Source organism: Amblyomma maculatum, chromosome 3 (genome assembly GCF_055883805.1).
Source record: "Amblyomma maculatum isolate TAMU_Amacu chromosome 3, ASM5588380v1, whole genome shotgun sequence".
NCBI classification, from domain to species: domain Eukaryota; kingdom Metazoa; phylum Arthropoda; class Arachnida; order Ixodida; family Ixodidae; genus Amblyomma; species Amblyomma maculatum.
The window spans coordinates 159,890,358-160,034,536 of record NC_139346.1 but is presented as its reverse complement, the minus strand read 5'-3'; the positions used below and the strand labels follow the sequence as shown (position 1 = coordinate 160,034,536).

The 144,179-nt window shown below is 46.2% G+C and overlaps 2 protein-coding genes across 2 annotated transcripts; one reads left to right on the top strand and one right to left on the bottom strand.

The window, feature by feature from the left end:
- Positions 1–25,868: 25,868 nt before the first annotated feature.
- On the top strand, positions 25,869–113,247 carry LOC146196644 (uncharacterized). The gene is made up of 24 exons (XM_084597049.1): positions 25,869–25,878; positions 28,429–28,482; positions 31,717–31,800; positions 32,541–32,594; positions 33,312–33,368; positions 33,970–34,074; positions 34,264–34,314; positions 34,848–34,952; positions 36,755–36,802; positions 39,055–39,114; positions 40,700–40,750; positions 42,123–42,189; positions 48,192–48,195; positions 48,573–48,612; positions 51,109–51,165; positions 70,735–70,926; positions 73,628–74,653; positions 78,712–78,897; positions 82,546–82,683; positions 97,180–97,362; positions 98,173–100,707; positions 102,301–102,486; positions 106,265–106,675; positions 111,135–113,247. The coding sequence occupies exons 1-24, from the start codon at positions 25,869–25,871 to the stop codon at positions 111,248–111,250; spliced, it is 5,820 nt and encodes a 1,939-aa protein (XP_084453175.1). The 3' UTR covers positions 111,251–113,247.
- Positions 113,248–113,382: 135 nt separating this feature from the next.
- LOC146196643 (DNA oxidative demethylase ALKBH2-like) lies at positions 113,383–121,025 on the bottom strand. Its single transcript, XM_084598408.1, has 3 exons — positions 120,523–121,025; positions 120,247–120,389; positions 113,383–117,074 (listed from the first exon to the last, which is right to left on the bottom strand). Exons 1-3 carry the CDS (start codon positions 120,865–120,867, stop codon positions 116,774–116,776), a joined length of 789 nt encoding a protein of 262 aa, XP_084454534.1. The 5' UTR covers positions 120,868–121,025; the 3' UTR covers positions 113,383–116,773.
- Between the last annotated feature and the right edge of the window lie 23,154 nt (positions 121,026–144,179).

Here is a 144,179-nt window from a genome sequence, read left to right as displayed (position 1 = left end):
CCGGTGCAAAAGAAGGCATTATTCTCGAAGAGCTGCAGCAGGCGCCGACATGTCAACACCATCGGCACTCATTACTCATTTACTCGACTCTAAGGCCTACGCCTCAAAATTAATGGGGTCGTCGCGTTAACGGGCAAGGAATTCGCCAGCAGCGACAGTCGTACGTCACCTTCCTTTCCTCCCCGTTAACGAGATAACTTGAGGGTTCTAGAGGGGTCACTCAGTGGCAGTTGTTCTGTATAAACTCTCACTTCTCACCCGACGTCTGCTCTTGACACGTGTAGAGAAAATGGGGCATTTTTTTTTCTCACCGGTTATGTATAGATGGCTTTATTGCAGGAACGGCGGGACTTTACATTTATCGATCCGCCTGTCTTTATGAATGAAAGATGGCTTCCGACCCTTTGGGAAATACTCGCATCACAACCGCCCTTGCTGATGTTTTTCTTTTTTTTTTTTAACGTACGCACTAGCAAGCTATCTTCTCTCTGGGATCTGCATAAAAAATACATCCGACGATCCGAAAAAAAAACATAGAGAAAAGAACAAGATGAAAGCATTGCAGGAGAGCAGATGATGAGAAGAAATGTCAACCTGTGTTGACGCCTGCATAACCAAAGAAGCACAAACTTGCATTCGAGTCCGCGGAGAAAAAGACTCCATTTGTCTTCCTTTTAGTGCAAAGATTACAAGAAGACGAAAACGTCTTGGAACCAGAATAAAGCAGGTAGCTGTGGCTTGAGGCAAAAACATAGCCAAGAAAGGAATATAGCAGAGACAGGGTACTTTTGAACGAGCCTTTGTTATACCAGAACTGTACTGCGGTGAAAAACGGGACAAAAATAGAATGACTCAAGTTGTCGGTCGCTTTCTTCATTGTCCTGCGGCGCACATATTTCCCAGTGGATTCGGCTCTTATTTTCCGCTCAGCGCGGCGTGCAACGTTTTTAAGATCCCTTGGGACTGCTGCAGGAGAAGTATGCTAAATTTTGATATGTAACGAAAAGACGTTCGCGTCCTGGTTACAGAACTTAACCAGACGACGTACCTGAGAAAACGAAACATTATATATATATATATATATATATATATATATATATATATATATATATATATATATATATATATATATATATATATATATATATATATAAAGCCGACACTCGCTCTAAATCTGAAAGCTCAGCATATATGAAGGCGTAAAGACGGCGAGGGATGCAATCTAGACAAGGGACAAGTGTGAGAGGCAAGAAAGAAAGGTTCATAAGGAAAACAAAGAATACGTCGCGGATACGACGAGACAGTTTCACAGAGTGAACAGTTACTTAAAGGTTGGCACTCAAAAAAAAAAAAAAAAGAAAACAAAAAAGATAAAGGTATTCTGCAACACGTGCGAGATCCTACCCTTTCTTTCTCACTACCCCCCCCCCCCCCCCCCCTCCTCACGTGCGCGTTGCTGCATATGACAGAAGTTTAACAATGTAGGAAACACACGACCCGTCTCTTTTTTTCTTTTGTTATTATTAACCTCTTGGCATGCTATGTTCTCCTAAGGCATTTCAAGGCGCCAGAATTCGTACCGTGGTAGTGACATGTAAGGCATTTCTGATGCTCCGATCGCTTCCCTCTTCTGCTGCTACGCTTTAGGCACGTTTTTCATTTAAGTCAGCGCAGTAAGTCTGCGTGCCTCCTCGACTCCCAAATGCGGCGGCCGTGGCTCGTCTGCTGCTAACGGAACCGAAACCGAACGCTCTACGTTTTTCATTTAAGTCAGCGCAGTAAGTCTGCGTGCCTCCTCGACTCCCAAATGCGGCGGCCGTGGCTCGTCTGCTACTAACGGAACCGAAACCGAACGCTCTGTCGCAGATCCCAGAAAGAAGAATAAGAGGAGGCCTTCGTTCCACAATCACTGCCGGTGACGACGCGAGACGCACAATAGGAAGTCTATTCGGCAGTGCGCGAGCGTCGAACGCGACGGAGCCAAGCCAAGCCACAAACAAGAAAACTGGTACCAAATGTACGAAATGCAATGACACGCCGAGAGCAGACTTGAAGGAAAAGAAATGCATAAACCGACGACCTACTCGTAGGAGATGGGACGGAGGTTGGGAAGCACGAATGGAAGAAATTCGTGTAAGAAGAGAGTGGAAGCGCCGTTTCGTATTTGAATGCCACCCGTGGGATGTAGTGGTGCTATAGGGCCCACCGCGGCGATGCGAAAGTCGTCTGCTTCTTCTCGAGCAGACGGCTCTCACCACCTTATGTCCCCCTCGTCGCCCCCCCCCCCCCCCCCCCCCCTCTACTCCTACCAACTTCTCGATTCCAGCGCCCCTCTCCGGCCTTGCTCGCAACTTGTTTCACTTCTTTTGTGATTGCACGTTTTGGGCACATCCGCGTACGCATTGGAATGCGGAGTGTCGGCAACCCTCTTCTTCTGCTCTCACTCCCTGTACTTCTCCCGATCGTAGAGTGAAAACGGAGAAGAAGCGGATAGGATACGAGACAGAAGAGGTGGATGCGAGACGCGCGACACAGAAAGAAAAAGCTGCGCCAGCAAATGGATGCAGGACCGTTGGAGACACGTACATACGTACCTCCATGCACCGTCCGCATACCCCCCCCCCCCTCCCCTACCCTCTCTGCCGTAGTATATAAGTTGCTTCGTTTAATTTTTTTCTTCTGGCATTTCCTCTCTTCGTTCCCTCAGCACAAATCCTGGCGTCCGCCGAGACGGAGAGCGATCGGTGCCGACGGGAGGGAATTGTAAAAAGATTCTGCCTTCGACTCGCAGAGCGTAAGTGTTGAGCGAACTAGGAACAAGAACGTGCGCGGGGAACGTGTATAGTACGATATATTACCACCGCTGGTGTTAATGCGCAGTTTGACACATCTGACTGATGTAAGGTCGCCGTGGTAATGGGTAGCTTTAGCCGTCAATCTTGTAAGCCAATTCTGGAACGGTCAGTGTGGAACTTCTCTTAGTATAAGAAAGATAGACCTTGCCTTTAGCAAAAGACAAAAGGCAGCGGCGGCTTTGACTTCAGCACACTGGCTCGTCGTTCCTCAAAGAGCACTAAGCATTTTTCAGTACGATGGAGTAAGAAGAAAGAAAGAGAGAGGATTGAAACGGAACACGCTGCGGCGAACGGCGGTGGCAGGAGCGCGCGCAGGAACCGGAGAATACGCGCGGTCGCCGCCACGGAGGAAGAGGACGGCTGAGCTGGAGGGCTGAGAGGAGGGCGGAGCTGGTTACGAGGCCGACGCCGACGACGACGTGAAACGCAGGAACAGGCGTCTTCGACACACTAGTGCTCAAGCATTTTGCTCTTTCTTCCGCGCTCAGTTCAGTTCAGTCGTTCAGTCGTGTCCGACTCTTCGTGACCCTATGGACCATGTCACGCCACGCTTTCCGGTCTCTCACTATCTTCCTAACATCACATAACTTCATCTGCAGTGCCTCGAGGATGCCATCTAACCATCGCGTTCGCTGCCTACCCCTTCTCCGGCGACCCTCAACCTTTCCCAAATCTTTCTCCAGCGACTCCTCTCTTCTCATCAGATGACCAAAGTAGCTGAGCTTTAACTTTAGAATTTGACCCCCCCCCAATGAGCAGTCAGGGTTTATGGTCGACAATATCGACTGATTTGATCTTCTGGCAGTCCAAGGAACTCTCAAGAGTCTTCGCCAGCACCACAATTCAAACGCGTCAATTCTTCGGCGGTCAGCCTTTTTCACAGTCCAACTCTCGCATCCATACATCACAACTGGAAAGACCATAAGCACGAGTTATACGGATCTTGGTTGGCAGACTAATGTCGCTGCTCTTTACTAGGCGGTCAAGGCTAACCATTGCTCTCTTTCCCAGAAGCAGGCGTCTCCTAATTTCATGGCTGCAGTCTCCTTCCGAGGTAATCTTGGAGCTCAAGAAGAGAAAATCTGTCACAGCTTCCACTTCTTGTCCCTTGATGCTCCAGGACTTGATAGGGCAAGGCGCCATGATTTTTGTCTTTTTAATGTTCAGTTTAAGCCCAAACTTCTCACTCTCTTCTTGTACGCGCATTCTTGTACGCGCTAGTGAAGAGTTATCTTCATCAATATGCGAAAAACGCCTTTAAAGAATTACTAGCTACGAGATAATTCATACAACTCCGTAACACGCGTCTCTCGCGGCGGCAAGAATTAACGCTCGTATAAATATAGTCTACATTTTCAGCGGGGACAAAGGGAAACTCGCTTTGGACGCGGATGAATCATGTATCAGGGGTACACAGATACGAGTACACGCGGCGTCCTTTGCCATCATCTTGAGCGGACCCGTTTCATGAGCACCTCATCGCGGCGGCATCTGACAGCCAAGGCAGAAGAGGATGTCGGACGAGGCACGGCGATTGTTTCGAGCGGCTGCCTACTCTCCCCATCAACCTGCAGCGCGCCTTTGTCGTGCAGCCGCGTTGTGTACAGTACACGCGTCGGGGCCACTAATTGAGTCCCGGTGTCTCATCCCACCGTCCGGAGTCCACAAAGCGCACGTGGAGCGGTATGCAGTGTGAGCGCTGAAGGGGAGGGGGGGACTGGCCGGAGACTCTTTGCCCTACGCGCCAGTGATGCGCGCACCGTTCGTTAGGCGGCGTGCTATGTAACGCGGCTCTTTTCCCCGCACCAGCGAAACAGTGCGCGCGCCTGGCTATCAGTATGCACACACACCCTGCTTCAGTGATTCTGCGCAATGCCACTTTAGGTGAGGCTCGTTCATTAACGGCGCACGCAAACACACGTTCCCCCTCGTGATTAAAGACATACCTTTAGGGAAGAAAAGCCGAACGGACACAGAGGACACACATAAACATGCCGGGAATGTGTATTGTCTGTTTGTTTTGCCTATAGGTTCGCGCAGTTTGTTGCGTTGTAAAAGAAAAAAAAAGTTATCTCGTCATGAAGTGCTTGCTACTAACAGGCTCGTAGCTTCGCAGCGCTATTTCAGTACTTTTCTACCCCCTACCTTACATTTTTGTCTGAACGGAAGTGGATGTGAATATAACAAGGCCTTAAGTATCAAGCAAAAAGCTTAGCAGCAATTCTTACGCTGGCGCGTTTTTGTTACACCGCGAGGAGTCTCCCCGAACACTCAGCTTTCTGCATGCTGCACACAATTTGAGAGACGGGCTGCGCGGGTGTTTTCGGGTGAGTGACAAATGTATAGAGGAGAGGGTAAAAAAATGTGACGGAAAGCGCTCTGACAACGGTCCTTACTCAAGAAGGACTTTTTGTTGGGCTAGTTGGTGCAGCATTTTTCCGTGTCCTCTCTCTTGTGAATGTGTCGTTAGCGCTTTGTCCTTTTGTTAAAAAACGGTCCTTATCCTAGGAGGTGAAATTACCGCAACCTGAAGAAAGATGGGCAAGGCCGGTATGTAGGGAATACGAGGATTTGGGTTTCCTGTTCCGCTGTCGGTCTACACACACATAAGGTAGCTGGAAAGTCCAGCATGGCAGCGCTAGCTACCACCTCGAAACTAGCCAGCGACGACCTAAGCGTGCGAGTTTGTTCTGTTAAAGAAGAAAAGAAGAAACAAAAAATAAACGAGTAATTCCAATTATCTAGGCTTTTGTGGGATGCTGTATTTTGATAAACGCTGTGTACACGTTTGAGTGATAATGCGAAGCCGTATGGAAGCATGTACAGCTTGTTTCAGCCACGTACTGGAAAGTCGACTCTAAGAAGTTATCTGCGATTATTATCCGGCCTCCTCGACGTTTCAAGGATGCTTGCTGTGAATTTCTGGCGTACAGACGGGTTCATATGCGCGAAATTGTGTTTCGTCAATTGATCTCTTATGAGCTGACATCTATGCTCTAACTATCTGCGCATGGTTTAAGAAAGACGGAGCACTGCGCAGGTAAGTTTACGCACCACAATAAAAGAATATAGCATTTCAGCAGACTGAATTGTTAACTGCGCGTGACTGCAGTGTAGTCACTATAACAGCGCGGTCGAGTAACATGATAGTAGGTGCACTTTAGCAATAGATTCATTCGATTGCTGTGATGACGATTTACGTCTAAGCAGAATTAATAAGCGATAAACTATTAACCCCGTGTTTCCGCCTCCTATTGGCGCTACGATAAAAAATGTCTTCTGCCTTGACTTCTGATTTGACTGCTGACTTGTAGGGGTGGTGAGGCCCGTCAAGCGGTGTATAATTCACTGCTTTTTTCTCACCATCCCCAGTTTGCATGTATGAAATAAAGATTGATTGATTGATTGATTGATTGATTGATTGATCGATTGATTGATTGATTGATTGATTGATTGATTGATTGAAATTTCTTGACTTGGTCGCAAGGCGTCAGGGTTGGGACCTGCTCAGCTTAATAGCTGCTTGTGCTTCTCTGAGATAGAAACTTTCATAAAGGGCGATTGAAATTGCCTTATTTGCTGTTGGCAAATAACGACGTCCGTCGCGTGTGAGCCTGCGTATTCTATTGGGAATTACGTAAGCACCCGTAGCAAGTGCTCGGGTGTGTCGTCTTTATTTCTTCGTTGGAGTTTTTTTTTTTTTTTTTCGCAATACAGTTGAGTGCAATAAATGCATCAAGAGAAATACAGCAGGGAGAGGGAGGGGGGGGGTAGAAAATTTGCTTTGCTTTCGTGAATTAATTATAAAGCGTTACAAAAGAAGCGGCTTTGTTCCAGGATGGCGTTAGTCGATGAAAATAATGGCGCTTTTTGTATATGCTAAGAGCATTTATTTTCGCCGTCCTATAAGAGGATTATCGCTGTCGCGTTTTCTCAAGTCTAGTATACGCACCTTTCTGAAATAAAACAAAGCAAATTCTTGGCGTCAGGTTAAAACAAACATACCCGTAGTTCTGGAATGTCAATGTGTCGTACGGACGGGGAAAACAATGGGGTGAGAAAAAAAAAAATCGTGCTGTGCGCATATATACCCGCGAAACGGGCACAATGCTCTTAAAAGGCGATAACAAATAAAAAAGGAGTAATGGCGAGGTCTTCATCAAAAGTTGAATTGAAGAAAGTATAAACAGAACACAGGAGATTGAATGAGGGGAAGGGGGATATAGAACTCTATATTAAGGCTGTTTCGCGTGCACAGGCATTCCGAAAACCAAATTATCTTTTTCTCACCGAACTTCAAAGCGCATTAAGAGAATCATGCCTCCATAGGAAAGCTATAGACGCAAAAAAGCAGTTGAGGTGTACGCGAACCCAAAAGCTTTCCTGCGCTCTTCTTCCGTGCAATGAAGCGGCTATGTGCACTGATCTAGCTGCCAGCTATGTCAGGCTATTGAGGCCTCCGCGCACCAAATGCAAAGTTAAGCAAATCGCTTAGCAGTTACTGGCTATTTCGGCAGCGCCGCGCCGCTATTGCTCTTGTTTAATGGTTCTGGTTGGTGACTTGGTTAGTCTCTTTCACGGTCCGCGCAAGCTTTGATGATTTTATCCAGTACAATACATCACAGCCGCCAGGTCGCTTAAACAAACTGTCCCGTCAGTTCAAAGGCTAGACAAAAACTAAAAGATGGCTCCTGGCTAAAGACCGTTATGTTCAAGCCTGAAAGCCTAGTCACTTAGTAAAGCAGACAGGTTGAGCCATTAGTAAGACAGTGAAAAATTTGACATCGCCCACCTTGTTAAAGTTTAAAAGATCGGGATGTAAAAGTGGTGCGCGTGCATGTTAGCAGCTTCCTTTATGGCCATTTTTTCCCCTTGGTTTGGGCATCTGTCTATGCTGCTTAAACACGTACATCAGCTGGTTTCAACGTGCACGCGGAGTAAAGCAAGAGAGGGTTCTCCTTTTAGCCGATGTAACACACGCCATTCCGCACGTTCCCATGAAGCAGCAGCAACAACAACAAAAAATCAATCAGGTAACTAAACATTCAAATTCAAGAGTAACTATATAGTTAGAAAATTAACATAATGCGTCGCCTTGTAGCTGTCGTGGCCTAGTGGATGCTGTTTTTTGCTTTAGTTCCGTTCTGTTTAACGTCGACCGCTTGTACGCTAACGTTTTTGTTGGGCGCCTTTCACTTATCTAATCTTGCCAAGTGCGCTTGAAACATTCCAGAGCCCTCTGTAGCCAGTTTCATGTAGTCAGGGCATGCAAAGCTACTCTAGCATTGTATTTCTTTTTAATATCACCTATCATGGCAATGACAGGTGACATGGCAATGATCAAGAGAGAGAAAGAGATCAAGTGGCCTTATGCCCTCTTCCCATTGTCGTTCTCAAGTTCATTTTTGTTCCGCTCTAACCGGTGGTCTTTTTTTTTTTTTTTTTTTCAACTGGTGCGTCAGGAAGTCTGTGTCCTACTAGTCAATGGTTTGCTTTATATCTCCCTTATATCTTTCTCTTCAGCTTCTTCCTTTCCCCTCGCTCTCTCTCGGCTCCCCCGAGAGAGGTACTCAACCTCTCGGCTAGCTAGCAGCGTGTGTGAGCCGAACGACGCAGCCAAGCGTTACCTGTACATGCCCGGCGGCGATCAAGAGAGCGGGGCAAAAATAACGAAATTACAGAGCGAATAAGAGTACGCGGCAGGAAGTGAAACAGAAGAGGGAGACTTTATCAGAGTTTCGTCGTCGAAGTTTTGTTTGCTTTTATTTGTTATTCAAGAAGTCCAGCGCTGACTCCGATGTCCCGCACGGGTGGCGCAGCAGAAGTTGGCGGTTGGGAAAGGGAAGTTTGGACAGTCAGATCCCACGAAGGTTCAGTTGATGGGAGGAGGGTGATGGTCGACTGGCCGAAAGAAGTCCTTCCCCGACCCGCCGCGCACGCCTATCGTACCGCTGCCTGGTTTGTTTCTTGCGCAGTTGGATGAGCAGATTCGCCAGAAAGACAGTGTTACTGTATACCTTTTGTTCCGCTGTCTTGAAACAGCAGCACAGATGTAAGTGTCATTACATTGCAGTAAGCAAAATGCCTGCTTTCTGGAGTACAGATTTCTCCACTGAGGGCATGGCGGAGTATTCAAAATTTCACGCCTTGCTGTCGTAATAAACCAAAGAAGAAGAAAAAAGGGGGAGGGGGGGGGGGGGTCAGAATACATTAGTGATCATAAAAGAGTCGTTGGAAACAAACTGAAGCAGCCAAAAGCAAGAAAAAAACAACAAAATAACTGTTCAGCTTGGCTAAGCACGGATATTAACGTCGAAGTTATGTCTTGCTCAGTTTAGCTTTCCTTTGCGAAGTATTTCCATGCCTAGATGCTTTCACCGTAATAGATGCTTTAGGCATCTATTACGGTGAAAGAAGCGTCAATAAGATTTGGTTGGGTTTGGTTTACGGGCTGACTCATGCTATATTTTTATGGGAGGACTCAGGAAATTTTGACCAAGTAGGTTCTTTAACGTGCACTGACATCGCACAGCAAACAGGTGCCTTGCTTTTCGCCTCCACCGAAAATCGGCCGCCGTGTCCAGAATTAGGATTTGATCCGCGTTCTTGAGTAAAGCAATCGAGCTCCATAAACACTAAGCCACTGCAGTGGGGGCACATAATTCAGGTCTTTAGTGTAACTTTGCCAGAGGAGATGAAAACGATGGCATCCGGAGCGCAGCATGAAATAATGAAATAAATGTACAGGCGACGAGTTCATTTTGTTTAGTGCTTGCTCGAAGGAGGCTTGACAGCTACCCCGGCGAAATAAGCATTGCGGGTAGTAATGGTTCTGTACTGAATATCAGGTAAATAACCAACCAAGCTAGCAAAGAAAGAAAGAAAGCGAAGTAGAACGACCGAGGAAGAAGCAAGCAAGCTGTGAGCACTTTAGAGAGGACCGGCCAGCTGCCAGTGGACAGCGGTGTCGCAGCGAGCCAGCCACCATAAGCGATCGCGACAAGGAAGAAGACAGCAGAGAAGATGTTTGCGCTGAGTCAGGCCTGGCGAGTAAGGAGGGGGTGCCTTCCCCCGTCTCGGCCGACCAGTGGCGCGTGTCTGAAATTGTCGCCGAGCGCGATAGTAACGACTTTCTCTCGCCGGCGCACTGGTCCCTATCGGGGGCCCCGTTCATTACGGCGAGCACCAAATTTCCCAAGTGCAGTATAGCGCCAAGCAGCCGGAGAAGAATGGCTCTTGCTTTCACTGGGCCCGGTACTGCACGCTCACGCATGCAAGGCGGCTGTATACACCTTGATCTGCGCCTCATAACGAAGCATAGCAGTGAGAGATCTTTTCTAACAAAAGAATGTGGCGCTGGCCTGCTGCGATATCTTCGTACGTGATGACCATACTTGAAACAACCAAATAAATTAGTTATCGCATCAGCCAAGAGAATGGGACGGCGGGAAGGGGAGGAGGTTTCAACGCATGCATGAGTGCACAATGGTCATCATGGGAGCAAGATGCAATGTTTCTTCAAGCACGAAAAGAATTACAAAGAGTTACTTGGGTTGCGGCAAAGTATTAGAACGTGTCTGCCCAAGCTTAGCCCCCCGTGAAAACGTTGCATTTACTATAATACGCATAAGGAGTTTTCACAACATTGCACGTGCCTTATGTGGCGGAGCAAACTACCGCTCCTTTCGCTAAGGGCAGAGGATGCGACGATTGCGCAAACCCTGTCCGATGCTACGGATGCGCTCTGGCGTAAGAAGCAAACACATTTCACGCTGATTCTCTCGCTGATCGATTCTTTATTCCCCTTTCTGTTCCCACCTTTGATAGCGAGCATGCGACCGAAATCGTTTGCCAGTTACAGCTATGACGTGGCAAATGATAGCTAACGATGCTAGACGGGTAAATGAATAAAATGAAAAGATGATCTCAAAAAATGAGTGAGAAAGAATAGATGCCCAATCAATCACTGTCATCGATGCACTCTAATACGCATTCTTGATACCTTAAGCCACGAAAGGCGGGTCTGGCTCCGTCAGTTCGGCTTCTTCATCATACTTCTGGCCAGTGAGGCGTAAGCAGCATTGACGGACAACAACGGTTGACTTCGCACTGCGACATCTCAGACGGGTGTCGTCGCTTTATAAGCGATTGAGACAAATGGGTATCTCCAGTCTGTCAACCTGACCGACGCTCTTTTACTATTCCCTCCCCCATCTCCCTCTCTTTTCTCTTTCAGCTGTCGAAGATGATGGCAAAGTCAATACATGGCATTAAAAGAACGATGACGACAGCACAGCTCCATACAGTTTTAGTTTTCATTACTTTGTGTCTCATTCTTGGTATGTTCGAATGCTAATCCGGACGCAATTGACGCCTTTACTGCGGAGAAAATTTTACTTCAAAGCATTCCCGCTGCTTGATTCAAACTTGTGATGTCTGAAATGTAATCTGAAATTTCCATCTGTGAAGTGAAAGTCGACGTAACCTATCGCCTTTGAGATCTAGATTTAGAAAAAAAAAAAAAAAAACTGCATCGGCGCGTCGCAATTTACTTGCCAAATTAGCTGGCAGTGATGACACCGGTATTTAATTTTTTCTCTGGCATTTTTTTTTTTCTCATAGGACAGCTCTCTCCTCAGTTAAAGTGGCCTTATTGTCGTTAAAACGAGGTGATGTATCGATACAAATTGGCTTCACTTTTTTCCCCCTAATCCTTCGCAGTAAATAATTCCCCACTACGAATAGTTTGATTTCGTCTAGTTATTTCAGAATAATGCGTAACTTGAAAACTTGAAGCGCCACTAAGGAGAAGGGCAGACAATAAAACGGATGAGCCACCCCCTTGCCTTATGTGTTTCTGCCGTTTGTCCTCATCTCGCGCGTTATTTTTATTCATTTAGTTTGCCTCCTTGTTCTCGCGTTCCAATGCTAAAACGACCCGAACTTTGATCAAAGACTGAATGTTTAAAAACAACCTTGTAATCCCGCCATTCTTTAGCCCATGAACAAAAGACTGCAAGATCGTACTGCACGCCGGCGATCACCACAAGGGCTATCCGGGAGAATAGAACAATAAATGTCCGTCCAGACTCCCACGCTGCTCGTGACGTAGAATGTGGTTACGTCAATGAACCCCTCCTGTAAATTGGAGCATGATACTACAAATACTTAATCGCGAAGCAAATTCTAGCGATTGCTTTCAAACTAATGAAGCCGTTGTTGTCAAAGCTTTATGACCGGTAACCAGTGGCACGATTAGCCTCGTATTCCTAGCTTCACAAAAACGTACAGCTAAGCTTTAAAATCTGACATGCGTTTTAATCCATTCCGCTAAAAATTAACTCTGCTAAATGAAGTTAGGTGAATCGGAAACGTGGTTTTGCTTGATTTTGCTCCGGTTAAACTTAGCGTTAGGCATGGACAGACATGATTTTGCAGCGTTAAATTGGCGAAACTATGGAGTCAAGGACGCCATCACGTGAGTCTGTATATGCCGTCAAAGATCTAGTGGCATCATAGGTGATGCCATGGTTAAACTAGACATATAAAAAAATAGCTCATGAAACTTGCGTACGGTTTTCACTTGAATACACTTCAGTAGTTTGGGACCCACACACGAAAAAAGATATAATGCTTCTTGAAAAAGTCAGCAGGAAAGCTGTTAGGTTTATATTCGAAAAATATATAATGGAGGACTCCCCTGCACAGTTAATGAATTTAAATAACATTCATACACTGGAAACCTGGAGAAAGATTGCCCGATTGACGTTCCTCTTTAATAATTTAACAGAAAAAAATAAACTCAAGCTTCCAGAGTGCATTAAGCGTCCATTAGTAAGAAGGACTCGCAGTGTTAATAAGCATTCACTTACTCCCATTTTTGTCAAACCTAACAGTTTTAAATTCAGTTTTTTCCCTAGAACAGTGGAAGATTGGAATTTGTTACCAGCATCTGTTTTAACCTCACATAATTTTTCTGATGCATTAAAACGTCTATTTACCTGTTAATATTGTTTTATGTATATTTTGTATTTGTGTGCTGCTAATATTGTATAATTTTACTCTTTTCATTATGGTAACAAAGTGAATTCACTCCTGCTTGGGCTAAGCAATGGCCTGCAGTATTTTCAAATAAATAAATAAATAAATAAATAAATAAATAAATAAATAAATAAATAAATAAATAAATAAATAAATAAATAAATAAATAAATAAATAAATAAATAAATAAATAAATAAATAAATAAATAAATAAATAAATAAATAAATAAATAAATAAATAAATAAATAGCCACACTGTGACCTATGGTTCTTTGAATGGCAAGCGGTCGCACAGGCTGACCTTGGGCGGTACATGGAGCTTTCGCTTCAAAAATGCACCACGGGCTGACCTCACTTCGTAAAAATTCGCTTCTCGGGTGAAGAATAAGTGAAACACAAAATAGACCACCTGCGTTGCCAAAATTATGCTGGCCACAAATACGAGTGAGACAAATGTTTGAGAAAACACTAACACAAACAAAATTTATTATAACCGGACGTTTCGGAACCAGCTTGGCCCTTCGCCGTGGCAGAAAGGGGCCTTTGCTTCCCCTTTCCCAAAACGTGGCGAAGTCAATCGGTGTACCCGGAGGCTAGCGTTCCCGGCTTCCTATTCACTGTTTACGTTGTGAGCCGGATGAAGCAAGACTCGACGCGCCGCCTTTTGAAAGGATTAGTTTCAATGGTCAGGACGCGCACTAATCAGAGCCGACTTTGTAGTTGGCGCGTATGCAGTGCTCGGAGAGGGGGATTGCTTTCTGAGTTCATTAACCGGACGTCATTTTTGTGTTGCCTGATTGACACTTTTGTTTTAAGAACCCAGCCGGGCAGATTTCTGCCAAGGGCGTTCTGGTTCAAACTAGTGAGCCAGCCAGCCTGCCGGTTGCAAGTTCAAGAAATGAAACAGCACTGTGCCACCCCCCCCCCTCCCCCCCCCCCCCCCACTTACGTCCTTGTTTGCACGAGCTGTGTATGTATATGTATACAAAAAAATGGCGTGGGTTGTGTTTCCGTGCAGGCAGTTTGTACCTGCCCGCGCGCCAGTTGCCCTACAGTCGCTATACATACATAAGGAGAGAACTCAGAAAGCAAAAGTTTCCGACAGTACAACATTACTAACCTTGACGTGTCGTGATGCCGACGTGCCGTAGGGGAGAGCCGCGTGTCTAACGGAAACACTTTTCTTGGCTCATGAGACGCTCTGTTGTCACCTCGAGCTGTGGAGAGGATTGCTGTCAATCATTAAGAAAAAAAATTGTGTCCGCGCCAGGATTCGAATCGCCATAGTTCCGTGCCCCAACCGAGCGCGCCAGCCAGTAGAATACGCCCACTTCCTGCAAACGCGTCCATATTTCACCTATTCTAGCCTAAGGACGCTGGAGGACTCTGAGGAAAAAAATAAACTGATAATAAAAGTAAATACGCAAATCAAAATAAAAAGACCACTAAAATGAAAATAAAAAGAAACAAAATAATAAACTTGCACACGTTGAAAAAGCGACGAAACTCAGAACGAGCTCATAAAGAAACTGCGCCCGTAACTCGTCATGATTTCGCATTTCCGTACGTAAGGATAACTAAATGCATCCCTGTATTATTTTTCATCATCTTAAACATGGTGGCTACAGAAACACACCTTGGAGAGCATGCCTCAAGAGTGGAGAGAAGGCGTGGGTGGCTTGCGAATGCTTGACATATACGCTCTCCTTGCTTCGTTCCCCTTCATACCTGCGATGTCCTGCTCTCAGTACTCTCCCCGTTCTAGGAAGACAAGCGGATCACAAAGGCGTCCCTGACACTCCGAAATTTATCAAGTCCCGATAAACAGCAGCTGCTTCAATTTTATTGCTTTTTATTTTGTTTTTTAAATCCCATGGTCCACTTTCAAAGTACTGAACCGAATGGCGACAGGCAGCGAGCACCAACGAATCGGGAGCCGAGTTCATCTCTGTGTGAGTTGAAGCAGCAAAAGAAAATACTCAAGAAAAGGAGATCCTTTCGGTTTCCGCGAGTATACTAAGACAAAAGAGACAAGAACAGCTAGATAAAGGTCGTACCCCACGACAAAGCGTCCCGTTCTTTGAAAGACGCGCGCCCTCTCGCTCGTCTCAACAGTATGCGTGCTCCGGACCAGCGTAATAGCATGTGCTTCCCCTCTCCCCCCTCCTCCCCTCCACCCACCTAGAGGAGGATCGCATTCAGAGTCCGCGCCAGTCGCGGGGCTGGGCAGCCCTCATTAGGTTTGCCGCTCTTTAAGGAACGGGAGGAGGAGGAGGATGCCGAGGAAGGCAGCCGTCCTTTTGTCTGAGAATCGCGACCAGTTCGGCGTTTGACAAAGAGGGGAGAAGGAGAAAACACGCCGTCTTCCAGCGGCGAACACACAGAGAAGTACCACGGTGCAAAGAGAGGAAATGAGCAGCAACCGAAGTTGTGAGCGTGTAAGCAAAATAGAACCGAGGAGGAGCCGGAGCGACGAGGGGAGCAGGAGTGGAGGAGCTCCTCTTTTTGTGATCCTGAGCCGCGGCCTCGCTTTGGCCGAGTCCGCGCCCCGAATTCCAAGAGGCCGTCCCAATCAGCTCCCCGATCAAAAGGCTCGGTTGTCCGAAGTTCGCGTGACAAGTTATTGTTGCCTCGGTGACCCCATTTGTCTGCTCCGAGTTCGTTTGGCCGACAAGATGAAGGGCGAGCGAATAGCAAAAACGAGAAAGCGAAGTTGATGAAGGAGGAGACAAAGAAGCAACATTAGGGCAAAGCAAAACCGCAGATGAGGTTTTGAGTATGTCAGCGCGTATCCGGATAAATGGTTTTGTTTGGTTTATGGGGTTTAACATGCCAAAGAGACTCGGGCTATGAGAGACGCCTTAGTGAAGGACTCCGGAAATTTCGGCCACGTGGGGTTCTTTTAACTTGCATTGACATCGCACAGCACACGGACGCCTTGCTTTTCGTCCGTACAGAAAAGCGGCCGCCGAGGCCGGGATTCGATCCCGCATCCTTGGGCACAGGAGTCGAGCGCCCTAATCACTGCGCCACCCTGGCGGGGTTCGAAATAAGTGTTTTATACTGTTACTGCCCGTACTTCCTTGCAGCCTTCGTTACTTGTGAGTTAGCCTCGTATAACTTTTTTAACGCTTACAGTTGGGAGAATAAGCGTGTACAGCGTCGCGATTATTAATGCTGAAGCGTGATATGGTTATGTCCTGAAGCAAGGCTATGAATGGCGGGCCTGCTGGTAAATCATATTCAAAGGGTTTTTTTTTAGCTGGTTTTACCCTTTGAATAGGATTATGTCCTGTCCGCAGAAAGTATCCGCAAAACGTGTCGGCAAAAGTTTTCGGCACGAAAACATCGCCCCGCATGAATGAATGTGAAAAAGTTTAATGGTGTTGGATAGTACATTAATGAGCGTGTAATACGTAGCAATGAGGATGGACAATTGTGATTAAATCGATTTAATAAATCGAATGTATTGCTGAAAAATAGTGTGCAATAAATTATTTGGTGCGTAAAATACACCGTGGCGAGATTGCAAACACAATTTGTTCGTCCAACTCTAAGCGTGACAGAAATTATATGAGGCTGACCTCGCAAGTATCAAAAGCTGCAAAGAAGTGCAGGCAGCAGCGGCTGAAAGCATTTATTTGGGGGAAAACATCTTAGGGGGTAAGGGCGGGCTTATTTGGGAGCTCATTCCGGAACTCCGTTGCCTGAAGCCGCTGCACGGGCTTTCTCGAACAAGGACCTTTGCGGCGCGAGGCTGAGGGTTTCGAGCTGTATACAGTGGGGCATTTTCGACGGCACCGATCATCATAAATCTGCGGGTGGTAGGAAAATGGCCGCTTTCACCTCTGAGGATTGGTAGCCTCGCGCTCATACGTTAAAGTGGACCAGTATATACCGCTGGAGAACAGATGCTCTGGCCTGGAAGCCTTTGACACATTATACGTACACCTCCGTCAGCTCATGAGCACGCGCTCATTGTTTTTCCAGCATCATAAGTGATCGCGAAAGCGGGATGGTAGGAGAGGAGCTACGTTACATAATGTACAGGCGTCGACATGAGTAAGCAGAGCACGCTGTTCTAATTGCTAACGCGCCATTCTTATCAGAAATGCACATTATTTTTACATCAGAAGGCGAGCTCGTTGTATACTACCAGGCTGCACATACGACAACTCCTAGTTTCATCTATAGGCAACGCTTGAACGATGTTAGAGGGCAACAGCGGGCTCAGTGCATTGTTATCCGTGCCTTTACCTATATGTATATCTAGGCTAAGTAGTGACCTCGCATCCGGGCCACAATATAGCATTAACAGTAGAACTAGAAATTATTCGAATGTCTAATTTGTCAATTACTCACGGGCTATGAGTAGGAGCTTACCGAAAGAGAGTACGCAGTAATACGCCACGCCAGCACTGACCTACGGGGACCACACTAAGGCCGAGTCAATAAAACCTTCGAATTTGAAAACAGGGCAGGACAGCCAGCTGTGGACGGCTTAACGATATTTAACAAGCTGAGAAAGAGCAGCGGCCATAAGAGAGAGAAGAAAAATAAAACTCGAGTTAATCACTTCCTGGCGTGAAATCAGGAGGAAGAATTGCGCGCCCAACGCAAAAAGGAGGAAGCCGATGACCCATTAGTGTCATGGACTGAATTCCATGAGAATCAAAACTTAGGGCAGAAAGTCAGGGGAGGAATTGCGATTAGATGATGTTACTGGTGTATATGGGGACAGCGGCTGAAGAGCAAATTGGAGATCGCAGGAAAAAAGCACTTAGCAGCAGTGGACGTAATCCAACGCAGCGTGACGATGATCTCGTTTTTATTGCGCCTTGACGTCAGTGCTGCGGCGGAAGCCAAGACACGAGCAGTGCATGTGGTGTCGGGTGCACCGAGGAGACAGTTAACCGCTATACGTACTAAGTACATGGCACGGCGTGTTGATGTTTTAGACGAAGCGGCCGGCTGCGGCGCGGTCTTACACGTGAAGCCCCACGGGCGCCGGTACAGTGTCAAACCGCGTCGCCTCTTGTACGTGTTGCTGCGCTTTGGCCGGAAAAAGCATCCTCCAGTGTTTAGACACCTTCCGTAGCTTCTATTTGCTGCTGGCCTCTTTTGAACGCCGCTTGCAGGCGGCATAACATCACGTTGAATCATATAGCTTGCAGTGTTAATGCACCTTACCGCACTGTATACCTAAAACTTTACAGTCCTAACACTCGCAGTGTAATGTAAATGGCTCTCCTGGACCCTGTAAAACAATCAGGAGCATCCAGTAGCACACTCGCACTCTGGAAAAATAAACTGAATTGAATTTATTTCCCAAACAGCAAGCTTCCGGTTGAATCGGCAATGTCATACGTATGTTGCCAAACTGCCATGGCAGTCAAGTTTTTCTCTTATTCGCATTTCGATAAAGTCGGAAGCCATGAACTCTCTGTGCGTCCAAACGACCGAGCGAATGCTCTTCTCCAAACGGGTGCTTACGAGTCCTGCCATAAACGTCGCACGCGTGGTCACACTCTGCGTATGCCACGAATTATTGTCCTTTGTTTGTTTGTTTGTTTCTTTCTTTCTTTCTCTTTGCGCTGATGTACTCTGAAGCGTCCTCGCAAACAGCGCGAGCCTCTTCCACGCCAAACGGTGACAGGCGCCAGCAACGACTACTGCCGTATCATCAGTGCTAAAGCAAAGTTCTCGCATTTATTCACTTTGCCATTAAGCACTTTCTAAAAAAAAAAAGGAAAGGAAACTTTACGTTACTGCTAGCCAAAGCTTGTGATAGGATATCCGATTGCGCGTGTTTACCAACGGCGTTATGTGCGCCAGCCTTGCGACTCTTTTGTGGAAACTATTAAAGTCGAGACGAATGCCGCGTCAACAAAAGCTCGTAAGGAACAGTTCTTCGTTAAAAGTGAAGAACTGTTATACTGGCGACGACTGCAAGGTTTGTTATCGTAAATGTATGCCTTAGCCAGCCCGTTTATAAGTGTATATACGTACTTAACAGCCAAAATGCATGTTCAGTTAACTACAGCGAAATCTAGTTAATTATACCTCAGTTAATTCGGAAGCTCGAACAATTAGAACTGGTGTCGCGGTCCTGGTCGACTCTCATGTTAGTCTATGGTGTCGTACGTACGTTAATTCGTACAAGGGGTCACGCTTGCACAACCCAAGAAGCCAGCGATCGTCCAAACAGCGCACTTTGTCATACTCGACTACGGTCGGGAATCCCCCACTGCCGAAATAAGTCCTGCAGTTACAGCTTCAACAGTTTTAACAGCTTTTGTTGAACTGACGCCATCCCGCCGCTGCCATCGGACGCACACCATTTCGGGCGCCTCTTTGCGCTTCACTGGTATTTTAGGGTTTCCTTGGGATGGTGTAATGCCGTGCTAACGCATACACATATTCATCTCTCTTGCATCCACGCGCTTCCTCTCCACTTCCAGTACTCCGGCTCGTTGCTTTTTGAAGATGCTTCACAGCACGCGCACCAACTTTGCGGCGAAGCATTCTCAAAACGCGACGGCGCCGTTTGCTAAGAGGTACCAATAGCACTGCGTCGGAGAGCGAAAAAAACCGCTGATGCACTTAGGATTCTAGATCAAATCTTCCAACAATCCCGGCATATCTTTGTCCCTTAGTTTTCATTTCAAATGTACAGATAATTATAGAGGCGTACATGGTTTCGAGCACTTTTTTCTTAGAGCCGTTCAGTAATTATAACATTCTTATTTGGTCGCTTGCGGGCCGAATTAACGCGATTTGACTGTACTTAAAATACTTCCAATCACGCTAATAATAATGATGCACTTTCAGATACTTATAAATAGTGGTATATTTCAGTAATGAAAAGAAAATGAAGAAGGGCACAGTGCAAAAAAAAAAAAAAGTCAATAAAGAGAACGAAAGAGCAGAAGTAATGTTATAATGGCAGAGTTTTAACGTGGTGTCCTTTCGGCCGAAGAGGAGGCTGCATGCTGCCTCATGCAATTAGTAAAGCTCTCATTAATTCTCGCAAGCCAGTGAGGTGTTATTTTGGTTTGTTTGCAGGGTATAACGCTCCAAAGCGACTTGGGCTATGAGAGACGCTGCAGTCGCGGACTCGGAAAATTTAGACCACCTTGGGTTCTTTAACGTGCACTGACATTGCACAGCACACGAGCCCATTGCTTTTTGCCACACGGAAAAGCGGCCGCCGAGGCCGGGATTCGATCACGCTTGTTTTGGTTCAATATTCAAGCGCCCTAGACCGTGAACCACTGCGACGGGGCGAGGTCGTTAGAGTGCTGATGTCTTGTCTATTTCTGTTTTGTGAGGAAACTAAAGAAAACGTTAAACAAATGTGTGCTATTCTACGCCTAATTTCAATAATATAAGCGTCACTTTTTTTTTCTTTTTCTTTTTTTTTTTTTTACGTATAGTCAAACCCACTTCTAAAAGTATCAATTAGAAAAATATATGAATATAGGCTGCCGAGGCACTGTCGATGTTTTCATGTGTCCTATGGCAAAGTAAACCGATTATAAAGTAGCGTCACACCACATCATCAGCTATAGCAGTAAATTCCGATCAGTGAGAACCAACCTTGACAGAGATAAAAACAGGGAAACACTACCACATCAGCTAAACCAGTCTCCCATGACGAAAGTGTGATGTGAAAGTGAAAACCTTAAGTGACTGCGCACGCAAAAGTTGCTCGCGCTGGGACCTTTCTGAGGTCTCCTTTGGTGGAATACTCCCGAGTGCGATCCTCTCGTAGAAAAAGTGCCAGGCCGGTGATATCGATACATCGCTGTATGGGCCGCGTGCACCACATGCACGTAACTCAGCCTCAGTCGGTCCCTGAGGTGCTTCCGCCTTGCGAGCACGGCTCTGTTTTTCCTTTTCTCGCCACATTTGTTCCCTCTCTCCAGCAAGCACATATGATTTCCCGTTAAGAATTGCTTGTGGAAAGCAGGCTTCATTCGCAATGCCAGTGACGCAAAAGTTCGGGAAGCTCCGACCGATGTTATGATGACGGCGGCGTATCGACATAGAATAATTGCATGTTGACGATGTAGCCGAAAAAAAAAAAAAAAGGAAATTTCACTGACGAAGCGATCTTCGCAGCTTCTTCTCAAAGAGACATACAAGCGACAGAATTCCTTCGGATCTTCATATTTGATAAATGTCCTCCATTCGGATATACGTGCTGTAGTTAGGCACCCTGCAGGGAGATGGGAATGAAATATGCAGCGAATTCAAGCTGACTGATACAATTTTTTCTGCAAGGAAGTCAGCACTGTAAGCAACTTCACTGTAAGCAACTTTCTTCTGATTGAATGCTCTCAAGTTTCTCATTTTTCCCACAACACGGTTATAACAATTATTAGTTATAACAATAATGCTTTCTTGGCATTTCAGTATTGTTATAATTGGGTTTGACTATTTTTAAAGCGCACTCATATGGGTACAAGCGTCCCCCGGCCTGGTGCTCGGCTTTTACAGGGGTGTGCGTTTGGGAGAAGCTCCGTAAACCCCGCTGCGCGCCCCCCCTCCGCAGTGGGCCCAAACCCAGTTTCGAACCTCGCAGCCTGCAAAGGTGGTTCTGTTTGTCTTGCAAAGGTACTTCCTTTGACCCTCACCTGAAGTGCTCCCTTAGAGCCTCAGCTGCAGCAGTCCTAAAAAAAAAAAAAAAAAAACGAAAAAAAAAAAAGGGCCACATACTGGGCTTTTGCCGCGCGAGGCGGGCTTATTGTTGTCCGATGGCGGAACTGATCACTGCCACATCGGCGCAACTATTTAGGCCGTGACACCTTTTCCCAAGCATTTCACCCCAGAAGAGCCGAGCACCAGGCTCTTCTTCTTTTTTTTTTTTTGTACCCATATTTGTTAATAGGTCGTGTACAATCGCTTTAGCTATCGTTTGTATATTTGCTCGAACCGTCTGGGACCAAAATATTCAATATTCAATATTCAACCCTTTTATTGTACCGCAAAGCTGATCGAGTAGCTGCTTCTTGTTCCATAACTATTTTAATCGACTGTAGTGACGCTTTTTCCTGCGTTTCGTGAATTTTTGTTTACTCGTGCAGTATTCCTCTGTGGAAACATGTGTAATTATACACACACAAAGAAACAATAAAGTTAACAAGCCTACAAAGCAAATAAGTTGTTTTATTTGACATGGAAAATAAGATGTGATTCGGAAGTAATAAAGTGTTGGAAAGAAAACAAAACGAAGAAGGTTCTCTTTATCCTCTGTAAATATCCATAAATATTCAATAGTACATCTTCAAACATAAGGTCTGTGAATGCCTGTAAGCTCCATAAACGTCAGTAGACAGATTAGCGTCAGACTCAGAGAGGCGTGGTACACACTTTAGACGTGCGCTCCAGGCGCACGCTGTAACTAACTGTCGCACGCTACTTAGTACTACTGAGTCATACGCCACTTCCTGTAAAACCCATAACTCCTATATACGCGCGCCCAACTTCCGCGACAGAGAAGGAAACCCGAAAAAAGGCTGTGAAACGAGGCAAATCCGCATCGTGCGCTAACCGAAGGCTGTTCGATTTGCGTTTTTCCTCGCTTATTATACATAGTACACACTCGGTCGCTTGGAGGTCACCGCGTGTCCGTGACAAACGTTCGAGGACTGTCCACGGCCACCGCGGCGGAGGCCCTTTCGAGAGGCCCACAGTGCCCATCAGCGGCCCTCGGCACAACGGCACGAATCTCACGCTCACACCCATCTTCGCCTCCCGCGAGGCCTGCTGCTCAGCAAGCGTGGAGAGGAAGAAGCCCACTGTCCGCGGTGCAAATCGAACGTTCCCAAATACCGCGTTTTCTGCCGTGTAACCAGCCTGGGCGTTCGCGTTCGGAGTCAGATGCGTACATCTGGAACCCGGCGTCGTCGGTCGGACAAGAAAAGCCAAGTTAGGATGAAAGGGTCGCGACGTCGCACGGACTTGAAAGTGAATAAAACGTCAAATATTTGTGATTGCAAGGTCGCAACATGACTCAAAAATCAGTATGACATGCCAGGATGCAGAGTACTAGCGTTGACAAGAAAATTGTGGCGATTAGATGGGAATCAAATATGTGACCCTTCGGATGCTAGTCAGCCACTTTAAAGTCGGATATATATAATCCGTCTGCGGTACCCGTCACGCAATTTCTCCGTTACAGAAAGGTGTTCGCTGTTAAAGCTTTCCTGGTTACCTACATAAGACCTAACCATTGCACAGTCACCAAATTATAAGCTCAATGGGTTCAATGCCCCTGGCTTCTTGTTATGGCAAAATTTCAAAACCAGATTTAGTTCAGGCGTCTTTTTTTTTCCCTTCTGGAAGGAAAATAATGTTTCAAATTTATTTTCTGCCATTGGTGTCATTCGAAGACATTTACTTCTTCATAAGCAGATTACTGCAATTATTGTCCACAAATATGTCTCCCTGCATTTATTTCGCCATCCAAGTCTAAGCGTTGAAGTCTGGCCCGAAGAGTTGCAGTAAAACCGGGCAGCTGAAGCTCAAGCTGACCGTCGTAAAGTTCAGAATTTTTCTGCAGATTTCTATGTGCGCAACTTCTAGAGTGAGTCTTGAAGCTGCCCATACATTGCACCAACATATATTTGTACTTCCCCAGAACAACTTTGGGTGCAACAGGAAAACAGTAACAAGACATTTTCGGTCAACTGATTCCCGCAAAAACAGACGAACAAACAAACAAACAAACAAACAAACAAACAAACAAGAACACTGATTTCTCAGTTAAAGAGTAAGTGCTCACTAAATTTAAAACTCGCTTTTTTGTTGTGCGCAACATTTAAAGCGATACTTTCGGAGGACGCGGCAGAGGTGATGTCTCAAATGAGAAAAGAAAACAAAACAAGGACATATAAATTGATATATTCGTCGTACGAAACAGAGACATGATGCAATGCCAAAAGAGAGGCAGCGACGGACACATGTCAGTAACCGTCACCGCGTTCACTGGAAGCTGTCGTGCTGAGCCGAACTCCTTTCCTTGTTTCATTTCATTCACCCCTTGATTTCAAGTACTCTCAAGTGGCGGATCTAGGGGACACAGTGATTGCCAGGCCTAAATGAGCGCTTTTCAACTCGCTTCCACTTTCGCATGCTGGATGAACAACGGCAGTGGGCGACACGGTGAGCGACACCTCTTCTACGGCCGAGCATAGGCAATCACAACCCGGCCGAGAAACCTATAGCGTATTTGCTTCTGTGCATTCCTGGCGTTTCTGAGTGCCTTATTATGCCTTTTGTTTTTTTGGAACTAGAAAAAGAAATTACAGGACTGAGCTTAAGCCTTTTCAGAGCGAAATAGCGACAGCAATTAACAAAAAGTTTCTTTAACTGAGCTGTCATTGTCGTCGCTACTATCATCCTTTACGACAGACAAGGAATCGGTTTCTCATGAGTCCGCGTAGTGGTTTGCGCGTTCGGCTGGGAATCGGAGGGATAGTACTTAATTCTAGGTGAGGATTATGTTTAAATCTTGGACTTGTTGCTTACCTCTGACCTCTAAGCTTCTGTGTATTCTTTTCATTTCTGCTCTCATGAGGTTTTCGAGTGTTCTGATTTTCCATGGTTGCATATAAGCTAGGACTGTCACTATTACGTTCTGTATTTCTACTGCCTGTGTATCTGCGTACTTATTTCGCGATTAGACTCGGTATTAGCGTTTGGCTAAGAAAGAAAGAAAGAAAGAAAGAAAGAAAGAAAGAAAGAAAGATAGAAAGAAAGAAAGAAAGAAAGAAAGAAAGAAAGAAAGAAAGAAAGAAGAAAGAAAGAAAGAAAGAAAGAAAGAAAAGAAAGAAAGAAAGAAAGAAAGAAAGAAAGAAAGAAAGAAAGAAAGAAAGAAAGAAAGACTTCCGCCTCGTACAGGCTTCCCGTTTAATTTCAGTCACGCCTTGACCGAGCTGCGGAGGTCTATCTGCGAGGAGCGGCCGAAGAGAAGCATAAAGGGAAAGATATGTACTACGCCAGGCGATGACTGAAACCGTAAGAAAGAAAGAAAGAAAGAAAGAAAGAAAGAAAGAGAAAGAAAGAAAGAAAGAAAGAAAGAAAGAAAGAAAGAAAGAAGAAGAAAGAAAGAAAAGAAAGAAAGAAAGAAAGAAAGAAAGAAAGAAAGAAATATTTCTTTATTTAAACATAGACACGAAAAGTAATGGAAGAAGCACGAAGCCAGCACTTCGACAAAAATGATATAAAAAAATGTGATGTACCAAGTTCTAAGTTTACAGAACTTCGTGATCGTGAGAACATAGTGAACGTGATGCATTCCTCCTCAGCGGTTAAATCCTTGCAAGCAAACCATGGCTGACTCAAGCAAAATATCACCGGTTCTGCCCGTTGCTTTAACTCAAGCCGTCGGAGGGCGCAAGACACCATTTTCAGCCAACAGGTCCTGCTATGACACATGGGAATTTCGTTAAATAATGACATTTTCATCTCGAGCTGTGCTGGTAGAGGTCCGAGTGCAGATTGTGCTGACATCTCGATTAGGGTGCGCACAGATTGTGACCGCGGAAAATGCGGTACATGAACAGTGTGCAGCGAAGCCCGCGGACGCCTCCGCTCGGCTAGCTGCCGGGCGGACCTAACGAGGCATCGAGTCAGCTCGGCAAAGCGTGCGTCGCGCGTCAGAGCGCCGTGAAGGGAACGAAGAAGATGGAATGAGGGAAAGGATGCAGTTTTGAGGAGGAGGATGAGGGGGAGGAAGTAGGGGAGAAGCAAGCGGTCTTCGTCACACTCGATGTACATTTCTACTCTTCCCGTCAAAATATGCACGCGACTGATGCATGGACTTGGGTATGAGTTGCTCAGTCCTGAGGTAGAGCTAGTGCGGGCTGCTGCGTGTCTGCTAACCGCTGGAAATGAATAAAGCATAAAAAAAAAGAAAATGAAGCAACAAAGGGTAGCAAGTCGGAAAAAAAAAAAAAAGAAGCAATGAAGGGAGGTACGGAAAAAGAAAAACAAAGAAAAATATTCGAGCAGCTGTGACCTTGCCCAGTCAGTGCGAGGGGAGCATCTCCGCTCGCGTGTAGATGACGTACCAGAAAAAAAAAAGAAAAAAAGATGCGTTTTCGTAAGGTACTGTGCGAAAGCGTCTTCGCCTTCGGCGATCTCATTTTTCTCTTAAGCGTACCAGCAGTAGCTGAAGAGTTGTCCATGGTGTGGCAACCGAGGGGCGTGCGTGACTCTCACTAACCGGGCATTTTTCAAAGACCGACCGAGAAAGCGTAGAAAAAGTTTGTCGCCTCCCTAGGCCCACAGAACTGGAACCCAGTGAGATGCCGCTGTGAGGTGAAAAACCGAGGGATGAAAAGAAAGGGAGGGGACTCAGTGAAAAGAGTTTTTTTCGAGAGACAGCCCCATATAGGCACACTGCACATCGTTGCGTCACGGCACGCGGTGTGCGAAGAACGGGAGCGACAGCTGTTCCGGACAGCCTCTTCAACGCGGCGCGTTAAAACCGCTGACTTCGCGCGCCGCTGACGCCAAGCTGGCGGGCATCTTTCCGGGACCCAGGCAGGCGAGAGTAACGCGTCGGCAGGCGGTCATTTATTGCTGTTGTTCTTCCTGTTGCTGCCCAATTTCTTCTTGTGCCTTCCAGAGGGCTGGAAGTGCGCAGACATTTGCGGTCGCAAGAGCCGTTTAACAACGCTGTCGCACCATCCCAGCTAAAGAAAGAGGGGAAGAAGACAGAGGGCTGGTTTTCTGCGTCCGTTTCTAAGGGCGCAGTTATAGCCTAGACTAGTTGAGCGTGTCAGCTGGAAGAGAACATACAACGTTCGCAAAAAATGTGCCACAAATGGCCTCCCATCAGTGGCATTTCTCGTGAACAAACAAGATCAGCAGTGCGCTGTCATAACAGGCTGCAGAACTGGGTATCTCGGCTCACCTGCGCCAGTGATCGCCGGGTGCACCTTTGCTGCAAGGGCGACGTTGGCTGCGGGTGTTATATGAAACTCTCTTTTCTTACTGGTTGGAGCTCATTTTGTGCATGGAAGACATGTTCCGGAGTTCATTCTGAACGTAAGTGCGCATTATCGGGAATAATGAACAGAACGGTTGGGGCGGGCACTTGGGTTGCTTCCTAAAGAAAATATGTGGTGCTTACTGATACCTGGAGATTGCTGACAGATAATGAGGCAGCACTGATAATGCGTAGCGAAGTACCGTCACGCGACACGGTGACATGAAGCAATGACATAACAAATTTAACTCAATCGATTGTTCCGATCTGCTATAACTTTATCATGAAATCACGCTGTTTTTTGAGAGCTGGGCCGATTCGCTGATGAACATGACTTTAGTTATAGCTCTTAAACGTGTTCTTTTAGACAGTATGTGGACTCTGTATGAACCATCTATGGACCGTCCGTTGAAATATTTGTAGGAAAGCGCCTATTTTGACGGCGGCATCCAATGCTCACTGGGCGTCGTTGGGCTGTTCCGCCTTCAACTATGGGCCCCTCTCTCTCTCGCTTTTGTGTCGCTGTATATTCGTAGTTAAGTGTGTAGCGCAAACTAAATGCGTGGAATTGTTGAACTTAAACCATAAAAAAGTTAAGTTACAACTCCTATTTGTTCTTGTTGTCTTCTAATTTCTTCTATTTTCATGTATTTTTCCTGATTTGCCTAGTGCTTTTTTGTAGTCTAATTATTTCTCCATTGATTGTTTATTCACTGTGTGGGCGTGACTATCTCTGCTGTGAAATTCCGTCATATGCAGGGGCAGCCGCCCCGTCAAGCTGCTCTTCGAAGCAGCTTTTTAGCAGCTGCTCCTTTCCTTTCCTTGTAGTAAAGAAAAAATAAATTATTATTATTATTATTATTATTATTATTATTATTATTATTATTATTATTATTATTATTATTATTATTATTATTATTATTATTATTATTATTATTATTATTATTATTATTATTATTATTATTATTATTATTATTATCAAAGACTGCTAAGTAGCGTCCCTGCTGCAAAATATAATTAGTATGAACATCTCGCGCGCGACAATTCACAGGAGTAATTTCCGAAGATATTCGACGCAATACAGTCGTTATTAGTGCGGCGCTCCGCGGCTTCATTAAATGAGTTTTAATCGATTTCGTCCTGGATGCATCGTGTTGGTTAATACACGTCCCGTCCCCTGGGAATGCGGACGCTTCGAAGTGCTACCACTTCGGAACTCGCCAAGCGTGAAAATCTCGGCATTGTCTCTCTCTCTCTTTATTTACTCATTTGTTGTATATCATTCGCGTCTTCTTGTTAAAGTTGAGTGTGCGTGTGTGTGTGTGGGGGGGGGGGGAGGGGGGTTGGCAGCATCCCCTCACTGTCACGTAAAGTTAAATCGTGGCGCCTCCCTCCAGATAGCTTATTAGACCCTCTAGATTGCTATCCCGAATGAAAAAAGAAAAAGTCGTTATTTGTTTCTCCTCGATTTCAGAATGTGCGAAGTTAAAAAGCGCCTGTGTTCATTACATTTTTTCTTCTTTCCTTCAGGTCCGCTGGGAGGCGCCACAGCAGCGTCCGGCCGTCTCGCGCCCCGGGCTAACGGTGAGCAAATACCGCAGAGCGGCGCGCTATTTGCGGGTTGTTTATTAGACACGGAAGAGAATTAGTTCTGGCCCAAGAAACAGTTCTTTAGTTCTGACCAGTTCCGAGTGCGCTAGGCACCGGGCGTAATACTGATAACCGCGATAGTAGTTTTGTTGATTTCCTGTTCTGCCATATTTGTACGCTGCTGTACAGGGCGGTGCAGAACGAGTATACGGCTTGGTCCATGTGGTCTTTGTTGCAGGCATTGTTTGGAGGACGCGATCATTAATACTAATATCGCAGTAAGTGCCGCATCACAGCCGCGCAGCGCCACCGGGGACGTCGCAATAAATGAGTCTTTTTCTAAAATGCGCATAAAAACCACTGTGAAAGAGGCTGAAAAAAATATTGCACAAAATGACACCAGAATTCGATGCGCACCCGCCATATTCATCTCGCTGGAGAAAAGAATGAACGGTAAATAAAATCAATTAGCAAAGAGAAAACTAAACTGTAGTATGCATGCTTATGTGAAAATATTAGAGTTTATCGCAGTTGATCTATTTTAGCTATAGTGCTGTGCAACACATGAAAAGCTTTCGTTGGTTCGTGCACTACGTTCGTTTAAGCAGCATTGAGATTGTGTGCAAGCTTTCCTAGTTTAATATTAGCTTCAGGTTACTATTGAGCGGTGCAGCAACTATGTGATAAAAAGACCGTAACTTGATGGGTACATTGTTTTTGGAAAATCCGAAAAGCAAAAATGGTTTCGAGAATTTGACACAAAACTTTTTCCACAATTCCACAAAGTGAATGAAAAGAAAGCATTCAGACCAGCAGCAGCCATGCCCTCACCGTTTTCAGACATCAACAGGAGCCAAAACCGATTTGGTTATTGGAGCACTTTTCATTTCTAAAACATTTTTGGCTCACATTTAGTTCAATGCAATTTCGCAAGCAGCTTATAGCGCTAACAGCAGCTCAATTACAAGTTTTATGTGTATCCGGGTGTCGTTACTCTTACGATTCGGGAAGTCTTCTTACAGAAACGCGTCACTTAGGCAAGAGCGTCATGGGTTACTGATTGGTCCACGAGGTGACGACATCACAGTCCTGCTTGACCAATCTGAGGTGTTCGGATCCACATTTTCTTCGACAACGCCGATGAACGGGTTTCGTCTCTAACGCGTTAAAATGACGAGAAATCGCGGCTAGAGAAAAGTGTCTCTTAATTAACGAAATGCCAACTTTTTGATGAAGATTCCCGAATACAAGACCTCTTGTTATATTATTCTCGAGGAATGATTGGGGCCTAATCTCAATTCTGCTGCACAAGAGACCAAGTTATTGAGGAGAGCCGGACCATAATTTTGGAAAGCAGGAATTTTGAGGCAATAAACAAGTATTTTGAGGTCTATTTATTTATTTATTTTTATTTATTGATACTGCAATCCCAGTGTTAGGATTTTAGCAGGATGGGAATACAAACTAAGTAGTTTAACAAAACAGGCAAAAATAAACAATAATTACAGTGCAAGTTGAAGCTCATCTGAACAATTAGGAATAAAACCAAACATATACAACACCGCAGTGAAATAACAAAAACAATAAAAAGAAACTAGGTGATATGTTGCGAGAACAACGTCAGTGATGGCTGCAGCACTTCATTGTTAGTGAGATTATTCCAATCGGAAATAGTTCGTGGAAGGAATGAGTATTTAAAGCAGTTATTTCGAACGCGAAAAGGAGTTAAAGAGTGCTGGTGTCGTTGTCGGGTTGCGTATCCGGACGAAAAAACAAGCAAATCGGTGAGTTCTGATCTGTAGTGTCTTTTAATTAATTGGTACAGAAATTTAAGTCGTGCACAACGATTTCGCTCAGTTATTGTCGGAAGGCCAGCTTGAATTAAAAGGTGTGTTACTGATGTACGCCGGTAATTGTTATATATGTATCGTGCCGCCCTCTTTTGAACTTTCTCTAATTTATTCCTATTAGTTTTCGTGAACGGGTTCCAAATGATTGAAGCATAATCTAAGGCAGGCAGAACAATAGATTCGTAAGCAAGCAGGCGTACAGAAGGGGTAGACAACCGCAATGCCCGTCTCAAGAAAAAGAGTTTACGGAAAGCGTTACACGTTATGAGATCAAGATGTTTATTCCAACTAAGATTGTTACTGACCCAGAGCCCTAGATATTTATATTCTGCCACTTCAGTTAGTGTCATGCCGTTAATACAATAATCGAAGGGTAAGACTTTCTTTTTGTGAGTGATTCTCGTCAGTACAGTTTTTTAAAAGTTAATGGACATTTGCCATGCTTCACACCATGCGAAAACTGTTTGTAACGCACTATTGAGTAGTTGTTGATCAGATACATTTCTCACTTCTGTATAAATAACACAGTCATCAGCGTAAAGTCTAATTTTTACAGGAATGTTAACGACAATATCATTAGGTTTGCTACTGCAACAACAAAAGCTACTACTATTACCGGTATATTAATACCACTGTTAGCGGACATCGAAAATCAGATGAATCATGCTAATTTCTACTCTAGCTGACTAAAATAGTAAAGAGAGTAGCAGATATTTTTTGCTCGTTACTATGTATAGTAACAGCCGTGTCAAAATTTTAATTTTGAAGACGCTATATTGCTTAGGGCTGCGTTTTGAATTATTAACTCATTTCTGACGTACTTCGAAAGTCGCGTGTCTGCGTAGTGCGCGTGTCGACGTCCATGGAAACGCGCATCACTTTGCGGCACGCTTGCCACGTGCTTTTCTCTGCAGCCTGTATGAGCTGCGAGCAGCAGCAATCACCAAAGCGAGGTCGTTGCAGGGAGTTTGACGTGGTACTCGCAGTGACGTGCATTTTGGTGGACGTCGCCACGCGCACTACGCATGCGCGAGGTTTTCGAGACATGACCGAAATCGGTTGCGCCACAGCGCGAAGGGTAATTGCGTTTTTGAAGTTCTAAGACTGATACTAATGACCAGCTACTAATCTTTATTACAGCTATGCTTCTGTCTGTAAATGCTAACTATTAATATTTATAGTTAAGTGGCATATACTAGTTAACACGTTTAACATGTTTTCTGATGACCGCCAACACTGGTAATTCGTACTACGCCGCAGAAACACCTTTGATCTCCCAAACACGCTCTATACAAATATCAGTAGCGGGTTTCGCTTATGTGAATGGTATTTGCCTATGTTCCTGTTCACCCTTTCTTGGTTCGACTCGCGCGAACAGGTCGACGTTTCACGGAAGCCGGTCGTTCTCAGCGGTTATCTTCGTTGGATGAAAAGCCTCACGTGGTGCACCCGGTGTCAAAAGGTGCGGCCCCAAAGTCTTATTTCCTGCTTTTAATGATCAACAAGCTCAGTATTACAAAAAAGGATTATATAAATGTTAGCTTGCCTTCTTGTGTAACTATGATCCAGTCAAAAAAGAAGCACGAAGGAGTGTGGGAAACTTATACGTAAATAGCGTTGCGGCCATTGGGCCAACGACAAACAAAAGTTGGCTGTTGATCCACATTGCATGGGAATACATATAATTTCAGCAGCTGCGCTTCATAACGATCCATTATTCATTTCCCTCTTCTGATCCGTTTTGTTCTGTAGCATTGGTCACTGTGGATCGGTGACGCAACCGCTGGCGACAGGACATCGATGAATGGAAGCAATTTATTTAAAAAAAACAAGCAAGCAAGCTAGATAACCTCCAGGGTGGTCCCCTACTAAATGACAGTCAATGACAAGCTGGCGCCTGGGGCGAGTGCAGAAAGGCTATTGCAGACGTGGGGACCTACTGCCTTGCAATATCTGTTATTGGTCGCTTGCGGCTTTCGCGGGATGCTGCCTTCTCGCTGACGACACGCAAACTGGAATGGAAAACGGATAATGGATCATTATAGGATGCATCCCGAGAATAAAAAATATTCGCGTTGTTATACGCTACCCGTGTCAAACCTTCATCTGAAAGTTGGCATGGCGGTTAGTGCAATGTCTCGATGTTTTCATGTAATGAAAAGGCACTTTGTCTTCTTCGTTTGCTTTTTTTTTTTTTTAAAGATCCGACAGCAAACATACCAGAGAAGGAACAAGTCATCAACAAGCCGAATGAAGGTAAAGAAAACAAAAATTCGTGCTCTCTTTGTTTTCTCCGCAGCAGCAGGTTCTCCACCTTCCGCAGAAAAAAGATGGCACAGAAAAGTAATTGCATTTACAGCAGAGCCCGTATCGATCACTGTCTTTATTCAACACAATAAGTGCGCAATACTATGCGTTTAAATTCTGAGCCCGCTGCTTCTAATTAATTAAAATGCCAGGAATAAAAACAACGTCTAATTAGTGAAGCCTGTGCGCTCTTGTCGCCGGTGTACGACACTAGCGACAGCACGTTGTTAATCTTTAAAGCTTGATAAACTATTCTTGGTGCCCCTAACTAACGTGCTCGAAACCAAGATTCCTCGCGCCGTCTGTCCACCGCAATGGAAATAGAGTAACAACATTTCACCGGCGTACCTCTTCGCTAAGTAGAGCTCTGCATTGCAAATGAGGCCAGCACCGTCTGCCATCTTGATGCGCACGTGTAGTAACTTTCAAAGCACGAGCGAGTTGCAACTGTGCAGACTCCCGACTTTCGCTACGTTGAATACGAAATAAGCGCGACGTCTCCTCTGCAAAGCAAGTCCCCTTTTTACAACAAATGCGCAGGGACATTCGGGCCTGCTTAGAGACATACACGATGCCAGACGACGGGCAAATTTATTGCGCTTCAGTCGTTCCAAAAATAAGAGACCTTCCTTATAAAAACGTTTTCCGACATTCTCTCCATTTCAGGTTCCTTGCATGAGCCTCCATCGAGATACCAACTTCCGCAGACGGTCAGCTCACCAAGTAAGACACGGAGATTTCCCCCGCTTCTTTTTTCTTCAAAGTGGGTGCTTAAAATAAAGAATTTCACCTCATCCACATTAAACCATCGTCACCAATAAAGGCTTACGCAGATACCCATTAGCCAATTGCAATGCTGTGCAATAGCTGCGAGTAAGCCTTGAAGCATTCCCTCCTCACCGCTTGGTTCAGCGCTACTAAAGAACCTCCGCAGAGAACTGCTACTAACGGTGAACTAACGCTTTGCAAGCACAGTACATCGCTTTTGAGCGCCGAACATACACCATGCTGTAACTTCGCTGCATTTCAAGCTACATTTATCGTGTCCAATACAACCTACGTCACAGTCGGATACTAGCGCGGCAAACATACGCCGCAGTAGATTGATTTTGTTTCGCCGATAATCTATAATACCCAAGGAGAGATGTAGAGATGAATGTCCAACGAGGGATTCGGGCACATATCACACTCCTGCGAAACACTCTAGTGACCTCGCGAAGATAAATGTGTCCTCCCATGAGAGGCACATGAAACTCTCGCTCCAAAGGACATTAACATGTTTGTCTCAATCGAATAGGAACGGTAGACGTGGCTGTGTTTTCAGAACCTCCGGAACAAAACGATCCCAAGCCCCAGGTGGTGAACATGAGCGATGAGCCTGGAGTCAACTTGGCCGAGAAACCTCAGGTCCTCTTTGGAACAGATAGAGGTAGGAACAAGACACGTTCCGTTGTGACGAGTACACGCATAGTCTATCCCTCTGTTACAATTTCTTGCAACACATCAGTCTTGAAACTATGTTTATGACTTTCCTTTTTTTCTTCCTCTTATACAACGAATTTTGAGAACTCGCCATCTTCAGAACAGTTCGCGGAAATTCGCCTACACCTTTTTTCAGATCCCATGCACAACACGGATGAAAAGGCCCAGATCGTCAATCCTGCTAACGGTCGATAAGTTTTCTGCTCCTTCTGTGTCATAAAACAGTGTCACACATACATCTTTACGCATCTAGGAAGTCAGTACAGTTGAAAACACGATGTACTTTTACAGAAATGGGAATTATCGACACAGCCGTAGAAAGTTCGTGTGCGACATCAAATCTGGGATTTGGAACATAATCTGAAATATTAGGGTCACCGGAAACTGATTAAATTTCGCATACATTAATTCTTGTTTTGAATGGGTCACTTTGAAACAGGTTTGTAGAAAAACTCCTGGGTGTGCAGCACAAATAAACACATAATAAATGCCGCCTCCGACGTTAGCCATACTTGAAAGGCTCGCAGCCGATTAAAATGATTATTTGTTCATAAATCCAGAATGATGGAGTCTACGGCACTTGAAACAAAACCTCTTTGATTGAGTCTACAGTTAAGTTGCTTACATACGGGACGACATATGATGCACCTGTACAGATAAAAAAGCTCTTGAGACCTGAAGTCGATGCAGCGCTCTCAGACGTTACCCCTATCTCAACAGAGCAAATCAAGAACCTCAACGAGAAACCGCAAGTGGTCAATCCCGATCTGGACCCCATAACCAACTACAAGGAAAAACCGAACACGCTCAAAGCCACCTATCCCGGTGAGCAGGCCTCAATGGCGACACTAAAATGATGCTCAATGCTGACACTTCTCTCAAAGAAAGCAAGAACTGTGTTCTCAAGAGAGCGACAACTTTATAAAATAATAAAATAGTTCTTTGCTCAATGAAACTGTGATGTAGGTAATATTGGACATAATCGAGAACGCCGCAAGTGTCAGGGGCCTGTCAAATACAGTCACTGCATTATGTCATACGGCTCATGCGCTTCATCATCATGTAGTATGCCATGAATAGGTTGAACCCAATCACGTGTGACGTTTCCAACACCAGAAAGTGATAAGAAGCGAAATATACGTGCTTTTTTCTTTTCTATAAATGTACGAAGTCACGTTATCCTTCGTTCGGATTACGTCACAAGACGATGTTTCCCCATCTTTACTAATCAGTTCAGGCAATTTAGATGCATTAGCAAGATTCCGATATCATACGTGTGATTGGCGAAAACAGTGAGACGGAGCATATACGTTTTTCTTTTTTTGTTTGTTTGCAAGGTAATTGCTTACTGACGTTCTCGGCGGTCACCAGCACACGTTCGTTGTCATAGGGTCCGTGGTTCGCTCCCTGTATAGTCTGACGCAGCTGCCACATGACCCAGGCGGCATTTACCAGACAAGCAAAGAAATAAAATCAGATCTTGCAGAAAACCATTTTCATTTTTTTTTCCTGGTTAGAGCACTTCTTTTTCAGCTAATAAGGCGCCGCCAGATAAAGATACTATAAATAACCCGGGACGCCACATAAATACTTAGACGTAGCCTATACTAAAAAAAAAAAAAAAAAAAAAAAAAAAAAAAAAGAAAAGAAAAAAAGAAAAAAAAAAGCTTCGACGCTTTTCTTTTTTTATATATATTCTGAACATATACGCGGCCGGTTAGCCTAAATTTGAAGTAAAAGACGCCAAAGGAGCTTGATGCCATGCGCTCCAGAAGTTTTCCTTGCCTCTCGCACTCTTTAATGAGGGGAGGGCACGATTTGTAATGGCTTTAAAATACCCCTAGGGTGACAAATGGTGGCACCTATCGCGTTCAACTTCGGCCAGAGGCGCGACCGGCGCTGCTCTCGGCACGGGCTCCATAAAAACGCGGCATGCAATTTCCCCAGCTTAAACCTTTATATGAAACACGGCGCAGGGTCGTAAATAGCGCGAAAAAAAAAAAAAGTTAAGAAAGGAGTGAGAAAAGAAACGTCCATCGTGAGTGGCAAACCTGTTCGATAAAAAAAGAAAGAAAAGAGACGCTACCACGCAGGTCATTAATCTTCATGGTCGAGAAAATCCTCTATGTGGTCGTTTTTTAGTTACTGCATAAGAAACAACAAATTGTGAGCGTGAGGTTTGACTGAGCTTCTCCTGGCCGTGATTGGCTGCTGAAAATTCCCTGCAGCAAGTAGGCGAACTATATATATATATATATATGCTTATAGAGAACCGAAAGAAAAAAGGAAAAACAACAGCTGCTCTTCTGCATAATGTCCGGCGTCCTATATTCGTGGTAAATGTAGCAAAATTTCGTTGTAATGAAAGTGGACAGCAGTGAGCGATTAATCCTTTGCAGCCATTACTCCTTCGTAGCCTTTCCTCCGCTACGGCCGCGAATATATGTAGCCACGAAGCTTTCAAAAGATATTGGAGCGTTGCTTTATGTCGAACATTTCCGCATATATTATTCTGCAACAGCGTTCTCTGGCCCCATTAAATGGAAACGTATAGAGTGGACGTGAGTGGCCTCGCAACGGCTGTGAATTAACGTTCCCCTTCCTCCCCGCATTCTTCCTTGAAACAGACGTGGCCAGAAGCATCGACGAGAGGAGAGTGGGGTCGCCGCCGAAAGGTGAGTGGGAGCGTTTGCTTCGTCGCTAAAACAACACAAACGCAATGCAAAAAAAAAAAAAAACCGCACTCACGGGCTTTAGTTTCTGGTCAGTTTTCTACAAACATACGGTCTGCATTACCCCCCCCCCCCCCCCCCCCCCTGAAAAACAAAACTATGAAAAAAAAAAGGGTGGGGGGGATGAAGAAAGCATATATGAATATTTTTGTATTACGTTGCAGTCATGAAGAAAAATTTACTCCATGCGGACGGGATAGGGTAAAAAATTTACAAGGGTTCAACGCTGCTGAACCAAATATTGAGCGAAATCATTAGCTGCGGGTGACCGAGCGTCCTTCTCTTTTTCTTCTTCCTCAGCCCCCATATAAAGACCCACTTTAACCAACCGATATGAACGTGCCTTAGTGGCCTATAGGGGTAACGTGAATGCCAGAGTCCTAGCAGGCTGATTCTGACATCCGTCAAACGTGTGAAACGAGAAACCCAAGTTGGCAGCTCCTGCCAGCCCGTGTGTCACGTGGGGTGTGACGTCACAGCGTCACGTGGGTAAGACGTAACTGCGGTCGGGTCACGCGAAGGCTTGAAAGTGCGAGTAGTATTGCTTTCGCAATAAAAAAAAAAAAATCGTGCGTAGTCGAGCACAGCAGGTCGATGAAAAAGCACTGACATACGAAGGGAGGCGTGCTCTCATACTCTGCACGTTTACCGGCTGTATGGCTGGCGAGGCAAGGTACAATCAGTTTTGCGCGCAGCGCATCTTTATCCCAGGAACACTTGCTATGATTGTGTGACTAGAAAACTGTCTAGAAGAGAGAGAGAAAAAAAAATCCTATTTGACCAAACTGCGGGGCGGAACGGTGAAATTATTTAGTCTAACGTAAAGAGTGCGCAGTTTTTTTGGTTGAGATAAATAGCCACGCACAAGTGGTTTTATTCGCAATTGCAGAATAATTATCCTTCCTGAATCCTAGAGTGGCCCAACGCGTGCTTAAAACGGACGCTGTGGGCAAACTTAAGTTAGCTGGTCCTTTGACTGGTCCCCTGTTTTTGGGCGCAATAAAAGAGTTCACCACCACCTGTGTCGATATAGGGTACCGCGTGTCAATAACAGAGACCGCTCTCACCGAACTATCCTAGTATAGAAAAGGCAAGAACAAAAAGAAATACAGGTGTTTCCATATCTGCCGATTTCTTAAGTAAAACTTATTGGCACCGATTCCCGCGTGCATTCCACAGGCTACTTCATTAAGGACGCCACTAGTTCGAATGGCCCGGTGGGAAGGCTTCTAATCTAATTTTCTTGGCGATGAATGCATTTTTTTTTGCAGCCGCACAAAGGTAGACGTAGGCAGAAAAATCCAGAGAATTAAATTTAATTGGTAGCAATGATTGATTGTGATAAACAGTCCGCAGTGTGCCCATATAAGGCGTATAGATGTGGCACACGGGGCCAACAGAATGCCAGCGCTGTGCTTAGATCTACAGTGTTCAAAGTGAGAGGCGTACCCTGAGACCAGAGCAAGTTGTTCTCTTTTTTCCATCTTTTTTTCGCACTGAAGTCTCGGAGAAATTTCTTGTTTCCATTGTGTAAGCAGTCTGCGCTTTTAAAAAGCAAGAACACTAATGAGAGCACGCACTGCAACATAAAATTCGGCCGCTTAGTTTCTAGAGGGCGTCATGACTGCCACCGTAATGACGTCGATAAATTACAGAAAAGGCGCTGATGCCGCAAAACGCTTGGCGCATGTGCAGTGCGAGAGTTCATTTCAAAGTCTTTCTCTGAGCCGTCTACAACGCTTGTCAATTTGAGCGCACGTTTTTTCTTTAACGAAAGTCCTAGCTGTACCAGTATTCAATGAAACAGGCACGTGCCCTCATCTCTTCAAACTTGTCATAGTTGGACGGCTAGTGCAGTAACTAAACTACAGGCTGATGTCAGAGATGGTTCATGTTCAAAAAATACACTCGCAACAGCCGGTCTTGCTGCGCGATTATTTCATCTTCAAAATTTGCACAGCCAGTTGCAGTAGTTTCTCATTTCTAACTTCCGCGAAGCTAGGCAGTCGTACGGGTACCAAGCAGTCAGGCGATGAATGAGAACTGCATTCGCGAATTGCGATTGCAGGCCCGAGAGCAAAATGAAGAGTTGCTTTCCTGAAGTAAATGGTAACAGCCGAAGTATTTCCCCGCCTGATAAACCTTACAGAATGCCCTTTTTTATGCGGCTTTTTGTTTTCTACTTGTGTGAACAGACACTTCGACAAAGACTCAAGAGAGGCCCCAAGTTCCCCCCAGAGTTCCCCTTCCAGCCAGTAAGTGCATCAACTACAAGGCTACACTCGTTAGCATCTATTTGACCGTAGCCAGGTGGCCTCAGAGGGAGCCTGGATCATTTCACAAATGGTCGTTATTAAAAAAATAAAATAAAATCAACCTCTGGCCATGACCGCCGTCTCCAAGGTAACCTGGATCGTTTCACAAATGGTCGTTTAAAAAAAAAAAAAATCACCCTCTGGGTCGGAACGCCATGTCGCATGCAGTGCCGGCCCACGGTTCGGGACACGAAACCGGAACCCACTGGCTGCGGTTATGTGGATTTTAAATTATCGCAGTTTTCTGCTTGAATTTCATTGCACCTTGGGTAATCCTTGTGACAATAAAAGGAAATCGGCTTTACGCGACCTATCCAGGCCGCGCTGACAGATGACGCATGCACTTCTGAGCACGAAAGAAACTACCTATTTGTTTATAATACTGTATGGTATATACAAAACTTGTAAACACATTGTAAATGAGAAGCCAACATCAAAACAAAACAAAATTAGTATGGCCTGACGAGTTGCTCCTGCTCTCTTGAATCGGCGTAGGGAGAGATAAAGGTCTTAAATAGAATACGGCAGAGGTTATACGATCGCTCTGCATGTATAAAAAAAAAGTGGCACGAAAAGGAAATCTAACAATCTCAATGTTTTACGACCCCTTAATATATATACGCACACAGGAATAAATTTAGGTTACAAGTAATAATTACAGAATGAATTGTCGGCTGCATAACTTACAAACGATGAGCTTAAACTACCAAGTTACAGATTTCCAATACTTTATTTCATTCGCAAGCTTACGAGCAATATAGCAGTGAATCAACAGCAACACGATTTATTGCGTGAAACACCCATTAAACTTTGTGGCGCTGGTTCATTCAAGACGCAGAGATAAAATTGGATTCCTGCTGTTCGGCCAGTGCAATCGTGTGGGGGTCGGACGTGACACAGAAGAAACCCAAGCTAGTTTTCAAACTTAAAAAGTAACAGTAAGTTTAAACAAAACCGACACTGCACACAAAGCTTTGACAAGCGACCGTATGGGTTCTTACCAAAAAGTTACTGGAGAGAAATACCACGAGAACCTTCCACAGCAGGGTTTCTACAGAGGATCATTCGTATTCACAAAGAGAGTCTCGGACTTAAATCTAAAAATAAAATAAAATAAATTATATGAATTTTTTCTTTTCACAATTGACAGAATCAAAAACAAAAAGAAAAGAACAACGCTACTCTCGCCTCTACCTGTTCTCAACCGTTGTAGAACTTAATATAACGAAGAAAAATCATAAGTACAAGTGCATTCCTTTGATCATGTTCAATTCCCTCATATTTGTCATCATCAAATTTGGGCACACGTTGAAAAGTGGATGGGAGGGACAATGCTGCTAGGTGGCTTTATTTGAACTCATTTGCTTTGTAGAAAATAGAAGAAAAAAAAAACTATTTGAAACATGAACGTTCATTTTTTGCGTTGTACATCGTGCCCCTTCTCCTCTTGCAGAGCACGATAAAGCGTTTGACTGAAATCAAAGCAAACGCCCCCCATTTATTGTATTTCCTTCCTACTACGCAGGGCCGTATGGAGAGCGTGACCCCGTTCCTCAAATTCCTGTGCCACCATCTCGTAAGTTCATTTGGAAGCGCGAACCTCGATAAACTAATCAACGCCGAGAGGAGTACGCCACACGGGGCCACTTTCGAAGCATCCCGATTGAGTTCCTCCACCAAGGTCGAAGACACTCCACGTGTTCAGAGACGGAACCGACGCTCCAATCGAGACACGGAAACGTGCGAGCACTTAGCGCCGCCGGGGACAGCGTAACTGGAAGGGGAACGGCCAGGCTCCTACTGTCGCCCCATTTCGCATTTTCGCATGAATTCGAGAAAGCCGGGTAACTGAATAAGCTCTGCATAAGAGTTGGCATGGCTTGAAGATAACTCAGTATTACAGTACTCGTAGAGGTGCGCAAATCACAAGAGATTGTGTCCTGCATCGATAATTCTTCCCATAGCCTGGCAGGAGAATAGTGCTTAACTTCTGCCAAACAGCGCCTTTAACGCTTGGTTCTCAGAGATGCCACCTCCATCCTTTCTTATTCGCGCACTAAAAAACCTTTCAGCCAATGTTTCATCTCTTCCAAAATTACGTCCGTTAATCGTTATGCTCGTTACTACTTATTCCACACTCAACAAAACTAATTTTTACAGGAGCTTTCACTGGGTAAGTCGTGTGAAATTTGCCTCTTTCGGTTCTAGATATCGACCGCTGTCGACTGCATAGTTTTGTTGGTGCATGTTTGTAACTCTATTCCCTCCAAACCAGTGCCTATATTTTGTGCTGTGTTACATAGATGCTTCTTTCTTCATCAACTTTATTCTGAATTCGCATTATTTACTCATCCTTGCCACTTCACCCCTTTGGACCGGCAGAGTGTGGTCTGCAGAGGAAGATGATGAGTGATGCATCACATCATCCCATCACATCACCTTATAACCTTAAAGACCCCCAGTTCGGGGTTATTAGATAAGGGGTGGGTACATGCATGAAGATTATATACAAAATAAACATAAGGGGTGGGTACACGTATGAAGATTATATACAAAATAAACATATTATTGATTAAATATGGCAGTTATACAGTTACGAAATGTGGATGGGCAGGTGATTCCAGCAATGTCGCCTGGATATAACGCAATGCATGGGGATATACAGGAAAAACGCTAAGGCGTTTCTGATTCTCGCAGTGAGTTTACGTAGTGGGAGTATTACAGCTTGATAGCGCTGCGCTCACTTGATTGTGCAGCGCAGATATAGGTGAGCAAGGCGGCTCATTTAAAGAATCCTAATGAAAGGAAAACATTACCGAAAAAGACAACAACGACAACAGAGCATTGAAATGAAGCTGTACAGCTTATGAGGATATATATGGTGTTCTTACGCGATTTAACTTGTTTCTGTCTTTCCGACTTTCTTTTTTTTTTCTTTTTAACTTTAGAGAGCACAGTTCACAACGCCCATCGTCCACCGAACTACCCATATCAACAAGGAGGCAACAAGCGTAAGTAGCGAATAAAACAAAACAGCATTTGATTAAGGATAGCCACTACGGCGTGCTAGAGTATTACTTTATCACCAGATATCATATAATCTGGTTTAAAATCATGTCGGACCTCGTTTTAAACAAACCATTTCGCAATAGATGGTGGAGCACAAGTGCGCATTCCTCTCTGAAGTCCGTGTGTATATAAGCCGCCCGTGGTCTGAATTGGTTGCAACCGAGGTGTTACAGCGTTTTTTGTGATATAAAAAGCAGCGTGTTCTCACGCTTTCAAAAATCTAGCGAAATTTCGCAAAAATAAAAATAAAAGAGTATTTGCAGCTACTGTCCAGCCCTGTTTCGATTTTAGAGCGTTGAAGGGAGAAAGCATCTGAAGCGAAGAGCATGGTTTCCTGTTAACATCTTTATAACAGCCCACATGTTACCATCATATTACCTACTACTACGCTCATGTTATTACCATTATATAATAGCAAAAAATTACGAGGGACTTTAGCGACTAAAGCAGTGAAAGGCGAAAGCCTGAGACGTCTTATCTTGTCTAGCGTTCCTGTCATCTGCGATCCCACACTTGAACGCGCGCCAAGGAACGCCACGCAACAGCCGCCGCAAAAGCGGGTCACACTTTGTCCACGACAGTATGAGCCATTAAAGGTTTTCGCCTTAATTACAATTGGTTTACAGGAAAAGAAAGGCGCAGTATCTATCACACGTTTTCCGGCAAGTGTGTTTGGACGGTACACCTTCGTTCCTGTCGCGTGGCGTTCCTTGGCGCGCGTTCAAGTGTGTCATTGCAAATGGCAGGGACGCATTCTGCATCGGCCAATCAGAACGCTCCAAAAACGGGACACACTTTCTCCACGACAGTATGAGCCATTAAAGGTTTTCGCCTTAATTACAATCGGTTTACAGGAAAAGAAAGGCGCAGTATCTATCACACGTTTTCCGGCAAGTGTGTTTGGACGGTACACCTTCGTGCCTGTCGCGTGGCGTTCCTTGGCGCGCGTTCAAGTGTGCCATTGCAAATGGCAGGGACGCATTCTGCATCGGCCAGTCAGAACGCTCCAAAAGCGGGCCACACTTTGTCCACGACAGTATGAGCCATTAAAGGTTTTCGCCCTAATTACAATTGGTTTACAGGAAAAGAAAGGCGCAGTATCTATCACACGTTTTCCGGCAAGTGTGTTTGGACGGTACACCTTCGTTCCTGTCGCGTGGCGTTCCTTGGCGCGCGTTCAAGTGTGCCATTGCAAATGGCAGGGACGCATTCTGCATCGGCCAATCAGAACGCTCCAAAAGCGGGCCACACTTTGTCCACGACAGTATGAGCCATTAAAGGTTTTCGCCTTAATTACAATTGGTTTACAGGAAAAGAAAGGCGCAGTATCTATCACACGTTTTCCGGCAAGTGTGTTTGGACGGTACACCTTCGTTCCTGTCGCGTGGCGTTCCTTGGCGCGCGTTCAAGTGTGCCATTGCAAATGGCAGGGACGCATTCTGCATCGGCCAACCAGAACGCTCCAAAAGCGGGCCACACTTTGTCCACGACAGTATGAGCCATTAAAGGTTTTCGCCTTAATTACAATTGGTTTAATGGAAAAGAAAGGCGCAGTATCTATCACACGTTTTCCGGCAAGTGTGTTTGGACAGTACACCTTCGTGCCTGTCGCGTGGCGTTCCTTGGCGCGCGTTCAAGTGTGCCATTGCAAATGGCAGGGACGCATTCTGCATCGGCCAATCAGAACGCTCCAAAAACGGGACACACTTTGTCCACGACAGTATGAGCCATTAAAGGTTTTCGCCTTAATTACAATTGGTTTACAGGAAAAGAAAGGCGCAGTATCTATCACACGTTTTCCGGCAAGTGTGTTTGGACGGTACACCTTCGTTCCTGTCGCGTGGCGTTCCTTGGCGCGCGTTCAAGCGTGCCAATGCAAATGGCAGGGACGCATTCTGCATCGGCCAATCAGAACGCTCCAAAAACGGGACACACTTTGTCCACGACAGTATGAGCCATTAAAGGTTTTCGCCTTAATTACAATTGGTTTACAGGAACAGAAAGGCGCAGTATCTATCACACGTTTTCCGGCAAGTGTGTTTGGACAGTACACCTTCGTTCCTGTCGCGTGGCGTTCCTTGGCGCGCGTTCAAGTGTGCCATTGCAAATGGCAGGGACGCATTCTGCATCGGCCAGTCAGAACGCTCCAAAAGCGGGCCACACTTTGTCCACGACAGTATGAGCCATTAAAGGTTTTCGCCTTAATTACAATTGGTTTACAGGAAAAGAAAGGCGCGGTATCTATCACACGTTTTCCGGCAAGTGTGTTTGGACGGTACACCTTCGTTCCTGTCGCGTGGCGTTCCTTGGCGCGCGTTCAAGTGTGCCATTGCAAATGGCAGGGACGCATTCTGCATCGGCCAATCAGAACGCTCCAAAAACGGGACACACTTTGTCCACGACAGTATGAGCCATTAAAGGTTTTCGCCTTAATTACAATTGGTTTACAGGAACAGAAAGGCGCAGTATCTATCACGCGTTTTCCGGCAAGTGTGTCTGGACAGTACACCTTCGTTCCTGTCGCGTGGCGTTCCTTGGCGCGCGTTCAAGTGTGCCATTGCAAATGGCAGGGACGCATTCTGCATCGGCCAATCAGAACGCTCCAAAAGCGGGACACACTTTGTCCACGACAGTATGAGCCATTAAAGGTTTTCGCCTTAATTACAATTGGTTTACAGGAACAGAAAGGCGCAGTATCTATCACACGTTTTCCGGCAAGTGTGTTTGGACAGTACACCTTCGTTCCTGTCGCGTGGCGTTCCTTGGCGCGCGTTCAAGTGTGCCATTGCAAATGGCAGGGACGCATTCTGCATCGGCCAATCAGAACGCTCCAAAAGCGGGACACACATTGTCCACGACAGCGTGAGCCATTAAAGGCTTTCGCCTTAATTACAATTGGTTTACAGGAACAGAAAGGCGCAGTATCTATCACACGTTTTCCGGCAAGTGTGTTTGGACAGTACACCTTCGTTCCTGTCGCGTGGCGTTCCTTGGCGCGCGTTCAAGTGTGCCATTGCAAATGGCAGGGACGCATTCTGCATCGGCCAATCAGAACGCTCCAAAAACGGGACACACTTTGTCCACGACAGTATGAGCCATTAAAGGTTTTCGCCTTAATTACAATTGGTTTACAGGAACAGAAAGGCGCAGTATCTATCACACGTTTTCCGGCAAGTGTGTTTGGACAGTACACCTTCGTTCCTGTCGCGTGGCGTTCCTTGGCGCGCGTTCAAGTGTGCCATTGCAAATGGCAGGGACGCATTCTGCATCGGCCAATCAGAACGCTCCAAAAGCGGGACACACTTTGTCCACGACAGTATGAGCCATTAAAGGTTTTCGCCTTAATTACAATTGGTTTACAGGAACAGAAAGGCGCAGTATCTATCACACGTTTTCCGGCAAGTGTGTTTGGACAGTACACCTTCGTTCCTGTCGCGTGGCGTTCCTTGGCGCGCGTTCAAGTGTGCCATTGCAAATGGCAGGGACGCATTCTGCATCGGCCAATCAGAACGCTCCAAAAGCGGGACACACTTTGTCCACGACAGTATGAGCCATTAAAGGTTTTCGCCTTAATTACAATTGGTTTACAGGAACAGAAAGGCGCAGTATCTATCACACGTTTTCCGGCAAGTGTGTTTGGACAGTACACCTTCGTTCCTGTCGCGTGGCGTTCCTTGGCGCGCGTTCAAGTGTGCCATTGCAAATGGCAGGGACGCATTCTGCATCGGCCAATCAGAACGCTCCAAAAGCGGGACACACTTTGTCCACGACAGTATGAGCCATTAAAGGTTTTCGCCTTAATTACAATTGGTTTACAGGAACAGAAAGGCGCAGTATCTATCACACGTTTTCCGGCAAGTGTGTTTGGACAGTACACCTTCGTTCCTGTCGCGTGGCGTTCCTTGGCGCGCGTTCAAGTGTGCCATTGCAAATGGCAGGGACGCATTCTGCATCGGCCAATCAGAACGCTCCAAAAGCGGGACACACTTTGTCCACGACAGCGTGAGCCATTAAAGGCTTTCGCCTTAATTACAATTGGTTTACAGGAACAGAAAGGCGCAGTATCTATCACACGTTTTCCGGCAAGTGTGTTTGGACAGTACACCTTCGTTCCTGTCGCGTGGCGTTCCTTGGCGCGCGTTCAAGTGTGCCATTGCAAATGGCAGGGACGCATTCTGCATCGGCCAATCAGAACGCTCCAAAAACGGGACACACTTTGTCCACGACAGTATGAGCCATTAAAGGTTTTCGCCTTAATTACAATTGGTTTACAGGAACAGAAAGGCGCAGTATCTATCACACGTTTTCCGGCAAGTGTGTTTGGACAGTACACCTTCGTTCCTGTCGCGTGGCGTTCCTTGGCGCGCGTTCAAGTGTGCCATTGCAAATGGCAGGGACGCATTCTGCATCGGCCAATCAGAACGCTCCAAAAGCGGGACACACTTTGTCCACGACAGTATGAGCCATTAAAGGTTTTCGCCTTAATTACAATTGGTTTACAGGAACAGAAAGGCGCAGTATCTATCACACGTTTTCCGGCAAGTGTGTTTGGACAGTACACCTTCGTTCCTGTCGCGTGGCGTTCCTTGGCGCGCGTTCAAGTGTGCCATTGCAAATGGCAGGGACGCATTCTGCATCGGCCAATCAGAACGCTCCAAAAGCGGGACACACTTTGTCCACGACAGCGTGAGCCATTAAAGGCTTTCGCCTTAATAACATAATAGCAGCAATACATAATAATACATTAGGAGGATGGAAGGAGAAATAAAAGTAAAAGATGGCATAATGACGCAACGTTCACGTCTGGCATCTGGGCTGGCGAAGTGAACGCATGCGAATGTGTCTGCACAAATCTAGTTCCACGTGGATACAAAGGCGAGAAACTCAGGCTTGTGGTTGTTTCGAAAAGCAGAACGAACGACCCGTTATGCCGCCTAGTGTCCGTGAGATTGCAGTAATAGCTAGTGTTCTTCCATTTGTCTTTCGCTTGTTGCTGCAGCAACGATTAAAGAGACAAAGTTGTAGGCGCAGTTAGTAGTCGGCGATAGACAGGCGTCACGTATAGACCATGATGTATGGCGTAGTTTGTCTTAATGTTGGGCGTGTGTCAGTGCTTACATCGCCAAGCACGTCGTACGGAGCCGCTGACGAGGAATGTGCATCCTCACGTCCGCACTCTTTTCCGCTCTCTACTGGAGTCTCTGTAAATCCTCACGTAAAATAGTGCACAATCAATCAGCCAGCCTAGCTCCGTGATGTAAAGATTTCTGCTCATAGCGCAAGCTTCACTCTCAATTTGGTTCCACATACGTGTAAAAATAGTTCCTGTGATAAGTGGAGGTTCCACTTATAACTTTTTAATGTGTACTTTTTAATGAAACCTTTTTGTGATGCGTATGGGAAACCAGATTAACAGTGTTTTCTTCAACGGATGGGAGGATGCCCAACCTAATGAATTCTTTTTTTTTTTTCCACCCAGCTATGGCAGTTGGCGGCGATGCGATGTGATTATCGTTCGTTTAACGAAGGCGAAAAACGCAAACTCATTCTGAGGCCTATTGTAAGGCAACTGTCATATAACTCCGACAACTTTGCAACCAACGAGGTATTGAAACTGAACGCAGTTAAACTCCTTGTATTTGGCTTCACTCAAAACGAAGAAGTGGAGTAGATCACTGACTGTAAACTAGGTAATTACTATTCAGTGACCGCGAAAGTGCCGTGTTTTATTATGCTGGCACGTTCTGAATTTATTTATTTATTGTAACCTCCGGGTATATATACAAAGACATTTCAGAAGGGACGGGCAGAAATTTGTAACAATCGGAAAAGTAAGTAATAATGACATATTTACCCCCCCCCCCCAAAAAAAAAAAAAAAAAAAAAACGAAATGAAACAACAAACAGAAATATCAAACAACTCGTAAACGCAAAGAAATGAGAGGTAGACATGTTTGTTATCGCGTTTTTCGCAATGTAGTGTCTTTTATAGATGCACAGGTTACGGTAGGTTTTTCAATCGTAACTTGTGACAGTAAGCGTGCCGGTGTTTGGCAGTGTGGTACGGTAGATTTATCAATTTTATCGCTTCAAGATGAAACAAACAGACTTGCTTGAATCCAGATAGGGCAAAGAGCTGGATTACGATAATATATTCAGTGAAATAAGCATAAACGAGAGATTTTCCTTTTGATAGTGATGATGAGTTTAAAGTGGTTTTCAGTGTTACTCTGGCTGTTCTGTGGTAGTTGGTGAAAACTGATGTAGGTGTCAACATTGAAGAGCCGAATGTATGTCCTTGAGCTCAATATGACTCTTCTGTTGCAGAGCCTGGGCCTCCACGGTGGCCAGCCTACCCGAGGCCACCATGTAAGTGTAAATTATGATCATATAATTATGATCATACAAATATGATCAGCCTTGCTTTGGGAAAAGCGTTCCTCCTAGCGGAGCGCCTAGTTTAGTATTCCCTGTTGAAGGCGCAGTTTTGCAGTGCAGTGCTAGCAGTTAAAATGAGAATGCTTTTAGTGCATTAGAAGGCCTTTTAAACAACAAAGGTGGCATTTCACTGACTGCACTGTCGTAGAAGGGACGCAAAAAAAAAGAGAGAAAAAAATCTGCACCGCGCAACCTCCGTTCGAATACATTTTTGCCGGCCTGCGCTTTCCATCCGATTGAAAAGTTGGACGAATGCACCTGGGCGCGAATTAATCCTCGTGAGTACATTCAGAGTTTGCAAAAATAAAAGAGATGATTGATTTATTCACAGTCCAGGACCGCCTAACGACAGCGCGAATAGCGCTCGAATTAATATATGTGCGATCTCGCAGCTTTTTTTAAAGAAAAATATTAATACTATAAAAAGCGACCTGAGAGAGCTAAGAGCTTTGGGCTGGCAGGATACGAACCAGTGAACGCATTTTGGGTCTCCAGATAACTACCACCAGCAAACGGACGTCTCACAGGATCGTAAAAATTGAAACGACTTCGTAGGAACGATCAAAAGCGACTCTAGAAGTGCTCTGCTATAAAAGAAACCTAAGCTCGAGAGCGAGGCTATCAAAATCGCATCATCTTCGCACAGTGCCTTTGAGCTCGTTACACTCCTTTATTGATTATATCAATGGTTTCTTGCGAGCCACCGGCCGTAAGTGTAAGCCTACTTTCAGCAACTAAAATTGTGAAAAAGGTCGTCGTTTAATTGGTCTAAGAACTAACGATTATGCTGAAAGGGCTAGGGTTCCAGACTGAGCCATAGTGCTGCCGCATAAAAGTAGTTGCTGGCTGTTTTATTGCGCTGGTATTGTTTTTGCCTTTCTCGGCGAGTCCTGATAAAAAAAAAAAAAAAAAGCATTTTTTCTTTACTTTTATTTTTCTTGTTCAATTCCAGCCTCCAAACACGTTTTCGGCGTTTCTGTCACGGAGTACAAAAACTGCTCGCAACGGGCGAGCATGACTATATGCTATGGGCCAGACATCAAAAGTAAGAACGTCGGGGGCTGCCCTGCACGTTCCTACCCAACCCATGCATCCCCCCCTCTCTAATTATAAACAACAAACTGGAGAAAAAAACGGTCTCTGTAAAACGTACCCCATTAATCCGCACGTCATGTAAAAAGAAATTCGTCTCTTTAACAAACGTAAGTAAGCCTCTATAACGAGTCCCCCCAATCATACTCTAGCAAAAAATAACAGTATCAATAAACAAACACTCCGATTTATAGCTTTGATAACACAGATCTACCTATCTGCCTTTACTACTGTACCTGAACCCCTGACCCGAAACGGCAGCCCCAAGATCGCAATTGCAAATTGCAACTTGTTGGCCCTCACATTTCCCAATCTTTTTGTTTTATTTCACCGTATGATGATCACATTCGTTAACGCCTAAATTAAACTAACCTCACCATCGCTCATTATTCATCCTATATGTAGGTGCAGATAATAAAGGGAACATCGTCTGATTAGGTTTAAAAGCAACATTTTGACTCCTAAGGCTAAATTTCTCGCTTCTCAATTTGTGTGAACTAAACTGGCGGGTAACAGTTCCATGTTCGGATAAAATATGGGCTTTGCGTCAGCAAAGGTGACCTCAGTAGTAGGATTTCTTAAATAGCATACTCATTATTGCAGCAAAAAAAGAAAAGAAAACTAGCAAAGCAAGAATCCCGGGATTCAGCTCTTTAAATCTTGGCAAATGTCAAAACAAGTCGATCCAATTCGCGCATAACAAGCTGGCCAGTTATGTAACCCTACCGGTACCACATAACTGCGGACATAAAGTAAGACAGGTCTCGGTGTGGATGGTTTATTAGCAGCAAGCATCCCCGTGACATCAATATGCAAATGATATGCATTGAGAGCAAGATGGCCAAATTGGTACTGATGGAATTTAAGATGAGTGCAGATGCAATCGCTCATTGCGAGCAAGATGGCGGACTTACACTCTAGTTTGATCCCGTAAGGAGGGTATAATGAAACTAATAGGTACTGAGGAAATTCAAGTCGTTCGGTGGCAGCTGTGAATGAGATATTTTTTCGTTTCTGGGCGTGGATACGAGGCCCATTGCACAGCTAAATGCCAGATTCGTCGTGCACTTTAATTACTGCTCACAAATTTAGATTTTTCATCGCCGAAAAAAAAATTGCAGTTACATATGTGCCTGAACGTGTGGTGAGATGCGACACAGTAGCAGTAGTAGCCGCAATAAGGTAGCCACGTAAAGGCAGACCGGACATTTGAGTTTGATCTAGAAGCTGAGGATTTGTTAGTTACTAGGGTCGCCGCAGTGGTTGCATAAAACAAAAGAATCAAAGTTGAGAAGCATCGCAATGTGTGCAACTGTTCTCTTTCCTCTCGTCCAGTTGGATACGGCGTGCCAGTGGGGAACATCCAAGTGCCCACCACACCGAGGCCACCAAGTAAGTCTGCTGTCGCCGCTTCTAAACCAATATTAATGTATACCTATATAATATTATATATATATTATATTATATATTATATTATTATGCCTTTGGCGCGCTGCTGCCAAGCCAATGGTCGCGGGATCGAATCCCGGCTGCAGTGGCCCCATCTCGATGAAGGCGATATACAGATAAGCCCTACTGATGTTTCGATGGGGCCGGTAAAGATTCCAAGGATGGGACTAAATTACGGCACCCCTTATAGTAGGGTACGCCTGACATACTGTAACGTATCATAACGCCCTGCAATACCGTACGGTACCGTACCGCACCGCACCATGGCATGTAATACCATGACGTATGATTTTTTTTTTTTTTTTTTGCATTCGGTAAATGCAAAAAAACGCAATAGGACAAACAGTCCATGCCCCTCCATCTCGTACCCACGTAGCGCAGTTTTTGTTCAACTTCGAGAGAGCCTTTTTGCACATGGCGCGCCTTCCGGTATGATGGCCTCTGGAAATTTCGAGATCGCAGCCTTTCTACCGGTGCGATGCAAGAGATTCCCGCCAGCGCTGAGCGAAATGAGAGCGCGAATGCTGAGGATGCCATGTGCCCGCTGCCTGAAAACGACGACAGCCTGATATGCGCAGAAAGTGGCCAGCGAGTAAAGAAAATAGAAGAAAACGAAAACAACTGAGAAAGGCTACAACATAATAGAACGCCGCGCGACAGAGCCATCCCTGTCGCATTTTCGGTATGCCGCTCCCGCTCATACAATAGCACGCAGCGTGCGTTACGGAAAACGCAAAATGGCTCGGCCATACTCCGAATGGATCCGCTGACGTGAATAGGGGCCGCGGGGGCATTTTTATTATACAGCGGAGCCCACGTTCGCCATAGACAAAAAGAAGACAGGGATGTGTAGGAGCAAGTAGGAATGGAAGGAGGCTGGCAAAGACAAAAGAAATAAATGAAGAGTCGCGACCTCGCAAACAGCGTCGGGAAGAAAGAATAGGAGAAGGAGGAGAGACGCGACGGCGCACGCTCATCGGGCCATCCCGGCAACATCCGGACCAAACCACCGCGCGGCCATCATTTGCTGCCCGCGGGCCTAGGAAGAAAGGGGTGGAGGAAGGGGTGGGATAAGAGTTACGAAAGGAAAGCGAAAGAACGATAAAGAAGCAAGAAAGAGTGAGCAGCCTGTCCTGTCGACGCTCTTCTCGGCGGCGCTTTCGTGCGATGCGGAGTAGCCCACCCTTTCTGTGCACGCGCGTGCTCCTCGCTTTCTTCGTGAGCTGCTGACGTCGCCGCTGGTGTGCGGGCACACGCCAAGATTCGCTTTCGTCTCGCCAGGAAGGAAGAGCGCTCCGCCCGGAAGGGGGGGACAGAAAAAGGGGGACCCTGCCCGGTGAAATATGAGCCACTCGTTTGGGTAGAATCACGTCCAACCAGGGCAATGTGCGCGCGAGGTCGGGGCGGTGTCCGAGGACGACTGAACGGAGTGGACGCCCGCCGTTTGCACATTTGCACACTGGTAGCTTTAACAATGTTGCTGTCGAATAGTGCCATCTGATGCACTGGTGTTGGAGCGTCAAATAACACTCGCGGAAGTAAAGAACAAGCCAGATTAATTTAACCAGAAAAAATTTTTCCATGCAACAACCACGAACCTCCATTTCGACAAGGCCCCGTTGGAAATATTTCAGCGTTACACTGTGAAGGCGGGGATCCTGATTGCAAAAAAAAAAGAAGCACAAGCTTACGCGCATGTAGGGCTTGCTACTTTTCCGCACAAAAAACGCACGATTTCCGTGAACATGTCTAGGCTGAAGTGAGGACAACGCAGCCCGCGCCTTTTTGCTTCGCTACACTGGCCTAAGGAATAGCCTTCAAGGGATCATCCTAGAAATGTAATAATAATAATAATAATAATAATAATATATATATATATATATATATATATATATATATATATATATATATATATATATATATATATATATTCGTTCACAGAAAGGGAAAGGTGCAATACTGTCACACTTGCTTCGGTGGACACCTGAACTGTGCCTTAAGGGAAGAGATGAAAGTGGGAGTGAAAGTGAAAAGAGAGATTGGTTTGTGGGGTTTAACGTTGTTGTGGCTGTAGGAAGGAAGAAAAGAAAATGTACGGGCCTGCTACTGGCTCTGTAGCTGAGCCACCTGATTTCTGATTTGATTTATAGGAAGGGAAAGGCGCGGCAACTGTCTCACTTGTTTTCTGTGGACGCCTCAACCGCGCCGTAAGAAAAGGAAGGAAAGTGGGAGTGAAAGTGGAAAGAAAGAAAGAAAGAAAGAAAGAAAGAAAGAAAGAAAGAAAGAAAGAAAGAAAGAAAGAAAGAAAGAAAGAAAGAAAGAAAGAAAGAAAGAAAGAAAGAAAGAAAGAAAGAAAGAAAGAAAGAAATAAAGAAATAAAGAAAGAGGAGCCGTAGTGGAGGGCTTCGGAGTAATTTCGACCACTTGGGGATCTTTAACGTGCGCTGACATCGCACAGCATAGCCCCGCCGGGGTGGTGCAGTGGTAAGACGCCCGACTACTGTGCCGGAGCACCCGGTTTCGAACCCGACCTCGGCGGCTGCGTTTCGATGGAGGCGGAACAAAGAGGCGTCCGTGTGCGCGGCGGCACGCGCATTCACCATACTGACGCTTTTTTTTTTTTTCTGAAAAGAAATGTCGGCAAAATTCACGACCTTCTCGTTAACGAAACATGGTGCGACTAACCGTTTGGTCACGTTAACCGCAATAAACAAACCATTAGCAATAAAGCTATTCCTCCGTCCACCCCCACGCTCATTCGCCGAAAGCTTTTACACTCAGTCGTCTTTGGTTCAGTTTTACCTTCGTGTGCATTGTGCGCACTTCATCTTATCCCTGCTTGTCCATCAATGCTTCTTCTTCCTTCCCCCCCCCCCCCCACCCCGCGCAGCACATGCACCTACCTCCAGCTGCATCCCAACCAATTTAAATATACCCGTCACGTACTACATGTAGTTGTATGCAGGAACCTACTTCAGAGCTGTTCTGCTAACTTCCTGTGCCGTATTTTTCACCAACTGCACTGGTTGCAATTATTTCACGCCACCTCATCGTCATCACTTATTGTAATTTAAATACCGATCTGTGCGTTCCGATTTTCACCAAGTGCACTGATTACATATTATTTCACTAATATCTTATCCCAAAAGTGTTGGATTTTGTGGCACTTCAGGAGCTAAACAGGAGGGATTGGGGAGGCATCGTGCCCCCCAAAAGTGGTTAAAATATCGGTGTCGGTTTCAGTAAACACTATTTTATACTAAACCTAAAGATCACTTAAAAAATTGGCTTCCTTTCGAAATTTGACAACACAGGGTAAATCAACAAGCGCATTTCCACCTAAGAGAAACCTCGGGTGGAAAAGGGATGTGTTTGTTGCGAACAATACACCGAAGTATTTTCCCTTCTGTTCTTCAAAGTCTGTGAATGGCAATAACATGTGGTTTATTGGGAACTCGTCTCCATGATGATCCGCTGATGGGGCTGGGACAGGTAGGTCACTGCCGCTTGCGGCGGGGGCTAGCCTGTTGGAACTCTTACCTGTTGTAGGCCGTCATCGCACTCGCCACCTCTTCGGTGGTGGACGCGGTGTGCGTCTTTCTCTCCCTCTTCCCTTTCTTTCTTCTCTATTTTCTCTTCTGTCTGCACGAGGCAGCGGAGGTGGCTCAGCTACAGAGCCAGTAGCAGGCCCGTGCATTTTCTTTTCCTTCTTCCTATACAGCCACAGCAACAACAGCAACAGTGGTGGTAAAAATATTTTAATGAAAATGATTAGGAGGTTGTAGCGGCGGTTGGAGTCCTCAGTCCGGAACCCCATTGGCGTAGGCTGCTGTCCGCGCTCTTCCGATGAGTTCTTTTTGAACCCTTGCGTCCGAGCTGGTCAGAGCTGCCTCCCACCCCTCCTGCGTTGGCTGGTTATTAATAGTGACAGTCTGATTTCGCTGGCATGCCCACACCATATGGTATAGGTCCGCCTTCTCCCCGCAGAATTTGCATTGTGAGTCAAATGACTCTGGATCTATTGCGTGTAGTCTGCGTGGATTGTTAAAAGTGTTGGTCTGTAGCTTGCGGAGGTGTATCTCCTCCCCTTTGTCTAGTGTCTTTGCCGGTGGAGGGTAGACCCGGCGAGATAATCTTAAGTGCTGAAGTATTTCGGTGTAAGTTAGCAATGGGATAGGAGGTTCCACGAGATCCGTATTGGGTGCCCGGGGGAGAAATGCTCGGGCTGAGGCGTGTGCGCTCTCGTTCCCTGGGATGCCCTGGTGACCTGGTACCCATACTAAGTGTTTATCCATGGGTTGGTAGCCACGGGTGTAACTATCTTGCAGGATTTTAGCTGCTAGCGGTGCAATCCTGCCCCTGAGGTAATTGCGATATGCTGTCTGTGAATCTGTAAGAATGTATTCTGAGGTAGTGTGTGTCGCAGCTAGGGCAATTGCCACTTCCTCCGCAGCCAGTGTGTCATGGCTGTGTAATATTAGTCCATCCACTGTTTTATCTTGGTGTACTACCGCAACGGCCGCCATTCCCTGTTCAGGACCCGCAGCATCGACATAGAACACGCCCTCGCGCCCGCCGTAGTGCCTTTTTATAGCTTCCGCTCGTGCTTGTCTTCTTGGCTGGTGAAAGTCGGGGTGCATATTCCTCGGTAATGGAGTTCCCTTGAATTGTCCTCTCCATGAGGCTGGGATGTCGCTTTTAGGGTCTAGCTGTTCGGGGCAATTGATGTTCAAATCGTTCAAGACTTGTCGGCCAGTCAGAGTCGTGGAGAGTCGTACCACCTGCGCCGTGAGGTGTGCCTCAATCAGCTCGTCTACCGTGTTGTGGACGCCCAGTCGTAAAAGCCGGTCCGTCGATGTCGTAAGAGGGAGGCCCAGGGCCTTCTTGTAGGCTGTTCTGATTATGACGTCGAGGTTCTTGATGTCAAACTTCTTGAGACGAAGGTAGGGTGCCGCATAGACGATGCGGCTCACGACGAAGGCCTGCACCAGTCGGAGAGTATCTTCTTCGCGCATCCCTGATTTCCGCGTCGTTATTCTGGCGATCATCCTGCCGACTTGCTCGCTCACGAGGCGGAGTTTCTGGATGGCGAGGTGGTTGTTGCCCTTGTTATTGATGCATAGACCCAGTATCTTAACGGTCTGAACTTCCTTTATGGGTGAGTTGTCAACGTGGATGTCGATCGTGGCCTGATTTTTGTGCTGGCGGAAGACTAGGAGTTCACATTTTTCGGGAGAGCAGGTTAGTCCACACGCTCGTGCATAATTCTGAACTGTTGTTGCCGCTGTTTGTAGTTGTTCTTCCATCATTCCCATACTACCCCTAGTTGTCCAGATGGTTATATCGTCAGCGTACAGGGCGTGTCGTATGCCCTGTATCTGATTTAGAAGAGGTGGAAGATTGCGGAGTGCAATATTGAACAGAAGTGGGGATAATACTGCCCCTTGCGGAGTGCCTCTCGTGCCCATCTTCACTTGCGTTGTTTGTTTAGTGCCGATGCTGATGTTGACTGTTCTGTCTTTAAGGAAATCATAGATGTATGAGTAGACTCGCTGGCCACAGTTGGTGGTCTGGAGATTTTGGAGGATTGTGGAATGTTTGACATTGTCAAACGCTCCTTTGAGGTCGAGGGATAGAAGTGCTCGGTCACTGTTTCTGCGTGCTGGATCAATGACTTCGCGTTTGAGTTGCAGAAGCACATCATGGGTGGACAGATGTGCTCTGAATCCAAACATCGTGTGTGGCAGTAGCTCGTTGTTCTCTAGATAGTTGGAGAGACGTGCGTGGACTGCCTTTTCCATGAGTTTGCCTGCGCACGACGTGAGGGATATGGGGCGTAGGTTTTCAATGCTGATTTTCTTGCCGGGTTTGGGGATAAAGTGTACATTGGCTGTTTTCCATGCCTGTGGAATGGTGCCGATGCGCCAGCATTCGTTAACGTAATCCGTAAGTTGCTGCAGTGCCTCCGTGCCGAGGTTGGTTAGAAGTCCGACCGTAATTTTGTCTTGTCCCGGGGCTGTACCTCGGCGCATATCTGCTAGTGCTGCTATGATTTCTTCTAAAGTGAAGTCTTTATCTAGGTCTTCGTTCGGTTCCCCCCGGTATTCTGGATTTGAGGGTTCTGCGTCTCTCGAAGTGCAGATATAGCGACGCGTGAGTTCATCCATGAGTTCATCATCCGTGCCTTGAAAGTTGTGTAAGGCTCGATGCAAATTTCTACGTTGTTCACTCTTCGATTTCGGTGGATCAATTAGGCATCGGAGAAGGTTCCACGTAGTCTTGCTGTCTAGGCGACCTTTGAGGGATTCGCACCTTTTTAGCCAATTGGTGCGAGCGAGGTCCCATGCGTATTGGTCTGCTTGAGTAGTTAGCTTCGCTATTCGAATTCTGAGTTTTCGATTGTGCCTTTGTTTCTTCCACCGTTTTATGAGACTACGCCTAGCTTCCCAAAGGTGTAGAAGATGGTTGTCAACAGCTGGGTGGTCCTCCGTGGTGGCAAGGGTTTTTGTGAGGTTTTCTTTAAGGTCGAGAATAGATGCCGCCCACTCTTCGTAACTAGTTATTTGTTCCGATGTAACTAGTTTAGTATCCTTCCTGAATTTCTCCCAGTCTGTCATTCTGGCTTGCCCACGAGGTTTGCTGTGCTTGTTGCTTTCAAAGATGGTCTGCAGCATGTAGTGATCGCTGCCTAAGGTCTCTCCCGTATTGAGCCACTCATAGTTGCGGGCGTTGCGGACGAGCGTCAGGTCGGGGGAGGTATCCCGAGTTATGCTGGTACCGACTCGAGTCGGATGCTGCGGGTCAGTAAGTAAGGTGAGTGCCATGTCAGCGATGGCGGAAGCTAGTTTCCTGCCTTTAGTGTCTTCCTTTGGATATCCCCATAATGGGCTAGAAGCGTTAAAGTCGCCGACTATAGCTAGGGGAGCTGTGTGAGCTTCTCTTAGTGCTTTGATAAAGATAGCGTCAAAGGCTGCGCGGCGCTGTTTGGGGCGACTATATATATTGAGTATATAGGTGCCCTTGCTGTTACGGTGTTGTGGTAGCAACTTTATGAAGGTATATTCAATGTCGCTGTGTAGGTCAAGGTCTACAGTGGTTGCTGTGCATGATTTGTGGACCAAAATACATGTCGAGGGGTTTGTTTGATGTGTTGAGTATCCTCTGATCTTAGCCTCCATATTTACTTCTTGCAGGGCTATTATTTGCGGCGCATGAGAATAAGAGTCTATGTATTGTTGTAATGTTTCCCTCTTGCGCTTTAGTCCCCTGCAGTTCCATTGTAGGATGGTGAGTTTAGGTCTTGGTTGTGGCGCCATGTTGAGGATTAGAAATGTGTGTCGGATCCTGTGGTGGATCTTCAGGTTCTTTATCAAGTTCAGGGATGACTAGGCGACGATTTCCCATTTTGCCCTGTAGTTTTGTGCCCTTGTTGTGAGAAACATCCGAATATTCCTGAATTTTTCGGTCAATTCTAATCTCCTGCGCTTGCATCCTGATTAGAACTGGTTCAAGTTTTTCCATCATGGGCTTGATGACTGATTCTAACATGCTTTTGATTGTCGTCTCGATCATAATTTGTAATTTATTGGCCATGAGATCTTGGACTGTGTTTTCCAAGCGGGTAATGCGGTCCTGTGTTTCGGTGTTCTCAATAAATTGCGGCATGGGTGCCTGCGGTGCTGCTGCCTGCGGTTGTGGTACCTGCGGCATTGGCGCCTGCTGTGGCGTCTCTAGTGCAGTTTGCCTGTCGATAGTGCTAGTATTTAGCTCCTGTGGGTACGGAGGGTGTACCTCTTCCTTGTCCTCCTCCATCGGACATGCCTGTTGTGTCAATGGAGGTAATGTGTTCTTCGGGTTGGCTGCGACGCCTAATTGCTCTTTTAATTTCCTATTTTCTGACTTTAGTTTCTCGATCTCTGCTTTAAGTTGTTTGTAAGCCAACGCTTCGGGGGAGGAGGCAGCTACATCTGCCCAGCTCACCTTGCCGTCGTTGCGCTGGTCCTTGTAATGGGGTCCTGTTGTTTTCTCAGCTGGACGACTGCCGGTGGGGTGCGACGCCTTGTCGCTAGTGTCACGTCCTTTGCTTGATGACCGGGAGCCGCGTGGTCCTGAGTTGCTGCTGTTGGACTGGGCCCGTTGGGTCAGTCGGTCCCCGCTGTTAGATGTGCCTCTGCGGCTGGACCGGTCCCGAAACTTGGCCCTGGACTGGTGACTGTCTTGACCTGTCTTGGATTTGGCTGGTTGTGATGTTCGGTACTTGAACTTGCATTGATTCGACCCCATGGGATGTGGGCCTTCGCACACTGTGCACTTGGGTTGGCAGTCATGGGCTTCTTGAATGTCGTCCTGGCCACACTGCGGACATCGTGACTGCGCAGGGCAAGGGCAGACATCCGCCCGGTGTCCAAGTTTCCCGCACAGCAAACAGGCTGGTGTTGTTTTCTTGTACAGGCGCACAGGAAGCGCCTCTCCGTAGTAAAAGACGTGAAAAGGGACCTTTCTTCCTTCGAAAGTGACGGCCGCTTTGTTGGAGGAACCTAGTTTTCTCACGCTCACCACTGGTGCGTCCGGGGAGCGAAGCGCTTCCGTGATGTCTTCGTTGGAAACCCTAGGGTCCACCTGTATTACTCCTTTACATGTGTCGTCAGAAGGCCGGAGGTAGGAGTACACTGCGTGTGCTGTGTCCCCTAGTTTAAGTTCTTGAATTGCGAGGATCTTTCTGATTATTTCGGCATCTCGTACGCCGACGACGATGATGTTTTGTTCCCAAATGGGCCAAACGCTGAGCGCTGCTGATGTGTTATTAATGCCTGCTGCCATGTGCAAGGAGCTTCCGAGAGTGTTGCTTCCCCTGAATTTGCTGAGATCCAGCGTTCCTCTAGGTTTGATTATGATGACTGCATCTTGCTTGTCGAGACGCGGCTGCGGAGGAGGCTTCCAACGCTTGACTTGCGTGCGTGGCGTCTCCTGCGGCGGCGTATCAGCTGCGGCGGTGAAGTGGCCATCTGGCGTTCGTCCTTTCTGCCGTGCCGAGCGGTTGTTACGGGCTGATGCGCGTTCCCACTCTTCTATCTTGCGTTGGATGTTGGCTTCTGTTACTTTGTCGAAAACTGGCGTTTTCGCCTGCGGAATGGTGACGATACGCATTCCATCCGGGTCGTACCCCGTCAAGGTTGTCATGATTTGCGGCAGAGTTTGCCCGCGGAGCCGCGGCGGGCAGCTGACTCGAGGCCTATCTGTTAGGCTTAGCTACTCGCTCGATCCGCTTGAACTTGAAATCCTCGTTGAAAATGGTCCCACCTGAGAAACGGTGGTCTCCTCGTTGTTCTGAAGTGCCCGGGAACAAGTCCTGCTGCTTTTGAAGCGCTTTGGAAATCCTTGTCCGGGAAAGGAGCATAAATTCGGCGGAGCCGATGTAACACACGGCCGTCCTTCCCGACTGCTCGCAGCGTTCACCTTGTTTTGTCAGTAAGAAGCTGCGTGTAACTTGTGGGTATGCAATGAGAACGCTTGTGCCGTCGCTCTGATTGGTTAACATGTTTCGTGAGGTCACAGCCATGTGGCCCCGCGCGGGTAATTCAAAATTTAAACCCGATATTGCAGCTCGTACGCGCGCGAGTGTCCCCGACGGGTGTTTAAAGTTCGCCAGCCAACGTAGAGTGATGGTGCCTATGACTTACCATGACCTGTTGTATATATAGTGATTTCACACTAAAAAAGAACACACAATTGGAAAGGATTAACCTGGTACTCGAGTTGAGTAGCCGAGCGTCTTAACTACTGAGCCACCGCGGCGGGTGGTTTCGCTCATATATAACCAGGTTTAAGTAGGGTTAAACTTCCGCCATTTGACGCGGCCGCCCCCAGACGGCGCCACAAGTAAGGCTAAACTGGCTCAACCTGTGGCCTACGCGATCAAGTACACAGTTGCATCAGAGCTTACCGCGGAAGTCACCGTTAAACATCCACCATTTGATGCAGTGGATCACAGATGGTTCCACATGTACTACTGAAACTGGTGAAACATGGTGTTACTGAAACATGGTGCCACAAGCTCTACTGAAACTACAGCGCATCCACCGAAAGTTTGTGCAACCACGATTTCGCACGAGATTAGAATTCTAGCCAAAATTCGGCGCATTTTCCGAGGCCTCTTGTATGACGTGTCGAACAGCACACACTGTTTCTTCGACACAAAAATCAATGTACCCTTTCTTCTGTGTTCCTCTGCTGAGAGTTCGAGTTGCTGACCTGTTTGTTTCGGTATTCTATCCTCGTGTTGGCTGCGACCTAATCTCTTACTTATTTGTGCGTTACACGGTATATTCTTATCGTATTTCTTCATAGCGCATGTACTCGCACGGCCGCTCCTCGAGCACGGAGCGCTCCTCACAGCTACTCATCTGCGGCCGCTGCCAGCGTTTCATCCCGCCGACGGGACACACGCTCCCGGCCGCCCCTCTTTCCTCTCGCTCGCGGAGGGACGGGATGAAGGACTCCGCGGGAGCAAACAGAGGGCACGCCGGCGCCTTCGCGGCCACTGGTAAAATAAAGTAGGGGGATAGAAAGTTCAAGACGCAAAGCGGAAACGCGGAGAGAGAAAGGAGGGGAAGGGTTCAGAATCGGGGCCATTCGGGAGAAACCCCTTCCCCAGTCTCCCTAATTTAATTCCAGCAGTCACCGCCGTGCGGTGTTTCTCGAAGGCGAGGAGACTGCCACTATCCCGGGAGGTGCAAACATCACTTTTCATAGCGCGAGAACGCGGACCGAGCCTGTGGAGACAGACTAACACGTCCACGCACACAAACACTCCAGGACGCGCGAATGCCTTCAAGACCCGGTCTGTGTTGGCCCACCTAGCAACACCCCGACTCCCCGCCGACGTGCAGCCGAGAGTGCATCCGGATGGCGAAGAGGTGGAGGAGAAGCTGAGAAGCCGTGAGTGCGCTTATAAGAAGGATTCCTTTTCGGCGCAAGGCTGTGGTGGAAGCGGCAACGTGGTCGGTCGTTCAGTGCGGAAACGGGGAACGCTTTGCGCTAACTCACCGAGCCATTCTCAACGCTTGCGCCCGCCTCGGGCGGCGTCGTGACCCTGTTTACCGTAAATCTTTGCTAATGCGCCGTCGGGCGAGCTCGCGGCGTATGTGTGTAGCGTGCGGCCAAAGCTCGTTACGGTGCTCCGCTGCCAGACGTGCCCAGTGAACTATGGAGAAGCGAAGGGAAGTGGCGGGGAAGAAATGGGGAAAGTGGGAGAGGAGGCTTCCCTGTATTAGCTTCTCACTCTCCCTCCTCGCCGATCACCTCCGCTCCCACCACGTCGGTTTCTACAGCAAGCCATAATTGGTTGTTGCGGAGTTTGTTCGCGTGCTTCTTTCGCAGCCCCTCTCTCTCTCATCCTTCTTGCGCAATTGATTGATGCTGCGGTGAAGGTACTCCGCAGCTGCTTCGGCGCATTGACTGCTACTGTCGATGCACGGAGCGAGTCTGTACTTACAGTAAATGAATCCTTGGAGCCAGCCAATGAAAATGGACTTATAGATACGCCGCAAATGTGGGAACGTCACCTACTTGACCCGCGGATAAATTACTTTAGGGATACAACCATACACGCACACAAAAGATTCTACTAGTGCGACATTCACAGAACATTATTCGTCGGCTCGAGTGATTGCAGCAGGCAGCGCGAATAAAAATTACAGGGGTCTCTTAAGCTCCGTCTTGTAAGTGCGTCACGCGATGGCGTTAATGGTTCCGGTCTGCGGCTCCCCTTGCGGTTCTTCGTTCGCGTACATGCAGCTTCTGCTCGCTTAATTACCAGTCCCTTAACCTGTGCCTCTAATATATAAAACATCCTTATTAGCACACACTCCTGGCCAACCACGTTATTTATCTAGCGGCCGCAAGCGACCAGCCGACATAAGTATACAGCCCAGCTTTAACCTAACCGTACGAACATGCCTGCACGGCCTATGAGTAGCATGCTGACTCGGCTTCCAAGATCGCTGGAAGGTTGATTTAGTTTTTAACGTCCGAATGCGACTCAGGCTATGAAGGACGCCGTAGTAGAGAGCTCTGGAATAATCTCGACCACCTTGGGTTCTTTAACGTGCACCTACGTCGCATATAGTACACGGGCGCCTTGGTTTTAATTCGCCTCCATCGAAAAGCGGCCGTCGCGGCTGGGATTCGATTCCGCATCCTTGGGCACAGTAGTCGAATGCCCTAACCACTGAGCCACTGTGGCGGGGCCCCTGGAAGGTTGATTCCTGTACCACCTTTCCTTCCCACCTCAAATTAGCGATGCGAGTGAGCACCTTCTTCCAACCTTGTGACATGTGACACCACACAATTGCCCATCGACGAAACATTGTTCGACCATGTCACCTCCTAGCTGCCGCCTGTCAGAGCAACGCCCGTTATATTTCGCTGACAACGCCGATAAAGCCGACGCAGGATTTTCCAGACAACGGGGTCTTTAATGCTATCATCTTAAAAAAGTTGCTGACTAATGGTTACACGTGATAAAGCTCTTTATTTACCGAAGGAGCCGGTCAAATGGAGCAAGAAAATGCGGAAGACGCCAAGAAGAAGGCGGGGAGCATGCGCCTGCGCGCGGCACTTTAACCTTGGTTTTACATAGCGTAGCGACGCTTTCGCTTCAATAAAGATAAAAAGGCGCGGAAGGGGGAAAACATTAATTAGCTTCGATCGCTAAATTTAACTCCTTGTGCGGAAGTCTACACCGAAAAAGAAATTTGAAAGTCGGTTAGATGACAAGAACTAAAAAAAAAATAAAAGCGGCGCAATACAGAAAGAAGGAAACTAGCTCCAGTGAAGCACTGAATTCTCAGCAGGGAGAGCTTATAACGTTTCTTACTTTATCCCAAAGCTATACCTCTCCCTCCCTTCCCGAGTGGCCTGCGCGTTGAGTCTTCGTGTACTATGACGGGTTCCCTTGGGTTCCTTCAGAGCCGACGTCTATACAAGGAAGAAACCATTCCCGAGATCCCCGTCGACAATGCATCTGCCGTGTTCCCTTCATGGCGTGGCACCATCTCCCCCGAGCGCTGACTTGAGCTGAGCTCCTATTTTTTTTTTTCGGGGAGTTTTACCTTATCCTTCCTTTTCATCCTTTTCCCGCCTGTCCTTTGTATACAAGAGCATTGCCCCATTGCCAGGGCATGAAAAATTGCTGTCATCTGCGGATGACACGGCGAAAAAGGGACGGTAGCAAGCGCAGCCGCGAAGACGAAGACGAGCGGGCGAAGGTCTATCGGGATCTTGCCTCTTTGCGGGAAGTTGTACGTGGGAGAGAAACAGCTAGAAAAAAAAAAAGAAAATAGGGAAGACACGCTCGCCGTTAAAGCGCGCCCGTCGCTAGTATAGGGCACCGTGCCAGTGTTCTGGCCCGTTGTGCAGCTCGAACAAGTGAGCATTTTTGTGCCTTTCTTAATGTCGTTTGTTCTAGCTCATTTGTCTTGTTTGGCACACTGCCCAACAGCCTATCGCATGCGCAAGCATAAATTCTTTTGTGTAGTCACTGGAAAAAGTGCTGCAATATAAAAACGAAACCAGTCATATAAGAGTCGCTTCGTACGAAGCAAATGCTAATCTTTAATCGCTTTTCGAGAAATGATTAATGATTTGCCTGCTTGGAACATTTAGTAATTACCATTTCATGAAGGCGGGCCATCAAAAACATTGCTTTCGGAGCGGTAGGTCTTATTAGAAACCTTTAGCTCAGCTTATCTCTAGCGCTACCGTCTACCGCTGCCACGCGCCGTCAGCGGCGCACGCGCTGATTGGTCCCTGCTTGCGAAATCCACCGACATATCATATGGCTAGGGAGCCTCCATGCAAACAACTTGTTTTAGGGTGGCTCCCTACATATAGAGGCTCCCTACATTAGGCGGGAACGTGGCGCCATCTGTCGCCGTCAGGGTGATCTGCGTATGCGCGGTAGCGATAGACGGCATTGGTAGCTCGTTCCTCGGTTTGGCGCCGTAGTAATCGACATGTGCTTTCGCAGCGGCACCTGCCTCGGCTGGCAGGTGGCGAGAGGGAAATCCTTCCCTACTTTAGGGAGGGGAAATAGGAAGAGGGGGACCGGACAAAGGGATGGCTTATGGGCTTGAGCTGCGTGGCAAGAGCGAAGCAATGCGCATCTAGAAGAGGCTGCCGTGGGAAGAGGTTAACAGCGAGGAGGAGTTGAGAGCACCACTGCTTCCTGGACTGGCCTGGATTCGCCTCCGGCTGCCTGACTTTGCGAGAAAGAAAAAAAAAAGCGGTACAAATGTGAAAACTTCAGCTAACTCTCAAACATTCGCGTTACACATTATAACCGTCCTGTGTGGTCCTTATTAATTTATTTTAGTGCGATGCAAGGGGGGTTTGGCTTGCATTGTCGGGAACGGCTACTCCTCATCTCCTGGTGCGAGGAACGCGTAGTGCGAAATCGACATGCTAGATAAAAGGAAACGTTACAACAGTGGAATGGAGTCCTTCCGTACAAACCAAGTATCTACGAACGGCGCACGCACCACACACGTGAAACACAATTCATAAGGTCAGGACTTATACAGACGTGCAGCAAATACTTATAATTCACGGCTGAACAATGCCCGCACCATATCCGATGCATTAGTTTTCGGTACCCGTACTAGCACGTACAGCAAATGCAGACGCCAAACGAGTTCTTGGTCACAGGGTTCAAATATAGATATCCAGATTTATAAGTAGACCATTCTTCTCCCTATAAGCGCTAAAAAATTCCTACGTTCGTTATTCGACTTGAACAATCTTCAGACATTAAATCATGCTCCTATGCGTCCCGCAACGTCGTTTTTGCCGCTACGCAATTCGGTACTGCGGAAAAGCACAACGAAGAAGACGAAGCGAGAAAAGAGAAAAAGAGGAGACTTAATTAGAAAATTTCGACGTTATCCGTAATCTTTCGAGTAGTAAGTTGGTAAATTGTGTCTCGTTCATACAATTTCCGGTAATACAATATTTTCCGGGTAGTAAACTTCAATGCACCAGTTACGCCCTGCTAATAAAGAAAGTTACTGTTTGGACAATGTACTGAAAAAAATAACGTGAAAAGGCAAGGGGCAGATGAACGAGGGGGACATACACTACTGTGTTCGTGTACCTCTCGTTTTTCTAAAAAAAAATAAATAAATAAATATGTAATTTGGTTTTAGAAAAGGCGCAGTAATTGTCATACTTTTTGGTGGACACCTGAACCACGCCGCAAGGGAAGTTAAGAAGATGGGAATAAATATGGTGGTTAGGTTATGCTTTATGGGGTTCAACGTCCCAAAGCGACTTAGGCTATAAGAGACGCCGTATGTGGAGGACTCCAGAATAATTTCGATCACCTGAAGTCTTTAACGCGCACTGACACCCCGCAGCACACGCAGGCTTTTGCCTTTCGACTCCATCGAAACGAGCCGCCGCGGTCGGTTATGATCCCGGGACCTCCGGTTCAGTTGCCGAGCTGGTTATCCTGCTTGTTTCTCTGTCTTTTGTCACTTTGCTACACATGGGGAAAACCTTAACCAAGAAGCCAGAATTCGACGTTACGGATGCTGTGGGTGCCTTGGAGAGCATCATGTCATAAGGGTTTTATTTACCCAGCGTCAAGGCATTACCGAGAAGAAAGAGCTGAATGTACGCAACTTGGACTCGCCGCTTGAAGAGTCCCAAAACTAAATGTAAGCACAAACTCGAACAGAACGAAAGTCCTCAAACTTGAAAATTCTGAAAAGGCAAATAAGTAGATCGCTAGGTTTTATTAAAGCCAATCAGCGAAGACAAATGTGAATACCTTGCGGAGCAAAAAAATTTGACACCTACTTAAATTTCCCGTCATGCAATGCGTGCCTTCTGTTCCTTCATCGATGACTGCTGGGGAATTACATAGTGTATGCCCCCATATCCATGGAGCCTATGTCCTACTGTCGCGCTTTTGTGTTGTACAGATGGTCCTGCTGTTGTGCTGTTGTGTTGTGGAGATGGTCCTTGTGTTGCGCTCAGTCATCCGCATCCCTACGTACACATACACAGCAATTGGTTGCAAGCTATTTATACCTAACGCAAACGAATACCTTGACTTGGAGGATTTTTTGCAAACTTTGTTTTCGAGATTCTTTCTGCATTGCGGTGAGGCATTTTCTGTCGTGAAAGGCCAAAACAGAGAACGCACCTCAGTCGTCGGAATTTGTCCCGCTTCCGAATGCCGCTCAACCCATGCGACACGAACAATCGGCCCAATTTCGGAGTGTGTTTTCAATGCAACGGTCCCACGTAGGATAGAACATTGCCAATGCAATATCAATATTTGACCCATGGTTTTGTGCTGCCCGGGAATCTAGTAGGCAAAAATGAAACTAATAAAATAAAAACGGCACTAATGTCTGTGCAGTCAGCGAGGGTTTCACGTGCAAGAAAAATTTAGAAATCAAAAATTTAATTCACCGGCTCCCCCCTCCCCCCTCCCCCCCCTCCCCCTCCCCCTCCTATAAAGAAAAAAAAAGCTCCATGTATCAATATACGTCAAGTCCTAACAACAATGCTCGCCGTTAACAAACCTCCCTGACCTTAGATAGTGAAGCGAAACCAGTAACGAGGACAGGCTAGAAGTAGTCGCCAGTAGTTATCCAAACAGGTTTTGCCACCAGAGGGAGTGATAAACCACCTTTCACACAGCCTACAGCTTTAAATAAATAGCGCCGCTTCGAGGCGGGCTGACGCTATATGAAAAACGCGCACGTGAAACGAACGTCAGACGTTAATTGCCGGCCTTGACGTGAAAAATAAATTAAAAGAAGAACCCCGTCAGGAGGTCTCGTTGGAACAACCGGAAAATAAAGAAAAGAAGATAGAGTTTTGGAAGGGGGGGGGGGGGGGGTAAAAGAGAAAAGGCAGCAAAGCAACTCGACACGTTTCGATGCACAACATTAATCCGAAGGCGCTGACAAATTAGCTACAACGGCCCTGCGCGGCGCTCCGTAAAAATGGCGGCAGCGGATATTTGAACGCTATACTCCACGTGAACGCTCTCGCCCCGCCCCGCCGACGTCTGAAGCGCCGGGCCGTAATGGTTTAATCAATTTCTGGCTCGTCAGTTTGCCTTCGCCCACGGTTCATTACGCTTTCCTCCTGCTCTTTCCTTATTAGAGAGACGCGAGTTACGTCCAAAAAAGAAAGAGATATATATGGAAAGTCGGTAAGAGCAATCCCTTTATTCTACCGGCGCTCAAAACTTCCACCCCGAACTCTTTATTAGATCGACAGCAATTCGCACACACACGGAAACGCGCACGCGATGTCGCGCTAGGATGAGAAAAAAATTACCAGACGTAAAATAAAAAACAAAAACAAAGAAGCAAAGAAGTGCAGACTTCCAAATGTTTAGTTATGCACCATGCGGGGAGAAGTATATATACATTTTGTTATTTTATTAAGGCGAAAGTCTTTATTGCCTCATCGCTGTCGTCAGCAAGTGTGTCACGCTTTTGCAGCGGCTCTGATTGGTTGAGACGGGATGACGTCATCCCGTCTCGACCAATCACAGAGCACCACCACAGTATGCGCGAATGCGTGCCTTATATGACCATAAGCCAATCAATAACTAATTACTAATTACTAATCAAGGTGTAATGAATAGTAGTTATTAATTAGTGGAAGTTGTACAATTAATTACTACTTAATGCCGCGGACCCGGTAAAATCAACCACACAACAGTAAACGTAGAACAACTGCAAAGATACAGGGAGCGCGATCTCGTCGCTGCCAAGCAGACTTCACTGCATAAATGCACTCGCAGAATGTGAAAGAGTAGTTGCTCGCTTTAATCGTAGCAGCATTCATCGCTACATGCGCAACAGTCGCGTAACAAAATGCAGCACTCAGGCTTTCGCCTTTCATCACTTTAGTCGCCAAAGTGTCCTCGAATTTTCTTCAACAGAGTGCGCCCTAGACAAAATGAATGAACATTTTATCTACTTCGCTGCCATGGGACCGAAAGAAACAAGCCCGAATGAGAACAACTGTAAACAGAGCAAACGAAAATAAAAGTGAACCACCAAAACCGATTTATAGCGTATACACAAAGTGAAACCATAAAATGAAAGAAAGTAGAAACAATGCCGACGCTCCACAAGTGGGAACTCAATCCGTTTTGAGTCCGTGATAAAATTAGATGCGATTGCCACTGTCGCACACACTTCGTTTTCAGTGCGGTCTCGCTAATTTGAGCTCGCTTATTTCTTAAGCCCCATTAATTCGAATTAACGATTTGGTTTCTGCATTAAGGCGAGCCTTCGACGTGGCTTTCGTTAATTCAGACTCCGCGTAATTCGTATAAAATTCTTGCCTAATTTGATGAGTTCCAACTATGTGCAGGCTCGGCCGTATTTGTATGGTTACAGGTGGCCCTGCTCGCGCTAATCAGCGCTGACTGTCACTATGGTGACGCAGGTGGTGCAAAATACCGAACCGCTATTGTAAGTTGAACGCAACTGAATACAGCAACGAACATAACCGCTGGTGCATGCACTCACTCGATCAATGATTTCGGATTCGAAACCCTTGACTGAAGAAAACAGCATCAAAGATTGCATTTTTCATTCGTGCCGCCAATAAAGACGCAATGACATGTATATAGGACTTGTTCCGTCTTCATTTTCGTCTCAACGTGAAGTGGCTTCTAGAGCTGCTAACTCCCACCAAATCCTGTAACTGGCCGGTGGACGATAGTCCAGGGGTAAAGTAGACAGAGAGAGAGAGAGAGAGAGAGAGAGAGAGAGAGAGAGAGGAATACTTAAATGAAAGGCAAATCAAGACTGGTTAGATGTTCTTCCTCACAGCGGACGAGATCTAGCCGGTTGACGTGAGTCGCAATGACAATGCTTGTCTATGGCACTTGAAAGACAGCTGCTTTTAAAGGCCGCAGTGCCTTCGTTGGTACCGCTTGAAACACGATAATTGTGCAAAAACTCTTTTTCCAAGCCTCGACGTTTTTACAACACTTAAATGTGACGAAATGTAACAGTTGCATCTTACCTGTACTCACCCATGGCGCTGAAACGTGGAGGCTAACCAAGAGAGTTCTACTTAAGTTGAGGACAACCCAGAGGGCTATGGAACGAAAAATGGTAGGGGTAACATTAAGAGATAGGAAACGGGCAGAGTGGGTCAGAGAAATAACTCAAGTTATCGACATTCTAGTGGAAATTAAGACGAAATGGGCATGGGCAGGACATGTAGTGCGAAGAGAGGATAACCGATGGTCGCTTAGGGTAACAAACTGGATTCCAAGGGAAGGAAAGCGCAGCAGGGGGCGGCAGGAAGGTAAGTGGGCGAATAAGGTCAAGAAGTTCGCAGGGGTCAAGTGAATGCAGCTAGCACAGAACCGGGTTAAGTGGAGAAATATGGGAGAGGCCTTCGCCCTGCAGTGGGTATAGTCAGGCTGATGATGATGATGATGATGTGATCTCCCGCTCGCAGGCTGCTTCTACAAGTCCGAGCGGTACGAGCACGGCGACTCGGTGGAGACTCCGGAACCCTGTCTCAACTGCACCTGCCAGAAGGGCGTGCTCGTCTGCTATTTGCGCGTCTGTCCAGTCATCGGCACACCAGCGCCCGGATGCTTCACGGCCAGGGAGGCGGGCCAGTGCTGCCCCAGCGTCTTCTGCAGCGGTACGCCTTTGCCCTCTCGGGCAGCACGAGCCATCGACCCATCATTGGAGTGTGTTGGGTGTGCACTGGTCTTACGCTGCGCCTCACATTGCAAACACAGCACCAATATCGGGGCCGTGATTTGTGCTAACTAGGCTCTAGTGTGCAGGTCAATCCAATCGCTGTTTCCTAGGAACATGTCTTGGAAAAGTTTGCCGCCCGCCCCGACTGCAGTATACAAAATAGTAAATAATCGACTAAGCAGCACGTGAAGGTACGCCGATCATTTCTCTAGAACACCAACTTGATTCATTTTTTAGTGTAGTTTTTTTTTTTCGGGAGCGAAAACTGGAGTGACGATTATCGTAAACCCTGAGTTGCAATTTTTTCCTGGCGGACCTGGCACCAAAGCCATGCTAGCGTCATTTCAGCGCCAGGCACAATGAAGGTCGCAATGCGTACAAAGAAAAAATAATAATAATTAATATGCAATGAATAAGGTCCTAAATGTCGCCGCCTGTTGCGAACACTTCCCAGCAAAACCAATGTTTGCATTAGCGGCCTAGGTCACGGAGAGCATTGACGGGCCCTGGAGCCTTCTAATGACGAGGAAGTTCTCTCTTTTCCTTTCTTGCTAACGTGTCCGGCAATAGATGTTAAGCTTGACTAAGCACGGAAAATGCACGCGATCTGCGTTCAGTCACGGGCCAATGTGCCGCAATGGGCACTGACGCAGTTCGGCATCATACGAACGAGCGGAACGGACAACTAACGGTCATCCGTGGAACTACGGTGTTTTTTTTTTTTTTTTTTCATCACTTTGAGTTATTGACTGCATTACATTCTTCGCTTTGTCATAACTCCGACATAAAATACTGTTTTTCGAAATTGCGAGTATTCTTATTAAAAAAAAAAAAAAAGCGAATCGAAACTGGTTTCGTGGCCAGAAACGACAGTTGACGAGACGGTGACGTCACATATAGTATTGGAAAAACACTCGCACGAGCGTTGGATGGAAGAAGTAAAGTCTGGTAATTATGACGCAGTACATAAAATGCATGAATCCTAATACAGACCGAAAAGTTTCTTGACCACACAAGGAGCGGACAGTAACGTGGGTATAATGTGTGTGACGTCACAAACGCAGTGTTGTTCGCAGAAATCGTCTGAACCAGACCGCGAAAACTGCAAATTTTAAAATCGAGTTGCGCGCGAATTAATTTTCGCATTGCTCCCAAATTTAGTAGAATGAATCAAGGCGAAGAAGAAAATTTACAGTAAAAATTTTTACCCGTATATGCGAATGCCGAAAAAACATCCGGAGTTGCCTTTTAAGGATAGGACAATATGGATAGAGAAACGGCAGGAGAAGGCAGAGTTACATAAGAAGATGAGAACAGAAAATGTGCTGGAAAAACGTCGGCAGAGCTAGCGCGGGAAAAAAGGGCAATTAAAAATCAATAGTAGAGACCTTTGTACCACAACGGACATGAACTGTACAGACTTGATGATGATTACGATCCTTTCAGTGTACCGCGTCGTTATTTATTCACCTCCATTCCCTAAGGTACTCCTACGCCCGCAGTGGTGTTCTTTTTCCTCAGCGTACACGTCGAGAAGTAGCGAAACAAGAGAGAGAGGTCACATGGGGCCTGGTCGGAAACTAGGATTACAGTGTGCGCGTACACAAAAACAGCATCGCTGCGAGGTACTATAAGAACAGAAAGAAAAAGAAAACTAAGTATAAGGAGAAGGAATGGGAAAGAAATAAGGTCACAAAAAGTTCTTAATATGCTGCCAGCAGCTTCAAGTACTAGGTAAAGAACTGACGTGTACTTGCTGTCTTTATTTACATTCAAGTATTTTCTTTTTCTTATCTTTGTTGCTCTTTTGCACGCTTACAATATGTCCTCATTTGTAGGTCAGCGCCCATGTTTCCCGCTGTGTACTCTTGCATTCCGCCTAATTAGCTATGTTTGCCCTCGGTAAGCTGCCAGCTAGTCCGCCTCAACACCCTGATTAAGGAAGTATACAGACCCTCTTTTCCTCTTTTGCTCAAGTACACTGCTACTAGGTAGCTTACGTGCGCTGGCTTAGCAGTAAGCCGATTTCCCAACTCGAAATAAGTCGCGAAGTAGATTAACCGATGAAAAAAATAAAATGCTCAGAAAGACTGTCTCAAAGTTCGCTAGAAGCATTGCAAGGCACCCACCACCTGATGCAAATGCACGGTGCCTGAGTGATGCGCACTCTTCCGGAGCCTGTTGCCCGCATTCCTGGCAGTAATGACTGCTCCCTACAAGAATACGAATTTGGAGTTGTGGTGAGTTGCGGCTACAACATGTTAGTTCACACCTTCCAAAAATCACCGAATGCTTGTTCAAGTTGCATTCATCTTTGGCTGCTTCAGGCTCACCGAAGAACAGCAAATGTGTCGTTGTTTTGACTCTAGGCGGGATCGTGCGTTGCGGTTATATTTTTTCCGCCGTGCAATGTAATAAGGCCGGGGAAAAGTAACGCGCCAAAATTTGTGTAACGCCCGCGCAGGAAGCTTTTAAAGTTAGAGCCAAAATTTTATGCTTGTCTTTACAACACGATCTTTTATCTTTTACAACATCATCTTTTACAGCACCACCTTGCGAGTGTCATTTGGAGGTTGAAGCATTCGGATGTTGTGTCCTCAAGAGCTCACAAAGTAATGCCCTGTTGTCTTTTCACGCAGGAGACAAAACGTCAGAGACCACAACGACACCGCCTCCTCCGACCGACGACGACTATTACGATTACCCGGCGACCGTGGACTACGAGGCCGAGGCAAGCGCCACGACAACAACTACCAGCACTACTACCAGGAGGCCGTACACGGCGCCTACCCGTAGGTACAGCTTCGCTCCCAAGCCCGTCAAGCGGCCGTACAGTGGCGTCAACGACGACGTAGAACTGTCCGCCAGAACGCCCAGCGTGATCATCGAGAAAGCCGAAACTACGACCGCAAAGGCAGATGCCACGACGACCACGACTGAAGCTGCTTCTACGACCACGACCGAAGATGCTCAGACAAAGCCGGATGTCACAACTGCTGGACCCTTGACTACAAGGTTCGCCCCGACTGCAAAGCCATCACCGACCACTACCACCACCGTCACCACCACCACTCCGGAGGACGTTGTCACCGTGACGGCCACCAGGATCGCTCCGACGGTAACTACGCCGCACTCGGTGACTACGTTCACCGCTGTTATAGGAGGCGAGAACGACGACACAGCTGTGACGGTAAACGCCGACTCGCCCGATGCCGGGCTCGACTCTGGCCCCAAGGAAGGACACGAAGACTCCAGCACAACAACGACGGTTTCGCCAACCACTCGGAGGCATGTAGCAAGCTCTTCGACAAAGCCAGGCGCACAGGAGACTAGCACCACCACTAGAAGGCCCTCGGGCGTTGAAGAAGGACCTAAAGTCGTCGCCACCAAAACGACGACGACCGCGAGGCCCAGTCTTCTGGCGGCCATAACAGAATCGCCTGTAGAGGACGAGCCCGTGGCAGACGGCGAGTTCGTCGCCGGAACAGCGGCAAACGATTTCGAAACACCCGTTCGGAGACCGCTTACTGACGACGAGCCCGTGAACAGCGTCGAGGGTAGCTTACAGGGCGGAAGGGATAGCATCATGTTTGTTTCGTCCACGCCCATACCGTACGAGCTACACCACAGTTTCGACCTACAAGACCTGAATACCGTTTCTGGAGGTAAGCAGTGAAGAGAAAAACAGTTACCGACTACAAAATTGGTTACGCATTGCGCGAAATATTTAGAGGACTCGCGTGATGCTAATGCATTCTGCATGCTTCTAATCAAATGACTACGTTTAACCAGCACCTGAGCCCCTACTTCCCTCTCCCTCTGCTCTTTTCCCCCTCCCCCCTTTTTTGCGATATTTTTGGATCGCCTTAATCCACCCGCTCTGAAGCAGCCAGTCCTGAAGCTTGGCTGAAGTGATACACACACTTTTTGTGAATCCGGGAACCTAACAGTTTTTCTTCCAAACTTCGAGACAGAAGACCAATCAACTGAAATAGCAATGACCTCCAAGCCGCGACGCACTGGTGATGAGACAGGATTCGACGTGAAGCCGCTGCACATTGTACATTCTGTGATGCACTGCGACTGAAAAAAAAACGAACCAGAACAAAAGACCCCCCCCCCCCTCTTCCCGCACCATTCCCTAAATATTAAACGTAAAATATGGGAAACCAAACAGGTGCTGGCGTTTATCACAAAAGTACGGAAGGGGTTGACCGGCTACTATCTTATAGCCTTATATATGGACGCCACCGTACACTGTCGCGTATTCTAAGATACAATACACGCATCGGTTGGGCAGTATGATAAATTGTTATTCGCTTTGCCCTGAATGAAGAAAAAACACGTCTAGCACTCTCAAGTCCCGCGAAATTGGAATAAAATGAAACAGAGCGTAAGGCGCGTGGCAGCACTCATAAGTTAACATGCGGTCCTATGGGCTCACTTAATGATCGGTCGATGCTATCGGTGCGGAAATGGGGAGCGCTACAGACTGCAGCCATTCGCGGACCTGCGGCGGAGACCACGCGCAGATGGAAAAAAAGAAAAAGAAGAAAGGACAGACCATCACGAAAATGTGCTGAAGAAAGTACAGCCTTTTAAGAAATCCGCGGTAGCTGCTGCAGGTTCTAGAATGCTTTATGCACGACCGCTTCCATCAAGAACGCACGGGGGAAAAATATAACAGAGTGCACCCGATAGCAGAAGCACTCCTCCGCGGAGAGTATCCAAATGGAGAAAACTAATAACTCGTGCTGATGTCTGGGGCTGAACAAACGTACAAGGGAAGACAATGGGAAAAGGACTCCCCTCTCGTTTCCCGAACGGGTTTCGGAAGGCGATAGCGCATACTCCGTTCGCGATGCATGCCTGTTTTTTTCCCCGCCTCACCCAGTGAGTAATGAAGCGGCACAGATAACGCCGCCAACCCCAGCAATCAATGCAAATGAACCGTGTTCGTGCATCGGTGAAAATTGAGAGAGGAAGTAATATAGGAAGGAGAGAAAATATGAGAGACTCATCATATCCGAAAAAAATATGAATAAATGTGGAGGAGAACGTCGCATAGAGGTCAATATGAGAGCGACGAACTAAAGGGATGAAACGCTAGCGCCAAAAGAATTCGACAGGCCATGTCAGACGCGTCGCGGGAGCCGGCGCAGCTTGCAGGAAGTGAAAAGGACAAGCTTTGCGAGGTACTGCTCGCATAATCATCAGCATCGCATACTCATTTCAATTGTAAGCAAGAGTACAAATCTGTTTCTGTTATTATGACACCGCAATTACTCTTCGTCACTCTCGTGACTCGGAGGCCGTAAGGAGGATACATGCGCATGTGGTGTCGCATTCATTCGTGTGTTGTCGTATTTGCGCCGTAGTGTTTTCAAGTCGCGATAATAAATGCTTTCATATTTCGCTTAGGCCTAACAACTAATGCAACTTCACTGAAATAATCACGAAACAGAAGAGACCAGTATTACGCAACTAGCCGTGAGGTAATGGATGTTGTTAAAAAAAAAAAAGCAGAATTCAGCGCAATTTCGTATGCGAACCGGCTGTTCATGACGTGCGCTGTGTTGAACCTCTTGCGTATCTGCAAGTAATTCGACGAAGCAGTCGGTTTGCCACAAAAAAACCGACACGACCCTTCACAAGCAGACCATGTTTTCTGCGACTCTGAAACACAGCTCAATTCATTTCCTATGCCTCCGCATGCAAGAAATCGCTGAAGTAGCTCACATTAGCGCAGCGTGCCCTATAGAATTCGTGGTTTACAATTTCATTCATCAGAGAAGTCATAAATTACCACTGCTTCCCGCGCATATGCTTGAAATATGAACAGGGGATCTACTGAAAGCGCTCAGGCGTTCTCAGTCGTGGTGGCTGAGCCGCAACGCTCGTTTTATGACCCTCTCTTCGAGTTCACCCGAGCCTGCCACGTCTTATTCCGAACTCTCTTAAGCTCACACGCCGTATGTTTGCGAAGCGCTGCACTGACGCTGTTCCGCACGGCGTAATTAATCGCTGCCGGCAAATACTTCTGGCGAACTCTGCTGTGCGTTCTCCAACTCTTCACTTCTCAAGAACAGGCAGGAAGTCTCCAGACAAATATAACGACGAGCATACTGCTCGTTATTAAGGAGAGAAACCTGCGCTCGTAAATCAATGTTCCTTTCTTCATTGTTCAAATGAAAAATGACAAGAGGTGCCGTTTGCGAAGGTATTATGTGTAGAAGGACCCGTGCCTTGGGTTTAATCTACCCTCCCAGTGTCGTGTCGACCTAATTCTTCAATTCTCTTTATTACGGAAGCAAGGAAATGTTCGCAATTCTTCGCTCCGAGCTGGCGCCGTAAGCGTTTCGCTCTAAATGTGTGCGTATGTTGTCCCGTCTCTTAAGATTTCATTTGTGCGCTTCGTATTGGAACTTTCGTTAATTAAAGCCATAAGTCAATTATAAGTCAAAAGAAGATTAGCAATACAATCGTTGGGACGGAGATATGAAGCTCATCTCTGTTCTCTGTTTTAGCAAAGGGTAATACGTCGTATGAGAACGTTCAAGTCTCGGAGCTTGGCTGAGTAGCGATCTCCCAAGCATTTTGTGAAAACAACGTATTTAGACGACACAGTCACTCAAAACATTTCCTATAGTGAGCCAGCTTTGGAATGAATCGTTATTGTTGTCCGTAGTGGGCACCTAAACCTTGCTTTTGCAACTGAAGTACGCTTGTATGCCTCATTGCTAAAAGTATACGCCCTCGCACTTCAGTAGTAAAAAAGAAAAAAAAAAAAGGCGACCAAAATGAACAAATTCAAAAGTGCCAAGAGATAACCACACTTCAACCGTTCTTCATGGACGTGAATGAAAGAAAATGTCAGGCGAAATACTGTGATGCAACCGATTGGAGAAACAACTTGCCGTGGACAGAGAGTATTGAAAGCCTGGCGTGTTTTCATTTGATTAGGAAGTGTCGATAGTAAAATTTCTTACTTCATTTCTCTCGTGTACCCATGGCTGTTACCAGATTCTGGCAGCTCTACAGTCACAGTGTGCTAATGATGTTGTGACGGAAGTAAAATAGCCAGTTTCAGAAGTACCAATTTGCAAGTGGCCGTCATCCACCGAAACGACTCAGTTTATTGCAAAATAGTCCAAATAGATCAAGAGGAGTTGTCGGACAACACTGGCTGCAAGTAACCAGTATTCACAGCTGCTAGAGATCGGCAACCCTTATGCGTTGCCGACCCGTTGCCCTGTTGGTGGGATGGTCGGGCACCGTTCACCACATGAGGGGAAAAAAAAAAGACAAAGACAACAGCGCTGGTGATGCCATTTTTAGTGAGCTAGAAGAGCAACCAGAACACAGTTTCTGTGCATTGTGCCCCCGGAGGAAGGAAAGGACAGCGCCTACATTTGCCTGCCACTGGGAATCCCTGCATCCGCTGCTACCATATATTAACTACAACACAGTTTGGGCCGTTACTAAGAGCGCCCGGACATGATGGCCTCCAGAACCACCTCATTTCCGCCGAGCTTCCTTCAAAGCCGCGGTATTAAAGGGCCATAACCACGTCACTTCCGCGAGCTTTTTTTCTTTCCAAGCCGCGATGTCCAGGTTCCTTCCTCCGCGGCTCACGCTTTGCGTCCTCGCTATGCTAAAGCCATGCTATCACGCGCGCATTACACCACGGGCCTATTAACGAGTGCTCGTTGCGTGCTTTCAGCGTGCCTGGACGAAGCTTCGCTCTACGCCGAGGGCTCGGCCATGCTTTCCTCCAACTTTTGCAATTACTGCTACTGCATTCGCGGCTTAAAGCGCTGCGTCCAGCCTAAGTGCCATCTGGCGGTGAAGGACTGCGAGCCGCAGTTCACCAGCCAGTACGACTGCTGCCCCGCCAGCTATGCCTGCAGTAAGTACACGCGCTTCCCTCTCCTCTGCGCCACTAACAACGCCGCAGCTACTGAACTGGCTTCTTTTAACCCACCGTGCTTTACTACTTCGAGTGACTCGCGACAGGGGAAGTCGTCCACCGTTGCGTTACTTCCGCATTCTACAACTTACCAGAAAATACATTCCGCCAATGAAATCGTGAAGCTCTATCGTTGCGGCACATTCGCCTACACTATTTCTTCAAAAGTACTACGCGAGATGTTTTCCAGCAGGAAGAAAACCCCAACGAGAAACGCTTTCGACATGATGCGTATGAGGCAGTACTTTGTATACTGATAATATCAGCTCCGAAGCGCTAATAAGATAACTGCGGCAATATAATGAGAGACGCGTTGCCGTACGCGACACGAGTCTTGGCGAACTAAAATCAGGCAGGCCACAATAACCTGTGTCGCTTTTTGTTTAACTCAAATATAGTACGACGACTGAAACATGGTTATTTCGCGTTGCTGACATGTGCAACACTGTATCTAATAAGGCACTGTTCGTTGTAAGGTACCATGCTGCTATCATGGACAAATTAAGCATGAACAGGTCAACACAAATGAAAACACCCCGATTAGCACGATGGGAACGTTTTGGATGGAACATGCTAAACACTATACTAAAGACACAGGTGAGCTAAACTTACGACTAGTAATGAACATTCTTTGCAAATGGAAATCGATCGATCAATCAATCAATCTTTATTTTAGCTTGGCAGGAACAACTATGTGGTGTTGGTACTGCAGCACAAGTAAGCATGAAAAATGCACAGAAAAACTTCACACACTGGGATAGAAGACAAAAGAACTAAATAACATAAACGGTGGACCTAAGATTGAAAGTAGTATCGTAGACAATGAAAACGATGAAACATCACAATAAAACATGACAAAAACAAACAATTTATTTCCAGATGCAGTACGTTGATGGAGAGGATGGGAATAACAGCCGCACTGATAACCTTCCGTAAGCCAGAATCCTCCGCTCTTTGAACAGACCACGGGTATATCGAATGCAGCGTCATCGACTACGCAGCAGCCGATATTCAGTTTTACTATCGGAAAATAGGCATGCGTTGAAATCATCGAAAAACAAGTGTGTGCAATTTTTGTGCATGTAAATCAGTCTGAGCTAGAAATACCAGCTACAGTTCGCGAAAATGCTTCATTTTCTTTCATTTTCGTTCCTTTTTTATTTTATCAATGGGCATTATAATGATAGCTTTCCGATAAAGTTCATAATTCCACCTTATGTTACCACCGACATAGTCGATTGAAATACGTAGTCCCTACAAAGACCTCACCTATCAGAAAGCCACTATATGACGAAACATACAAGCACGCACATATCCCACAAATGCATGTCCGGCCTGTGGAGAGATTTTCGACATGCTCCAAAGGAATTGCCCCGACCGAAGTAAAGCGTACAGATTACAGGAACTCAGTCATGAGCAGTGGGAGCCCAAGCTGGCTCACACAGAGCTCCCCCTTCGGCGCCAGTCGATCGGTCAGGCCTGGAGGGCCGTATGCGCGAATGGTTTGCCGGACCTGGGTGAACCGCCTCCGTAATTGCGCTACGTCATTTTACGCGGATAAGCTTCTTAAAAGAGCGAGGTAAAGCTTAGTCAATCTTTCAGACAATTAATGGTTACCGGAAGTCGGCTCGCCGGATAAGAAGGTGTTCGCAAACGAAACTATAGGAGTCGTGTTCCTCTAGCCTGCTCACAGTAGGACATCGTAGCAGCCGTAACGAATAAAAGATGAGGTGTATTTCTGGTGTCACTGAGTGTATAGAGCGGCAATACATCCGCTGCCTCCAATACGCATCGGGAACTGCACAGCGGCGGACGACTTCTCAGGGCGCCGGTACGGATACCACCGATACTGCATCGGTGCACTGTTGCCCAGCTTGCTTTGTTTGTGTCCTATTTTCTTGCGTTAGCCAGATGATGAGCTCTTAGCTTTGCCGCACTTGCGTGCTCAGAAGTACAAAAGACTGCCACGGCGACTGAACGCAAGCATTTGTACTGGAATTTGCACTTCAATTGTGTGTTTTTGTGCTTTAACGGGCCCCTGATACGTTACTTGCGATAGTATTCTAATATAAGACATAGATAAGAGGTGGTTTTTGTGGGTATTCGAGCCAGATTTAAAAGCTTTTTCTGGAGCCTATAATTTACAAGTATTCACTGTATTATATTCATTGTTCTGTAACCTAATTAATCCACTCCCCTCTGTAATGTATTTGGCCCTGAGGGTACAATAAATAAATAAATAAATAAATAAATAAATAAAAATAAATAAATAAATAAAAAGTGTCCCTGGCGACCGCCTCCACTTACCCGCGCGCAGACCTCCCCGGTGACGTCATCGGGGCTTGTTAGGCTAATCGGTCAGAATGGTGCGCGGTGGGCCATCGTCGATGCTATTCTTCTTTTTTCTTTTTTTTTTTTCTTTCTTGCATGTGGGCGTACTTTGAGTTGAGTGGAGAAATAAGGAGTCATTTTGGTCGCCGATATGTTCAACGTTAGTGACGCTAGCTTAAAACTTTTTGCGTTGAGGAGAGGATTGATGGGATACGTATTGCCCGTGTGCGGTTTCTAGTTGTAGTAAATAGTTTTTCATGCAGCCTTTAAACTTGGTGCCATAAGGTATCCACTCTACATCTGTAGGTCATAGTACTGGAACTTTTCCACAAACATTTAGTGCGAACGCATACGTTTGCGCACGTATCGTAGCTTTACAAATGCGTATCTTTGTGAGCCCAAACTTGAGGCATGCGCACTGTTCACATTTCAGTGGTTGTACAAAGCGGCGAGTGAATACGTGGAGCCATCGAGGCCAGAAACAGAGCCGTATAATAAAATCTCGCGAGTGCTGCGTCATTAGAGCAATAGCATAAGTCAAAAACAAGCAGGCATTCTTCGAGGAATCTGAAAAAAAAGAGAACGGCGAGGGCAGTCGAGAAACTTCGCAATTAGCTTTCACACTAAATGGGGCCGCCCCAGGTGGCACAAATATCCAAAGCCGATGTTACCTAAGCGCATCCACTCTTCCGCAACGCGTACAAAATCAAGCGAATTTATTGCTGGTTTTAGTGCGCCGCCCGTCATACCGATTGCACAAGCACATCCACCTCCATAAAGCCGCCTTTTGCCATATCACTTTTTGCTTGGTATCGCATACTTTCCCAATAAATAAGCTTGCCTAGCTTTTCATTGTGCAGGTTCCTTCTCTTATTATTTTTTTTTCTTTCACACCTATGTTACGCTCGCAGCATACCGATTAACTTATCGTAAGCACGAGACACTTTCTTGGGCGGCACGGTGGGAGAATATATGTTACTCACCTGGGAGCTGATACAACTTTCTCTTCATCGAAAAGGATCCTCATTTTGGAGAGTATCCAACTTTCTGGATCAAAAGAAGTTCTCCTCTCAGAGCGCAGCACCTTTAAACGGAATCAATAGTTCATCGCTGCTGAAGCCTGTGTGCCAGAGCCTTTTCAATAGAGTGCTGCTCTTTCGCGTCGTAGTAAAAGCAAAATGCCGCGGAAAGTCACTGTTTTGGCCGCTCTGTTTGTAAGCGTGGCTCACTGTGCTCATGTTGTTGCAATCGTCTCAGCGCAAGGGCCGAACGCAACCACACCGCTCCCGCCATCCACTACGAAGGCCGCTACTACTTCTACTACCACCACCACCACCACTACTACTACGTCGACGTCAACCACAACCGAGGGACCGGTTGTCATCCCCATCCAGGGTAAGCCGAAAAGCACCGCTGCTGACGTTACAGCGATGTGCTTTGGAATAACTTGAACAAGGCGATTTTCAAAATCGGCTCATTTGCAAAGCATGCTCAGATGGCGTGTCGCGGTAATGAATGAATGAATGAATTGTGCTTTAAAATTGCGACCTCCGTCCAGATCACCTGAAAAGTCTTCTAGGGTCACCAAAACTATGCATGGCTGAGCGCGGTGTGATATGGTCAGTGACGGCTCCCAACTATAGTCGGATACAATTTAAATCTGCAGTAACCGTTACATACGATTCATCTGTGACAGAAAGTAATCCGCTGTTAGGGTTTTTCTCATTACCAAAATAAAAGCTCAAGAATTTCGATGCGTATGGCTTGTTTTGTTTAGTCAGTTATTAAAACTGACCCTGTTTACTGTTCAGAGAAGAGCAATACACACGCCGCGGACCACTGGCAGTATAGTTAGCAAGTGCTGTGTTTATAAGTTGCTTATTCCTGTCCCTGCGCTATGCATACCCACTTTCGCGTTTTTATGATGCTCCCTTCAGCAGGGTGACAAGAACAAAGAATCTGAGCACATCTCCGCTGTCTAGAAACGTTGAAATTTGAGGTCGGCGTATAAATATAAGCAGGCACCGTATATAGGAGTGAACGGTACCTGGCGAACTGACCTGATGCATCAGCCTCCTTGTCTCCTCAGCAATATAGCGTGATTCTCTGCGTATCAGCGTAATCCAAGTCATATACGACAGATATTTAAGCAAGGTCCTTATTGTCAATTCCTGATACCTTCTCTCCGCAAAGGCTCTGTGATTAGAGTGTCACCTGCTGAGCCTGAGGAGCCGAGTTTAATCCTGTGTCGCGGGAGCCACATTTCGGTGGAAGAAAACCGCAAAAAGGTGTCAGTGTGGTGGGCGATGTACAGCGCACGCTGAATACCTCTAGGTGGCTTAAATAATTTTGGGATGCCCACTACAACGGCGCTTCTCCTTTCTTTCACTCTCTCCGCGGTGGTGGTGGTGAAAACGTTTATTCAGTAACGAAAGAGATTAAAGCCCGTGGGCATCAATAAACTAGGCGTCGTCCTTATTCTGGGACGTCTTTGGTCGACGCCACTGCTCGAGCCCGTTGGGAGCTCATTGTTCCTCTAGTCCGGAGCTGCTGGACACGGTCGCCTCCAATTCCTTTTAAGTGGAGTGGTGAATTGGGTATAGTTTGCGATTTTGTTGGCAGGCCCAGACCATGTGATATCTACTGCAACATCACCATAGTTTTGGTACTGCCCATTGATTTTTGGATCGAAATGTTTTGCTATAGCTGTACAGAACCACGTTTGGAGGTGCAGTAGGAAGCGTTCTATTGTTTTGGACAGGCCTTTTGCCGGAAAGGAATAGATCCGGCGCTGCTCGCAGTAGTGAGCAATAGGGAGGTGCCCAGAGAATGAGTGCGCGAGTAACCGCATCTGCAGCTTCATTGTCTCGTAGACCCGATGACCTGGATTCGAGATTATTCGTTTTGGTGCACGATCCTTCTCTTTGGATCAAAGCCTCAGAATTTCGTTGGCTAGCAGAGTGATTCAAGTAGATTTCACAGGCCGTTCGAGAGTAAGTGATTGCATTTGGACTGTGGATCTGCAGCTGCCAAGGCGATGGCGACCTTCTTTGCTAGGTTTGGATCTGTGGCTCTTCGAATTCATCGATGTACAACTGCCGCCGTGTAATATGCCTTCGGCGATGGTCCGGCTATATCAACACAGTAAACCCCAGAAGGGAGGCAAGCTCTCTTTCTTGCGTTTTGGCATATGCCTGTGAGAGGCTACCCAACGTTTGTGGCGCCAAAGCTCTGGAATGCGCTGTGTCAGGTTCGCAATCATGTGTATACACAGGCGGTCAGTAGGCGACGCCCCTCGGAGGTATGCATAAGCCCTGTGTATTGATTTGTAAGGTGCACCTCCCCGAGTTCTTGAATAGAGCTAAGGACCCCCTAAGGCAGAGAGTTTCTGAAATGAAGTACTGATGGGCGGATCTAAGGTGTGTTTGGTTACTTTTCTGAGGATTGCACCTTGGAAAACCATGGTTGAAAAGTACCGTACTTGAAAAGTAAGCGATACTCAGAGGATACCATGCTTGGCTTCAGGCCGCATATGTCTGCACAAGACATCCTCCTTAAACTAAATCGAGACATCAACCAACCCATCCATTCTACGCACAATGACAACGCAAATCTTATCCTAGACCTTAAGGGTGCGTTCGATAATGTTAAACTTAAAATTCTGACCAACTTAGGTGACATTCATTGCGACAGGAAAACCTTTGCATACATCAGGGACTACCTCTCAGATAGGCAGGCGATCCTTCGCATAGACGATGAGGAACGTGGGCCATTTAGAATGAGTATGCGGGGGACTCCGCAAGGTGCGGTCCTCTCCCCGCTACTTTTCAACATAGCTATGATGAAGCTCCCGCTTCTTCTTTTTCTTCCGAGGATTTTTCTTTGGCTCATAACTGTTTGATTGATTTATAGGAAGGGAAAGGCACGGTAACTACCTCACTTGTTTTCTGTGGACACCTAAACCGCACCGTACGGGGAGGAAGGTGGGAAACTCGCTCGGCTGCATCGACGAAAAGATCCCACCGACTGCTATGATATGCCCTGTGGCAACAAACAACTTCATTAAAAAAAAAAACTGCGACGCTGCCAAAGCACTCTATTTTTCTCAATACCCATGCAGAATTTATTAGAAAAAAAAAGAGCCACAAGGGCGCAGCGCAGAGTTCGTGGCTCTAAAGCCCCGGCTCTTCGTTCTCTTCTGGCTCGTGACCCGCTCAGTTACCACGACAGCGGCGGTGAAGCACAGTCACCGAAGGGCGCATATAGAGTTGTGCTCTAAAATATTGGCTGCGATTTAACCCTTCTAAACCTTGTTAGGCGAAGCGAAAGCATCGTTCTGCTTGCTCCTGATGTCTAGGCTTCGACATGATTTTGCAGTGATTAAATTGCCGAAACTATGGAGTCGAGGGTGCCGTCAACTACATGTGATGCTGCATCCGTCGTCAAAGATTAAGTGGTCGCACACAATATTTTGTACCATGGTTTAGCTATATGCCACATGGTGACCTCTGGCTCGTTGAAGGTCAAGCGGCCTGCCAGGTTGACCTTGTTGATACATTGCATAGTGAAGTTTTCGCTTCAAAAGAGTTGGTTAAAGTTAAGTTAAATTGGTTCACAGGAAGGGAAAGGCGCAGTAACTGTCACACTTGCTCTGTGGACACCCGAACCGCGCCGTAAGGGAAGGGAGGAAGGTGGGAATGAAAGTGGAAAGAGAGAAAGAGGAGCCGTAGTGGAGGGCTACGGAGTAATTTCGACCACCTGGGGATCTTTAACGTGCGCTGACATCGCACAGCACACGACGCCTCTTCGTTTCGCCTCCATCGAAACGCAGCCGCCGTGGTCGGGTTCGAACCCGGGAACTCCGGCACAGTAGTCGGGCGTCTTACCACTGCACCACCCCGGCGGGGCAAAGAGTTGGTTGGTTGGTTGGTTTGTGGGGTTTAACGTCCCAAAGCAACTCAGGCTGAGACGCCGTAGTGGAGGACCCCGGAAATTTCGACCACCTGGGGTTCTTTAAAGAGTACAGGCAAGGGTGCGAGCACTCCAGAATCGACCAGTGATTGGTTAGCGACTCAGGCTATGAGGACGCCGTAGTGGAGGGCTCCGGATAACTTCGACGACGCATATCGAGGCACCCTTCTAAAGTACGATAAGGCGAAATCCATTATAGCGCGGTGAAACGTAGTCCTCTAGTACGGCAGCTCTATCTCCCTCTCTTCTTTCACTCCCATCTTGCTCCTTTCCTTTACGGCGCGTTGCATGTGTCCGCGGAGAATTGTGACAGATATTGTGCCTTTTCTTTCCTGTAAATCAACTTGAAACGCCGCTGATGCCTGCTGTACTAACGCCTCCAAGCAACACCACCTAGACTACTAGGCGGTGTTGCTCCAAGACATCATCTGTTGTAGGCCGTCATTCCACCCGCTACCGTTTCGGTGGTGGACGACGGCTGTTGCGATGCGCGTCATTCTCCCCCTTTTTTCTTCTCTCCGCACGAGGCAGCGGAGGTGGCTCAGCTACAGAGACAGTAGCAGACCAGTGAGTGGGGGAGGTTGTGAAGGGTGGTACCTGCGGGGCTGGGACCGGTAGGTGAACGCCGCGTGCGGCTGGGGCTAGCCTGCCATGGAATTTTTTTATCTGTTGTAGGCCTTCATTGCACCCGCCACCGCTTAGGTAGTGGACGACAGCTGTTGCAGCGCGCGTCTTTCTTTCCCTCTTTCTTTGCTTTCTCTCTTATGCCCGCACGAGGCAGCGGAGGTGGCTCAGCTACAGAGCCAGTAGCTGGCCCGTGCATTTTATTTTCCTTCTTTCAATCGCAACAATAAGACATCTGGGTCTGCTTCAGTTTGCTGTGTGGTGCTGCGTTCGAGGAAATGCCAAATGATAGGAGCCGCGCAGACGCCCGGCGGGGTCAGCTTCGTGTATACGTGGTTGGTTGGTTGGTTGCACAACTTTTATTTCCATCGGAAATGGGCGTTCTTTTCCCCGTCCCCGGCAAGACGGGGAGCCATGCGCCCGCGGATTAGAGCCTCGCAGGTAGCCCTTGGCTTGTTGCGGCCTCTCCCGCCAGATGGACGGTGCGGTGCTGGATCGCAGGGTATCTCAGGCTTCTCTACATGTTATTTTTAGTCCTATCTCTGGAGATTGTGGGCACTCCCTAATTATGTGGTCGAGGGTCCCTCTCGCCCCACAGTGTTTGCACAGATAATTGTCCCTAAAGTCTGCTAGCGCGTCAAAAGCCGCGGGTTCATGAAGGTATTAGTTTGTAGCCGCCTCCGCGCGACAGCTTCTATATTATTTAGGCTAACATCTGGCAGGGGTACCAGTCTACGCCCCAATTTTTAAAAGTCAATGATTTTACCGTAATTTTGCAGACGCTCGTCGTATGCCCAGTGTTCAGGGGGCTCGACAGCTACCCGGAAGTATAGAGCTCGGGCCGCCTCTAGAGAGAGCTGCCTCTTTACCAAGGACGGCAGCCTGAGCAGGTGTCCAAATTACACGCTGGTTGTCTGTAAAGGTGGGTTCAGACGAAAGGACCGGAGCGCGGATGGTCCGCGCGCGTCAGCAAGGATCCGGTGCCACGTTACCACGCGTCCGCACGTCGATCCGGCCGTCGAGCATTCACACGAAGCCAGCGGGCCATCCGCGTGTACCCTCCTCCCCATCGGTGATGGCGCGCTGCCGAAATCCTTTCTACCGAGAGTTTCAACATGGACGCCGAGCGAAACCGTCGTCTCGCTGCTCTGGCTGTCCTACGTGAAGTGTGCGAGGACGACGAGGTAGCGAAAAAGCGTTCATTTATTGCAAGCATCGTCAGTATTCTATATCGGTGGGCAGCTCTCAACGAGCGCTAAAAACGTGACTGTCTCTTCATCACTGAGCGCTTTTTTCGCTACTTCACCCATAATAAGCACTAGAAACCGAGTAAAGCTACAACTCTGGCACAACCACAAGCACAAACACAAAAAACGATGCACTGCAGCGACCACAGAGCGAACGACGCAGCGCATGCACAACAAACAATACACCGCTCGAACTGAATACGAGACGAAACGCGCGGGCGTAGCAACGCGGAGGTAGCAGCGATAAAACAAAAAGAGCAAAAAAAAATTCCGTCCGCGGCGGACGCTCGGTCCGCGCGGACTGAAAAAGGCGCTTGGCATATTCAGTCCGCTCCGCCCGGACAGCCACGTCGCTCTCTCGCCATCGCTCAGAGCAGTGACGTGGCGTCACGTGGGGCGAGGGTAGCGATGACGCGCACGGATCATCCGCGCTCCGGTCCTCCCATCTGAACCCACATTGATTGATTAAAACTTTAATTTCCACCGATTTAGGAGGCCCCCTACTCCCCGCTCCTGGCACGCAGGTCTGAGGAACGGGGGCTGGAACCTCCGCGACTAAGGACTGGCGAATATTCATTGGTTATTCGCGGCCTCAACCGCCAGGCGGACGGCTTTCTGCTGGTCAGCGGGGACGTCGCTTCGCAGCAGGGTTACCCAGGCTTCTCTACTTTTAATGTTGTCCCTAGCGCCCGGAGACTTAGGGCATTCCCAAATTATATGGTCGAGGGTCCCCCTCACTTCGCAGGCTTTACATTTATCGTTTTTTCTCTCCTCTATCTGGGTGTGAAACAACCAGACAGGATTCGGGAAATTTCCGACTTGTAATCGCCGCCAGGCTATGGCCTCTTTATTATTTAAGCTAGGATCCGGTGGCGGCAGCAGACGTCTTCCTAATCTATAATTTTCGATTATTTCTTTATAGGTTTACAAACGTTCGTCCATCGCCTGGCAGTCGGGCGGCTCCGCGTTTGCCCGGAAGTAGAGATCTCGGGCTAAATCATGAGCCGCCTCGTTGCCGGGGACGGACGTGTGTGCTGGGACCCAAATTAGGGTGATTTTGCGATCGATTTTAGTTGCAGCTTTTAGAATTCGGGCGGCTTCTTGTGAGACCCTGCCTTTTCCGATATTCCAGAGAGCAGTTTTACTGTCGCTAAAGATCAATCCAGCCTTCGTTCCGACGCAAGCGAGCGCTATTGCGACCTCTTCAGCCGTGTCTATGTTTCTGCTTCGGATGGTGGCGGAGACGACTGGTGCGCCGCTACTATCGACTACCGCGGCGACTGCCGCCCCTGATCGGCCGCTTGCAGCGTCTACGTAGGCAACTTCTTTTACTCTGAATTCTTTTGCACTTTTAACCAGTGCTTCTGCTCTCTTCTCCCGCCTCTCCTTGTGGTATTCTGGGTGCATGTTGCGGGGGAGAGGACGGACAATGAAGTTCTCGCGGCATTGTGGTGGTAGGGCAACCTTGTCGGCTGTGCCCCTATCTATTATTCGACCCACCCATTCTAAGATGGTTCGACCCGTGCTCGACCTACTTAATCTTTCATGTTGGGCGATTCTCACCGCTTCAGCAAGTTCCGTCCAGCTATTATGCACTCCCATTTCTATCAGGCGTTCCGTAGAAGAGGAGATGGGTAGACCCAGCGTCCTCTTGACGCAACGCCTGATGAGTGCGTCTATCTTATCTTTTTCATTGGTCCTGATGTTGAGGAACGGTGTGGCAAAGCATATTCGACTTATTATGTACGCCTGCATCAGTCTCAAGAGCCTTCTCTCTTTGAGGCCTCTGCCTTTGAATGCAATCCTCCTAAATATTCCTGTTACTTGCGTCGCGTAGGTAGTGAGTTCTTTTTATCGTTCCGTCGTTATACCCGTCCTCTTGAATAAAAAGTCCGAGGATTCTGATTTGCTGGACTCTTGGTACGGTTTTGCCGTCGACCTTAATTTCTACGTTAAAGTCGCCCTTGCACCTCATTGATTTTGGATTATATATGAAAAGTTCAGCATTTACGCGGACGACGTTAATCTCTTCGGTGGCGGACGACGGCCGTTACGACGCGCGTCTTACTCTCTTCCTTTTTTTCTTTCTTTCCGTTCTATTTTCTTCTGTTTGCACGGGGCAGCGGAGGTGGCTCAGCTACAGAGCTAGTTTGCAGGCCCGTGCAGTTTCTTCGCCTTCTTCGTACAGTCGCAACAACACCGCTTAAAGAAGGTGGCGCTTTCTAGATAGGCAAGGTCCGCGTTGTGCAGATAAACTAGGCAAACTCTGCAAGGCTTCAGTACGATTTCGGTTGGGGCTAGCTGGTGCATTATTCCTAAGGTAAACTGAAGCGCAAATGAAAGACGATCCACAAATAAAAGACAAACACAAGGACAGGCACTAAGCACCTGCACTGTCTTGCTCGGCATGTGGCATGGATCATATGGCTGAGCAATGCGTTGATGACAGAAGAAGAAAAAAAACGGGGAAGACACAAAAAGAGGGGCCCACTGAACTAGAAAGGAACTTGAATAAAATTTCGGTTGGGGCTAGTTGGTGCATTATTCGTAAGGTAAATTGAAGCGCAAACGAAAGACGATCCACAAAGAAGAGGCAAACACAAGGACAGGCGTTATCAAGGATAGCGCCTGTCCTTGTGTTTGCCTCTTCTTTGTGGATCGTCTTTCGTTTGCGCTTCAATTTACCGTAGGAATCTGCAAGGCCGTTAATGTTGCCTCAAAAAACAAAAAAAGTCATTTCCCAATGAAACATCAAATACCGTACGCGGCTCGCAAGACCAATATGGTCTACATAATTCCATGTGGGAATTGCTACATCGGCCAAACTGTTTGGCTAATGGAGCACAGGCAGGCTGCCGAGGCACTATCACGCTCGAGATACTTGGCGGCACATTGTTAACGTTGTGAGGATAATTGTGCTCCGATGTACAATCAGACACGGGTAATTTTTTCAAGTTCAGACCAGATGGAGCGTGAAATACTGGAAGCCTTTCTCATTTACATGGAACGACAGTCGTGCGTAAGCAAACCATTCTTATCGTTATCAACTAAGGAATTATAATTCTTGAACCCGAAGGTGCCGTTGCGCATGCGCTTTAGAGTGATCCTTTGTACCGGCGCGCACAGAAGTAAATAGAGCACGCTATTTCGGATGGAAAAACAGCGCAAAAAACGAACACCACAGCAAGGAAACACAAGACGAGCGCTGTCTTGTGTTTCCTTACTGTGGTGTTCGTCTTTTGCGCTGTTTTTCCTTCCAATATGTTCCACCAACTCGCCCGTTTGGCTATAGTGTTGAACTATTTCCTTGTAAAATTTCACGCGCTGCGTAATTTCATCTTGCAGTCGTGATACGTGCGAACCGGTCGTAGACGCCAGTGCTCTTTCACTTTAAAAATGTTGATTTCTTATCTCCAGGGCAGAAGGCGTGATTTTAATTTGAAGGGAAAAGCGTGCTCCGTTTACCTACGTCCGTACCTGTACATGGTTTGCCTCTATATTGAATGTGTCTGGAATAAAACGAAGTAGATGTCTAGCGTTCGTGGTGCCCGTCTCTTTTCCGTACTTGTCTTTAACGCTATAGTTGCCGAGTGCCTTGAATCTAAAGATCACCAGCTAGCCCAGTTGTCCACTTTAAATCGTCGTGTCTTCTGGTCGAGGCGGGGGACGGGGCGGAGGAACGGAAAGGTCTTGTTGGATTCGGCAGGCTGGTGACCAGCCATGCGATGCCTCCTAACTTTCCGGCGACAGCGCAAGAAGGCGCACGGGTGGTGGTACAAACTTTATTCGCGGGCGCCGAAGCTCCGGGACGCATATATTTGTGTTTGCTCGGTACGGTGGCTCCGCAAGGGACAAAACGACAGAAGAGACGAAGAAAGAGTGGATTAAAATTTGGAAGCATTGCTGCTTGCAATGACGAACAGAACTATGTAGCTTTCTCAGAAGCTGCGCAGTTTTCCTGGGTAGCTTTCATATGCAGTCGTATGGGTGAGCTGGGGTGGATTTAAGGTATTGTAAGTACAAAACAAGTCATATTTTGAAGATACGAACAAAACATTCTGTATTCAAGTATGTGTTCTCAAGTCGGTGATTGCGAGCTACTATGCTTGAACCAATGGTTCGGCGCAGCGTTATGAAATCACAGCGCTCGGCTGCAGTGAACTTTCCCTCAAAACTCATCCTTCGCTTGCTGACTTTAGAGACTTAGTTTGCCGCTGTCGCTTACCGCGGCCGTCTACTTCTACCGCACGCGCAGATTTGTAGCGGCGTGCGGAGTCCACCGGAATTTGACAAGAATGTGGCGCCATCTGTCGCCCTCGGGGTAATCTGCGCATGCGTACTGAGGCTCACGCGGTAGGGGTAGACGGTAGCGGTAAGCGGTAGCGCTAAACTCGCATTGAGCACCCAAGTGGACGAGCTGTAAACCTTCGTCTGTAAGCGTGTAATCTTTACGGGCATAGCTAAAAAACTATAGTGGTGCCCATTCTGAGTGTACTTCATTGTGAAGCGTATTTTAGGGCTAAAGCTTTTCTTGGCTCATAGGTGGTGCCGACAGAAATGTGTGTGTGTGTGTGTGTGTGTGTGTGTGTGTGTGTGTGTGTGTGTGTGTGTGTGTGTGTGTGTGTGTGTGTGTGTGTGCGTGCGTGCGTGCGTGCGTGCGTGCGTGCGTGCGTGCGTGCGTGCGTGCGTGCGTGCGTGCGTGCGTGCGTGCGTGCGTGCGTGCGTGCGTGCGTGCGTGCGTGCGTGCGTGCGTGCGTGCGTGCGTGCGTGCGTGCGTGTGTGTGTGTGTGTGTGTGTGTGTGTGTGTGTGTGTGTGTGTGTGTGTGTGTGTGTGTGTGTGTGTGTGTGTGTGTGTGTGTGTGTGTGTGTGTGTGTGTGTGTGTGTGTGTGTGTGTGTGTGTGTGTGTGTGTGTGTGTGTGTGTGTGTGTGTGTGTGTGTGTGTGTGTGTGTGTGTGTGTGTGTGTGTGTGTGTGTGTCGTTATACCCGTCCTCTTGAATAAAAAGTCCGAGGATTCTGATTTGCTGGACTCTTGGTACGGTTTTGCCGTCGACCTTAATTTCTACGTTAAAGTCGCCCTTGCACCTCATTGATTTTGGATTATATATGAAAAGTTCGGATTTTTTCGGAGAGCACGAAAGACCCCTTTCGGCCGCGTAGGACACAATGGTGTCCGCCGCCGCCTCTATGCTGCCATCGCTGCCGTTGTTCATCCAGAGATTAACGTCGTCCGCGTAAATGCTGAACTTCAGGTCTTTTATGACTTTAAGAGCGGCAGGAAGGCCTCTCATCACCACGTTAAAAAGGAAGGGGGAGAGCACCGAGCCTTGCGGAGTTCCTTTACTTCCCAGGTGGACAGTGGGGGATTCTAGGTCTTGAAACTTTAGTTTCAACGTTCTGTTTGTCAGGAAATCCATTACGTAATTATATGTCCTCTCGCCGACTCCTAATTCCTGTAGTCCCGCGAGAATTGCCTGGTGTTTTAAGTTGTCAAATGCTTTTGTTAGATCTAGTGCTAGAATTACCTTCGCGTCTCTGGATTTCGAGTCAATTATGTCATGTTGTAATCGGAGCATTACATCCTGTTTGCGCAGGCCCGGACGGAAACCGACCATCTCATGCGGCCACAGGTCGTTTTTCTCCATTAAATTAGTTAGCCTTGTTTGGATTACGCGTTCCATAAGCTTTCCAATGCATGAGGTTAGAGAAATAGGTCTGAGGTTTTCCAATTTCGGGGGCTTGCCAGGTTTTGGAATTAGCACAACGTTTGCAGTTTTCCACTGCTGGGGAAGACGACCGCTACTCCATACTTCTTGCATGTAGTTGGTGAGTGCCGTTATGGAAGCGTCGTCTAGGTTTCGTAGCATTTTATTTGTTATTCCATCGGGGCCGGGAGCTGATCGCGTCTTTAAGCTAAGGATTTCGGCTCTAACTTCCGCTTCTGAGATGGGCGTGTCGAGGGCCTCGTTCGGTGGGCCCGCGTATTGCCTAAGAGGGAGGGATGTTGTATCGCCGACATATGTGTCTACGAGTTTAGTTGTTGAACCCACATTGCAGCCTGGTGACGTCATGACTAGTCGTGACGGTACATCGTGCCCTGACCCGCCCACCGGCCTGCGTGCCGGGGGAGGGAGATGTTGTGGATGTAGGAAGAAGGGAAAAAAAATGCGCGGGCCTGCTACTGGCTCTGTAGCTGAGCCACCTCCGCTGCCTCGTGCAGACAGAAGAGAAAATAGAGAAGAAAGAAAAGGAAGAGGAAAGAAAGACGCGCCGCAACAGCCATCTTCCACCACCGAAGCGTTGGCGGGTGCAATGACGGCCTACAACAGATAAAAATTCGGTGACAGACTAGCCCCCGCCGCAAGCGGCGGTGACCTACCTACCCCAGCCCCATCAGGGGTTTACCAGGACTTCGCAAGATGAAGGGCTCCTTTTCGGTGGAAATAGTTTTCATTTATTGCCCCTTGTAACACATCAATGTTCACCGGCGTTCTATAATTTGTTTACGGGAAAGGAAAGGCGCAGTCTACCACTCGCAGAATCCCACTATCAGCCTCACGGTAGACAAGGGGAATTACGATGAGCGTTTCACGATCCGTGGCGTGTCGACGTTGGTTAAAGCGGATCCTAGGGATGAATGGTTCGACTCTCGGTGGAGTCAAGGTTTATTTACTTATTTTTAATGGTGCGCTCTCGAAAGTGTGACACCCTCTGCCAATGTGGGGGTGGTGGTGAAGTCTTTTATTGCGCCCAAAAAACAAGGGACCAGTCAAAGGACCGGTTGCACTGGCTTAGAGGATCTCTTGGCGGCGGGGATCTCTTGGGATGTCGCGGCCTCCACCGCGCGCTAGATAAGCCGGCGTTGGTCTGCTGGATCGGAAGTGCGCAGGAGACTCCCACGTCTCTGGGGTGTTTGAGTTGTCTGTGTTGTAGTGTGTACAAGTCCACGCCATGTGTATGAGCGCTGCCGGAGCTGAGCAGTGTTTGCACATGGGGCCATGCTCCTGCTGACAACGATGAGCCATATATCGGGGCTATGGCGTTTCATCTCAATGAAATAGAACAATCGTGGTCGCCCTGCTCAACTATGAAGAACGAGGAAAGGCTATAAACTATAGCCAATAGCCCCGCTATCGAGAAATGAACGCTGCCCAGAAGTGCAGAGATTGACGATCGTTTCCAAGCTGCCGGCCGTGGTTGCCCCGAACGTGTCGACCCCAAAGAAGGAATATAGAGGAGACATTGTAAGTGCTGTTAAACCAGCATGCCCCAACCAATGTGTGCCAATGTGTGCGTACCGGCTAGGCAAAGCGTCTAGAGGAAACTGAAGCACCGTAAGCGTGAGATAGGGTAGTTTTGAAAGCGACTGTTCAACGCGGCCGGTGGATATGGTAACCAATGACAGTGGTTTGAGGAGTTTTGATACCAGTCACGAGCTGTGCCTTGCCGGCACAACCAGTCACGTGGCTCGCGCGCGTCGCCTGGTCAGTCGGATCTCCGCACGCAGTCTGCATCACCAGGAGTCGAACAGTGGGCACCAATCAATAAAAACTGAAATTGAAACATTAGCTTATGATCTTTGGGTAAAGTTCTTTCCACCTCGTTTGTAGGTTCATGGCCCTACCTCTCGCAGTTGTGCCCAGGTGTCGTTTTATTTGAAGCCTACGCGTTACTTGAACCTTTACACAGAGTAGCGCATACTGCGCGTTGCGCGTGCATATCCGCAGCAAGTTTCGCCACTATGTTTAGGATCGAAGACGAGTATGCCGACGTACCACCAGCTGCCGTGCATGTCAATCGCTGTTGGTATTGGCGAGCTTTAGAAAAGGGTCAACCTGTTGCAGATAATATCCATTATGGAGATAGGAGAAAAGCAGGACATCAGTGCGCATGCACAAAATGCTGTGCTGAAATGGTGCGACTTTGTGAAGTTACTGTTCGGCTTCGCGCTCCAACCCTAGTCTAAAATTGCCTATTCATAGCGTCCTTAAATCGGATCGTTTGTGTGCAGCAAGCGACTGGGTCCGGAGCTCAGAAAGGGGATTGGTACGGTCTGCTTCGAAGAAATAGACGTCTGTAACGAACATTTTCAAAGAATAAATTCCACTTTTGTCTCATTTTGCATTTCTTTGTTGTAATGAGATAATTCACTTAATACGAATCTCGGATATAACGAACGCAATCCACGTGTCAGGTTTGCTACAAGTGGTCCAGACTGCATATTTATTCCTGCAAGTAGAAAAACAAATGCTTCCATTCTTTTCTTAAAGGAGCACAGACACACCATGAGCTTTTCATGACATATGTGATAGTCTGGGCTGACTACGTAAAAGTTAACAGTTAACATTGTCAGCGCATGTAAAAAAGGTGTGTATTGATATATGTTACAGCATTTTTGCAAACTACACAAAAATGAAAGAAGGCAAACACATTTTCATCTACCACATTTGGCATGAAATATGCTTAAGTAAGAAACACAATGTCGGTACTCTGTCACCCTGTCACTGACATCGATGTCAGTGCATGCTATAAAGATTCTCTGGTGGTCAAAGCTTATCTGAAGCCCTCCACTTACACTAAATCCGTTTCACTCTCCGCCTTCCGCGAAGAGTGAAAATTAAAGCTCATACACTGCACCTATGAAAAATAGTGTTTATATTCCAACATACAGTCTTAAGCAAAAGCAAGAAAGGTCAGTTCCGAATTGACCTGACTGACATTTACCTAGTCAGCCCTGGACACCTCGCCTCCATTGTAAGTGTGATAACATGAGATAGGCACCAAGCACAAAAGGTGCACAATTTTTCCCCACTTATCAGAATATACTTACATATACACTGTATCACTTGAATTAGTCCAGTTCATTTAGAGCTGTAGTGCCTACAATGGTTCACCCACATGTTTTTTTAGTACCACTACATGTATTAAACATCCAGACACAACTAGCCAAGAATATTCTTCCCTGTTGGCTGGATCACTGGGTGGTCATGGAGTTATTGGTGCTGATGGCACCAGCTGTTTATGCTATATGCATTCCTCCTCTGCTGCAGGCTGCTGGAAAAAGGGCAAGCTGTATCGAGTTGGTGAACCGATTCCGGGTACAACAGACTGCGAGACCTGCTACTGCTCCCCACGTGGACCCACCTGCCAACGCATAGAGTGCCCACCTGTGGCACTGGACTGTGACCCTGTCATCCCACGAGGACACTGCTGTCCCACAGAATACATATGCAGTAAGCCAAAGCCATTTTCTTGACTGTACCAAAGAAAGTGTAGGTGTTTTGAAGTGCTACACCGCTGTAAGCAATGGCTATGAGTGAAGGCTAAATCTCCCAGTAGCCCTCCTCCCTAATGTTCCCACTAAGCCTACAATACGCAGTGCCAGGTTTGAAGGCCCTAGTGCTCCAAGCACGCATATTGCTGTTCACTCCTCAACGTGCACGCTGCGCAGTTTACAATAGGCAGAAAAATGTTGGAAGGGCACAGAGTTTTACTTTGCCCCCCACTATCCACCACAGTCATCCAGAACACAGATGATGAATGGCAGCATTGGGATCCTGAGGGATCTCCTAAAGCTATCGCGTCACACTTAGAGGTGAAGCTTAAGTGTACCTGGGATAGGTACACATATGTGAAGCTTAAATGTACACTTTACCATATTTGGAGTAAGGTATAAGTGGGAGGTTCCTCCCTTCCCAGAATGAGCGGCCAATCTAACGTCCAACTTAATTGCGGTAGGCACCGCTGTGGCTGTCTAAATGTGTTGAATACACTAGAAAACTGGTGAATATAAAAAGACAGCAAAAAACGCAAAGGCTGCCATGCTTTTTAAGTTCACAGGTTCCTTATTTCTGCTAATGGCATGAGCTTACGAAACAACACAGACCGTCAATTTCATTCACATTTGTTACAGATAGCTCAACAAGATTACTAGTAGCTCAGCTCAGTTCAGCTTAAAAAAAAGTAGCTGCGAGAAGTGATTTTTATAGACATTTGGATAAAATATGCACCTGCCTTCACAACTTTTGTTTCTTGATTTCCAGACAAGACACAGTTGCATAGAGATGACTACAAGGCACTTGGTCTTGATAAAAGCCTCTACCACGCACAAGCTCTGCCAGATGACTATAAAGATAGTCAACCGTTGCCAAGGAAGTCGGACGACACTTCGGACTACAATGCAGTGCCTCAGCCTGCATACAAGCCTCCTACAATGCAAGAGACAGCTCCGCAGGATCGTACACTTACAGCAGACAAGAATGTTGTATTACACAAAGACACCACACGACCACCAACACACACAACAGCTGTAATACCAGTTACCCGGTTTGCACCAACACCCATTACAGAGGGAAAAGATGTGTTCCTTTCCGTAATTGATAATGAAAAGGAAAGTGCTCAAACAACAGAAGTAGTCGAATCTTCGTCATTGGGACCGACAACTGTAATGAGCACTAGCAATCCTAGATTTGAAACCAAGGCTGTTGAACACAGCACCACTACAGAAACACCAGAGCGGGCAAAAACTCCAGTTTACAGTCCGAGTTTATCACAAGCCAAACAAGAAGAAAATAAAACTGAGAGCAAGACAGAAGTGAATAAACCAGTACCACCATCACTAGCCCTACAAGAAGGAAAAACTGAAGCCCAGAAAAGTAATTCAACGAAAGAGCTGCAACGTGATTCTGCAAATGGGGATAGACCCGTGGAACCAAGCCCTTTCTTGCATACTGCAAACAAGGACATCTCTGTCATGCCACAAGAAGGACTGCACTTTTCAGACCTTATTGACCGCCTGTTCTTTACAGGCAATGATGAAAAAAAGGAAACCACAGGTGGCAGCCTCCAGACAGACCAGCTGAGACCAGTTTATGGACAAGCGCACATCTACAATGCAACTTCACTAGGAGGAGCATCTGTGATTGAATCTCGATATCCAGTGAAGGAGAATGACAAGCTGCAGCCTGTGTATGGAACCGTGCCAGCTTACCACAGGCCTACAGCAGAGTCCAGCATTGGCAAAGTGGATAGCCTAAGACCCCGTTATGGGGAACCGCCTTCCTTCCGGGAAGAGAGCTCTGAAGAACTCATTTCTCACATGCACACACAGGTCAGCACAACAGCAGAGGTTCATTATGAACCTGCTCTTTCATTAGATGCAGATACACCATCTGATAAGAAGTCCCCTACAATGACAGTAAACTCAACAGCGGAAAACTCCAAGACGCAAAGCGACTTGCCCCATCAGAACAACACTGCATCTGGAATTGAAAATCGTCCCCATATAAGCATTCCTCCAAAGGACCTGACACCCATTTATTACGATGTGCGCAAATACCCCACAACTACTCCAAGCCCAATATCAACCTTCACAACTGAAGGTGAAAGTGCATGGTTAAGTACCCTAACAACATCAGCAACAACAATGAGGTTGCACAACGCAACTTCTCAAGGCACCAAAGATGCAGTTGGCAATGTAACTGCAGCCAGCAACGCGACTAAAAAAACACAAGAACATACAAACTTAGAAACAACAACAGAACCAGATCATAACATTTGGGAGCTGATGTTTTTCAACCGATCAGCATCTACAGTGCAACCAAGCAAGAATGACAAAGCAACAGAGAACAACATATGGAAACAGATGTTCTTCAATCATTCCTCGCCTACTGTTGAGCCCTACAAAGACAACAAAACAGAAGACAGCAATGAAATACCGAAGAAAACTGTAGACCAGAAAAAGCCTGCTGAAGAAGTTGCTATCACAACAAGCGTAATCAAGGTGAGAGTTGGCAACACACTCAATGTCTCTGTGGACAACAGCAACCAGTCCAAGTACCGAAATGTAGAAGAAGATGGAATAATTGTTAGTGTCTATCCAGAACATCAGATGGATGGCGGAGTCACAGATCTTCAAGATATGCCTTTGCCGGGGCAGGCAGAAAGTCGAGCCATTTCATCTGGGGACTCTTTCAAGAGCATCCAACACTCTGGCGACAAGGCCAAGTCTCCCGCTGAGCTCACACAAGTAATTTCAGACATCATTAAAGCACACAAGAGTGAAGAACCCGAGGTTATCACTGCTCCTAATATTGATTTCTCCAAACCAAATGTGATGACTGTCAAGGTATCGCCTAGCAACAGCTTTAATGTGTTCTCTCTCATCCTAATGGACAAGAATGGCACGAATCAACACAGCACGACATCAACCACAGAGCCTCCAGTGGACAGCGCACCTTGGGCTCCAATGGGCTCTGCTGCTCCAGATTCTCTTGCCTCACAACACTCTGATGAGTATGCAGAGCACAACCGAACAGCGAGTACTATCCCAACATCTACAGAGAGCTTCGAGTCACAGGCTTCCCTCACTGTACAGACCCAGCAACTTCCTAGTCACGGAGCGAGTGAAACAGTTGGCCACCCAGAGAAGACGGCACTTCATTCCACTTTCAGAATTGTACCCTTCCTCGCAGAGGATGCCATATTCAAGCCAGCAACATCAACACAGCCCTCACTGCCGAACGACACAGGTGCCTACCCCAGGATAGTAAACACAGATCCCAGAGATGCACTCGAAGGTGAGTCCACCCACTAGTGTTCCAAAAGTGTGCATGCATGTTGTTTAAAACGTTTAAAGAAATTATGCCCCTTCTGGCAGACTAATTGTGACCACTCCAAAATGGCACAGTACCAACAACAATTGGAACCACTATATCCATTCACTAAGTGCACATTGCAAGAATTCATTTGGTCTTCCCATCATTTTTCGCGTGAGCATGTTCCAACTCGGTCTGGTCTACCAACACAACACATATATGTAATTTGGCCTAGAACTGGAAGAAACAACCAAACATGTTGAAGTTGAAGATCATTACTTTCAAATCTTCCTAGATGAATGCAATGTGCGTACTGTACAACAGTAATGCTGCACTTCAGAAACAGAACTGCAGCATACTTAAAATAAAGGTTGCCAGCAGATTGATGCCGATAGTATGCCACCTACAAATGTAGTTGTAGTGTAGTTGTAGTAAGTAGTGTCGAGAGCCCTTAGATCACCTCCACTGAGGTTCTGTAGATAAAGTTTGAGCTGAGGAGGGCCTATCACAACTGCCTTACCTTACCTTAATTACGTTAAATGACATATTTCATGACCTCAATATTTTGTGAACAGAGGTTGCAGCCCCGTTTGCACTTTCTTGTACCCATAGTTACAGAAGCTTTCGGATACTGCAAAGGAACGAGTTCGGATCAGTGCGGTATTATGCCCCAATTTTAAGTGACTTCTCCTGAAAGAGGGCACTTTGGGAATTAGTCATTTTAATGGTGATGCTTGCTGTGTTCTGCAATTTCAGATACAACCCAATTACCTGCTCTTCACAAATTCGATTTGTTCTCACAGCAAATACAGAATATGACATACAAATGCCAGCAAAAAGCTGCGACAGCTTTTATGCTCATCATGGGTTTTCAGAGATTTGAAGGAAGGGATAAGAGCTCCACACAGTTATTTTATTTCACGCAATTAACAGTTGACACTGTTCTGGATTATTCGCAGCACCAGCTTTCCGTGAGCTGCATGAGTTTCTTAAAAAACGTGAAAATTAGGTACTTGTGAAAATTGCCGATTACAGCATTTGTTCAACAAACCATTCTGTCACTAAATAGCGAAGTCCTGGATAGAATAGAAAGCATCTTTAAGCATTAATGAGGCCGATAGTTTAGTGCTTGAACAACTTGACACCAAATTAAGCAAATAAGGCTTAGTTTTGGGTTTATTTACGAGGTTTAATGTCCCAAAGTGACCCAGGCTCTCAGAGACGCTGCAATGGAGGGCTTGAGTAATTTCGACCAGCAGGTGTTCTTTAAAGTGCACTGACGTCGCACAGCACATGGGCACCTTGTGCTGGGCTATCACTGAAACGTGGCTGGCATCGAACCACTATCCACAGGATTGGCTACAGAGTGGTGTCCTAACCACTTAACCCTTGTGGTGGGGCTGCAAAGTGCAGCACAACTTCCAAATAAACTAACGGCGACCATTAGTAACGACACATTGCCTGACCTTGGTGTGGTGTCTCATTTTAACTTTTGCATTTTTTTTATCAGTGAGGGCCTACTCCATAACTCACTTGCTGCCAAATTTTTTTTTCTTCAATCTTTTTTTCTTCTAGACAACTGCTTTGTGGATGGCCACATGTTTGCCAATGGGGAATTGATAAAGAAGAAAAACCCCTGTGAGCTTTGCCGGTGCTATTATGGACGTGAGCTCTGCCAGCAAAAGAACTGCCCATTGCCCCCATCACCAGCGTGCATAAGTGAAGCAGTCCCTGGATTCTGCTGCCCGAAATACACCTGCCGTAAGTCTCACAGCATGCTACTGATGACAGTCCAAAGCGAGCAGACCCTTACTACAGGGTCTTGACTTGTCTAGATTTTCCGGAATCTATGAAAAACTTCTCTCGGCGGCGTGCACTATTTTCGCAGAAGAGAGTCGAAAAGCTGCTTTGACATAGTGCACCATCTGTCAACCAGCAAGGCAAGCACCATCCCGCCGAAAAAGAGCAGTTTTTCGTAGATTCCGGAAAATCTACACAAGTACCGATGATGAATCACTTATCGAATAATGTAGACCATATTTTGCTACTTTGTGAACATTATTTTAGCTTGAATAGTGCAGTAGATTTCGCATAGGATGTTTTTAAAACCCAGCCATCAAATATTCAAGACCCTGTACAACTGCGCAGCATTGACATGCAGCCATGCTTGCAGGATCATGTTGGAAGATAGTGGGAATGAGTGTTTGATGATCGCTAATTTAAGAGTCAATACATGCATTGAAAATATGTATTCCTTAATACAAGCAGCCTTTCGTACGTAGAAAAATGTCTATGATGCAAAAAACAAAACAAAAAAACATGACGTCCTTAGTCAATGAACAAATAATTCTGCAGCTTGCCTCGAATTGCATTGCATGCTTTTCTTACTATTTGTGTCGTACATTAGCTTTGCTTGCAAATAAATCTTTGTATCATGAAGAATAATACAACGCCTTGCCTGTGTTTTATTAATGTATGTTTGCAAGCAAAGCACTTGTCCTGTACGTATCAACAAACATCCACATAAGAACAATGCTATGGCTTGCACTGAACAAGAAATATGCTATGAAACATGTGTGAACCCAATAGAAAAGGCAGCAGCAAATAACGGTAGAAACTGTGGAAACTTATACCTTTAATGCTTTCAAATGAAGCCAGGCATGCTTTTATAACAACTGAAAAACAGGTGAGGGTAAAAGTATCTGCCTGGGCAAAACTGCAGTAGACAAGCTTATCTACTTTCCTTTTTTTGCTTACAATTTCATATAGCCTTCACCTGCTTTATTAGGGGTTAAATCATAACTGGCTTTATGTGAAAATGCTAAGTCAGGTTTTCTGCCCTTGTTCCATAACTCCCACTCTTCTCTGCAGTTGCCTTTGTCTGTTGAGATAGCAAAAGCTTTTTCACTGCTGAGACGTTCAATAACTACATAAGGTGAGGATACAGACACATAATGAAGCGCTCAGTGTGTGTCATTGTCTTCTCCTTCTATAGTTTGTGAATGTCTCAGCAGCAGAAAAGCATTTACCAACATAATGCTATACCAACTAGCCCTTGTATGAACTTTATTTCAGCCTATTGGGCACAAACTTATTCCAAAGATCATGAACCAACTAGCCTGTTAAAAAGTCTTCCAGAAAGTTTTACCTTCCTTCTTGAGCAAGGCTCAGAAGAGGCCCTTTAGAAGAGAATAATGTGGTTGAAGGGCACATTCATGATAAGATGCCATGAAATGTGACAAGTACCAAAAGCTTTGACAACCCCAGCTACGTCCTCTACCCAATTTAAGCGTTGCAAAAATATTGCCAGCCTTGACTGCCATCTAAAGAATGAAGTCTCTCTACTATCAACACATCATAGATGGCCATAGCCATTGCAGTAACGGTCCCTTTCAACAGACAGCACACTCGGTGCAAGCAGTTTGCTCAATGAGCCATTTACAAGGATATTTATCGATTCCAAAGCAGTAAGCTGCAGACACACAGGCAGTACAAGTACGAATAGCATTTAGTCATGTTTACCGTCTTCATCCTTGCTTCAGCCATCTGATATCAGCAAGATAAGAACAAACCATCTATCTCTCTCTAGTCCTCCACACAACCACACGATTATCTTTGTTCCACGATATCCCAGCACTTTTAAATAAATAGAATGCATTGTGGGGTATGTTCACTTGCTTGCATGAAATCATTTAAAATTTTTAACACCTGTATAGTTAAGTTTTGTCATACTCAGCATGCAACACAAATAACCAATGAACCGCTGGTTACCAAGCAAATATACAGGCAGTCCTGGCTAATGGGAGACCAACAGCGCTTTCTGCAGCTATTCGGGCTCCACTACATACTGCATGCAGGTTTTTTTCTACCTCTCCTTATGTTACTTTGGGCTGCTAAAAATGGTGGCAAAAAAATTAAATTATTTTGGAAACTGTAATAAGATACAACTTTGGAAGACAGTAGCTGGCAGCAACAATCTGTGTTGCATTACTTTTGCTAGCCAATTACAGCAGTCACAAAATTGATGCTTCAGTGTTCTACTCCAGTAAACATAGCACAGCACCAAATTCTTGCACTAGTAATTTACCTTGTAATTAGCTTTTAATTTGGGTAACAAGAAATAGTTTTGACAATAGACTGACCACAGCAGAGGAACAATGGGTGACGACCAAGGACGACGGTGGCAGAGTTTCACTGCAGACTTGAAGGGACACCGAGAACAACTCTAAAAAGTAATTTTTTTTTAAATGGGTTTTTTGGCTCTTTCTGAATATGCAATGCTTACTCGTCACTAAAAAACACATTTATTGCCAAGGAAATTGGTTTTAAAGACGCGTCCTTTCTTTCTCCGCAACAGAATTTTAACTTGTGATGTCAGGACTGAAAAGGGCTTGGAGATCACTGTGTAGAAGTGACTGGTAGTCTAGCCTAGCCTCAAAAATCAGCATGGAAATGATGCCCTGATGTCACCACACTTGTTTCAATAACAGCTCTGTGTGGCAAGAGTAGCCTTGTTTCATTTCCCAACCTTTTCTATCTCATCAAAGTTCTGTTTTCAGTGAATGTTGTTAGAATGTTAGAATGTGGTAATTTAATGAAAAGGGCAAACTTACATTTGCCTTAGTGTCCCTTAAAAGGCATATCCAGTATTTTTTTACCTCCTCAAATTTTACTGAAATTTTCACAGTACGTTCTCAGCAGTTTCTTGGTTCTTTTTTTTTGCAGTGGTGTTGCATTTCATAGAACGTAAATGAATTAAAAAATTTCCATTTCATTGCCTCAACCATAGATATTTCTACCGGCACCTCCGCGGCATGTGTCACTGAACGCACGACCATCTATATTCACTCTGCTTTCGCTAAAGGACAAAATTTCGAGCTTGCTTTTGGTCTTTCAGACAAATAATGAGCCGTCACATGCTAGCTCAGCCAGTTAATAAGCACATGACAGTTTTTTGGTTTGGTTTGGTTTGTGGGGTTTAACTTCCCAAAATGACTGAGGCTATGAGAGATGCAGTAGTGGAGCACTCTGGAAATTTCGATCACCTGGGGTTCTTTAACATGCACTGACATCGCACAGCACACGGGCGCCTTGCTTTTCGCCTCCATTGAAAAGCAACCGCCGAGGCCAAGATTCGATCCCGCATCCTTAGGAACAGTAGTCGAGTACCGTAACCACTGCGCTACCCCGGCGGAGGACAGTTTTTTTGACAGCATCCATGATGTTTTAGCTTGGCCTGCAGTGACATCATTGTTTTGTCAAAACAGAGTTTCAATTTCCTGGTTTTTGTTGTTCTAAAAGCTTCTACTTGGTATTTCAGAAACTGAGTTTTGTGCTGGAGAGAGAGAGAACTTGAGTGAAGGAGTGTGATGCGAATTTCAACTCAAAGTATAAAAAAAAAGTTCCAAAGATGCTCTTTATGTTGTTTCCTGCTGTATGAGCGTTCCGTAACCAAGAAACTAATGCTCAAAATCAAAGAACCACGTTGCCTAAGGTCAACGAAAGCAAACTGCAAGAAGAAATTACTTTGCTAATGCAGGCCCCGAGGACGTCTACTTCCCTCCAGATTCCGAGACGACGCCAGGTCCTGACAACCAAGTCCAGCAGTACACAGTGAACATCTGGTCTACAAGACCACCCAGTGGGCAGTTTGGCTTTGTGGGAGGGCACAATACAGCTCCTCAATCTCAGATCACAGGCCGCAAGAGCACTCCACAGTGGCTGTCGACGTCTTCATTTTCTGTCAAAAATTCGCCAACGCTCAAGCCATACTTGCTCCAGAGACAGTCCCCACACAAAACGCACAACAGGTTTGCTCACTTGCATGGGACAGAAGATCCGGATAGTTATGAAGAGACAACGCCTGTTCCAACGACGACAACTAAGCCACCCACAACGTCTCAGTCATCTAGCAGCAGCCACCAACTGTGGAACATTTTCGAGGTTTCAGGTTAGTTCCAACATGCTACGATAAGTGCTATCTGACTGAGAAAAGGATCTCAATGATACCAAAAAGCTACGACTCCAATCAAATATTTCTACTGTACAACTTCGCTCGACTGAAATTGCATTCAATGTATACTTCGAACTTTTCACCTAAGGCCTTGTTGCACGCAGGTTAAATATGGTCATTTTTAGGCATTGCTTGCTTAAGTCACAAGTGAACTGATGTAATTTTTTTAACAGAGCTATCTGATCGCATCTGAAATGAAATTCCTTTTTTGGTGCTTTTGGTGTGCATTCTAAAATGGGAAATGTAAGGTGCGGAGGGTTCACCTAACATGCAGCCACAACTCACATAATAAGGACTTTTGTTGAACTCTTTGTCCCCTGTTGGGACTGTGGTCAAGGATTTAAAAAAAAAATGATGCACTTCTTGCCCTTTTGCCTTCCCATTGCTTAGCCAAAACTGCGATCTGATGCAGACAATGCATGGCCTTATGGCCTTTGTTTCTTGTTTCTTTACGAATGCTCACAGCACATCGAATTAATGTTAAAGGTGTCACTATTATTACTAATGGGTCCACAGTTAGGAAACATTATGTTTGCAGCAAAAACGTGCCTATTTTCTTACAATCAAAAAATTTCTTGAGAATATTTCTCTGACTTTTAAGATCTCAGAACAGGCAGCTGATGCTGATGCCAAAAACCAATGTGTTATTGAAATAACAAGACAATTTTTGTAACTGTGCAATATACAGGGTTATTAAAATTCAAAATAAACACATTCAGCTCTTACCCAATTTTTCATAACAAAGAACAGCTAGCTTGAGTATTCACACAAAAGCACACATTATACCCCTGTCATGTGGGCAGTTTCAACGACTACATAGATAGTGAACAGAATTCAAGAATCTCGGGTGAAGTTGTAATCATCACCGATACGATCCCCTAACACCAGGTGCTGTAATGCCATTGTCGCCGCAAATAACATTGCACGACCACAAGTTTAACCTACAAAGGACAAAACGCTCTTCTTATTTACAGTAACATTGTTCACTCTCAAAAGGAATTTGCTGCTTCAGACAAGCTGTAGTAGCACCTAATACTTTTGAGAAAGCTGGTGTAGATTTTACATCAACAGCAACTATGGCATTTTGTGGCCCTGACATTTTGTGGCCCTGATATCTCCTTGTTCACAAAATAAATTGTATATTTTTACGTGCCATAATTTTCAACCCAGTACTCTATGTCCAAGGGGGCATGATGCTATCGTTCAAAGGCCTTTAAGGTCTCTAGTGAGTTATACACTGTTCTGCTGACTTAACAGACTACTGACTCCATGGTAGGGGTGTGCAAATATAGTAGCTTTAAGTCAAATCGAATGTGTATGGTGCAGCTACAGACCAAATCCAGTATAAATAGAAAATTCACATGGTTGTTCACTACTTGTGCAAATATTTGTATAAATAATAATTGATACAAAACAGTCAGACACCAGTGTCAGTGATATAGCCCAGAATGAAAGCTGTAGCTGTCGGAGGACAAAACAGTGATCACCGTGATCTCCAACACAGAGCATGAAATCAGCACATTGACATGGTGATTGTCATGGTGACTGTCATATGAAAATTAACCCTTTGCTATTAGTGATGGAAGCACACTTGCACCACATCTCAGTTGATGAGTCGTGACCTCTGACAATGTAAGCCTTGTTGAACCCTGACGCTTCACTCCCTATCAAAGGCCACGTGTTTGAGCATTTTTAATAATTGCTCGCAAATGGGCCACTCGCGACGCTGCACATGTGAAGCATTCATGGCAGCATGCAGCATGGCATCGCAGTGGGCTTTGGTTCTGAGACAGTCGTTGAAGAACACTACGGCATGCCCAATTTGCACTTTCTGTCTATTATTAAAAAACTATCAATACGCTTGAGTTCGTCTGATTTGCTTGGAATAGCATTAAACATGCACTATTTGATTTGTTCAGCAGATTGAATAGGAGGCCATTCAATTTGATATTGGAAAATTTTGAATATTTGCATACCCATACTTGATGGATGGTTCAATTGGCTATTGAAATGACCATGTGACAGGAGTGCTAGCCTACCACGTCTCACAGGATCTTTACCACAACATATGTCAGATTCAACTTCTCTTTTAAGCAACAATAGCTTTGGCACTATGCTGCATAATGTTTCCCACATTAAGGCCACACGATAAAAATGAATCCTGGCATAGTAAGTGCTGAGCATGCTCATGAAAGCCTCATAAACGAAGCAAGCAGTTATTTGATCTCGTCATGATCATCAGGCAAGAGCGTCATTGTCAGACACACTATGCTAAAAGAGGATGAAGCATCGAAGTCCAGTGGTTCCAATCATTACCTGTTAGCACTTTTAAACTTAAAATCGCCTATCACAGAAATATGTCACCATCAGACTGCGTTTTTAATCCTTTTCATATTTAATTCAACACGATTGCATTGCATTGCAGTATTGCATTTTGAACATCATGAAGAAGCAATAAGCTAATTTGCCATAAGTAAGCAGGAACAAAGCTTATACTTCAGCAAGTGGAGCCTTCAGGGCACCCCTAAGCAATAAAAGACACCGAAGGCTGAAGAAAATTCGCTTAACTAAAGGGTCTCAAACTTGTATTGCTATGCAGGCCGCATTGAGAATCTTTTTCCCCGATAGGGCAAGGGGCTGAAAATGAACAAAAAATAATAGAAAAAAATATATGCATAAACAATAGAAAATTAAAAAATAAGTAACAATACAATAAACAAAAACCAACCGAAACACCTCATTCCCTGACCACACTCTCCCATTAATAATAATAATAATAATTGGTTCACAGGAAAGGAAAGGCGTAGTATCTGTCACACTTGTTCTGTGGACACCTGAACCATGCCAAAGGGAAGAAAAAAAGGTGGAAAGAGAAAAAGGAGCCCTAGTGGAGGGCTTCAGGCACAGCACACGACGCCTCTCCATTTTACCTCCATTAAAACGCAGCTGCCGGGGGTTGGGATCGAACCTGGGTACTCCGGCAGAGTAGCACTCTCTCTCATTCTTTGCAAGAAAGCGGCATGTACTACCTTTTTTCTAAACGCCGAACAATGGCCACTTCGGGAAGGTTTGCAGAGAGTTACTGAAAGGGCACAACGGTTAACACTACAGTCAGTTACGTTTAAGAGAAAAAAAAAAATACTTGGAGGGGAAAGACAGGAAAAGTTCCGGTGCCTCTTGAAGGCAGCTGATGTCTTTCAATATCTCACGCAGATAAAGACGCAAGTGACCTTAATTTCACAAAGAAAGCATTCCCTCTGGAGACAAGGCCTTTTCGTCAATTTTAGTTCAAAACGAGTCTGGTGGTAAAGCCAACTTGTGAAGCAGGCATGTGCTTTTAGAACAAAGGCTGAAACTTTTGGAGCAGGCTGACTGCATCACAAAATGCCACGGGCCGCATGCAGCCCGCGGGCTGAATGTTTGACCCCTGACCTAACCTTACAGATTTAAAGCTTATGGGATGTCATAAGTGCTCACTAAAACAAACCACATTGCTTGTCAGAGCATGAAGTAGGGCTAGTTGGTTTTGGTTTAGCATAACTAAAAATAGTGCACAGAATAGGACAGCGTCGTATCTATTCTTTCTGCCCTGTTCTGTGCGTTGAGTTTCACATTACTTAGTCACTTTTGGCAAAGGCTGTCTGTAACTTCGGGAAGGTCTTTTCATGAAGGAGTCAAGTGAATTCTCAGCTGTTTTAATCCGGGAGACTTGTTTTATGCATCAAATGTTTTGAGGTGGCATTCTGCACATTTTGAAAGTAAAATAATTTTTTTAATGAAGCCGAAGTGAACTTCATAGCAGACTCTTGCATTGCAGATCTCTAGGGTCATAAAAATCGAGCTAAAAAACATTGTTCGTGGCAAACTGCCAACATCAAAGTGGATGCTGATTAAGTTAGACACTTGAACAGTAGATATGAATGAAATTGTAAAAGCTGCAAAAGGAGTGCCTATAGCTTTGCCAAGTTTTAAATTTTACATTTGGAAAGCTTTGGCTGCCTAAGGAACTAAGGAATCATTTGAGAGTAAACAATCTAAGGATACACATGCTCTAGATCCTGAAAGGGGTCAGCATTCTTATGCTTTTTCCAGATCCTGCATATCAGTAGTCACATGCCTGGTTCACTGCCACATCTGAAAAAAAAAGAGAGAGAGAGAGAGAGGGGAAATGAGCCCCACATCAGTGGGGCATGCAATAAAAAGAACAGATAATCGATGGCCTCTGGGCCAATGGAGTGAGTGCTAAGAGAAGGTAAAGGTAGCAGGAATGGCGGAGTTGAGCGGGCAGGTGAGAGAGGAATTTGTTGGGTTAGGGCAGCTGCAGCTGATGCATGGCGCAGGTCAGTGGAAAGAGATGCTGATGATGACAAATGTGTTTTATTTCTGTGCACCACAGGCTGCAACATCTACGGACGGCTTTACGGTGTCAACGAAGTGGTGCGGGAACTCAGCAGCAAGTGCAAGGCCTGCACGTGCACGTCACTTGGGGTTCAGTGCAACGAGACGTGCTGATTGCGGCAGATCCTCCAACTGACAAAACTCTCTCCACACAGCACCCAACATCCTGTTCTGACCATGGCAAGAAATGTTTCTACATGGCCAGGGCAGCATAGTCACAACGCGAAGCTGTTTGGCATGTGAAAACGGACTGCATTTTGCATTGTCGTGCCACACTTGTGAAGTTGATGCTGTTAGCAGTTCTTACATCAACTCTTCGCCTGCTATGTTGTACGCATGGCTTCTTGACTGCTAGAATAGGCACCAAGCACCCACGTTTTTTGTTTTTTTTTTTACTTTTCCAGGGAGTCTCAAAGTGGCGACTGCTTAAGCATTGTAAAGGTGACAATACCAAAGCAACGTAACAATACCATTTCTTTTAAAATGGACCTGCATTTTAAAGCGTCACTGGAGCATGCTTTTTTTTCATCTTTAAGCAAAGCGTGAGCAAATCTCCCGACGAGGAATGGAATGGCAACAAAGTGATTTGCAGCTGAAGCACATTGCATTTTGCGCTGCGCAACTTCTGAAATGGCTTGTATCTTCTTAAACATTCCACATTGTCCCCTGCACACACTCTCCATCTCAACATCTCAAGCATCATTTTTGCATGCTTGTTGGCAAGGCCAACATAAGTGCAAATACCTTACTTTCACTGTCATTTCATGTAGCACGCACAACTCTACTCTACTGTGACATGCTAAAATAATTTTCATATGGATATTGTCTGCTATAGCGCAAGCGCAGCAATCTTGAGGTGTCCGCAACATAACGGTGCCCCCAAAATAACAAGAATATTTAGAAATTAGACTGACATTTTCAAAATTTCACAAGCAAATCATCTGTGCAGTATGCACAACCTTTGGTTTAATAAGTGGATTAAGGAACTTTAATGCTACTCACAGTGCAGGAAGCATCTAAACATGTATAAGACAGGATTATTTTTTTTTTCCAGTAGTAACCAGAAGTGGTTGTCATAAGCAAGGATATTTATGCATTATTATTCAGTGGCATTGCTCCTCAATTCTATGGAAGGTGAAAAACAGAACTGCAGAAAAGATCACAGAAGGTACCTGGTCAAAGAAGACAGACGCATATGTCCTAAGCAGATTTGCAAACGACTAGAGATTGCAGCAATGTTGGTGAAAAAACACAATCTTTCTGAATTCACAACACTGCTTTGCAGCAAGCCTATTGCAATAAAACAACCTTCTTTCTCTGCCTGATAGGCTTTGCAGACAACTCACAAAGCAAAATAATTGACTGAAACAAGCATAAGTATGTTATTTTGTGTGGCTTGCAAGGCAAGGTTGTGGCTTTGTCTGCAGGATCCCGGGACCTTCAACAGTTTCGTTTGACACATGAAATAAATCCTTCCATTGTCAGCATCACAGTACATAAACTGCCCAAATACTGATGTTTTGAAATAAGAGAATGTTTGTTCTAGACAATCGAAGAAAGTCACTTTCAACAAGCCTGAATCAAAGCTCACATTTTTATCAGATTCACAAATATTCCCTGTCAGCCTACAGGTGTGCAGCAGTAGCCTGTTATCGTGTGCGTCAGTTTCCAAAAACATGCGTTGTAGTTTTATGTCTTCCATGGTGTGTGAAAAGCAAGACTCTTTGTAAATAGCTCCATGTGCATCTTTTTTGTGTTTTCCTTTGATTTACTTTCTCTGATTTACTGGGATCTTTTTTGAGGCAGCGTCCTTACAACCAACCCAAGTCCTGCTTTCTGGAGGACGATTTAATGCCACATAAAATTGCACCACATTTAACTGGAGCAATTTCTTTTTAACACCAAGCAATAGCTAGGCATTGTGCTGTAAAAAACGCGTTCAACTTGGGTTTTTTGTACTGATGCTGCACTAAACAAATCGTCCGTCAAGCCACTTGTAACCAAAAAATTTGGAAAGGTCAACGGCTTGACAGCAAAAACCGGTGTGTGAACTTGTACCTATTGATACACATCTAGGGCAATAAAGTTTTATCTTTGAAATAAAATCTGCATTCAGGAAGACCTTGGATGCTGGAACAACATCTGTGTGTTTTCAACCCACCTCATGGTGGCATACCATATACAGGGTGCCACCGATAAATGTAATGAAGTTTTAAAAGAAGATGGAGAGGCATACGAGAATAAAACCTGCTGTTCAAACAAGGTTTATAGAGGCTCCACAGAAACCAAAAAAAATATGGATATTCAGAGATCAATGCCTTTCTGGAGGATTTTCAAAGACCTATTTGTGATCTTTACAGGCCATTAAATTTTTGAATCAGTCACCAGCACATTCACATTGCACTTGATGCCAACGTAAGATGACTGTGGTGCAGCATCGATGGGTCACTCGCCGGCAACCAGAATACAGAACTCTTAAGTTTTTCCTACTATAAACGACGATTTCCGTTTCATCACAACTTTTCAAGGGCCATGAAACCATAATTTGCAATTCAAAGATTTTAAGGATATACACACACTTTGTTAGTCATGTAGTCTAGTCTAACACACATTTCTTCAATATGAAAAGTTATTTATTAGTAAGGTAATTAGCTAACCATTAAAATACTGGCTATGGGAAAGAGTGTCAATTTGAAAGTTGTAGATCACCTTGTAAAAGAGCCGGCTGAAATGTTTGCAACGAGATAACGCTTACGCAATCTCTTTACTGGCCCTAAGAGAAAGCATGCGAAATACACTATTTGCTACTACTCGATAGTGGTGCTACCCGAGCACCACAAGACGCTCTCTGCAAGAGGGCTTTGCATATGCATTGGGCACAGACAGTCCGGAATAGGGGGAGGATAGAGAGAGGCAGGTGTCAGCTCATGAAACAAGCATGAGACGTGTCGCCACATACGGGGGATGCTCCTCCGCGCAACCATGCTCAACGACACGGCTCCATTATGCAGTGCCAGACATGTCCGCACACAGCCTAGGCAAGAGTTTTGCTATGGTCTTCACCCATTCTCGAAAGTTAAAGGATTGGAGTAACGATGTGTATAGCCAAAAGAGCTCTAACCCCTTGCCCTGATCCCCCATAACTGCTCACATAATTCACAATCAATCTTGAGAGTACTAGTGCAGGCCCGCCGGTTATACCATTTATCTTCCTTTTCGTGTGCATGAATATAAAGACATCCTGAGAAAATGTACCTGCACACAATTGCAGGTTTAATTCCTTCGTGACTGAATAGCTCATAAGCCGGGCAGTGTTTTCCTACTATGTTTGCAAATTATTTCTGGACTCTGATAAGGCAGATATGCTAGCACTGCTAGAAGTGTGCACACTAAATACATGGGTATAATGTGAGGTGTCAATACACTGAACCAAAATTTCTAGAAAAAGAATTACAAGCTGGACAGTGGAGTGTTTTCCTTACTGTCACTGACACCCCCATTCGTATTCCTCTGAATACATTGCGCTGGCACAGAGATGACATGATTCAAAAATTATCGGCTCCATCCCGCATTTCTCATGGCCAACCATGCCAATATGCCTTTCCTTGTTGTTACACCTGAAAAACCTGCATAAGGTATGTTGTCGCTTGTTGCTTGGGTGTCTTTATTCTCCCAATAAGTGCCAGCTCGGTGCATGTCACAAGGTGTGTGCCCACTAGCCCTGCCACACCTGTACCGGTGATGTAGGGCAGGAAAGGTCGCTACCAGCAGGCCAAGCAATCAAGGAAGCACATAACAGTTTTCTTAATGCACCAAAGCCAGCAGGCATGAGGACACTGGTTCACAATGTAGAGCAACGCAGCCACTTCGCCACACAGGCGTGTGTACAATAAACATAGCACAAGCTCTGGGACGCTTGTGAATTTTATGGACAGATACCTCAGTACCCCATTCACACGCTGTAGACAAGAGCAGTAGGGCTGTAAATAAAGTTGACTATGCTTGACTAATCGGTCTGACAAAGGGATGAGCAGAGGAGGTAGAGTGAATTGGTCTGCAGGCAAAACAAGAAACACCATTCCACGAATAAACACAAAACACTCTTTCATTCACTTTGTGATGCGCTGAAGTTGCAAACTTCAAAAATTAGGCAGCTCCAAGTGTGTTTCTGGTTCTTCAAGATGACAAAGCCAGGTGTAATGAAGAGGCAACATCCTTTTTTTTTTTTTTCAGAAATAGGCAAATGCCAGCAGGCAAGCAGGAAGGAAGGATATGCTTGGCAATGCTCTGTGCCATTCCCTGAAGTGGTTGGTGGCCAAAAGCATTGAGCTCATCACAACTAAAAACTTCGAAACGTTTTGAAACTGGTTATAAGCCATTTGCTATGCTTGCAATTTTGTATGAAAGTAACACATCAACCGTAACGCGCCAATCAAACCTGGTCGCATCTATCTGTGGCTGTAACTCGGCAAGGTCCTGGCGAATGTGCAGAACGTGGCGCAGTGTTATGCGACCGGGAAATAGGCCTTTGATACGGCAGTAGTGAGTGATGTAGGTTGCTGTCTGCCAGACTTAGACGAGACCAGCAGTTCAGCCAGTTTTGAGCGAACTAGCAGCTTCTGCCATTCAGGTTAAGCGTATAACACATAATGTCTGGCAGGTTTACTGCTTTTTTAGCTCGGTTATCCTCAGTTCAGCATGTCACAAAACAATTACTAAGTCAGTTCAGTTCTCAGGAAGCAACCATTTCATTCATTTCATATCACAAGGCTGTCTACTTAGATTAACACAGGTTAATATACTACATAAATGAAGCAAACAGATGTGGAACTCCTGAGTGAAGTAGAAAAAATTCTTAACAATTCTTGAAGGAGAAAATTGTATGCCATTTCAAAGTAGTTTGTGGGATGCAATGGCAATATTGGCTGTAATGTAGTCCAGAAAATTAGAGAGCAATTAATAGCAAATATTTGACACGTTCCTGGAAAGTTAAGGTAACGAAAAGCAATTATTTTAGTTTCTGACAGCTTAATAAATGTCTGCTGCTGCTATTTCGCAAACAAAAAGTAACTGATATATCAAACTAAGATTCTTTCTTACAGGAATGGAAGCAAGTAAATGACCCCCAGCTGTAAAATGGTGCAACAAGAAAATACACTGTCAACATTTGTGCCTTTTAACTGACAACTACTACTACAGCTGAAATAAAGTGAGGGTCAGAAATACAGTGGCTGTGATTGAAAAATGTACAATAGAGCTCTCACAGGTTTAAAAAAATTTGGTGCAACTGGAACACATCAATTATAATGTGTTGATCAAACCTGGTCGCACGCATCTGTGGCTGTAACTAGGCAAGGTTCAGATGAACGTGCATAATTTGCGCATGAGGAGCAAATATCGTCCATTTTCGAACACCATATCCTCTTACACTACCAAATGTTAAACGGGCAAAGGTAATTTTTTGATATAAGCAAACTGTGAAGAAAAACAACTCTTGTTTTTTGGCTTACGATTTGGCAAGAACTGCAACAACTTCAGACCACCTGCATTCCACTGCATTAATTGCAGTGGTCCCAAGACAAAGGGTGTGAAAATAGGAACTCCAAGTGACTATTCTGTTGTTACTGTTTATGCCCACTACCTGTTCTGGACATGAAGTCGGCGAAAGGTGAGGTTGACACGGGGTCCCAAGGCTGCCTTGCGGGGTGGAAGGGAGTGATACCAGTATCGATTTGTTGGAGGGTTCATTAGCAGCAGGCTCCCGTGCTCCAGGCATATCTTCACGGGCTCTACATGGCGCAACTTGCGTCTAGCGTCGCCGTGTTTCAGTACAAAGTCTCGAGGTTGCCCAAATGACAACGATGCAATTGGAACCCTGTGGTCAAGATCTTTCTCATCATCCCTGTGCTCACCAATGTGGTCTGATCCGTCATTGTACCTGGAATAAAGCACCAGCGACAGGGACTTAATATGCAACTTTTCCCAAGAATACAGTTCATTCTTATTAAATGAAAAATGGAGGCGTTTTTAAATAAAAAGCGAGCCTCAGTACTGAACCTAAATTTTTAAAGCAGAGTGAACTACGGTATGCTCTTAGGCACTTATTGCTGTAGTTTTCCTTAAACCTAAAAGCACAATTATAGTATTGCTTGTTATGCATCGCACAAATACCATTCAATATTAACTTGTTTTTTAACAAAGCAACTAGACACTATGATTTTCCGGTCAAACATAGGTACTTCATAGGCTCAGTGTGCTCCAGTACAAGGAAGCACGTCTAGATCCCAATTGTGTGATTCGCCTTGAGGCTGCATGTTTCCATACTAGGTGAGAGAACTAAAAACTTACAGGAATAAGTCTCAAAGTCCACACAACAAATACACACAAAGACAGCAGCTGGACAAAATTAGCATTCACGTCAAACCAAGAAAGTTGCAATTGTCTAAAGGTAAAACTGAGGGCTGACTAGTGCACATAGCAGTTTTTCTTATCATAGCACATTTCTATCGGTTTATTTTCTGGCCCAGCTGCATGTTTTACCATTCCACCATGGCACATGACATATGAGCTTTCACACCCTTTGACACGAATTTTTCACCCTTTGTTTTGCCACGTGATGTAAGTTTTTTCTCCTCCCTTCTCATTTTGTTCTGAGCCCCCCCTGCTTGGGCCAGTGTATGAACTCGCAGTAATTGTAAATAAAATAAATAAATAAAAGAGCCCGCATCTTCAATTCATAACGCTACCTGGATTCTGTGTATGAATTATGCACCTTAAGGCTGCACTTCAGTTTACACAATTAAGAAAAGACGTTTCACATTTACTGACGTCTGCTTCTACCCAAGGACTTCAGGTCTGTCATGGCCCATGCTGTTAGAGCCGGGGGCAACAGCAGCCAGGACCATTGTGCTAGCAAAAGCACAAGCCAAAGTTAAATACCAAGGAAGTAAACTGCAAAACTTTTCATTTTTGAGCTGTCAAAAACATAATTAACGAAACCTTGCTTGTGCCGCTAAACTCGTCACCCTTTGTAGCACATGGCACACGTGTGCCACTTTCTCACCATACTTTTTTGCATAGAAACAAAACAATGATGCACCCATGCGTCACTTTCTAGTGTGCTGCCATCAACTAAGCTCTTAAACAAATAATATGGCATGCTTTCAGTTTTTGCTAGCAGTGCCATTAGTGTCTTTGCAAGCACACATGTAGATTCCGACTCAACGTAATCTGGCAAAAAGGAAAAAAGAACAGCAAGAAAAGAACAATTCTTGATGCGAATTTGCTCATTTTAAAAAAGGCTTTGGTGACTCAGTCCCAAATGCAAGCAAATTTACCTGGGATATTAGGGAGCTGTGCTTCTGACAAAACTGTTATGAGGTTAGATTTATCTCTCATCACTGCCCCTAAATGACTCGCTCATGGTCAGCTTCAGTAATGTAGAGCTTGCGAATAAACATAGAGGTTTTAGACTGTAGCATAGGTAATGGTCACTTTTCAGGCCGGTACCTTACGCAAGAAGAGGCTGTGGATTTCTTGTTTGAATCTCCCGACAATCTGGAGCTGAGCAAAGGTGAGAGCGAATGCACAGATGATGAGGAATTTATTTCAGAGTTGGAAACTGGAGAGAAAGACACAGCTATCTGTAAGAACCTGTGCAAAAATCCTTCACAGCCTATTGTATTTTTCAGTAATGTTTCCAAAGATCCTGGAACCTCATAGAAAAGTTTCCTAAAATTTGTCTCCATTTTGTCACAACGGCAGCTTTCAAATGTTATGGGTATTGTTCTCAGAATGCTCTGCAAGGAGAATTATTTATGCCACGTTTGTGCTACGGACTCCTACTGAGCATGTGCACGGTATGTTGATCAGTAGAAGATTGATACTACGGCTTCATTACCATCATCATCATCGCAAACACCATGACAGTTGGTCTTGTTACGGCCATTGAAGGACAAACACTTTTCCCAGTAGTCTTCAGTCAGCCCTAGCCTGAACTAAATTTAGTTATTCTATTCCTGCAGTTTTTAAAAAATAAAACACTGAGAACAAAAAGGAGTCGGCCAGCACCAATAAGGTACCGCATTCTAATAATAAAGAACCAATTCTCACTGAAAAGTTTTCACAAGTCAGAAAAGGTCCCCCCAAAAAAACAATATACAGGCGTCCTCATCACCAGTCAATTTCACAAGTAAAATGTGCGTGTCGCCGAAGCATCTACACTACATCGCCACTCACAAAATGGTGGTAAACTGCTTTTCTTCCATAAATACGTCATGAGTTGACCTGACTGCAGGGAAGATTTTGAAATCAAGTTTTATCAGTGATAAATGAGTCTCTTGATCCTCGACGAACTTCAACACGGCCATATGGCATGTGGACTAGCCCACGGGCAGCAGTAGTGTGACATGTGGCCCTTATTTCAATTAAGAATGTGACACAGGCTGGCAGGAAGTTGCTACAGATGGGCACTGATAAGAGTCGCAAGTTCAAATACATAAGTGAACACATAATTTTGTGTGTCAAATAAGAGTGTAGAGACTGCAATGATTGGTTATCAAAACTCTGCCTCATTATATTCATGTTCAACATCGCTTGGCAACAAGATTGTGAGCCGATGAGGAAAGAGGCGGGCAACAGACAAAAATCTGAGCGAATCAGTGAAACACCGAGCACGGAGCTAAGGAGTATAAAGTCAATTATTATAAAGGCACCTGAATGAAATTTCATAATCACAGGAAGGCTGAAGCAATTGGTTTCAAAGTAATTACTGTACACCCCAGCTGCCTTTGCATGAGGCACGATGGATACAATAGATATATACAGGCATACAGGATGCTTGCCTGCAAACGTATGATAAAAATCAACCTAAAAAAACAAATAAACATACGAACAGTGTTACACTGTTCTGCAGTGAAGCAGCACATAGTATAGGCACACATACAATGTTAGCAAGAGTGCGGAATAATGCTCAAAAGCTAATTGGCTCTGATAATGATTTGCAATTCTGCAAGCTGGTTTAGCTGTAACTACCACAGAAACATATGCTAATAAGAGCGCTGCACAACTTTATGCCAGAAGCAGGGTGCTGGCGGACATGCGTTCCTCACCTATTGACGAGAACAAAGTTGTAACGATGGCCAGTTTGCCTGGAGACGAGATCCCTCAAGTGTTGCAAAAGAGAGGTCCATGGTTTAGCAGGCAACCGAATCCCGGAAAACGCGTAAACCATTCCCTTATCACCGTAGGACACCTAAATAAAATGACAAAAAATTCGCAGATTCAAGCACTGGTAAGAAGTAAAAAACTGAAAATTTTCAGAGTCCCTAGTTGGTTTCCAGTAAAACATCTGCTTTGCACGACAAGGTATGAAATGCTAGACTTACTTGCTTTCTCGGTATCGTACGCCACTTCCCGTAAATTCTTATTTTGAGCAAGTCTCCCGTGAAATACTCGACTTCGGACTCCAGTCTTCGAAATATGTAGTCCGCCGTGCTCTTCGCAAAAAACTTTATGTAGTCCAGATCAAGGCCTTCCCGCGTAATCTTTCTCATGACCAGGGGTTCCGGGTTTATACAAACATCACGCATAGTATCACTTACTAAGGCGGCTTGAACAGACTCAGCGCTGCCGTCATCTCTATCGTCCAATCCCTCAGCATCCTGGCTGTTAGGACCCGCGTTAGCCTCGTATCTTCCCCTTTCCTGGGGCACTTCATTGCTCGAAGACATGGTCAGCGGTCCAACTACACTGATTTCATCGCAAATGGATGGTTAGACGTAGCTAGAGCGCTGCTGTCTCGGCGAAGAGAGCATAAAGTTATTGAAGCAATGACGAACTGCTCAAAAGGCAGCACCGTGAAAGGCAGGTAGCTTCTCTTCCCGCGGAAAACAGCTGACACATCCACGTGACACCGAAGTGCCGTGCTCAGTCAAACGATGGCGCCACAAATCCCAACACTTCGAGAGCGCAGATCGGCATCGTTGAAAGGAGGGATTTTTGAATTCTGCTGCATACGGTTCGTAACGTCAGTTGAGGGTGGCTCACCTGACTGAAGCTGTAGTTCTTGTAGTATTTTTCGGCCCAATACAGTAGAGTTGAGCTGCCAAATCTGGACCTCCCTGACCGCTTTAGCAATCCCTTCCCAGGTAATTAAGGATGATAATGATGCCTCTTGCCTTCTGTCTGATATTAACAAGGTTCTTGATTGGTGTAAGGAATGGAATATGTAATTAAATATTAATAAGTGTAAGCATCTGCGCATTTCTCGTAGTTCCAGCATACCCACTACTTATCAGATTAACAATCTTTCTCTTGAGACTGTGTATTCTTACAAGTATCTAGGTGTTTACGTTTATTCTATCTTGGAAACCCCACGTTGACTATATCATAAATACCGCAAACCGCATGCTAGGGTACCTTCGGAGAAATTTCTCTCGTTCATCCAGTTCTTTAAAATTATTGCTTTATAAAACTCTGGTACGCTCTAAATTAGAATACTCTGCATCTGCCTGGAGCCCTGGCATTGATTCACTCGTTTCCGATCTGGAAGCTGTGCGGAACCGCGCCTGTCGCTTCATACTGTCAAACTATCACAGAACAAGTACTGTAACTGCCATGAAATCAAGTTTGTCCCTTCCACTTCTATCTCACCGAAGATCAGTAGCATCATTATCCCTTTTTCATAAAATTTACCACAACAGCTACCTGAAAGAACGATTACTAACAAGACCATATCTGACATATCAGTGCGCATTGATCACCGCCATAAAGCTGGGGCTCCATCTAGTCACAGAAAATGTTTTCACGACTCATTCATACCTAAAACTTGTGTCAGTTGGAATCATCTACCCCATGATATCGCATGTATACCAGATAACGACGCATTTCGCAAAGCCATTGTTTTTCTTTGAATATATCTATGCTTGTTACTATGTTATTTGCCCTTTACTTCCTAAACATAGTTTTTACTTATCCCCACTGCATTCTGAAGTTTTGTTTTCTTTTTCTTTTTGCGCATGTATTTTGTGTACTTGTACTGTATTTTTTCTGTAACTTTGCTGTACTTTCATATACTTTTATGTATCCCACTCCCCTCTGTAATGCCCCCGGGCCCTGAGGGTAAATAAATAAATAAATAAATAAATAAATAAATAAATAAATAAATAAATAAATAAATAAATAAATAAATAAATAAATAAATAAATAAATAAATAAATAAATAAATAAATAATATGCATTTCCATAGCTAGAAGCTTCTCTGTCGACAAGTTGGGGGGGAGGGGGGGGATGCCTAAAGCTCTTTTGAATGACATTCTGATCATTTTCTCTAACTTCTCTACTTCATCAGGATTGAGATTGAGAAAGAGGTTGGCATAAGCTATCCTGTTGATTACAAATCACGAAGCAGGTTTATTAGGCAGTGTTCTCTGAGGCCTTTGTTCCTGAGTGAGATTCGCCTGAATATCCCCGTTACCTGGTCGACATACGTCTGAAGCTTTTTCAGGATGGTGGTGTTTTTTCCTATTCTGCTGTAGGAAATACCCCATCCTAATGGGGCTGACTCTCGGTACCTTGCTCCCTCCCACGTATACCTCCACTGGTTTGTGTAGGTGCGGTAGGTAGGATTCTCTGGTTAGTTGTGCTTTGCTACACATTGAGAAAAGTTCAGATTTGCGAGGAGAGCAAGATAGTCCTCTATCTAGGGCGTAGTTTTCAACTATATACGCCGCTTCCTGCAGCCTATGCGATATATCGGCGCTGGAGCCTCCATCGGTCCAGATTGTTATATCGCCTGCATACATGCTATGTTTGATGCCTTCTATCTTATTAAGATGGGACGAGAGATCTTTCATTGCAAAATTGAAGAGTACCGGGGAAAGGACAGATCCCTGGGGCGTTCCTCTTCTTCCGGTACTGATGGGCTCGGACCTGAGTCCCACGAAGCTAACTTCAGTCTTTCTGCAGGTGAGGAAATCTTTGACATACTAGTTGAAGCACTTGCTTCTCACTCCAGCCGAGTTGAGGCCTTCGAGAACCGCTCTGTGCTCAACATTATCAAATGCCTTAGTCAGATCAAGTCCCAGGACGACTATATATGATGCATCGTCCTCGGGAGCGTCCATGATGTCGTGCTTTAATCTGAGCATGATATCCTGTGCGCTTAATCCTGGCCTGTACCCTACCATCTCCACTGGCCAGAGTTCCTTGGCTTCCATATGCCTAGAGATTCTGATTTGGACCACTTTTTCCATGAGCTTTCCCAGACAAGAGGTGAGAGATATGGGCCTCATGTGGGATAGTTCAAGTTTCTTGCCCGGTTTAGGAATAAGGACCAATCCGGAGATTTTCCACTCCTCTGGGGTTTCGGCCCCTTCCCAAATTTTATTCATCACTTCGCAAATGAGAGTCTTCGTCCAGATTTTTAAGCATAGTATTTGCGATATTGTCTGGCCCTGGAGCAGATCTCTTTTTGAGATCCTGCAGGACTGCCCTAATTTCTGTCAATTCAATTGCAGCATCTATGATATAGGTAGAGGGGGGCCCGGATCCCGACATGCATGTTGTCCTGATTGCATCTAGCAGCTCCTCGTTTCCCCCTAGGAACTTGCGCTTGATCTTGAAGTTTAAGTTTATTCTTAGATTCCTTATACAGAAACTAAAGGACCCCGAACAAAAGGTGCGTATTTGCACATTTTAATCTTAATCTGGTCTAGTCTGGTCCGTCTCTTAGTGGAGCTTGAGACGCGAAAACTATTTAAATTGCACCGATCCCTAAGAATATGCACCTGATTCATGACAATGAACGAAGACAGCATAGAGAAAAATTTATTCAAAGCAAACTAATAAACGACCCTCCTGGGAAATCAGCCTATTGCGATGCTGCCTGCAGGCTAGAAGGGGTCACGATCATAGCAGTGGTAGATGGGAACCACTCCCAGAAAGTAATTGGATCCATTAATACGCGTAACGCTTTAATAACTAAAGAGGCTGCGATTGCGCTAGCATGTGCAGGCACTAAGGCCAAATCTATCCTTTCAGATAATAAGGCGGCTGTTAGGAACTTAAGCAAAGGCCTAATTTCCAAGCAGGCGGCCAGTCTACTGAGAAAGCACCCGCTAAACCGGGAGGTTTCAGTCATCTGGGTTCCAGCTCACGAGGGTCTACCAGGCAATAAGGCTGCCCATCGCATCGCTCGAGATGTATACACCCGAGCGGCCATAGGGACCCTGCTACACGGAGACAAAGACCCCCTCATCACCCACAAGGAGCTCTCTCAGACTCCCAGACTAAACAGAAGGATCTATTCACCACCAGATAGGTCCCTAATACTCTCAGAATGCAGGGCCTGGCGAAATATTCAGGCCAAACGTTTCTTTCTTCCTGTTACTCTGCATAAATAGTTGACAGGGGACCCAGAGGCGTGTAATCTCTGCAACGTACCTCCGAGTCAAAATCATCTAATCTGTCAATGCCCCGATCCTCCGGGAGCTAAAGAAACTGATCCCCTTGATCAAGTTACCTGGGAGTCCTACATCCGCGGCCTAAATGCGGATGAACAAAAGATCGTCCTACGCCTGGCGGAGGAGGCTTACTCCAAGACCTCTGCGGCCACGGAGCAGGAGAGCCAGCAAGGAGACCCTCCCCCTGGCTGAACCCTTGCCCCGAGGTCCATGTCGGTGTAAATAAAGTCTTCTCACTCACTCACTCACTCACTCACTCACTCACTCACTCACTCACTCACTCACTCACTCACTCACTCACTCACTCACTCACTCACTCACTCACTCACTCACTCACTCACTCACTCACTCACTCACTCACTCAGGTCGGTTGAGGACGCACATAATTAGCGCAATTATACGCGTGCTGTAGAATGCTTGCATCTGCTGAAGACTGTTTAAATGAAATGTCAATTTTGTTCGCAGTATTTTTATGCCATGTTTCTTTGGGGTGCTTAATTGCCTGATTCGATCCCAAGTTGGATATCTGCATCGGCTGAGCAGTACAGCTGCTGCTCCTGAGCGATTGCTTCGCAAGCAATGACGCTGGTGACGCCATCTCTTTTTGTTTGTGGCAAAACTGGCGTAGAGAGACGGCGAAGGAAAACACGCGACATGCGAATGCAGTTGTTTTCTATGTTCGAAAAGCTTTATTACCATTTTAATAATAATTCGTTACAGTCGAGTCATCGAAGATGAGGTATGTATGTGTGCCATGGAGGAGTGTGCTTATGGCGCGTGCTCGGGGCCCGAGTCCTACTTAGCGGTCTGTGTTTTGACGTCCGGTACGCCTTGTGTTTTTGTCTCGCTCGGTGTGGGTGTATCAGTATTTTACGTGGTGTGAACGCCTCCTGCCACGTAACATCTTGATGGAGGTGCGGACTTTCCCATCCTCCGTGTCCTGGCTTATTGCACCACGGAGCCGCGAAGCGGTCGCTACACCGGCACTGCCACCATGACTCAACTCGGCGACTCGCGAAGCCTCGCTGCCCTATTCATGATCATGGCTCATTCCCGTGACCTTGAAACCTTTTCCGTTGCCTCAGGTGATAACGTAGACAAATGGATCTTGATCTGTACGAACGTGTAAGCACCCATAACGAGTGGGACCCCACCGTTATGCTGACAAACGTAATTTTCTATTTGTCTGGCACAGCGAGGCAATGGTACGACACGCACGAGGACGAATTAACCAGTTGAGAGATCTTCAGAGAAAAGTTTCGCCCTCTCTTCAGAACACCGGATGCTTTGAAGTTTCATTCGCGTGCGCAGCCTTCCACTGACAGTTACGTCACAATACGACACGTAAACATATTGTCACGTGCTTCGGGCGTCAGGAAAGGAAGAAGAGGCTAGAGAGAAGACGAAGAAACGGAAGACACAGTAGTGCGTGCTAGTGTTCCTTGCGTGACTCGCAGCGTTTTAGACTACTAATAAACACCCCCGTTACGTACTGAGTACGTAACAGTTGTGGTGGAGTTTGCGGTGTAGATCAACACGGATCCCCGTTGTCTTCGACGAAGCCGCCGGCTCGCTGGTTTGCCACCCCTACCATCTAACATGGCGCAAGACGGCGACGCTGACCGAACACCATCTGCGGTGAGCAACTGGCAGCACTACCGCGAGCCGCGCACATTTGGTGGAAAACCTGACGAGGACGTCGACGAGTGGCTAACCAACTACGAGCTGGTGAGCCGGTACAATCGTTGGGACGCGACCGTTAAACTAGCGAACATAGTGTTCTTCTTGAAAGGCACTGCCCTAGTTTGGTTTGATAATCATGAAGACTCGCTTACCAGCTGGGATTGTTTCACAGAAGAGATAAAGGACTGCTTTGGCGACGGATCCGCGAAGAAGAAACGCGCAGAACAAACGTTGATGCAGCAGGCCCAGGTACCTGGCGAGACATGCACAGCATATATCGAGGATATTGTGAAATTGTGCAAGGTGGTAAACCCTCGGATGTCCGAGGAAGATAAAGTGGGGCACTTGCTTAAAGGTATCGCTGTAGATGTCTATAATTTTCTTATCAGCAAAGACGATTTGAACTCTACAGCTGACTTTATCAGTCACTGCCGCACTTTCGAAACCTTGAAGTTGCGCCGTATCACTCCTAAATTTGGGCGACTGGCCAACGTCACATCTGTTGCGAGCGTTGATGTCAGTGCTCCAGAGTCCATGGCTGATCTGATACGCCGGATTGTGCGGGAAGAATTGTTGCGTCACAAAGACTCTGCGTGCCGGGACGAACACCAGTATAACGGTTGCGCGCTGCAAGCAGAACCCGCGACCCCATCAACTTCCTGGGTTCCGGCTTTAAATGCATCACGCTTTGGCGGGGGCAGACAACAGAAAGATTTAAGCACTTCTCAGCCACGGATGGGCCGAAGAACCACCTACACACGCCAGGTGGTTCGTCAGCAATACCGTCCCGATTACTACCGCCAACCAGAACCAGTTTTCGCCCGCATTTACTCGGACCGGTGGCGCCAACAACCCGTGTGTTATAGCTGTGGCATGACCGGACACATCTCCCGGTATTGCCGTCGGCGGGGCCTACTACCACAAGATCATCGACCGCTGCTCAACGTTTCTAATCATTTCGACACTGAATTTCATCCGACACAGACTCTGGATACATACCGCACGGCACAGATGTGAAACGGATCGCCTGCTTCGAACCGCAGCTTGACGCCGCCAACCCAAAGACAGCGACAATCTCCGTCTCCTCGGCGCCGTTCTTCCCCTTCGGGAAACTAGAAGACGCGGCCGATGGGGGTGAGGTCGCCGGAAAATCAACGTTCCCAATACCTCTGCCTGTGTTTATGTTAAAGAACAAACTCGAAGTATCCATTGACGGCATCCTCACCATGGCACTAATTGACACTGGCGCAACAGTCTCTGTTATGAGTTTAGCATTCAAGAATCGATTAGGACATAAAGTGATGTTTAGCGTGAATCAAGCTGTGGTATTCCGTGGTGTTGGCGGTGAATCATTGGTGCCTTTGGGTGTGTGCTATGCGAAAGTTGTGATTGGTGGTCAAGCGTTTCGAACCGAATTCACAGTGTTGCCTCGTTCCACGCATGAAGTAATTCTAGGTATAGACTTTTTGCAACAGTGTGGTGCAACGTTAGGCTGCCGTACTGGACAGATCTCGCTTAATACTGCGTTGATGTCGGCCCTTGTAGAAACCTCGTCGCTCGATTTAGGAGCGTTTTCTGTGTCTGAAGATACAGTTGTACCTGCGATGTCCGGAGTTATTTCATCTACGAATTTGAGCGAGAATTTCGACGCCGTAGTGGAACCTACAACGCTGGCCTGCGCAAAGAAGAGTGTCTTGGTGCCTCGTTGCATAGTTTCAGTCACCAGAGGCCACACCTTGCTGTGGACTGTAAACTATTCAGACGAGCCAGCCGTCTTGCCTCGTGGCATGAGGCTCGCTCATTACGAGGAAGGTGTGTCGAATTACGTGGCGGCACTAAGTAACCATGCTCCTGAAGAGAAAACATCTCATTTTTCAGAGTCTCGAATCCAGGCAATGATAAACACAGCGTTGGGAGCACAGGAGCGCCGAATTTTGACAGACCTGCTCTCCAAGCATGTTTCGGTTTTCGACTTCGCCAGAGATCATCAGCCACCGATTCCAAATTCTCGCATCCATCATTCGATTGATACTGGAATTTCTCGCCCGATCAGACAGAAGCCCTATCGTGTGTCTCCGGCCGAACGTCAGCTTATTGACGATCAAGTTCATGACATGCTCCAGCGTGGCGTTATCCAGGAATCTTCAAGTCCTTGGGCGGCTCCAGTTATTCTCGTTAAAAAGAAAGACAACACATGGCGTTTCTGTGTGGACTATCGTCGCCTTAACGCCGTCACCAAAAAAGATGTATATCCACTTCCACGTATTGACGATGCAATCGACTGTCTTCATTCGGCGTCATACTTCTCCTCGGTAGACTTGAGATCGGGGTACTGGCAGATACCGATGAACCCAAGTGACAAAGAAAAGACGGCATTTGTGACCCCCAATGGTCTGTATGAGTTCAACGTAATGCCCTTTGGATTGTGCAATGCGCCTGCCACGTTCGAACGATTCATGGACACCATTCTGCGCGGACTCAAGTGGAAAATTTGTTTGTGCTATTTGGACGACGTCAAGTCCTTTCAGGAACACAATAGCCGCCTCGCCATCGTTCTCGATTGCATTGAGAGAGCAGGCCTCGCCCTCAACTATAAGAAGTGCCACTTTGGCGAACGCCAAACAATTGTTCTTGGTTACTTGGTCGATAAGGATGGTGTTCGGCCGGATCCTCAGAAGATTGCGGCTGTAACCAGCTTTACAGCACCGAAATCAGTGAAGCAGCTTCGGAGCTTTTTAGGACTGTGTTCCTATTTTCGTCGTTTTGTGCCCAGATTCGCTGACATCGCATACCCGCTCACGTGCCTTTTGCACAAAGATGCACCGTTCAATTGGACTACTGACTGCGACTCTGCCTTCCGCCACCTCAAATTCCTTCTGACATCAGGACCTATCCTACGTCACTTCTGTCCTTCTGCCCCCATCAAGGTTCACACCGACGCTAGTGGCGTAGGCGTTGGTGCTGTGCTCATCCAGCGTCATGGCACCGATCAGCACGTGATAGCTTATGCTAGTCGTTCGTTGAGCAAGGCGGAGCGCAACTACACCGTTACTGAACAAGAGTGCCTCGCAGTGGTTTTTGCGGTGCAACGATTCCGTTCCTACCTATATGGCAATGTTTTTACCATCGTCACTGACCACCATTCGCTCTGTTGGCTCGTAAATCTTCGTGACCCTTGCGGCCGGCTCGCTCGATGGGCATTGCGGTTGCAAAAGTTTAACTTCACTGTGGCATACAAAAGCGGCCGCCAACATGCTGACGCTGACTGTCTGTCACGCTTGCCGCTTTCATCAACTGGTAGTGATGATGACAACTTTGATGACTACCTGGCGCCTATCTCGGCAACGTTTCCTGACCCTCAACTGTTCCAGACAGAACAACGCAACGATCAGACTTTGGCACCGCTCTTCTCTGCCGCTCATGATTCAAGAGATGCGCGTTTCTGCGTTCGTGCCGGCCTACTTTACAAGAAGAATTTCAACCCCGGAGGTGCACGTTTTCTCCTCGTCGTGCCGGAAAACCTCCGCATTCCCGTTCTTGAAATGATGCACGACGATACCACGTCGGGCCACTTGGGTGTCGCCCGGACCCTTCATCGCACACAGGAACGCTTTTACTGGCCGAAAATGCGTCAAGTCATTCAGCGCTATGTAGCCAGTTGTGTCAAGTGCCAGCAGTACAAGCTCCCTACTTCCCGTTCACCTGGACCGCTGCACCCTATTGCGCCTCCGACCACACCCTTTGAGCAGGTGGGCATCGACCTCTTGGGTCCTTTTCCGCGATCTTCTAACGGTAACCGGTGGATAGTGGTATGTGTTGACCATCTCACTCGATATTCAGAAACAGCCGCAATACCCTCAGCCACTGCTTACGAAGTATCCCTATTTCTTCTGCGATTTCTCGTCCTGCGCCATGGCCCTCCTCAAGTTCTGATCAGTGACCGTGGGCGCCAATTTACTGCTGAAGTTATTGAAGAACTCCTTCGTCTATGCACCTGCGATTACCGTCATACAACGCCGTATCACCCGCAATCGAATGGACTTGTTGAACGGACCAACCGCACCCTGACCACTACGTTGGCGATGTACGTGGACTCTGAGCACAAGAACTGGGATGAAATCCTCCCTTTTATTACATTCGCTTATAACACTGCACAGCATGAGACGACTGGCTACAGTCCGTTTTACCTCCTGTATGCTCGAGTTCCCCGCAGTTGTCTTGATACCATCCTTCCTTTCTCCCTCCACAACGAGCCTTCTATCGCCACTACTTTATGTCGAGCCGAAGAAGCTCGCCGCGTTGCCCGCCTCCGCATCCTGGACTCACAGGAACGTTCGAAGGAGCGTTATGACAACCGACGCCCACATGTCTCTTATGTGCCCGGTGATTTAGTGTTGCTGTGGACGCCGCTGCGCAAGCGTGGTTTAGCCCAGAAGCTCCTGTTTCGTTATAGCGGCCCTTTTGTCGTTTTGGAGCGCCTGAGTGACGTGAATTATGTAATTTCACGCCGCACCGAAAGTGGCCGATGCTCACGCCGGACCCAGGTGGTGCATGTCGCTCGACTAAAAAGGTTCCATCCCCGGCACCTTTCTTAAACTGCTTGTCCTGGGGCCTCGTCTGCGAGGGGGGAAGTGTCACGTGCTTCGGGGCGTCAGGAAAGGAAGAAGAGGCTAGAGAGAAGACGAAGAAACGGAACACACAGTAGTGTGTGCTAGTGTTCCTTGCGTGACTCGCAGCGTTTTAGACTACTAATAAACACCCCCGTTACGTACTGAGTACGTAACAATATTAACAAGGCTTAATTTGACCAAAATTGTGTAAAAATGTCACTTTCTTGTGTGCGCAATATATCTTTTTGAGCTTGTAAGGTAACGAGATTGCGCCACCGTTGCTGCAACTACAGTATACTGAGATGGAACTTTGTTTTGGTTCACTGTTGCCTCAAAAGGTGCGAAAATCCGACATTGAATCAGGCAAGCGCCCTAAAAAATTTCGTATAAAAAGTACTGATGACCATATGCCATTTCTATGTGAAATGTATATGGGGATTTAATGGTTCAACTAGGAGAAGCATTCTGCAGGATGTGTAATTGTGCAATATTCTGTAGCATTGCGAAATCAGAGCCACGTGCTATGCCTACATTTTTCTAGTTTTTATTTTATGTCCGTCTCTGCCCAGTGAGGGTTAATTCCTTTCAAATGTTTAATATGGGGATATCAAGATCTAGATAGAGCGATGAAAAATACGAAAAAAGCAAAAAAAAAAAAAGAAAAGTAAATGTAATTCGGGAGTCGCTTGTTCACTAGTGCGATTCGCCTCCCCCTTAACCCAAGCTCAATGGCGATATGTTGCTCTGCACTGGAGAGCAAAAAGAAAAAACGAAATTCACTGTAACAAAGGATAATGTGTTATGGAGCTCAATGTCTCAAGGGCGTCCGAAGAATTTAGGGCGAGGGGTGGGGGGGGGAGGGGGGGGGGGGCTTTTTGGCTTCCATCCTAGAACTGTGCATTTTTTATATACTCCCTCTACGTTTTGTATACGGTAGAAGAAATTACACAGCACGGTGGTACACAAGGTAAGTTTTGGTACTATAAACTGACAATCTTGACTACCATTATTATCATGGAAAGCGTAACAGTCTGCCGTAGCATCACATCTCTTTTCACACCCTTCGGCGTCCCTCCCCATCTTCAGTGACAAAATTCTAACCACCCCATTTCCCAATTAAAAGGAGCAATCAAAAACTACTGGCTAAAACTTAGAAACCCGTGTGAGCAATATGTATTCCATTCATGGTCTCACTGCAAGCGAAGGGGGCTACAACGGTCAACATGGCAGTGCTGAATAAGACACGCAGTCTCCGTGTCTGGCAATGGAACTTAGGTGGATCGCCTCAAAAAAGGCGGTCCTCCTGCATATGGTCAAATCAGAAATCGAGAAGCCACACGTCATCATGCTACAAGAAACACTCACAACCGAACTGGCCATTACGGGCTGTAAGGCCGAAGCCCACAGAAACGAGCAAGGCATGAGGCATCGCTTTACTGATTGGAAAGAAGATCCCGTACATTCGGCAAGAGATCCGCCACACAACCTGCTATCTAGAACACCTCACGATCGAGATTATACCGAACGACCACGCAGGGAACAAGCACAGCATCTTCCTCACCAATCTATACAGCAGCCCTAAGGATACGAGGCAAGTGTTTAGAGGCAGATTGTGCACATCGCCAAAGATAGTCCGATGATTGCAAGTGGATATTTTAACGCCCCACACCAAGCTTGGGGCTACGCGTATCCCTCTAGCAAGGGAAATCGTCTTCTCACGACAGCCTCCGATCTAGACTTCACACTGGTCACAGACCCGGAGACCCCAACCAGATATGGCACTTCCACATGTCGAGACACCAAACCGGACCTTCTTTTCGTCCAGGGCCTAGAGAAATGTGCCTGACACAACTCGGGCATAGACCTTGGCAGTGACCACTATATTCTCCGATTTGATGCAGAGATACCGGGGAAGAGGCAAAGGGAGTGCAAACTTATCAATTGGGACACATTTCGCGCAATATAGGCGCAGTCATCCAACTCATCAGGAGCAACCATAAAGCAGGCGATGACGAGCTGGACAAAGCAGCTCAAAGCAGACATCGCAGCGTCGGAATTACGAACGATTTCCACGGACGTTATGGTAGAGAGAATGGACAGTCGGCTAGCGAATATCCTCTCGAAGGCAAACATTCCATTCTAGCCAGGTGGAAGGGTCAACGTTTTAACAGATGACTACGAAGGAAACGTGCCGAACTCAACAAGACCCTTGAATAATACTGCATGGTTCTATCCCGACAACAATGGGACTAAGTCCGTAACTCCCTCAACGGTCATATACGGAGAGGAAGTGGGTGGGGACTCATAAAACACCTCCTCGATGAACACGAAACAAAGTGCAAAACTATACAACGGACCAGGCTAATTAAATTAGTACACCGCGCGAAGCAAACCAGTACTGCCGAAGCCCTTGTGGATGACCTTGCCAAACGGTACGTACCACTTAAGTCGGAGCTACCCAGCACCTTACAAAGGAAGAACTATGACGGTGCCCCAAACTCAGCTAGATACGGACTTCACAGAAAGCGAAGTACGCTTCGCAATTCACGAACTCAACAGTAACCCTGCAGCAGGCCCCAATGGTATCACAAATCGGGCTCTCCGAAACTTAGAGGAGACTCAGTCACGTTCCTAACGCAACAAATCAATTAAGCCTGGAAAACTGGCCATCTGCCTACAGAGTCGAAATATGCCAATACGGTCCTTATCCCAAAACCGGGCAAGCCACTGGGCCTACCCAACCTAAGGCCGATCTAACTGACGTCCTGCCCAGGAAAACTAGCCGAACACGTCATCTTGAATAGACTATCGGAATACGTAGGAGAAAAAGAGTACTTCCCTTACAATATGATCGGCTACAGACTGGATCTCTCAACGCTACGAATCAGACGAATCAAGAAAAGTATGTTGGATCGCCCCACACGAGACACCAAGGCACTACTGGGACTCGACGTGGAGCAAGCTTTTGACAACATCCAACATCAAGCCATTCTCAAAGCCATATCTGACCACAATTTCGGAACACGCTTCTACCACTACGTCAATGCGTTCCTGGAGGATCGAACAGCCACTTTCCGGATAGGCGAGTACGTCTCGGAGAGCTTTAATCTGGATGATAAGGGAACACCACAAGGCTCAGTACTTTCACCATTCTTAACTTGGCGATGACAAAGCTTTCGCGCGCAATTGGTAAAATTGCTGATGTGGAGCACACCGTATACGCAGACGATGTTACCATCTGGAGCACCGGTGGCAGCGATGCGGAATTGGAAGCTCGCATGCAAGAAGCCATCATGGTTACCGAGGCCCATCTTGCCCCAATGGGACTTCGCTGCTCTTCTAGAAAATCCGAGCTACTCATCTACCACCCCCAAAGACCAGGACGCCCGTCCAACGACTGGCGCCGACCCCACACACCATGCATAGGGTTACACGACAGGCATGGAAATACCATACCTACAGTTGACAAAATACGAATTCTAGGAAGAAGACCCGCCCGCGCTAAAGCCCTCGCTGCGGACGTGGCAGAGTTTCCCGACCAGACAGCTTTCGTGGATGCAGCGTACATACCGGGAAAGCATGCCTACTCGGTTGCACTAGTCGACGGACACGGGCGTATAGCGCAACTCACTCACACTTTACACCAAGAAGCCAGAGGTAGCTGAACAAGCAGCGATAGCACTAGCTCTAATAGACTCGAGCTTCACAACTGTATACAGCGACTCTAGAGCGGCCATTCGAGCTTTCGCCATGGGCAGGATAGACAAGACGACGCTACAGATCTTAGGCTGAATTAATATCCCCGATTACGCCATCGTATGGTTCCCGGCACGCATGGGCAGCTTAGGGGCCGGCCTGCAGAATCTCAACGAGATCGCACACGAGGCGGCGCGAGGACTCATCGACCGCGTCCCTCCAGTTTCCCCCGCTACTCCACATATCGAGTACAGAGATCAATTATTCACGTATGTACAGCGAGCTCACTAAGCACTTTCATCTAGGCAGACGAGCATTTCCCCTCTCGGATAAGAAATTAACCCGCAGCCAGTCGGTCACGTTACGCTTGCTCCAAACGAACTCATACCCCAACCCCTGGCGCATGAAGCGCATCGAGCCACACTACGACGGACAACATGTGTGTGAACGGTGCAGTGACCGTGTAAACTTGAACCATACGCTGTTTGGTTGTGCATAGAGCGACGCCTATGCCAAAAACAAGAAACATTGGGACAAAGTGCTAAAAAGTGCTTCACTGCACGATCAGCTTCGGGCTGTCCAGGAGGCCCGCGCGGCGGCGGAGAGCTTCGGGCTCTCTGTGCCGACGTGGAAGCTGCCCTCTAGCACTGGCGCCTAGCCGAGTGTCCTTCAGGACCCTTACTGTGGGAAATAAAGTTTTACCAAACCAAAATCCTTTCCATTACGCAAGAATTTTAAAGCTAGGTTCACTAACATCGAACATATTTGCGGTCGAACTCAGAATTAGCCCAGTTGACGTCAATGGGATAGGTGTTTCCCTAATCGGTTGCGAGCGGTCGTCAGGAGCCTTCTTTTAAAAGAATTTCTAAATTATATGGCTTTACACAGAGCTTTCAAATGTGATTCACATTCTCGCAGATATCACCATCATCGTTATTTAATTTGAATATTACCGCAATTAGCGTTTCAGGGCCCCTTTAAGACCCCAAAACTGATCCACCAACCCGCCCCTGAAAAGGCTGTGAGTACTATACTGCACTGAAAGTTAAAAAGAGGTCAGTAGTATTTTTACTCAGTAAGCCATTTAAACGGGGTTGAGAGTGCACCCCTTACGTTATTTTGATCCCAGTTAAAGGAAACCAAAACTTATTTTTTTTTACTTGATCTGTATACACTGCAGAGAGCGCTTTCTTGGTGGTTGCCTATACCAACTCCGTCCCCCCTCTCCCCAGCCTTCTAACACCACGTAAAAAAAAAAAAGGATAGTAAAGGACAACGATCAAACGCAACAAGAAGAATAATAAATAATGCAACTAATATACAATGAAACTCACAATGAATATACTGAAACTATAATGCAACGAAACTTACAGAAAACGTGGTGGGTGTAACATTGCTTTTTCGCGTTTATTTACCGTAAAACGAAAAAATGAGTAGCCAATAACATTCGCGTGGCAAGCGATGTCTGTGATCGTTTTCTTGTGATCACTTTTCTAGAGGAACTAGGCTGTGGGGTATTCAGGTAAATATTTTTGTCTATTCCAGTACAACATTTATTACACATGGAAAAAAATTCAACTTCAAGAATTTTCTCTTCTGGTACAGAGGTTGCCACCCAAGCTCGATTTTAATGTTTGTTATTCGGGAGCCAAAGTTGTAATTGTTAGTGATGAAACGTGCAATGCAGTTATGAATAGATTTTCGTCAGCGTCAATAATGTTTTGCGTATGCGGGTGCCAGATTGGGCATGCATATTTTAAAATAAGGCGTATATTAGTGAGATAGAGCGTTTCTTTGAGGGTCAGGAGTGCACTTTTGAAGTTGCGGTTAAAGTCAAAACCAATGTTGGATCGCTCGGAAGTCAGGTCGTGGATATGCCGCCATCATCATCATCATCGTCATCATCATCGGCCTGACTATACCCACTGCAGGGCGAAGGCCTCTCGCATACTCCTCCAATTGCCCCGGTCCTGTGCTAGCTGCATCCGCTTGACTCTTGTGAACTTCTTAACCTCATCCGCCCACCTAACTTTCTGCCGCCCATGCTACGCTTTCCTTCCCTTGGAATCCAGTTTGTTACCCTAAGCGACCATCGGTTATCCTCTCTTCGCACTATATGTCCTGCCCGTACCCATATGTGGCGTAGCCTAATGGCAGAATCTGATCCGGGCACTCGCAAGATGGCGGCGGTGTTACCGTCACTCTAGCAAAAGATCACCAATGTTTGCCCTCTCGATCCGACGCAACAAACAAAAAAATCATGATGCGCCGTTGCCAGGTCAATCTGAATAAGAGCCACTTGACTGAGCTCCTTTGACGCTGTCTCCAACACGGAGCGTGCAATGTGGATATTGTTTTGGATATTACGATCTTTGATCCATACGCCTGCTGCGGCCCAGATGAGTCTGATAGCTCAGGCTGCTGATGAGAAGAAACTGCGAATATCTTATAATTCATGTTGCGTGAGGATATCAGACGGTAACTTTCAACCGTTTCCAACCGACCTCCATCTGTGTTTTTTGTTTTTGGTGTTAGTATGCTGTGACCAGTGTAGAATAATATGGGAGGGAAATTAAAAGCTCACATAAGCAATGCTGAGTACGTGAAACAAGACAGATGGTTCCCGGTAGAATAGGATGTCAAAAGTGTCGAACGTGGAAGCTTCCAGTATTTCACGCTGCGCTCCGGATGTCGCCGATTGTACGGTCTTCGTCTGTGAGAAAGTTGCACTAAAGTCTCTTTCTATAAGCATCCATCATCCTAATAAAAGTCTGAAGCATCCGCTATATACTTCGTTAAGCTTCGCAGACGCGGCAATGAACAGCTAAACGAAGCAAAATTTACCTAAATGAGTGCTGAGCACTGCTTCTGTATCTACATCCGCGTTTAGTCTAGCTATCTAACCCACTGCTTATTTTGTTTTCTTCTGCCGTTTGTCTTGCGTTCACAACGAGCAATTAAGACTGCCACTGAAAACCAATCAGGCGCGTTTTTGAAAATAAATAGCAAAAAGACTACAACCTGCCGAGAGATCTCCGCATGTAGTGATTGCTAGGTGGAGCTATACAGTATGTAAAAAAAAAAAAAACTACTTTCAAAAACTGATCATTATCATCTGGAATCAATCAATCAATCAATCAATCAATCAATCAATCAATCAATCAATCAATCAATCAATCAATCAACCAATCAATCAATCCTCAATTAATCGTGTAACCAATGTGCGCGCGCGGACTTTCTTCGACAGCGGAGTTCTCTTTGGAAGGAAACACGTGGTCACTTAATTAAGGTCGGGAGCAGCGAGCACACCGGGTCGCGTCAGCATGTCGTTTGTACGAGGCCGCAAATGTTCCGCCTCATCGATTTCCAGTAAGTCGGCGGGCAGCAGTGGGTCTCTTGCTGTACTGCCATTCTGCTTATTTCATGTTCTTGGACAGCGCACGGGAGGGACCCCACAAAGCCCCGCCGGCGGCTAAAATTCCAAACTGCTGCCTCTGCCCTGGTCAACTGAATGTAGCAAAGGGACTGCCCGACCACGCACAATGAACGGGCACTGAGACAAAGTGTGCCAGGTACGTGTACAAATAACTCCGTTTGTATAACTTTGTTGAAAGTCAGCCATCGATAACGAAAAAAAAAAAATTAAGGGAAACTAAGCTCCGCCTTTAAGAGACGCGACAGTGTCCGTTCGCCGGTTCCCCTTGGGGATGCTCTTTTAAATGCATGACCTTTGCTGTTCGCTTAATCACTAGTATGTTAATGTTTGCGTCTATTATCTCACACATATACTCATTAGCAGACATTCGTAAGCTGTCATACTATTTGCAGACACTACCCGACATAGATGTAAAACCCTACTCTGTTCACCTCTCCTTTTTTTGCCCATGTGTTTTTTAGCTCAGTACGTCGAAAAGATGAACGTTAACCAACTACCTCAGCTTACCGCTCTACCACTCTACGCTTTAATTAGGCCGTACGAATGTGCTTACGTGGTCTATGGGTAACGTGTCTATTCGGGACTCAACAGCGCATTCGGATTTCTACCACCTCAAAGGCGAAGCCTGAGTTGGCTGCATCTGCCAACTAGGTCACTTCATTCGGACATGACAATAACCTGCCAGATGCATGCCGGGATTATTCGCCCACAGTGCCGACGCGGGAGTATTCTGGATAATAGACCGTTTAGCGCTGTTGTGCTAAAAGAAGCGGTGGTTACATCAGTGACACATCAGTTGTTCTGCGCTGGAGTGCTCAACTCCGAGAATGTTTGCGGTCTGCCCAGTTAGTTGCGTATCTGCCAAGAAGAGGGCTGGTGCCAAGACTGTTTTCAAACGGCCATACTACTTCCCATGACGTGGACATGGCACAGTTTTATAGACGACTCACAAGCACCTGACACGTGGGAGTACCTTCTATGCACCACTGATCCAACTTAACAGCGGTGGGTCATCCAGCACACATTGGAGGCCGCAACGTCCTAAAGGATTTCTGCCTACCTCCTTTAAAGCTGTACAGCCAACTTGCGGGTAGGTTTCTCTCTTTGGGAGTAATCAAGTTCGCGACAGCATCAACTGCCTCATGCTTCGTCTGACTAATACCAGTCCAAACAAGACACGGTCTATGTCGATGCAGCTGAACACGCGGACCGTAACGCCTTCACGACTGTGACTGTAAATTATCAGAGCCAACAGCTTACGGCCGGTTCGGTCATTACCAACGACCCGGAGGAAGAGTAGGAGGTTGCGATCGCCCTCGCGATAAGTCAACCTCAGCCCTTCATATAATTAGCGACTCGAAAACCGCAATAAGAAATTACAGCATAGACAGGATATCCACTCAATTTGCTGCTTGCCTCTCAAACAACTCCCCGTTCAATACAGCTAATCTGGACACCAGCACATTCCTCCCTTCCGGGTAATGAGGATGCCCACAATTTTGCCCGAGGACTTGTCAGCAGGGCGACGGGACAATTCCTCATGAGGTTGGCAAAGGACTGTATGATTTCCTATTAAGAAATTACACTATACACTTCCGTCGAACACGTACTCTATACGGGCCTCCGGCACACAAATCTCTCACAGAGGCACATGAGGTAACCTGGCGGAAATTACAGACGTATTCCTTTCCAAAACCTACTCCCATGCATACCCTGCATTACACACCCCTTATTGTAACATATGCCACCAGAGGGCCAACTTACACTCCATACTATGGGCATGCCTACGAGACCCCCTCCTCAAGATCAGTAGCTCTCTCCACCTGCGACCAGTGGGAGGCCGCTATGCTCAGCTCGGACCCGCTAATCTAACTGCGTGCTATTGAGCGTGCAACCCAGGTCTCCAGAGCTCAAGAGCTCCTGGCCACCAAGCGCGGAAGCTCCTGCCTGCCTGACTTCCTCAGTTAATAAAAGTTTATCCTCCTCCTCCTCCTCGTCTGACCAGAACGCATGGCCGGAAAGTGGGAACAGAAAATGTCCTTCACACATTTCATCCAGATATTCATAAGCGAAATAAACCACTGACAATTAATCACAATTAAGGTTTTGTTAGTCAGAGCTATCCTTAATAATAGTTAGTCATAGTCACAATCATGGTCTAAGTCGTTACAGCTGGTCATAGCCATGTTTATCATAGTCATAGTAAGTTATAGTCATAATTAGTATATGAACATGACTGACTAACCGCGATTCTGAATAACCATGGCTAAAGATGAGTACGACTAACCATGACTGTGACTAACTATGACTAGAACACTGAGCAAGGGTTGAGTGGGAGCCTCATTTCGTAAGTCGAGCCTACGTTTTGGCAAGGGGACTACATATTGTCTTTGTCTGGGAAGCGCGATCATCACTCTATACAGGGGTGATCGCGCTGCCTTGACGAAGACAAGCCCCTTCTCAAGAAAGAGGAAAAAAACATTTATTTTGCAGAGGAATTCGGACCTCCCAGGCCCGCACCACCCGACCACACGACTCCACTACACTCAAACGTTCCAGCCTAAAAGATACACGACACTGGCAGCGTGGCTGACAACGATCTTCTGTCTGGCCGGATCCGAGGAGCTTAGTGAGGTCTCCCAGTCCTCCCATGTTTGGAGGGGCACGGGTCCGACGGGTGGATATGAAACCGGACAAGCCAGGAGTCAGGTTTGAATACTGTGCATTGCTAGGAGTAGAGTCCACCCTGCCACCTACCAAATATTGACCCAGAATCCTCCTCCTCACCCCGCCGCGGTGGTGCAGTGGTCAAACACTATGGTTCAGTGTTTTAATCTGTCCTGGCTTATAGAGTTTGGCTTAGCGCACAGTGCACTGACTCCTTGCCTTTCGTCTCCTTCGAAATGAAGCCGGGATCGATCCCACGCCCTCGGGATCAGAAGTCGAGCGCCATAAACGCCAAAAGGATTTCCGTGATTTTCAATGATATAAATATGCCTAGGTCCGGTCTCGGTTCCAGGGCTGTTGACAGATTTACATGAAAGTATGGGAGCTTTTTAAGCCCTACATATCGGCTTTCGAATTTAAATTGTAGTTTCGGCCCTATATTCATTCTCGATTTGGTAGGTTATTTTTCATGAGCATTTAGTACGTTTAATACGTAGATGAGAAATGTGTTTTGTGCCCTGAGACACATCGCCACTTTTAAGCACAGGGCCGCCTCCAGGTGACCGCTTCCGGTACCGCCCTTGAGATGATACCCGGCGAACGGCGCCTGCTTCACCAGCTTGGTGCGGCGCATCCCGCCCAACTTCTTTGAGTATATTTCGATCGTGCAGCGTTTATAGTGCTAAATGCGTTTCGAGTTGGCTTTTGGTCGCAGCCATGGCAATAGGTTAATAGTATAACTTCCATTTGAATGCGTGGAGCACGCAGTACGTGCAAAACACATAAAAGCAGTCGAATCTTCTCATACACCGCTGTTTTCTAAATGTGCGGTCAAAGGCGGAAGAAAACTGCACATGCTACCTCTAGATGATATGCCTAGGAAGAAGACGATAATCAAGTCAATATCTCGGTAAGAGCAAGTCGGTTACTTACCGTGAGAAGCACGAGCGGCGCAGCTGTTCAATTTATGCATGGGTTCCGTTTTTCATTGCCGCTTTGAATCTCTGATCGGAACCCAGGTTCGCAATGGAATGATTGTAAACAAAGCTATGGCGATTTGTAGTATGATTTTCTGCTGTGTGAAGTTTGACGTAAGTTCCGAACCATCCGTGATGGTAACTGGCGACAACTTCACGGCACACATGTGTTTTGAGAAATTAAGAGCGTTTGTTTCCTGCCAGATTCAATGAATGCAATACTTGTAATCAGCAGCTGCCAGACAAGCGCAAAATACGAAGCTTATATTGTATTGAACGTTACGGAACATACACCCGCAGTCCATATGCGGTGTCGCAAAATTGTAGCTATGGCTTCTTCTCCAAACCGGAGCTAGCTGTCTGGCTTATAATTGTCAGTGCCGGGTCATGACTTGCGAAAGTCAGAACCATTGCCTATTGCAGGTGCTTCAAGAAAAAAAAAAAGGAAATATTATGTGGGTTAAAGTGATCACAATAGACCGTCATTATTACCTTGTAGTGATGTTCCCTTGTTGCGCCCAAACAGTACTTAACAGGTCCAGGATGTAGTTGTTAGCTCCAAAAATGAGGACCAAGGTGGGAGAAAGACCCAACACGCTCGGCATGCTTTCACTATACGCGCGCGAATGCACAACGCGACATCTTCAAATACTACAGATCGAGAGTGACCGGTATAATCGGATAAAAGTTGAAACTTTTATCGGTATTCATGTTTATCGGCATTCATGTTAACCGGTATTCATATTTATTCTCCGAGTCTGTGTCAAGCGTTTGTCTGTATCCCTTAGTGGCGCGATGAGAGTCGCCTTGGAACGCGTCGTACTAGCCGCACAACACCATCAGCAGCAGGATGTTTCACACACCAAACCAGCCACTCTCGAGGGGTCCTTTGTATCGCACCCATACAACGCCTGCTTCCAAAGGGATTGTACGCTGACTGACAATACCGTGCGCGCACCTCATAACACTCGCATTAAATTTTAATCCAGCTTCACGAAGCTAGCCTAGTACGACGCACATGTAGCATGACTGCTGCAGATCATCTCAAGGAAAGCCATATTAGATTTACAAAGAACCAAAATAATGCTGATGAACTCACCTTCGCTTGTATGGTGCAAAATACTACCCTTTGATTAACCTCGCTGTCGCCCCCTTGTTTGTTTTTCCATGCATTCTTGGTGGTCTGCTACATTACGACGTTCCTTTAATTCGCCGTTAGCGTTCCCAGCACTTAAGCGTGCTCGTAATTATGTCCTCTTTGAATGTTATGATATAATCCATCATATCTCACGGTTTTCATTGGGCGCACGTACTGAAAAGTTTAATAAATTGCTTAATAATATATACTACACAAACACCGTGATACACCATGAGATAAAAATAAACAGTCATTAGTGGCGAAAACGCAGAATATGATTGATGAGCATGGCTTCGATTACCTGCTTCATCGGCTCGATGAGGCTTCCAAGGTTCCGCCTTTGTGGAATGGATAAAACGAGGCGCGAGTGCCCTTTCTTCAGCAAAAATAAAAATAAAAATGAAACGACAGAAATATTAAAATATCCAGCAACTATACATACAGTTTAGCGGGAAGCGAGTCATTTGGATGCTGCTATGTTGCTTTCTTTTTTTTTTTTTTTTTTTGCTTTTCCACTTTATGCGTTTAGCGGCCGCCTAAACTTTCTCTTCGACATACTTCTGGTTATCGACCCTGCATCTCCTCCCTCCGCTGTTCTCCTTGACAGGATTCGTCTCTTCTCCGAAGAAGGACACGAGAACCTGTAATTGACGATGTTCCGACGATGTAATAATGACGTTCCGACGATGGGCATTAGTTCCCTTCGAGGAAGCGCTCGACTTCCTTGATGGACAAACTCGCGACTGAGCTGACAGACCAGGACTGGTCACCGCTTTGCAATGGAACCTTTTCCGTTGAAGCCCATCATTTTTAGGGATGGAGTGACGGGAGCTGATGACGTGTTGGAGCAACGTACACGCCCTCATTTATTATCCGTTATAATAATGATAAATATAAAAAACAACTAAACATATACTAGTCTGTCGCATGTTCTGTGGAATTTATTATTGTAGTGAGACGCAGCTGCACGTGCCCATGGACGATTAAAAAAAAAAAAAAAAAACCTCTGAATTGTGAAAATGCACTGTAGGACTGGCCTTTCACTAGCTACCACTGAAATCTTGACAGCTTCTTTTTTTTTCTTTTTTTTTTTTTCAAATTTTACAATGAAAAATACCGAACATGTTATGACTTCTAGTTACTGCAATCAAAAGGATTCGACCCGTTAAATATAGTGTTAATCATTTTCTATTAAACATTCGAACAAGAACGGCATGAAGATGTTGCGGCGTTTCTGAGTCATCGCCATAATGATTCACAGTCTTATCTACTCCTACAGTGAAAAGAACAAACCCCAAGAAGTGCAAGAAAAGGCACAAAAAGAAAAAAAAAGCAGAAAAAGACCGCCTAGTCCCGTGCGCGCAAGGATTTGC

What these genes read in the sequence shown, in the direction of transcription:
- LOC146196644 (XM_084597049.1), top strand. An exon ending in CACCACACCGAGGCCACCAA is followed by an intron (nt 51,166 to 70,734) that starts GTAAGTCTGCTG and finishes TCCCGCTCGCAG; the next exon opens with GCTGCTTCTACAAGTCCGAG. An exon ending in GAACATTTTCGAGGTTTCAG is followed by an intron (nt 106,676 to 111,134) that starts GTTAGTTCCAAC and finishes TGTGCACCACAG; the next exon opens with GCTGCAACATCTACGGACGG.
- LOC146196643 (XM_084598408.1), bottom strand. Translation starts at nt 120,867, where the DNA reads ATGTCTTCGAGCAATGAAGTGCCCCAGGAAAGGGGAAGATACGAGGCT. An exon ending in GTACGATACCGAGAAAGCAA is followed by an intron (nt 120,390 to 120,522) that starts GTAAGTCTAGCA and finishes CATTTTATTTAG; the next exon opens with GTGTCCTACGGTGATAAGGG. An exon ending in AACTTTGTTCTCGTCAATAG is followed by an intron (nt 117,075 to 120,246) that starts GTGAGGAACGCA and finishes GCTTTATTCCAG; the next exon opens with GTACAATGACGGATCAGACC.